The following is a 121,896-nucleotide window of genomic DNA, read 5'->3' on the forward strand; positions in this document are numbered from 1 at the left end:
AAGTTCAGTCATTCATCAACGTTCATTTCATGAACCAGTAAAATAAGCATTTAATTTAGCAAAAACCTGCTGCTTTTATCTTTAAGAGGTTTGTTCCCTTCAAGTCTGTCTTGTGAAATAAGGTTTGTTAGCTTTAGCCCTATATTGATCATTACAATGTTCATCCATCCATCTTCTTCCGCTTATCCGGGGCCGGGTCGCGGGGGCAGCAGTCTAAGCAGGGATGCCCAGACTTCCCTCTCCCTAGACAATTCCTCCATCTCTTCCCGGGGGGACACCGAGGCGTTCCCAGGTCATAGTTCCGTTCCCGTTCCCAGAAATAGTCCCTCCAGCGTGTCCTAGGTCTTCCCTGGGGTCTCCTTCCCGGGAAGGCGTCCAGGAGGCATCTGGAAAAGATGCCCGAGCCACCTCAGCTGGCCCCTCTCGATGTGGAGGAGCAGCAGCTCTACTCTGAGCTCCTCCCGAGTGACCGAGCTTCTCACCCTATCTCTAAGGGATCGCCCAGCCACCCTGCGGAGAAAGCTCATTTCGGCCGCCTGTATCCGGGATCTTGTCCTTTCGGTCATGACCCACAGCTTATGACCATAGATGAGAGTAGGAACGTAGATTGACCGGTAAATCGAGAGCTTCGCCTTGTGGCTCAGCTCCTTCTTCACCACGACAGACCGGTACAGCGACCGCATTACTGCAGAAGCTGCACCGATCCGTCTGTCAATCTCCCATTCCATCCTTCCCTCACTCGTGAACAAGACCCCAAGATACTTGAAATCCTCCACTTGAGGCAGGAACTCTCCACCAACCTGAAGCGGGCAAACCACCCTTTTCCGACTGAGAACCATGGCCTCGGATTTGGAGGTGCTGATTCTCATCCCAGCCGCTTCACACTCGGCTGCAAACCGTCCCAGTGCATGCTGAAGGTCCTGGTCTGATGGGGCCAGCACGACAACATCATCTGAAAAGAGCAGAGATGAAATCGTGTGGTCCCCAAACCTGACCCCCTCCGGCCCCTGGCTACGCCTAGAAATTCTGTCCATAAAAATTATGAACAGAACCGGCGACAAAGGGCAGCCCTGCCGGAGTCCAACATGCACTGGAAACAAGACTTACTGCCGGCAATGCGAACCAAACTCCTGCTCCGGCCGTACAGGGACCGGATAGCCCTTAGCAAAGGGCCCCGAACCCCATACTCCCAGAGCACCCTCCACAAGATGCCGCGAGGGACACAGTCGAATGCCTTCTCCAAATCCACAAAGCACATGTGGATTGGTTGAGCAAACTCCATGAACCCTCCAGCACCCTGTAGAGCACATGTGTCAAACTCCAGTCCTGGAGGGCCACTGTCCTGCAGAGTTTATCTCCAACCAGCTCCAAAAACACCTGCCTGGAAGTTTCTAGTAATCCTGAAGACCTTGATTAGCTGGATCAGGTGTGTTTAATTAGGGTTGAAGCTAAACTCTGCAGGGTTGTGGCCCTCCAGGAACTGAGTTTGACACCCCTGCTGTAGAGGGTATAGAGCTGGTCCAGTGTTCCACGACCGGGACGAAAACCACACTGTTCCTCCTGAATCCGACGTTCTACTATCGGCTGGATTCTCCTCTCCAGTACCCTGGAATAGACTTTCCCAGGGAGGCTGAGAAGTGTGATCCCCCTATAGTTGGAGCACACCCTCCGGTCCCCCTTCGTAAAAAGAGGGACCACCACCCCGGTCTGCTAGTCCACAGGTACTGTCCCCGACCGCCACGCGATGCTGCAGAGGCGTGTCAGCCAAGACAGCCCCACAACATCCAGAGACTTGTGGTACTCAGGGCGGATCTCATCCACCCCCGGTGCCTTGCCACCGAGGAGTTTCTTGACTACCTCGGTGACTTCAGCTTGGGTGATGTACGAGTCCACCTCTGAGCCCTTAGCCTCTGCTTCCTCAATGGAAGACGTGACGGCGGGATTGAGGAGATACTCGAAGTATTCCTTCCACCGTCCGGTGATATCCCCAGTCGAGGTCAACAGCTGCCCACCTCCACTGTAAACAGCGTTGGTAGGGCACTGTTTCCCCCTTCTGAGGCGCAGGAAGGTTTGCCAGAATCTCTTCGAGGCCGACCGATAGTCTTTCTCCATGGCCTCACCGAACTCCTCCCAGCTGCCTCAGGAGTCCCACAAGCCAGCCAGGCCCGATAGGACTCCTTCTTCAGCTTGACAGCATCCCTTACCTCCGGTGTCCACCACCGGGTTCGGGGATTGCCGCCTCGACAGGCATCAGAGATCTTACGGCCACAGCTCCGAGTGGCTGCATTGACAATGGAGGTGGAGAACATGGTCCACTCGGACTCAATATCTCCAGACTCCCTCGGGATCTGGTCGAAGCTCTGTCGGGAGTTGGGAGTTGAAAATCTCTCTGACAGGGCATTCGGCTAAACGTTCTGTAGCGTATGGACAGGACTCATGATTACTTGTCATTATACATTTTAAAGAAGCTTTTAACCCTTAAACTCGTAATTGTAAATTCGAGCATAACGCCATGAGTCTGGACTGAATTGATCTCTTTAAAACACGTTTGTTACCAAATGATGCTTAACAGAGAACATCTCAGAATTTGAGAAGATGGCTTCAAAGAGATCCCTATCTGCTAACATCTCTCTCTCTCTAAACCAGAGACCCAGGTGGCCATAAGATCTCCACACACCCACCCACACACACACACACACACACACACACACACACACACACACACACACACACACCTACACACACACACACACACACACACACACACACACACACACACACACACACACACACAGACACACACACACACACACACACACACACACACACACACACACACCCACACACAAACAAACAAACAAACAAACAAACAAACAAACAAACATCCCTTGGCATTTAATTCCGAATACAAGTGATTCAGAATTTGTAGGTGACATATTAAAGCACGCATGTTGATTAGTTTTGTGTTATTCTATAGTGTGATTCTCTAGTGTGTAGTTTTGAATTCTAAGTGGGTATTTTAAGAATGATACACTATATTTGTCTTGTCCCCTACCTCCCACTAGACCATAAAATTTTATGGTCCTAATGGAATGTCAGCCAGTCAGGAATCTCACGGAGATTCTGGCCGAGGAGCAGAATTAAAGTGTTCATCCTAGATATTTTATATGTATAACCATTGAAGAAGTATGTAAACCTGAATGTAATGTGTTTTTGTATTCTTGTAAACCTTAAAAGAAAAATGTTTCAGAGGTGCACACTGTTGCGAAATCATAAGGTATATCATGTGGATCTTTTTAAAAGTCCAATTTTCATTCCCATTTGTAAATATACATCACCTTTTGGGTTAATCTTATTCCTAGATTGTTAGTTGAACTCTTAATGCTTATTTTACAGAATAAGAAGTCATTTCTATGCCGTAGCTTTTAAACATACCAAATGTGGTCTTGAATTGAACCTCCATATACCAGTAGGAAAGATATGGGTACCAAATTATGATAAAATGCATTTCACTGCAGTTATAATTGTTTAAAATAGAAATGGCATGATCCTAAGACTGTCATAAAACATGCAAATCGAACTCCTAAGTGAGACAAAGAAAATTTCTCCCGCCTGGAATTTCGCGTTCCAATTGGCCCAAGCGCCAGGGAGGAGTGAAATTTCTGTACCCTAGAAAAGCGGTTACACTCCGCGTTCAGTTCAGTTCTGTATTTTCTTTCATCTTGTTTTGTTCCTGCTTTTTCGTTATTTTTCTTTCTCGTATGAGTCTCTTCATTTTATATTACTTAAACTTGGTCTTGTTTTAGTCGTAACTCCGACTTCAGTGAAACGAACTTAAATCAAGTCTTAGCAGCTCACACGTGAACCGTTTTGAAACTCCCGCTCCGACGCGCAGTCAGGAAGAACCAAAGAACGTTTCAAACGGACACGCAAGCATCGGCTACTCGCCGTCCCATCTCAACCACAAGGCTTTCAATGCAAGTATTTTTGATCTCTTACCAAGATTTGAATGCGTATTACATTTACCTGTTTGAGGTGATTTTGACACTTTGATGGTTCTCAAAGACTATACATTGTGATTTGTTTACCACTCTGCAATCTGCTGTTTTTCCTTTCTGTTTATTTTACTTTCATTTTACTGTCACATATATTATTTGTTAGATGTAGTTGTAACGTTACCTTTATAATCGCATTTTATTAAAACTGATTATACTCTTGTCTCTGTTTGCTGCTCACAGAACAAAGCCTCTTAAATGTGTTCGATCTTATAGTTACAAGCTCGATAAATTCGTGAGTGACCTACCAGTTAATAATCTCGTGAACAAGACAATTATTCTCTGTGGCCAAGAGAATATATTTTCTTGAGAATTTATAAGAATATCTCTTATTGAGAGTTGATAATAACATCGCATGATTCGCCTGGCAGACAGACGGATTATCTGATACAATTTGATTTGGTAGGCATTCACAAAATTCAAATTATAGCCCTTCTGTGTGTTCATAATTAATTTCAATTCGTTGGAATTGATTGTCTATATACAGAGATCTAACTATATGGGCTGTGTATTACCTTTTGGGTAAGTTTAAATTGTGTAAGTTATAGCCAGTATGATTAGTTATTGATTTATTAATTTCATAAATGAAAATTAATAAATCAATAACTGTACATTCCTCTCATATTTGAGCTGGTGTTCTTACAGTTCCCAACATACCCTCACAGTACGTTTGGGTCTGCCGAGTCGGTCCGGCTTCCTCCCCCGCCATCGGATCCAACTCACCACCAGGTGGTGATCAGTTGACAGCTCCGCCCCTCTCTTCACCCGAGTGTCCAAGACATACGGCCGGAGGTCAGATGAAACAACCACAAAGTCGATCATCGACCTCCGGCCAAGGGTGTCCTGGTGCCATGTGCACTGATGGACACCCTTATGCTTGAACATGGTGTTTGTTATGGACAAGCTGTAACTAGCACAGAAGTCCAATAACAGAACACCACTCGGGTTCAGATCAGGAGGGCCGTTCCTCCCAATCACGCCCCTCCAGGTGTCACTGTCGCTGCCCACGTGGGCGTTGAAGTCCCCCAGTAGAACGACGGAGTCCCCAGTCGGAGCACTTTCCAGCACCCCTCCCAGAGACTCCAAGAAGGCCTGGTACTCTGCAATGCCGTTTGGCCCGTAGGGGTCATTACAATATTGAATGTACAAATTCACTGTGGGTTTTTTTTTTTTTTTTTTTTCTTTCAGATGAATAGCACATCCAAACTATTTGAATGTTGTTAAACGGTGAGATCACATTAAGGCCTAAAATAGTGGGTGGTCTTTTTCTTTAAATCATTGATGTGAATGAGAAAATTGTCTTTGTGAACTAATTAACTCAAAAAAATATTGCAATTAGCATCCTCTGGTTTTATTTAAGATATGCTTAAATAAAATAATATGCTTCCAAAAGTTAACAAAACTCACTTTTATCAGATTAAAAATTATCTTTCTGTGTACAGTATATCTCTCCCATACTGGCAATTTACAAAAAAAATAAAAGGATGGGCCCTTCGATATACCCCGGTCTTAGTAGTAGAATAGTTAGTAGAATTCAGACCTTGACTTGTTGTTTGTGACTATTTCTGCTTGTGTAAGAGGACAAAAAGATTTATATTTATCAAAAGCAAAATGCATTAAAGCATAGGAAATATTTGCATCATATATTCTACATTTGAGCACTTTGATTAGAATTTAATTGGTACCAAATTTGTAATTGTTTATGGTTTAATTTGGCGAAGCAAAAGACATGAAGCATGATTAAAAAAAAAAAAAAAATGTTAGCAATACATGATTGTTTTCAAGAACTTTCCAGGTTCCTGTCTGTATGAAATTACAGTTCCTCTCTTTCAGGCAAAAGGTATATAATGAGATATATACTTAATATTGTCAAAAGAGATATGTACAATGGGGATAACAAGTATTTGATATGCCGATTTTGCAGGTTTTCCCACTTACAAAGCATGTAGAAGTCTGTAATTTTTATCATAGGTACTCTTCAACTGTGAGTGACGGAATCTAAAACAAAAATCCAGAAAATCACATTGTATGATTTTTAAGTAATTAATTTGTATTTTATTGCATGACATAAGTATTTGATACATCAGAAAAGCAGAACTTAATATTTGGTACAGAAACCTGTTTGCAATTACAGAGATCATACGTTTCCTGTAGTTCTGGACCAGGTTTGCACACACTGCAGCAGGGATTTTGGCCCACTCCTCCATACAGACCTTCTCCAGATCCTTCAGGTTTTGGGGCTGTCGCTGGGCATACGGACTTTCAGCTCCCTCCAAAGCTTTTCTATTGGGTTCAGGTCTGGAGACTGGCTAGGCCACTCCTAGACCTTGAGATGCTTCTTACAGAGCCACTCCTTAGTTGCCCTGGCTGTGTGTTTCGGATCGCTGTCATGCTGGTAGTCCCAGCCACGACCCATCTTCAATGCTCTTACTGAGGGAAGGAGGTTGTTGGCCAAGATCTCGCGATACATGGCCTCATCCATCCTCCCCTCAATACGGTGCAGTCGTCCTATCCCCCTTGCAGAAAAGCATCCCCAAAGAATGATGTTTCCACCTCCATGCCATCCCAGCCTTGTGCAGGTCTACAATTTTATCCCTGATGTCCTAACACAGCTCTCTGGTCTTGGCCATTGTGGAGAGTTTGGAGTCTGTTTGATTGAGTGTGTGGACAGGTGTCTTTTATACAGTTAACAAGTTCAAACAGGTGCAGTTAATACAGGTAATGAGTGGAGAACAGGAGGGCTTCTTAAAGAAAAACTAACAGGTCTGTGAGAGCCGGAATTCTTACTGGTTGGTAGGTGATCAAATACTTATGTCATGCAATAAAATGCTAATTAATTATTTAAAAATCATACAATGTGATTTTCTGGATTTTTGTTTTAGATTCCGTCTCTCACAGTTGAAGTGTACCTATGATACAGACCTCTACATGCTTTGTAAGTAGGAAAACCTGCAAAATTGTATCAAATACTTGTTCTCCCCACTGTATCATGCAGCCCTAACCAATACTACCTAACTATAAATACTATTAAACTCTGATATTTTATAATGATTTAATATTACACTAATTGGTTTAATAGAAACAGATGCTATACTTTAGATAACATTATTAATAGGTATAATGATAATTATTACACTTTTGACATGTCACATCTCAAGCCCATTGTGCTTGAATGTGAAAAGCATTCATTATTTCTGGCACTAGTTTGCCAGTCTGTGGATACTTGCTGATACGTACAGTGAAAAAGTCTTTGCTGTGAGAAATAATGCAATTGCACTCATCATGTCCAAATAAGTGATTATTTTAGCAACAGCATATCCCAGAGTCCACCAGAACAGCGGTTGCTCTGTTGTGCAATGGCGGCGCCCCTGCAATAAACAGTAGGGAGCCAATTAGATAGTGGTAGAGATGCTAGAGATGACAGGATGTGATCTGCCATTTAACAACATGTGTTCTCGCTCAGTCACTGCAGAGATATGAAGGCAAATTATTAGCCTTTCAAGTCTCATGAAGAATAAACTATAGAGCATAGATCACATTGAGCCCGCACTGACTGAGAACACTGGTTTATGTTCCTGCGGACAAATTGCTTGAAGCAAAGAAGCACAAGTTACATATTCAGGGTGCATCTCAAAAAAAAAAAAAAGACTGTGATACAAAGTTCCTTTGATGGAACCACAAAATGATTGCTGGGGGCAGTATCTACTCCAATCTACATATTTTCTCAAATCCCTCATTGAGCTTGAGGGTCAACAGCATTTAATGGTGACAATGCTTGCTTCCACAAAAACTCTCGTCTAAAACAGTCTCTAAATGGGGGTTGATTATTTTGGGGTCTTGTAATGATGTCTATAAATGGGGCCTCCGGCAGTTGAAAACACATTCTGTTGGGGTCAACTCTGACCAGGGCCTGCAGTACAATCAAATCAATAGACACTTTGAAAACACAGATGCGAGTTTTTACAATTGAATGGCAGGGGACTAATACAGACATACACCCATCTAAAAGCCTTGATGAAAAAACAGCCCTGAGGGAAAAAACAAAGGCTCCAGTAGCACTTATCTTTTGCAAAGCCTCAACGGCAAATGAATCCATCTATCCCAAGCTGTTTTGGATTTTGGTTGATTCAAGTCTTCTGCTCCCAGAATACAATTTTCTCAATTCGTTCTGGCTGCATCTGTCTGGTTAAAAGTCAAAACATTCATGGACGACTAATGTATAATGATGAAGATATTTCATCAGTCCAAAATAAATTGAAAATAAATGTATTCAGTGAATTTCTGGTGCCAGAAAAAGCTGACCTAACTGGCCCTTTTGAAGCAATCATTCAGTGCATCCTGCTAGTAAACACAATATTTGACACTACTGCTCTGTTCATAGCATATTAACAATGATTTATGTACTTAGCAGAGTACATATTCATGTTTAATGTTCTAAGCTGCCATCAGTTAATGATTCCATAGAAATGCATGCTTTAGATATGCTGACTTGCATTCTAACTACATTAGACTATGTGAATTCACTCATTTTCAGTTGAATTTGGGAGACCACTTTTTTTTACTTTTGTTGTGTTGAGCTATTTTATTTCATTATATTTTTGTTTCATTTGTTCTTTGCAAACAGCTGAAAGTCTTTAAATTTTGTTAATACACCTGATTTGCAATGGGGGTTGAATAATTTTGATTCCAACTGTATTATATCATGGTTTTGATATTATACATGGTTTTGTAAGCTTACCGTAAATTACACAAATACATAAATATCCAGTGACAGCCAAAATTTTATGCACAAATAAATGCACAGCCCTTCGCATTTGTACTCTGCATCAAAAGTATATATGAACACGCTGTTACATCTTTAATAACTTTTGAGGCTTATTTTGTGGCATATTATAGGTTGGTTTATTGGTTTATAGGGCCATAAAGATGGTAATTCACAGAATGGATTTGTCACAATCCCTGTATCATGGTTCCTTGTTGTGGAGTCTTATTTTAAAATGTATTTTCTGTTCGCCTTAAATCATTACTTCCCCTTTCCCGTTTAGTTCCTGTTTACCTTTGTCTTGTTTATTACCATAGTGATTAATCAGTTTCAGATGTGCCTTGTTAACCTCTTGTTATCCTGTGTACATATTCCCCAGTGTTTCAGTCTTGGTTTGTTGGTTGTTGTCTTTGCATGTTGTGTGAAAGCTGTTGCGTTCCTGCTCTTTTAATTATGTTTCATGTTTCATGTTCCTGGTTTTGACCCTCTATTTGGATTATCTTTGTTTTCGTTTTCAATAAATACTGCTGCAACTGGATTCACACCTCTCTTCGTCCCTGCTTTTACACGTAACAGGATTAAAGTAGACTCAAGTGTCAAAGACTCAAGGTAAAACTAAAACAAAAAATGTTTGATCCAAAAATGCATCTCTCACTTATTGTATGCGATTTCACAGTAAATCTACATGTGGTGTCGTGAATAATTAAGCGAGGTGTCTTATCATAGGATAAGGACATGCAGTCTCATGAATAATCATGAGACAGAGATGAGTTATCGATGTACTAGATGATACAAGAAAACATCACATCCTGTGATGCTGACACGAAGACATTACTATACTAATATGGTCCACTTGAAGGAGTGAATGAAAACGAGTGAGTGAATTTAGACACTGAGTGTGCTGTAAGGGCTGCCACTTTTGCATAGTTTGTGCTTGGCCTTTAAAGGGGGGGTGAAATGCTCATTTTCACTCAATCTCCTGTTAATCTTGAGTACCTATAGAGTAATATTGCTTCCTTCATATCTCCAAAAAGTCTTTTGTTTTATTATATTTTTAATTGAAAGATAGGCTGTACCAAGTCTTTCCGGAAAAAAACGAGCGGCTGGGGGCGGGCCGTGTGGGCGAAGCTTAGCTGTGCTAACGCGCCGAGCTAACAACACACAGAGACATTTGTTCAACAGTTTTACTCACCGTTCCAACGCACGACCGCGAACCTTTATCATTGTGACTGCTCGATCCTTAAGCATTAGACGATCTGCAAATCCGTCGATCTGGGCTTTGTTTATAAAACAATCATCGTCGAAATGCAGGGAACAACAGTCTTACACAACTCCGTTTATGCTCAGGAAAACAAACTCCATTCACGGGTTCCTTAACGCTGGGTTCTTTGGGAATCTGTGCAGGGTTGTCTTGCCCTGGCACCAAAAACACACTTCTTTGGTGACATTGACTTCCCAAAAGCCGGGCAGGGTGCTTTGATGGCGAACTGCTTTCACTCTCTTGCTCTAGTCTACGAGTGTGCGCGCGCGCACGATCTTACCGGAGAAGTGCCCTTAGGATCCATATAAGGAAATTCCGCTCTATCTTACGTAAGACAGAGCCAAACTCGAAAAAAAAAATTCCGAAACTTGTGACAAACCGGAAGGAGTATTTTTGGAACAAAAATACTCCTTCAAACGTACAACTTAGTTTTTGAAACTTTGTCCATGTTTAGCATGGGAATCCAACTCTTTACCAGTGTAAAAAACTCAGTATGCATGAAATAGCATTTCACCCCCCCTTTAATAATCATTTGAATCAACTAGTAAGATGAAAAGATTTATCTTGAACTCTCTCATGGAAACTATGTATAAATCTTAATTAAAGAAGTTAATAACCATTTAAAAAGGAATTTATACCTGAATGATATTACGCAGCATTAAGGGTATTCTGTAGCCATTGAATGTACATCGGTGCACTCGTTATTGCAGTAAATTGTGTGATTAAACGAGTGCACTCGATAATGTCCCCTATGGTCTGGACACCAATACAAATGGCTGTCCCCTCAAATAGTGTCCTATTTAACCAGAGGCTGCAGTTTCAGGACCCTAGTAGTTTCGTGACAGCGCCACCTAGCCAACGCTACTCTAACAGAGGAGACCTGATTCAAACTTTAAACAAACATATACAAAGAAATTATTCTTTTTTTAATTATCTTTCGGGCCCATTTTACACTTGAATGTGCGAGGCTTTCAGTGTTAGCAGTGTCCAGTTATTATTTAGCTGGGCAAAAACAGTTAATATGGATAGTGTAACCTGTTATTTGATTTTTTTTTATTACTATTTTAATTTATTAATGTACTAATAAACACACTAGTAGCACAATTGTTTTACCGTTTTAGTTCAGTGGGACAGACATAATTGTGCTATGGTTAATAAATTAAAGTCTTGCACAGACACAAGTCTCCAAGAATACTGAATTTAAAACTAGAATATAAGGCCTCATATACTGAAACAAATTAGGTAAAATATTTCAAGAGGGTTACCAACGGGTATGTGTAGGGTTATGGGTTGGTTAGGACAAAATATCAATAAAATGCATACAATTAAACAACTAAATCATTCCTGTATTTATAATTATATAAATATAGAATTGAACAGTATGTGCTATATAATAGGCTATAAACTGCTAATACATCAAATAAAATAAAAACCAAGAAATGCGATCCTGAAACTGCTGCATACAGTATTGCAGGAATACCCTACTCAAAAAAGCTTAAAATTAACCAGTTTTCTAAATCTTAATGTTTGTCAACTCGCAATCTTATAAGTATCTTGGATTGTAAATTGGCAGATCTCTTATGTGGGGATATGCATATTGATTGGGTCTGTTAGCGACTTTACCAAAGACTGTATTTTTAACATAGATTGTGGTTTTATGGAGTTGATAAGATTTTTTTTTTCTTTTTTATAAATCTGTATTAGAGAGTGTAATCAGGTATGGGTTGTCAATTTCATTGTTCATTGTTTTCTGGTCTGCGGCAACTCACACATATGATCCGCTCTGTGATATCGTGTCTTTGGACCGGAGTGCGCTGCGGTGGTTCAAGTGACACTAATGTGAAACCAGACTTCATTCGCCCCAATGGAAAGGATATGTACACAGATTACACAGAAAATCTGATGAAAATCTGAAGTGCAGAGTGATGTCATCAAAATCATTGATCCATATTGGCGGAAGTGAGAGACTGTAAGTTTTGAATGCTTGTATCTTCTAATTACGAATTTTGTCATTGTTTTGGAGCACACTAGCTTATAGATAACCTTAAAGTCCCCGTGAACCGGAAGTTGCAAACGACTTTTCTCCAGTGTTATGACGTATTTCCAGGTGAAACGGAATATTGAACAGAAGGCAGGGTTTTACTTAGCGTTCCTCCTCTCCATCTCTCGCTCATAGCAGACTAACGGTTTGAGGGGAGTGGTTAAGCGTTTTCAACCCAAGCCGTCAAACCTACGTCATCAGAAAAAGACGCCATTCCAGACCGGAAGCAACTTTTCAGATTTTGATTAAAGGTTACAATGGTAATTTTTTTTTTTTATATATTTACTTGCACGGATTAATTGTTCACCACAAGACTAGTAATATGCTCTAACAAAGTAAATAGGATCAATTTTGATTTCACGGGGACTTTAAGGCTAACATATTCATACTAAAAGCCAAAAATGATTTCATATCGAATTTAAATGCAATAAGACGAAAAAGGAAAATTTGTTTAATACTTACGGGATAGGCAGTCTGACAGTCAGCTTTCTGTGTGCACCCTTTGGATGTGTGTGCTCAGAAAAACATGGAAGTTTAAACTGATATGGCTTTAAAATGCATGAAAATAAAATAAACTTCCATGATAACGAAGAACTGCAATGTCCCATGAGCGTGGCCGTGATAGAGATGATGATAAAAAAAAAAACAAATAGATTTTTCTTAGTTTTTGAGGCAGGAGCTGTAGGCTCCACCCTCTTCTGGAGAGATGGGGAGCAGCAGCTCATTTGCATTTAAAGATACAGACATGCACGCATTTACAACATGGTGTAATAAATGGAATAAAAGCTGGAACTTCACAGACACAGTCTGGGACACCTGAGACTTTTGACATCTTGTAAAAAAGGGCATAATACGTCCCCTTAAATGTGTAAAACTGTTTAAATTAGCACCAAATTAGGCTACTAAATGCAGATAAAATGGCCAGATTTATAAGAATATAATGTATAATATTTTCTGTTGTCTTTTTAATATGTTGGCATACTAGGGTGGCCATACATCCGGATTTTGGCCGGACAGTCCGGATTTTAAGACCCATGTCCGCCGTACGGCGCAGCCTCAAGCTGGACACTCATTTGTCCTCCTTTTTGGAGTTGTGCTGAATCGGCCTAAAAAAACCCGCTCTAGAATCTTCATTGGGACGCAGCAGCATAGCGTCTAATGCCGTAAGATCTCTGGTCAAACAAATAATTGGCTGAAAGCATTGTTAAATAAATGTCTGATATATCATTGGTTAAAAACGTAAACGAGTCCACGTTAACATGCCGAAACGTCAGACCTCATTTAATCCGGAATGGACAAAAGAGCACGAATTTGGCCATGATGACCCTCTTTAAGAACTGAAATGTGTATTTATTTATTTTTTGCATTTATTATTTGTTTATTTATGTAACCTATTTCTGTTATTTCCAGAAGTCCAGAAATGTTATGTTTTCTGGCACTGTGCACTTTTCTCAGTTGTCATCAGTGGACATCACAATGTCTTGAACAGAGATGTATAGTAACGAAGTAGAACTACTTCACTACTGTACTTAAGTACTAAAAGGCTGTATCTGTACTTTTCTAGAGTATTATTTTTTTCTCCTACTTCCACTTTTACTTCAGTACATATTTTCGGCGAGTGTAATACTTTTACTCCGATACTTTTTTTATGTGCTGCATCGTTACTCGTTACAATTATAAAAATGTTACGAATCATTCCAAACCCACATTATCACTGCCAGAGCGGTAGATGGCTCTGTCACCAGGTTTGATGAAGCTAGCCCAGCGAATCAAACGATCAAGACCGCGCGTGCTCCCGTTCTGCCTTTCGCTCTGCTGCCTGCCTCCACTGAGAACACTTGAGCTTTGTTCATTTGTTTCGAGATGGAAGAACCAGAACTTCGAGTGATCGTGGCGGTGAGGGTGAGGAAGGAGACCACTCCTGGCCCTACTAGTCCATGTTTTCATTTTTCGGAATGAAAGACAATTCATAAAGATTGAAGTGCGTAACTGTTAGCTGTCATGAGGACGCCGATGCACTGAATCGTTCCTTGTTTAAATAGTTTAAAGTTAGGCTACTATTATATGTAATGTTATTACCTTGACAAACTATACATCATTAAAATGATATAAGACTCAAGTTTCAGTATTTGAGCACTATTTTATTCTGAGAAACCTATAGGGACAGTTATGTCTTAATTTATGTCAGTTATATATCAGGAAAAATAGTCGAATCCTTTAATATGAATTATGAGCGTCAGCCGCACCCATTCAGAAAAAAAAAAAAAAAAAAACGTCTCAGGTTACGACTGTAACCCTAGTTCCCTGAGAAGGGAACGAGACGATGCGTCAATGACGCTTTGGGAACGCTCCTGCGTGATTGCGTCTGAAGCACCTATGTCAACTAGTCCAATGGCGAGAGTGGGCGTCACGGGCGGGTGACGTGACGACCAGGAAAGGATAAAGGACATCCGGTTTAGAACCGCGCTAGCTTCGAAAAGGGCCGAAGCAAGTCGATCACAGGGATGTAGTAAGTATGGCAAAGTGACGCATCGTCTCGTTCCCTTCTCAGGGAACTAGGGTTACAGTCGTAACCTGAGACGTTCCCTTTCGAGGGAACTCGCGATGCGTCAATGACGCTTTGGGAACGAGAATGCCCAACACGCCATACGAACCAGAACCTGTCTGTGTGAATACTGCACAACTAAGACAAGAGAACTGGAGAACCTGGGGAAGCACCCAGGTCGAAGTTGCAAAACCTTACGAATGTGAGCGGAGAGGACCAGCCTGCCGCATACCACACCCTACAGGGATATCTACATATATATATAATAAGGCTTCTAAGCCGCCATACTCCTGTCCTGGTCTAAAATCACCACGGAGGAAACAACCAAAGGTCCCCCCCTTTCTCCCCCTCCTCAGGGAAATACCACCAAAAGGGACATGTAGGCACTAAGGCTGCCACGTACACCTTCAGTGTGGAAGGGGATAACCCTGCGGAAAAACAAGCAAGCAGTAACTCCAGCACTGTACCAATCGGGCAGTAACTGGGCCCGAGACCCGCAATATGAAGTGAAAACCCATCACTAAATACATAAAGTTTCCTCGTGGAGAGAGCTCTGGAGTGAAGTATGGTCTCCACAACCTCAGTTGAGAGACCAAGTCAATGAGTTTGGCCCCCTCAGAGGCCAAACCCACAGGTTCCATATATCTGGGCTGGGGTGAAGGGTCACCCCTCCCACTTAAAACCAAAGGTCCCTCCTGACTGGAATCTCCAAGGGAGAGCCATCGAGTAGAGACACCGGGTCTGAGAACCAATCAGACCGGCCAGTACGGTTCTACAAATAGTAGACTTATTCCGTCCCGGCGGACCTTCTCCAGAACTCCTTGGAGCAGAATAATCGGGGAGAGATGTACAGACGTAGCCTCGGCCATGTCCATACCACAACGTCCAGCCCCAAGGGTGCTGGGTGTGTGAGGGAGAACCAAAGTGGACCATGCGTCGTATCCTGAGACGTGAACAGATCCACTTGTGCCTGGCCATAAACCCCCCAAAATGTGCTCCACCACCTCGGTGTGGAGCCTCCATTCCCCGGGCCTCAGCCCCTGCCTCAACAGGATGTCTGCTCCTACATATTTATGTAAGAGACCACTGACGTGTTGTCTGTAAGGACAAGCACATGATGGTCCCTCAGGTCTGGGAGGAATGTCTCAACGCATTGAAGACTGCCATCATCTCCAGGTAATTTATGTGCCAAAAAGATGATGACTCCTCCACAGGCCCTGAGATGAGTGGCCTCCCAATATCGCTCCCCAGCCGGTGAGGGAAGCATCTGTCGAGATAGCAACTCGATGGCAAAGAGCTCCCAACACCGGAACCTGGGAAAGGAACCAGTATTTCCTCCATATAACCAAGGCGCGGAGACACTGCCACGTGATCTTGATCGTACGAAGTGGGTTTCCCCTCGGGGAGAACCCTCTGGTTCTGAGCCACCACTGCGAGAGTCTCATATACAGTAGGCCAAAGGGTAACACATTGGACGCTGCTGCCATGAGGCCCAACAGTTTCTTAAACTGTTTCACAATACGTGACTGCTCACGTGAGACAGGAACCAATAATTCCTCCATATAACCAAGGCGCGGAGAAACCGCCGCGTGATCTTGATCGTACGAAGTGGGTTTGCCCTCGGGGAGAACCCCCTGGTTCTGAGCCACCACTGCGAGAGTCTCATATACAGTAGGCCAAAGGATATCACATTGGACGCTGCTGCTTGAGGCTCAACAGTTTCTCGAACTGTTTCACAATGCGTGACTGCTCATGTGAGATAGGAACCAGTATTCCTCCATATAACCAAGGCGCGGAGACACTGCCGCGTGATCTTGATCATACAAAGTGGGTTTCCCCTCGGGGAGAACCCTCTGGTTCTGAGCCACCACTGCGAGAGTCTCATGTACAGTAGGCCAAAGGGTATCACATTGGACGCTGCTGCCATGAGGCCCAACAGTTTCTCGAACTGTTTCACAGTGCGTGGCTGGCCTAGCTTCAACTCTTTTGTGGTTGCGAGGATAACAGCTACACGAACGGGCAAAGTATGGCTCGCATCGTGACTGAATCCCATACCACACCAAGGAAAGTGGTTCTCTGTAGTGGAGAAAGCACACTCTTCTTGGCATTGAGTCTCACCCCAATTTCTTCATCTGAGCGAGGACGACATCTCGATGCCGAACTGCTAACTGCTCCGATTCCGCCAGAATCAGTCAGTCATCGATGTAGTTCAGAATGCGTAGCCCTGCAGCCTGGCGGGGCCAGAGCTGCATCTACGCACTTCGTGAACGTGCAGGGTGATAGAGTTAGACCGAATGGAAGCACCCGATAATGGTATTCTTTGCCCCCAAAAGAAAACCTCAGGAATTTCCTTTGTTGAGGGAAGATGGAAGTAAGCGCCTTTTAAATCTATTGTGACTATCCAGTCCTCAGATCTGAAAAAAGTCACAATCTGTTTGAGTGTGAGCATAATGAACTTGAGTTTCATGACTGCACGATACAACAGACGAAGATCTAAAAATGGGAACGCAGCACCCCATCCTTTTATGGAACAATAAAGTAGCAGCTGTAAAACCCCGATTCTCTGTCGGGAGAGTACACCTGCTCTATAGCTCCCTTCGCTAATAGAGACTCTACTTCTTGCTCCATTACCAGAGCCTGCTCGGGATGTACTAACGCGAGTAGCAACCCGTTGTAACGAGGTGGAGGAAAACTAAACTGTATTCTGTAACCTCTCTCTATTATCTGCAGGACCCATGGAGATATATTCGGCAGATTCTTCCACTCTGTCAGAAAATCTACTAAGGGTAACAGTCTCTCGAGACTGGCCTCTGGTGTTATTGTAACAGCCACTTCGGTGACCTGAAGCATTCTGGCAGGAAACAACCGAACTGACTCTTTTTGAACCCCCTCAGAGGGTGCGAGTTTGACACAGTGTCGTGGTGACACTGAGCCATGTGCTCGCTGGAAACCGCTGCGCCCCGAAACCAAGGGTGCGGGGTTGGCAGAACGGCCTCCTGAGGGCACCGAGGTGGGGCGGGCACCGTATAATGAGGTGTACACCGCTCCACCCTCAGAGGTCTGACACCAGTGGCATCAGGACCTTGGCTGAAAACCTTTTTCACAGAAAAACAGTCCTCAGATCCATCTTCTGCTTTAAAGGCTTCTGTTGAGAATGCCATTCTGGTCCCCAATCTTTCTGAGGGGGAGCACAGGAAATGACACTCTGTCTGTACAATGAGTTTGTTAATGGCTAGAGCTGCTCCGCCCAGCAGCCCCAATTGCAAAGTTATAAACTCTAAACTCATTGTCCACAGAAGATTGAGATGTAGAATCTTCAATTCCCTTAACTCGATGCTCAGCACATCCATCTCCTCGGAGGTGGACAACTGTAGCACCAAACTATACCATTTAATTCCTCAAAATTGAATATAGAAAAAGATCAACCAGACAAGTTAACACGGTCTGGATGAATTACTGAACATATACATGAATCTAACTAATGAAAGTCAGATAAGCACATTTTAAATGCAGCCCACTTATTTAATTCCTCAGAATTAAACAGCAAAAAAAAAAAAAAATCAACCAGACAATTTAATATAGTCTAGATGAAAGGCTGAATATATATTTATATATAGGCTTATATATATAAAATAGTTTCAACATGCAACAAAAGAATCATAAATCCATAGCTTGCAATACACAATTTTATTTATTTATTTTTTAATAAATGCATTGCATTTGCATAACCACTGGACTCTTATTGCAGTCTTTTTTTAAATAAACAGTAGCATGGGGAAACTCTTGATAGTGAACACACGTCGGAAATGTTCATGAATGAACGTAGCCAGTCCACTATTATTGTTATAGCAGACCCCGTAATCTACGCGCTGCCTCAGCACCCGCGAGATCCGAGCCAAAAAATCTTTATTGACTTTCTTCCCTCGAGAAAAAAGCCATCGGGAGCAGAGCTAAACTCTCGATAGTGCAAAAATTACACGTCGGGAATTTATGAATGAACACTGTCAGCCTCCTTATTTTACTAGAGCTGACCGTGCACGCTCCACTCCCAAACAAACAACACATGAATCGCGTGTGTCCCCACTCGTAATGAAGCGAGGGCGGGGAGGAACACACAATCCAAAGCTGTTTGCTCCCCATACTCCTGTCTAGATATATATATATATATATAATATGCTTGTGGTTGTGGACATGTATCGATGCTCAGCACTCTACCTCCTCAGAGATAGACTGCTGAAACACCGGGCTCTCTGACCAGGACGGAAGAAGCCGCGGCGCGTGCTTCCGATCGCAGAGAGAGAGCGCTGGATCCCCCGGATAAAGCCAGAGAAAAGGCGGAGCCCGTCTCTAACCTCTCCGCGAGATCTATTTGCGAACCCACAATACCAACTTCCGTGCTGCCTCGGCAACACGGTGTCGGCATTGCGAGGAACGCGAGCCTGAACACCCTCCTCAAAGAGTGACAAGCGGGAACGGAGCGAGTACGATAGTAACTCGCAATGCTCGTAGTCAGCACCCTCGAGCGCTGACAGAACATGCTCCGTTTCAAACAAACAACACATACACCGTGTGTATCCCCACCCGTAAAGACAGAGGGCAAGGAGGAACACACGATCTAAGGTTGTTTTGTTCGCCATAATATTTATGCTTGTGACAGACAACAATAAATAAGACAGACAGTATAACACAGAGCGCTTGCTGAGGCACAGAAGCTAGCGCGGTTCTAAACCGGATGTCCTTTATCCTTTCCTGGTCGTCACGTCACCCGCCCGTGACGCCCACTCTCGCCATTGGACTAGTTGACATAGGTGCTTCAGACGCAATCACGCAGGAGCGTTCCCAAAGCGTCATTGACGCATCGCGAGTTCCCTCGAAAGGGAACTCATGTGCGGTCGTCATGAAAGCGCTTGGCCAAACAACGTCCCTCAGGGCTTTTAGCTCAAAAATGTGCAGATTTTGATAGATTGATAGATTTCATAGGTTTACGTTAGATTTCTATAGAGAGGAATAATATTTATTTAAATTATTATAACCAAAATGGGCCGATGTAATCATTATGAGCGCTGGATACTCTGATGTAGCCTACTGTGTTTTCAGTCCATACTGGCAGCCAGAGGGCGCCCTATGCACATTAGATCATATATGGAACACATTCCAGGAACTCCCTGACATAAACAAAGCTTCCAGAGATCGCAGTTACATGCTGATAAATACACAATAAGCTGTAGAGAAAAAAGGCACAAGCAGGGAAGAGAAGAGAGGGATGCTTTAGAGGGGGAAGGGACATATTTGATCTGTTTTTCTCAGTGTGTTAAGGTGTTCTTGAACATTCATGTCTTTGTACTGCTGCTTCAGCCAAATTAATTGTGTGTCCTAAACATTTGAAATAATATAAACAATATGATGTTCAAACTTTTGACTCTTTTCTTTAATAACTTCATAACACAATACTTGTACTTTTACTTTCAGTACTTGAGTAGTAAATTTTTAAATAAACTACTTGCAATACTTAAGTACAAAAAATGTTGAATACTTTAGTACTTCTACTTAAGTATTTTGCTTAAAGAGCACTTCAACTTCTACTCAAGTCACTTTTTTGATAGAGCACTTATACTTTTACTCAAGTCTGGGTCTCTAGTACTTTATACATCTCTGGTCTTGAATAAATACAAACTGTGAACAAACACTTTTTTGTCTCTTCTGTTCCACATAGGTCTACATCGATATATATTGTAGATCAAATTGTCTGGCAATGAATAGACTATTTCAGAATCACTATATCATGATACCATCGATATGATGGACAAAATTGTATTGTAGTTGCAAGTACACCAGAGTCCTATGCAATTATTCTTGCCTCACTAAATGCCGCAAAGTGTCCTCCTTTTTGGTGTTAAGGAAATGGCGACCCTATGGCATACTCTAATGTTCATTCTAAATCTTAATGGTTTGTCACAAGTCACGACTGCCAACACTACATATCAGCGTCTAATTAGTATTCATCAAGTTGCCCCACACACTATAAAGCAATAAAGATAAAGTAAGACTAATGGTATTATTCCTGAATAATCACAAGAGAAAAATAAAATTATTCAAGTAGGTGTCTTTTGGGTAATATGTGTGTATGTGTGTGTGTGTGTGTGTGTGTGTGTGTGTACACAGCTGTGGGACAGTAGTGTCTACATGCATCTCTCTGTCTTTCTGAAAGACAGCATGTTGTAGATTTTAGATTTTTGACAAGATTAAACATAATAATTAAAATGGAAGCTTTAGCTAAGTTCTGCCAGGAAGACTCAATCACTACGTCACTTATTACCTTCATCTCTATCCAATCACGTCTTTATACTTTCTGTATAAAAGATAGGTACTTACACATGTTTGAGTTCGCAGATGCCGACGAGACAACAACCTCCACCCTCCCCACCACCACCAGGATGGTCCTGTCCATACCTTCTAAGGGGGTCGGCTGCGCCCCTGCCTTCGTCTTCAAGCAGGAGATGCAGATCCGCTACCCTCGGATTACGAGCTATGGACGGGGCCTACGCCAAAGAACTTTACAATGCTTGCCGGGCTGTCAATAAATATATGCTTTGTTACATCACTTTATCTCCCGAGTCTTTCTGGTAGAACTTAATAATACATCTATTAGGCCTACACTAAATACTCACAGTATGTGAAGTATGGTGTCACCGCTAGGGCCGAGGACAACCACCACTCCGGAGGAGCAACACCAAGACACACCAAAAGCCAGACAACGACGTGATGTAAAAGCTTGATTCTTTTTATTGAATATAAAAACACTTTAAAGGAATGTCACTGCCACAAAACTCTTCATAGGGGCCACTCATCGGAACGGGCCTTCAGTGGAGGAAGGCTCAGGTCAGCCGCCAGTTGATCACCTCCTTGCACGGATCGGTACAGGGGGGAGGGGAAGGGACAAGGGACGGATTGGTCCAGAGGCCAGGACCTTCAGATGGCAGATAGCAGACCAACGTGAGTAGTGGGCAGGACACAGGAGGCTACAGGTAAGGATCGACAGACTGTGGGTTGTCTCTTCTCACAGGACAGCATCAGATAACTGAGTGTCACCTCTCTTTCACAGGACAACAGGGATTGGACGGAGGACCAGGACCTTTTGGTAGGGAGCAATGAGCAGTATATGGTAGGCAGAAGGCAATGACTGTCAGATGAAATGCAGTAGTCTTCAGTAGGTGGCGGGCAGGGTACAAGGGACTACAGGTGGGTGGCAGCAGACAGTGGGCTTTCTCTTTTCACAGGACAGCATCAGATAACTAGGTGTCACCTTCCTTTCACAGGCCAGCGGCAGTTGGGGTGCAGCGATGGATAATAGGATCCCTCGCAGGGCATAACAGGTCGGATAACAGGTTCTCTATGTTCACAGAACAACAGTGGTGAGTACAGAATCCAGCAGTTAACAACTGAGTCTTCTTACCACAGGACAGCGATGGCAGTATGCAGTGGCGGATAACAGGTTCTCTATGTTCCCAGAACAGCAGTGGTGAGTAAAGAATCCAGCAGTTAACAACTGAGTCTTCTTACCACAGGACAGCGATGGCAGCATGCAGTGGCGGATAACAGGTTCTCTATGTTCCCAGAACAGCAGTGGTGAATACAGAATCCAGCAGTTAACAACTGAGTCTTCTTACCACAGAACAGTGATGGCAGCATGCAGTGACGGATAACAGGTTCTCTATGTTCACAGAACAACAGTGGTGAGTACAGAATCCAGCAGTTAACAACTGAGTCTTCTTTCCACAGAACAGCGATGGCAGCATGCAGTGACGGATAACAGGTTCTCTATGTTCACAGAACCACAGTGGCGAGTACAGAATCCAGCAGTTAACAACTGAGTCTTCTTACCACCGGACAGCGATGGCAGCATGCAGTGACGGATAACAGATTCTCTATGTTCACAGAACAGCAGTGGTGAATACAGAATCCAGCAGTTAACAACTGAGTTTTCTTACCACAGGGCAGCGATGGCAGAATGCGGTGGCGGATATCAGGTCCTCTATGTTCACATTAATTCTTGGTACTCCACCAGACTAGATGGTCTCCGACTAAGCTTTCTGAGTGCTGGTAACATCAAACGTTCAAACACTCGTGCATGTATCAGACCACTTTAAATATTCAACGTGCTCACTTCAATCGTCAGACACTGCAATGACACACCACTTAACAGTGAAAAGTGTACCTTAACTTCAGCTCGTCGGGGCCGGCAGATCCGTTGTGATGATACTTTCAAAAGGGAGACACCAAGTTCGACCAACAATCTGCAATTCAGACCCCACTCGTCTCCCTCGCCACACCAACCGTCTTTACTTCCGCTGCCGTCCTGCCGCCTCTGCCTCTCGTCTTCTCGTACCTCGACTTTGATCGCGACCGCTCTGCTTGCCTGCGCACTCCTCTCTTCAAACTGCCGCTTCTCTCTTTTCAAACTGCCACGCACCCTCACTCGTTCCCAACACACGCTCAAATAGCCACTTGATTATCCACTGCAGCTGTTGCTCATCAATATGGCCGGCCATGACAGGCCGCCGGAACCGGCCTGGTGTTACACCGGAACTGTTTCCCCAAGGGAATTCGTTCCGTTCGTCGTAGTTCCTATTCGTCACCCGGTGACATCCCCCCTCACCATTCCGTTCTAGTCCCTAGAACGAGAGCCAGACACCCATTCTCCATACCTTGTCGGAGGCAATCCATGGGTCTCTAGTTGCGAGCGTCTAGGTGGCGCGGCGGGTTCTAGTTCCCTTGGCTCGACTTCTGGGACCCTGGGTAGCACAGCCCAGCCCACCCAAGGCAATCCTTGGACCATTGGGGCTAATGAAACCTCCCGACCCAGTAGAAATGTCTTCGCAACAAGGACACAGTTCTCTCCTTCCCCTGATGTCCCAATTGGCCATGGTACGCCTGGAGCAAGGGCCGAATCTGGGCTTTCGGTACCACCACCTGACACACGGTCTCTCGAGTCGTTGCCTTTCCTCCACCCCCGGGAGTCTGCCTTGCTCCAAGTAAGTCCGCAGAACCACCAGCCCTTCATCGTCTCCTTGCCGCTCCCTCCACCGGAGGGGATCCCATCCCCAACTGACCGGGACGTCCTCCCGTTGTACTCCAGGTGCCTCAATCACTCCCACCATTAGCCCTTCTTCCAGTTCTGCCACCGACTTCTCCTCCGTTCTCTCCACAGGTAACAGGGACAGGACATTTGCATTAACATGTTCGCGGCCGGGCCGATACTGCAGCTGATAATCGAAGTTGGCAAGTTGGGCCACCCACCTCTGCTCTACCGCTCCCAACTTCGCTGTCTGAAGATGCACCAGCGGGCTGTTGTCAGTGACCACCAGGACTTTGGCTCCCCACAAGTAGTCTTTGAACTTCTCGCACATTGCCCATTTCATGGCCAGCAGCTCAATCTTGAAGGAACTGTAGTTGGCATCATTCCGCTCAGCTGGATGGAGACTCCGACTGGCATATGCAATTACTCTTTCCACTCCTTGCTGCCGCTGGGCCAACACTGCCCCCAGCCCGAGGTTACTGGCATCCGTATACAGGATGAATGGCTGAGCAAAGTCTGCATAGGCCAAGATTTGGGGCCTGCAACAGCTCCTGTTTCAACCTCTGAAAAGCCACTTCACAATCTGGGCTCCAGTCTACTGGAGGGGACCCACGGCCACGAGGACGACTTGATCCCGCCAGCAGTTGATTCAGGGGTTTAGCAATCTTAGAGAAATCATGGATAAAGCGCTGGTAATATCCCACAAATCCCAGAAAGGACCTCACTTGCCTCACCGTCTAAGGGGGATCGCAGCTCTGCACGGTCGAAACTTTATCGGGGTCTACTGCAACTCCTGCAGCCCCTACCCGATGGCCCAAGAACTTTACTTCCTTACGAAAGAGCTGACATTTCCCAGGCTGGAGCTTCAATCCGTACCTCTCCATAGCTCAGAATACTTGTTCGAGATGTAACAAATGGGATGTAACATTTCCCGGTCCCCTTCCTCTACCTGTACTTGCCAATATCCGCTTGCAAGATCAAGTGTAGAATACCAAGCAGCGTGTGTTAAGCTGGTCAATGAATCCTCAATCCTAGGTAAGGGGAATGCATCCTTCTTGGTAACTTGGTTTAGCTTCCGGTAGTCTACACAGAACCTCCAAGCGCCAGTTTTTTTACGTACCAACACAATCGGGGCTGCCCATGGACTGCTACTCTCCCGGATTACCCCTGTTCCAGCATCCCCCTCAACAAGGTATGGATCTCAGAATATAAGGTAGGTGGAACTGGACGGTACCGCTCTCGACTAGGTGCTGCATCCCCGGTGGGTATCACATGCTTCACCGCATCTGTACATCCATAGTCCTCCTCATGCGTTGAAAAGACATGCTGCTATTTGGCCAAGAACTTCTGGAGTTGGTACGTCTGCTCTTTTTCCAACCCTTCCCCTTGCAACGACTCCCCCCGAAGGTGTGCCGGCATTCTGTTTTCGGAGGATTCAGACCATAGCTCACCCGATGTCAGGGCCACTTCAACCACTGTTGCACTCACTTGACAGAAGTGAACCTCTTGCTCCTCCCTCACTTGATGGGGACCCACCGAAGTAATTCGTGCCAACCGTTGATGACGGTACAGATAAACGGGGTACGAACTCACATTCCTCACCCGTACTGAAACTCGGCCCCGACAGGCCATGGCCAATCCTCGTGCCACCTCCACGCTCTGACATTCCCAGTGGGGCTCTACCAAAACCCAATCTTCTGGACCATACGTCCGAGCAGGGAGACGGACCCAGACAATTGCCTCGCTTCGGGCTGGGACAGAGAGGGCGTATCGACAGGCTACCTGGCCGGTATCTTCCCGGTCCCTTTGAGAACTCGCCGCCTGTACTCGCCGGCAATCAGTGACAATGTGCTCCCACTCCCGCTTCTCGGCCAAAGGGTGTTCGTCGTACGGGGTGGCCCCACACGGAACAGTTCTTCCCAACACTCCATGATCACGTTCATCCCCAGCAGGGCTCAATGTGCCCCCAAGCAAGAGTCTCGATCGACTACCATCCCCTTCTGAGGCACCACAGTTCCGTGGATCTCAAAATCAGTCACTCTATATCCGACGTATGGGATATCCAGGCCATTTGCTCCCCGCAAGGTGAGCCAGGGGGCTTCAGCTTCCGGCACACAAGGATCACTGAGCAGTTCTTTGGACAAGCTCTCAGCGAGCAAAGTGACCTGCGATCCAGTATCAACCAGGCACCGAACTTTCACACCATTCACCTTGATCTCCACAAGAGGGCAGTATCCCACCAAACTACCTCTGGGAATTGAATTTAAAGAAGGGTCAATCCAGGGGGTCCCGACCACTTGACCCACAGTGGCCGGTCGTCCTAAAAACCCCCTTGCGAGTTACGGCGAGGGCCGCACTGATGACTATAGTGGCCGGTGGACCGATCTGGCCATTGTCTTAAGTCCCTTTCTCCATCCGAATATGACCGTTCTCGAGGCAAGACCGGATGCTCTGGCCGTCTACGGCGAAATTCCTCCAAAAGGGTTTTAGACAACTCTGCCATCTCTTCACGGAAGTCCTTCGTGAACTCAGCCCGCGAGACTTGTTTCCAGTCTGACAACCCAGGGGGTACAGGGACACTGGCTCCACTCGCGGCCATACTCACAGAGGAATCCACTACCTCAGCGTGGTCCCGCTCCAGAGCCAGGGCCTCTCGGCGGAGATCTTCGAAAGTCAAAGCCAAATCTTGACGAAGCTGTCGTCGCAAGCTCTGCCGGATAGGGCCCTCTCGTAACCCCAACAGGAATTGGTCTCGCAATAGAGTCTCTCCCTCTCCCAGACCATGATCTCTTCGCCCCTTTAACCTGGTGTACTGTTCTCGTAAACACAGGGCAAATGCCCGTAGGGTTTGTCTAGGCCCTTGCTTGCAGTTGAAGAATTGTGCTCTTAGCACCGCCACTGGGGTGGAGTCGCCGTATTGTCCAGTCAAGAATTCAAAGATGGCTTGTGCAGTAGATCGAACTTCCTCAGAGGCAGCTTGAACTTCTCGTTTCGCCTCACCTTCCAGGGAATTCAGAACGAACTGGGCCTTCTGGGTCTCACTCAACCCCTGTAGTCCCACCAGATACTCCACTTGTGTTCCCTATTCAGCAAGATTTAACTCTGATCCGGGCCCGCCATACTTTTGGGCCCATGGGGCACCCATAAACACGGGTGTAATTGGAAGCCGGATGGCCGGCAATTCTTCGTCTGCCATAATGGGTCCTTGGCTGCTCAACTCCGAGTGGTACCCTGCCGACTACGCCAAAAATATGTCACCTCTAGGGCCGAGGACAACCACCACTCTGGAGGAGCTACACCAAGACACACCAAAAGCCAGACAACGACGTGATGTAAAAGCTTGATTCTTTTTATTGAATATAAAAACACTTTAAAGGAATGTCACTGCCAAAGAACTCTTCATAGGGGCCACTCATCAGAACGGGGCTTCAGTGGAGAAAGGCTCTGGTCAGCCGCCAGTTGATCACCTCCTTGCACGGATCGGTACGAGGGGGAGGGGAAGGGACAAGGGACGGATGCCTTCGGTTAAGCAACAGCAGGTGGCTGGGTAGCTCTGCTCACAGGACCACAATAGAAGGGAGGGGGAGAGGGGGAGGGGGAGAGGGAGAGGGGGAGGGGGAGAGGGGGAGGGGGGGAGGGACGAGGGACGGATTGGTCCAGAGGCCAGAACCTTTAGATGGCAGACAGCAGACCAGCGTGAGTAGTGGGCAGGACACAGGAGGCTACAGGTAAGGATCAACAGACGGTGGGTTGTCTCTTCTCACAGGACAGCATCAGATAACTGAGTGTCACCTCTCTTTCACAGGACAACAGGGATTGGATGTAGGACCAGGACCTTTTGGTAGGGAGCAATGAGCAGTATATGGTAGGCAGAAGGCAATGACCGTCAGATGAAATGCAGTAGTCAGCAGTAGGTGGCGGGCAGGGTACAAGGGACTCCAGGTGGGTGGCAGCAGACAGTGGGCTTTCTCTTTTCACAGGACAGCATCAGATAACTAGGTGTCACCTTCCTTTCACAGGCCAGCGGCAGTTGGGGTGCAGCGACGGATAATAGGATCCCTCGCAGGGCAGCGATGGCAGAATGCAGTGGCGGCTAGCAGTTTCTCTATGTTCACAGAACAACAGTGGTGAGTACAGAATCCAGCAGTTAACAACTGAGTCTTCTTACCACAAGACAGCGATGGCAGCATGCAGTGGCGGTTAAGGCCGCGCTCACATATCGCGCATAAAAACGCGTCGAAAACGCTAGGCGCGCCGCGTTCTCCTTTTTCCAAAGCGCTAGGGTGGTTGCGCTCCGGAGGCGTCTGTCGTTGCTAAGCTTGGTTCTTGTCACGTGACCTGCGGTGCGCTTGCGGCATTCTGAAAAGTTGAGATGTTTTTATCTCGATGCGGCGAGGACGCGCTTGGAAAAAACGAGCGCGTCGCACCGCGACCGCGTCGCTTCCATTATGAGCGCGCATACCGCGCGGCTACATTTGAAATAACGAACTTGCGCGCGCAAAAGACGCGATATGTGAGCAGGCCCTAACAGGTTCTCTATGTTCCCAGAACAGCAGTGGTGAATACAGAATCCAGCAGTTAACAACTGAGTCTTCTTCCCACAGAACAGCGATGACAGCATGCAGTGACAGATAACAGATTCTCTTTGTTCACAGAACAACAGTGGTGAATACAGAATCCAGCAGTTAACAACTGAGTCTTCTTTCCACAGAACAGAGATGGCAGCATGCAGTGGCGGATAACAGGTTCTCTATGTTCCCAGAACAACAGTGGTGAATACAGAATCCAGCAGTTAACAACTGAGTCTTCTTACCACAGGACAGCGATGGCAGCATGCAGTGACGGATAACAGATTCTCTATGTTCACAGAACAACAGTGGTAAATACAGAATCCAGCAGTTAACAACTGAGTCTTCTTCCCACAGAACAGCGATGGCAGCATGCAGTGACGGATAACAGGTTCTCTATGTTCACAGAACCACAGTGGCGAGTACAGAATCCAGCAGTTAACAACTGAGTCTTCTTATCACTGGACAGCGATGGCAGCATGCAGTGACGGATAACAGATTCTCTATGTTCACAGAACAGCAGTGGTGAATACAGAATCCAGCTGTTAACAACTGAGTTTTCTTACCACAGGGCAGCGATGGCAGAATGTGGTGGCGGATATCAGGTCCTCTATGTTCACATTAATTCTTGGTACTCCACCAGACTAGACAGTCTCCGACTAAGCTTTCTGAGTGTTGGTAACATCAAACGTTCAAACACTCGTGCATGTATCAAACCACTTTAACCCCCTGAGGCGCGATAGGCTCGTTTTTTTCCGTATGAGTGAAAAAAAAAAAAAAAAATTAATTTTTATCTTATATGCTTGTGTTATACATCAATCGATCCTGTTTAGTGTGTATTTTTTTTGTGTATGCTCATAATAAAAACAAAGTGTTGTGCTTTTCGCCAAATAAAGAAAAATAAACATGATGCGATTTCTGCCTACTCTCCGTCAGTGAAGTCAATTCTGAAACGCGTCCGAAAATGAACCATAACTCAGCGAATACTCAGTCAAACAGGCATACAGTCACACAGGCATGAAGCTTGAATTCTCTTCTTTTCAATGAAGTAATTTTTATAAAAAACATATATTCACAGTTTATGTAATATGTATGCAAAGAGAGAGATGTCAGTCGTTCTCATCTCAGCTAATTAAGTTTTAATGTGCTCCGCCCACGGAGAGCGCGCGCTATTCAAACGCAAATGTGAGGCGATCCAAACAAACCTGTAAAACACCCACATCAGCTGGATAACACCGCGAGTTCACTTTCAGACTTATGTACTTTACGATGCTGTGAGGAATAATACTATCTTGATAATAATCCTGCAAAAATTTACCTCAGAAGTTCTGGAAGTATCATTTCGAGGAGCAAACGGATCCCGAGGAATTAGGTCAGTTCTGTTTGCTTTGTTCTAATCGGAATGAATGAAAGCAAAGATGCGTGCTGTTGTGGAGCTACTACAGCTGGCAAAAATACTGTTTAAATATGAATCGCGTTTCTATGAATGAATGAACGCACAGATGCGTGCTGTTGTGGAGCTACTACAGCTGGCAAAAATACTGTTTTAATATGAATCGCGAATACAAAGAAAGATTACACTGGAAATATTGTTACAATTTTAAATGTTGTTGTAATTGTATAACTGTCACGGGGCGAGTGAGCGAGAGACGAGGATTCAAGTGCAGAGGAGATTTAATTAACAAACACAGACAAAAATATAGAAAACTCAGAACTCAGATAATCAACAGACAGGAACATCAAAGACAGGTAACTCGGACAACGAACCAGCACAAGACTACAAACACAAGGAGGCTAAATAGGGGAACAAACAAAGGAGGGTAACGAGACAGACAGGTGGGACAAATTAACCAATAATCACATAACAAGATGGGAGGGGCTAGACAATAGACAGGAGAGCACATGGCACAAAACAACAAACACCCATGTGCAGCACAAGACTGGACAGACATGTGACATTACCCCCTCCTTAAGAAGCGGCTACCAGACGCTCCACAAGACTCGGACGGGACGGGAGGGACAGACCAGGGAGGGACAGACCAGGGCGGGACAAGGGGAATGGACAGTTCAGAAATCCAGGGCGGGACACAAAGTTCGGGCGGCCAGGGCGGAGACGACCCCTCGGGCGGCCAGGGCGGAGACGACCCCTCGGGCGGCCAGGGCGGAGACGACCCCTCGGGCGGCCAGGGCGGAGACGACCCCTCGGGCGGCCACGGCGGAGACGACCCCTCGGGCGGCCACGGCGGAGACGACCCCTCGGGCGGCCACGGCGGAGACGACCCCTCGGGCGGCCACGGCGGAGACGACCCCTCGGGCCACGGCTCGGGCACTGGAACTGGCACCACCGGCTTGGGCACTGGAACTGGCACCACCGGCTCGGGCACTGGAACTGGCACCACCGGCTCGGGCACTGGAACTGGCACCACCGGCTCGGGCACTGGAACTGGCACCACCGGCTCGGGCACTGGAACTGGCACCACCGGCTCGGGCACTGGAACTGGCACCACCGGCTCGGGCACTGGAACTGGCACCACCGGCTCGGGCACTGGAACTGGCACCACCGGCTCGGGCACTGGAACTGGCACCACAAGCTCCGGTTCAGGAACAGACAAAGACACAGACAAAGACACAGACAAAGACACAGACAAAGACACAGACAAAGACAAAGACACAGGAACAGACACAGGAACAGACACTGGCTCCGGCTCAGGAACAGACACTGGCTCAGGCTCAGGAACAGGAACAGACACCACCGGCTCAGGAACAGGAACAGACACCACCGGCTCAGGAACAGGAACAGACACCACCGGCTCAGGAACAGGAACAGACACCACCGGCTCAGGAACAGGAACAGACACCACCGGCTCAGGAACAGACACCACCGGCTCAGGAACAGGAACAGACACCACCGGCTCAGGCTCAGGAACAGACACCACCGGCTCAGGCTCAGGAACAGACACCACCGGCTCAGGCTCAGGAACAGACACCACCGGCTCAGGCTCAGGAACAGACACCACCGGCTCAGGCTCAGGAACAGACACCACCAGCTCAGGCTCAGGAACAGACACAGGCTCGACGGCGGCCATCTTGTCAGAGGACACAGGCTCGACAGGTGTGACGTGGACACCTTTGGCGGCGGCCATCTTGTCAGGGGACACAGGCTCGGCAGACGTGACGTGAACACTCGCGGCGGCGGCCATCTTGTCCGAAGACACAGGCTCGGCAGGCGTGACGTGAACAGGCTCGGCGGCGGCCATCTTGTCCGAAGACACAGGCTCGGCAGGCGTGACGTGAACAGTCTCTGTAGCGGCCATCTTGTCCGAAGACACAGGCCCGGCAGACGTGACGTGAACAGACTTGGCGGCGGCCATCTTGTCCGAAGACACAGGCTCGGCAGGCACCATCCGGAACTGGGACCACCGGAACAATTATGGAGGGAACCCTTCTCCTCCTCCTGTGTCTTGAGACCACCGGAATTGGGACCACCGGACTCGGGACCACCGGAACTGGGACCACCGGAACTGAGAACACCGGAATAGTCACAGAGGAGGTCTTCCTTCTCCTCCGTCTCCGGACCACCGGACCACCTCCTCCGATCTGATCACCGTCTGACATGGTGCTCTCCTCCTCCAAAGTCCTCTGAACACATCTGAAGAAATATTCAAATAGGGAAATGGAATTTCCCTTCTCCTCCTCTGAAGAAAAAATCTCGCTCCGCTGAATCCACATTTTGGCTGGTTCGTTCTGTCACGGGGCGAGTGAGCGAGAGACGAGGATTCAAGTGCAGAGGAGATTTAATTAACAAACACAGACAAAAATACAGAAAACTCAGAACTCAGATAATCAACAGACAGGAACATCAAAGACAGGTAACTCGGACAACGAACCAGCACAAGACTACAAACACAAGGAGGCTAAATAGGGGAACAAACAAAGGAGGGTAACGAGACAGACAGGTGGGACAAATTAACCAATAATCACATAACAAGATGGGAGGGGCTAGACAATAGACAGGAGAGCACATGGCACAAAACAACAAACACCCATGTGCAGCACAAGACTGGACAGACATGTGACAATAACCTTAAAAAAAAAAAAAAATATATATATATATATATATATATATATATATATATATATATATATATATAAGGATAGATGTAAACAAAATCTTAAAAGGTCATTATAAGCCTTCTCTTTAAATAATTTTATTATGCTTTATTAGTGACACATTTGGGAAGAGAATATATTCCAAATCTGAAAATACAGTATGAGAACAATTAACTGCACAATTACTAGAAATGTTTACCTTGGATATTGTACAATTTGCAAGCAAAATTTGTGGAAAAAAACAACAAACCAGTTATATATTGTCCTTGCATTCTTGTGGCTCAGTCACACACCTGAATGAAAGGCTCATTACGTATGCAGCCTCATTATGCGGGCCCCATTGACTCCACAGGTGTGAATCACGCCCACCCGCATATGGCCTTTCCAAACAAAAAGTGTTTTACAAGATTTAAATCAATGTATTGTGTTATGTGAATGATTAGGCAGGATGATTTTCACATAATTTTGAAGAAAAAATTCTAGGCAACGTCATCCATTAGTCAAAAGTCTTATTTACATATATTTAGAATGTGTTTTATGGCCTTATTTCAGAAACTTTAGTTTTTTGTTTTTGAAAAAAACATGCATAAACATTATTCTATCAAAAATACAAACATGTACATGCAAGTTGTTCACATATTATGGTAGCCCTGTTTGTGCTAAATAGAGTGAATTTACACCTTTGCCATTATAGGCTGCTGTCAGTAGCCTAAAAGAGGCCTAGAAATAGGGTTTCGTTCCACCAAGTGGGGCACTACTTTTTCTTTTGCTCAATATGTTCAACGTTAATAAAAGGTATCCAAGAAAAAAGTTCTCCACGCATTTTCCTGCAGTTAATGAGAAAAGTGTATTTATTGGCGCACTATATTGACTGCGTATTGAGACGTCTAAAACGGTTGAGCTCGATTTTCAACCAATCAGCATCGAAAATGTAAGTAGGTCACAGCCGAAATCAAGCCAATATCACTACGCACATGTAAACAGAGGAGGACGTAAGCAGCGCATCTTCATCTGATAGCGGCGATCAAGCTCGATTAACACCCGTAAAGTGTATTCTTCATGTCGGAAAAGATGGTGGGAAAGGTCCGCAGCCCTTTACTGAAGTCCGATGGGAAAAAAATCAAGCAATGTGCGTAGGAATGGCTCAAAACGTCGGACACTGCGGAGCTAACGTTAGCTATTGCTAATAAACATGTTGCCCTCCTGGACAAACTGGTCTCTGATGTCCCAACAACTACGGGTTTCACCCGGCCTGATATCGGCGTTTTATAGACAAAAAAAAAACGCTTGACTTGTGTGTATGTGCGTGATGGGTAGGTTAAAGGTGGTATCAGCGATTTCAGGCCCAAACATAAATGATCACATTCATCTAATATTTCGCTAGCTGCACGCCCCATAAGCATGCTGTCAAAAAAACGCGTCTCTCTAGGTAGCCTAGGCTCTGAGATCTGCACACAAAAACAGCTGTTTTCAGTCTGTTTGGCCAAATAATCAAAACCCAAACAAATAGTGTTCCAACCAATCACCGACAGGGCAGTCCCTCCAGGATTTCACGATTTTTTTGTGTGATTTTTGCGATCAAAATGACTGATTTTGTGGTGGTAATTTCCAGAAATTTGTGAAAAAATTTGCGATTTTTATATTTTATAATTAGGACATCACATTTACCATAAAAGTATTATGTCAGATGCACAATCGTCATACATGACACAAATCACAAACAAAATGCATAAAGCTTGTTTATTTTGGTCTAATCAAATTCTCATCAAATTAACTTTTAAAACAACCTATGGGCACAACCAAGGAACATCCAAGAAATTATTCAAATAATCAAGTAAACACTCAGTAATGAAATAAGAACAAAGGAACAAATAACAAAAAGAAACAAAACAGGACAAATAAATACAAGGATACAGTTACAAACAGTGGATAATTTACGTTTTTTTTATTATTGTGCTGTAGCTATTGTTGTTGCTTGATTAACATTAACAACACTGACAACAGCAGGTAAATTAGGTTACTGTCACTTTAAGACCTACTACAGTAATGACAAACGTCCCAATCAGTTATTACTGATAGTTTTACGTAAATACTCGCCAAGATGAATATTTTGAAGTAATTGTTGCTATGTGTATTTGTTCAAGCGCTATAAAGAGAATTTACGCTGACAGGCGGTGACACGCAGTCAGTCAGTCAGTCACACGCACACGCACGCGCGCACACACACACACACACACACACACACACACTGCAGTCAGGCAGTCACTCGGTCAACACAAAACAATTTACCCCCACTCTCGTGCATGCTCTCGTGCAATATATCAGGATATTGCGTAGCCCGCTCCTTGGCGCTTATGTGAGAGGGCAGGTGAGACAAATTTTCTTTCGCCATGTTTCTGACAGACCGCTCACAGACATCACGCGTGCGCAACATCTGTATCCACGTAAAATGCATTGAAACTTTAATTAAACTAGAGATATTTCAATTGGGTGATTATAATTTAATGTTTTGTGAGGTATTTTTCATTTTTGTGATTATTTTGCGGTTAAATTAGGAATTATGCAGGATCGCAAAAAAATGCGACAATTTGTTGATTTTGCGTTGTATTCAGCGATCGCGGAATCGCGAAAAACTGGAGGGACTGACAGGGGCGGGTGTTGTGAGGTTTTGCGCTCGTGCACGGCTGCCTATGATGGCTGCACGCGAAAACCTCACAACACCCGCCCCTGTCGGTGATTGGTTGGAACACTATTTGTTTGGGTTTTGATTATTTGGCCAAACAGACTGAAAACAGCTGTTCCCTTACGAGAACGTTCTCTCGTACTGCGTTGCAAACGCTGTGGGAAAACTCCTTTTCTCGAGAATATTGAAGCCTTTATTTTAAAACGCATTGCTGCAGCACATGCGAGAGCTAGAAGCTCGCGTTAGCGTGCTAATTGGCTTGTGCAAAGCAACTGCACGAACCAATGGCGGATCAGCAGAGGAGCGCGGACCAATCAGGGCGCTTGGCACTCTGCCAGAGTCAAGCGCGCGAAACCGCACGTGACAGAAGAGTATAAATATACAGAGAATCCGCCATTTGACAGATTTTATCTCCTTCAGCTTTCGACTCACCTCATCGCTGATTCTCTCCAGAGTGAAGCCCCTCGTCGTCGAACAGCCTTCCAGCGGAACTGCTTCGCATCTCGGCGTCTGCCAGCTGAGCGTTTCCCTGTGGCATCCGACGAGTATCCTTTTTCTAACTCAAAAAGAGCATTCTAAGAGAGCAAATCGCTGTTTTCACAGCGCGCGGCGTTGTTGCAAATGCCGCTCACCGTGTGTGATTCATGCGGGGTCTCCCTGCACGCCTCTGACACACACTCTCGGTGTGTTGCCTGCCTCGGTCCTGAGCACGCCGAGGCAGCGCTCACTAAAGGCGGCTTCACTGCGACGGAATGCCTGTTGCCACGCTCCGTGCCAGATCTTCCGCCGCCTCGCTGAGTGTTCCCGCCCACCTTCCATCTTCGGCGCCCCGTGAGCCCCGTAGGAAGAAGCGGCGCGACCAGAGGCCTCCTGAACGCGCTCATCTTGACGAATGCACGCCGGGTCTCTCCCCGCACGCTTCGCCCGCGCCTTCATCTCCAGTCCTGTTCTCCCAGAGCGACCAACGCCCCTCTTCTGAAGCGGCAGGTCTCATCTCTTTCGGTTTATCAGCAGAAGAACTGGACGACGCTGTTTCTATGGCGGCATCTGAAAGTGAGGAATGGTCGGGCTCCGCGGACCCCGCCCCTCTCTCTCAGCTGGATCCCACTGACACTCGAGCGAGCATTGACGCCGAACTCTTCCGTGTCATGTCTCGCGCTGTCGGAGAACTGGGACTCGACTGGCTTTCCCCAGCTGAGCCTACCAAAAGCCGCCTCGACGAATGGTACCTGCCGGGGCGCCAACAGGCCCCTCGTCAGCGTGCCGCCCCCTTTATGCCCGAGGTCCATGATGAGCTCACTAAGAGCTGGCGCGCGCCCTTTTCAGCGTGAACGCGCTCTTCAGCTTCTTCAACGCTCTCCACTGTCGACGGCGCTGCAGAGAAGGGGTATGTTTCTCTCCCTCCATTAGAGGAAGCGGTCGCTGCACACTTATGCCCCCCCACTGCTGGGAGTTGGAGGGCTAAAACCGTGCACCCCTCTAAGCCGTGCAGGACTACTTCGGCTCTCGCCAGCCGCGCTTATGCTGCCGCCGGTCAAGCCGCCTCTGCACTCCATGCTATGGCGACCCTGCAGGTGTTTCAAGCTAAGCTCCTCCGCACTATGGACGAGTCTGGCCCGGACCCAGACACCTTCAAAGACCTCAGGAGTGCTACAGATTTGGCGCTGAGGGCCACGAAGACCACTGCTCAAGCACTGGGCCGCAACATGTCTAGCCTGGTTGTCTTAGAGCGCCACCTGTGGCTTAACTTAACGGAGATCAGGGACGCTGACAAAACCGCCTTCCTCGACTCCCCAGTCTCTCCATCCGGTCTCTTCGGCCAGAAAGCTTCAAGTGCTATGAGGCACTTCCTGCCCAAGCGCTCTAGCTCGGTCCAACGGCGCCCCAAGAGCACGCCGCGACCGGAAAAGCCCGCGTCTCAGGTTCCCCAGCCCCTCCCAGCGGCTGAAACCACCCGACGCCTGAAGCCTGCAAAACGATTCCCGTTTCACAAGCGCCAGGGCCCTCGACCGAAGCTCACGCTCGACCATGAGCCCAAGAAGCCGTCCTAACCGGCAGGAAAAGGGGTCTATGTCCCGCCGCGGCCGGACCAGCCCCGAAGATCGCTCGAGTGCTACTCACAGCTCCCTCTTCAGTTCAGGCGGCTGGAGCAGTTGTGTATGCAGAAAATGGGCCCGTCACATGTTACGCACCCCTGCACCCAAACGCTGTTTTAACAGCGACCCACACAGAGCACAAAACGAGCAAAATTTCTCCCCTGACCTCATATCAGTTCGAGCCCAGTCTCTGGGCGTTCCAGATATGATGAGGCCTCTGGCTCTTCGGGCTCTAGCCTGGCAGGCTATCCCAGGAGTTTCAGAATGGGTGATAAACATCATAAAGCACGGCTACTCGCTTCAGTTTGCACGCAGACCCCCGCGCTTTCGCGCTGTGGTTCAAACCTCGGTCAGTAGCACACTGTGTCATGTCCTCCGCACCGAAGTGTTAAGTCTGCTAGCAAAAGGGGCTATCGAGAAGGTTCCTCCTTCTCTAAGCGAGTCAGGCTTTTACAGCCGTTACTTTCTCGTTCCGAAGAAAGACGGCGGCCTGAGGCCCATTTTAGATCTCAAACATCTGAACAAGGCTCTCATGTCACGGCCGTTCAGGATGCTCACGACCAGACATATACTGGCGCAAATTCGCCCAGGCGACTGGTTTTTCTCAGTAGATCTGAAAGACGCTTACTTTCACATTCAAGTGAATCCCCACCACAGGCCATTCTTGAGATTCGCCTTCGAGGGGCAGACATACCAGTACACGGTTCTACCGTTTGGACTGGCACTGGCACCTCGTACATTGACGAAGTGCATGGATGCAGCTCTCTCCCCCCTGAGACAGCGGGGAATGCGCATTCTAAACTACCTCGACGACTGGCTCATTCTGACTCAGTCAGAGGCGGAGTCACATACTCACAAAGCCTGGCTCCTCAGCCATCTAGAATGTCTAGGGCTCAAGGTGAATTTTTCGAAGAGTTTTCTGTCACCCAGCCAACGTATCATGTTCCTGGGGACAGTATTCGACTCCGTTCTTATGAGAGCATGGCCCTCCCCGGCCCGTGCTCTATCGATTCAGCGGCTCGCCGCATCGTTCACAGAGGGCTCTCATGCACCCCTCAGATCGTTTCAGAGGATCCATGGCCTTATGGCCTCAGCATCATCAGTACTCCAACTAGGCCTACTGCACATGCGTCCTCTTCAGCTATGGCTAGCACCTCAGGTGCCACCCCACGCCTGGCACTCAGGCCGATTGATTATCAAGGTGGATCAGCGCTGTGTTCAAGCCCTGGCCCCTTGGACGAACGCCAGCTGGTTTCAGCAGGGCGTGAGTATGGGGGTGGTCTCCAAGAGGAGGGTGATTTCAACAGACGCTTCCAACTCAGGTTGGGGAGCCCTGTACGAGGGCAGGCCTGCCTCCGGCCTCTGGTCGAGCTCGGAGAGACGCCTACACATTAACTGCCTCGAAATGAGGGCAGTTTTTCTGGCCCTGAAAACCTTCCTCCCATACCTGGCTGGACACCACGTATTGGTCCGGACGGACAACATGTCAGTGGTATCTTACATAAATCGCCAGGGCGGCCTCAGGTCCCGCATCCTGCTTGCCATAGCCACCCAGCTACTGTTATGGGCTCACACCAATCTGCGCTCGCTCAGGGCAGCTCACGTGCCGGGCACATTGAACAGGGGAGCAGACATGCTCTCTCGGGGCAAGGTTCCCCCAGAGGAATGCTCTCTCCACCCTCAGACGGTTCTCCTACTTTGGGAGGTCTTCGGGAAGGCAGAAGTAGATCTCTTCGCCTCAGAAGACAATTGTCACTGCCCAATCTTCTTTTCAAAGAACAAGGATGCGTTGGCCCACGACTGGCCCAACCTCCCCCTCTATGCTTTTCCTCCGGTCTCGATGCTCCCTCAGGTCATCGAACGGATCAGAGACACGAAATGCGCAGTGCTCCTGATAGCTCCCCTCTGGCGAACCCAATCTTGGTTCCCGGAGCTGATACGGCTGTCTGTGACAGACCCTTGGCCAATCCCAGTGAGGCGCGACCTCCTGGCTCAGGCCAACAGGACCATCTGGCATCCCCGTCCCGATTTGTGGGCCCTACACGCTTGGCCACTCAACGGGTACCCCAGGACCTCCCAGAGGGCGTCCTGAATACGATCAAGGAGGCTAGAGCTCCGTCTACCAGACGCCTCTACCACCATAAATGGTCAGTGTTTTCCAGCTGGTGTTTAGCTCGAAACCTCGACCCACACACTTGTGAAGTACCAAGAGTGTTATCCTTTCTCCAAGAGATGCTGGATGCGGGTCGTTCCCCCTCCACTCTCAAGGTATATGTAGCAGCCATTGCTGCACAGCATGTATTGGAAGCCGGAGCCTCCTTAGGAAAATGCGACCTTATAGTTCGCTTCCTTAAGGGCGCCAGAAGGCTTAACCCGCCTCGGCCGCCATCTGTCCCAGCCTGGGACCTTTCTTTGGTTCTACGGGCTCTTAAGGGACCTCCCTTTGAACCACTTCAGTCAGCCGACCTAAAACCTCTCTCCCTGAAAACCGCCCTGCTTTTGGCACTGGCGTCAGTCAAGAGAGTAAGTGACTTACAGGCGCTCTCTACTAGCGCTTCCTGTCTGGAATTTGGCCCCAATGACTCTAAGGTCATCCTTAGGCCAAGACATGGATATATTCTTAAGGTGCTCTCAACTCCGTTCAGAGCCCAGGTTATTTCTCTGTCAGCTCTTCCCGCTTCAGAAGAGTTCAGTGATGCTCTCACACTCTGCCCTGTCAGAGCTTTGAGAATTTATTTAGAGCGTTCAGCCTCTTTCAGACAGTCTGAACAGCTTTTTGTTTGTTTCGGGGGCCGAACCAAAGGTCTTCCCGTCACGAAGCTCACGCTGTCTAGATGGATAGTGGATGCCATTGCTCTGGCCTACACCTCACTGGGCCTTACATGTCCCATAGGTGTTAGAGCTCACTCCACGAGAGGCGTCGCCTCCTCGTGGGCCTGGTCGAGTGGTGTTCCTATCGAGGACATTTGTGCGGCGGCCGGATGGTCCGTCCCGTCCACATTTGTGAGATTTTACAACCTAGAAGTTCCTGCTCTGCAGGCACGAGTTCTCTCTATCTAAGCTCTGGCTCTGCGGACCCAGGCTAGTTTTGACATTCCTTCTGGCACATTCGTGCGATAACCGGCTAGTCCGTTTCGTCCACATCTGTGAAACATTACAACCCGGAAGTCCCTGCTCCGCAGGTACGAATTCTCTCTATCTAGGCCCTGGCTCTATAGACCCAGACTAGTTACGGAAATACCTATGTAGGATATTTATGCGGCGGCCGGCTGGTCCGTTCCGTCCGCATCTTTAAACCTCTATAACTTATGGTACCTGCCTTGCAGGCATGAGTTGTCTCTATCTAACGCTGGCTCTGTGGACCCAGACTAGTTTTTGACTCAGACACTGGTTGTCATCTTGAGTTGTGGGACTCTTAAGACTGGCCCTTGGCCCAGTTTTTATCTGTTTGGATATCTAAGGGCCCGAAGATTCGGTCTCTTTATCCTAGGCTATGCTGTACTTCCTGGAGCTCTCGGTGAGTCAGATTGGCCAAAGACGACAAGCACGGCGTTTTAAATAGTGTTCCCACAGCGTTTGCAACGCAGTACGAGAGAACGGTCTCGTAAGGGAACGTACTTGGTTACTTACGTAACCTCGGTTCCCTTAGAGATAAGGGAACGAGTACTGCGTTGCCTTGCCGTGCTATTGTCTCTTATGGCAGGTGTCTTTTCGCTTCAGTCGATTTAAACCTGTCAAATGGCGGATTCTCTGTATATTTATACTCTTCTGTCACGTGCGGTTTCGCGCGCTTGACTCTGGCAGAGTGCCAAGCGCCCTGATTGGTCCGCGCTCCTCTGCTGATCCGCCATTGGTTCGTGCAGTTGCTTTGCACAAGCCAATCAGCACGCTCACGCGAGCTTCTAGCTCTCGCATGTGCTGCAGCAATGCGTTTTAAAATAAAGGCTTCAATATTCTCGAGAAAAGGAGTTTTCCCACAGCGTTTGCAACGCAGTACTCGTTCCCTTATCTCTAAGGTAACCGAGGTTACGTAAGTAACCAAGTACGTTTTTGTGTGCAGATCTCAGAGCCTAGGCTACCTAGAGACGCGTTTTTTTGACAGCATGCTTATGGGGCGTGCAGCTAGCGAAATATTAGATGAATGTGATCATTTATGTTTGGGCCTGAAAACGCTGATACCACCTTTAAGGGGTCGGGTTAGTGTGTGTGTGTGAGAGAGAGAGAGAGAGAGAGAGAGAGAGAGAGAGAGAGATGGGTAGGTTTAGGGGTCAGGTTAGTGTGTGAGTGTGTGTGTGTGTGTGTGTGTGTGTGTGTGTGTGTGTGTGTGTGTGTGTGTGTGTGTGTGTGAGATGGGTAGGTTTAGGAGTTGGGTTAGTGTGTGTGTGAGATGGGTAGGTAAATAAATAAATCAAAATTAAATCTTGTTTACAATAATCATTCCTGTGAATATGTACATGTAGTGCAGTTACTGCTCGTGTATGCAAATTAACAATTCACCATTAAATGTGTTATTTTTAAAAGTGTTTTTCTTTGTATACTTTTGAGTTTAACTTGGAGTGAGATTTGGGGGGGGGGGGTATGGGGGGTTTGCAAAAAAAAAAAAACTTGCATCACAATAAGTGTATTGTGATTGTCAAAACATTTTAGTAACTAAACTGAATTTTGACAACATGTTACAATGTTTATATGGTACAATTTCTGGTAAGCTAAGTTTTTTTTTTTTTTTTTTTTTTTACAAATTTCTTAAAGAAATTTCACGATTTCAATTAAATTCTTGTGATTTGATTTAATGTTGACTCATTTGGATAAATATTAGGTACACAAGATAGGCGTTCATTTTTCTCAAGAAAAATAGGCTACACACAGACAGCCCTATCATCTGGTAGTATTATTTAAGGTTAAAAATAACTCAAATTAAATATAATGTGTTTTTTATTATAATAACAACTTTATTTAATGATATAAGTACAAATATAATAAATATGTAATATAGTACACATATTTAGCAAAATACTCTCTATAGCTCTTTTTCTAGCCAACTAACGTGCCTATATTATGGTCAATAAATGGCTTTCCTGAGAATGGATGTGTGGTGTGAGAGCGTGTGAAAAGTGTCAATTGCGTGAGTCTCACGGTGAATGCGTGAGAGTTGGGAGTTCTGTTATTATATTTTGGCTTAATTCTATTTGTTATTCAGATTTTACCTCAAATATTACCTTTGAATTGGAACAACATAATGAGAAGTAATTGGGATGTTAATGCTACAGTAGAAGTTTTCTTGATAATCTTATCATGTTTACTGTCCCTAGATAGCAACTTCAGGTATATCACACATTTCAAACTGTTTTAAAATTTCAAAATTTTATTTTGTACTTCAAGTGGTAATTCGGCATTTTTGGGTTTATATGATAACAGGTTTGAAAGTGCAAAATTCCCTATGTTTTCCCTTTTTTTCAAAATGGGCACCTTTAGCATAATTTTTCTCAAAAACTGCAAGATTGTGTGTGGAGAACTTTTTCCTAAGGAATCTCTATATATTTCTGATATTAAATATGTGGAACGAAACCCTATTTCTAGGCCTCTTTTAGGCTACTGACAGCAGCCTATCTCTCTCTCCTCACACACACACCTGACCCCTAAACCTATCCATCTCTCTCTCTCACACACACACACACACACACACACACACACACACACACACACACACACACACACTAACCCGACCCCTAAACCTACCCATATCTCTCTCTCTCTCTCTCTCTCTCTCTCTCTCTCTCTCTCTCTCTCTCTCTCTCTCTCTCTCTCTCTCTCTCTCTCTCTCTCTCTCTCTCACACACACACACACACACACACACACACACACACACACACACACACACACACACTAACCCAACCCCTTAACCTACCCATCACGCACATACACACAAGTCAAGCGTTTTTTTTTTTTTTGTCTATAAAACGCCGATATCAGGCCGGGTGAAACCCGTAGTTGTTGGGACATCAGAGACCAGTTTGTCCAGGAGGGCAACATGTTTATTAGCAATAGCTAACGTTAGCTCCGTAGTGTCCGACGTTTTGAGCCATTCCTACGCACATTGCTTGATTTTTTCCCATCGGACTTCAGTAAAGGGCTGCGGACCTTTCCCACCATCTTTTCCGACATGAAGAATACACTTTACAGGTGTTAATCGAGCTTGATCGTCGCTATCAGATGAAGATGCGCTGTTTACGTCCTCCTCTGTTTACAAGTGCGTAGTGATATTGGCTTGATTTCGGCTGTGACCTACTTACATTCTCGATGCTGATTGGTTGAAAATCGAGCTCAACCGTTTTAGACGTCTCAATACACAATCAATATAGTGCGCCAATAAATACACACTCATTAACTGCAGGAAAATGCGTGGAGAACTTTTTGCTTGGATATCTTTTATTAACGTTGAACATATTGAGCAAAAGAAAAATTAGTGCCCCACTTTGTGGAACGAAACTGAACGATACAGCTCACGTACAGCGGCCTATTAATATGTTTATAAGCAACTGAAAAAAGCACAAATGTCAGGGCATGTCAGAACATCTCAAGGACCCCAAAAAACCCCCCAGACCCCAGAGGGTTAAATATTCAACGTGCTCACTTCAATCGTCAGACACTGCAATGACACACCGCTTAACAGTGAAAAGTGTACCTTCACTTCAGCTCGTCGGGGCCGGCAGATCCACTGTGGAAATAATCTGTAACCGGGTTATGGGTTCCTACACTCATGACATAGCCTGTGTGTTTTGAAAGTGTTTTGAAAGTAGTTCTGCTTACCGCAGGCTCTACACTCTCTCATCTCTCTCCTGATCCTCCTCACTATCATCATCTGCCGCTATATATTTTGACACAGTTTACAATGTCTGCTTTAAGGGCCTGGTTCTATTTTTTCACGTGATTTCTCTGCACATTCCTTGCGTTTCTTCTCCATCTCGCTGACTATTTTGACAGATACACACTGACACTGCTGCACGCTTGCTCACTTGTTTAAAGTTGTGATTGGGCCAGCCCAGTGTCAATCAAGAAAAGAGCCAATGGGCCGCTGATCTACGTGTTTCATGGGCTGGTCTGTCAGAAAAAAAAAAAACTAACACTGACTTTTTTTGACCAATGCATTACCCCGGCACAAACCCAGCGCCGCCAATTAAGCAAAACAAAACAAAACGAATGGGCCACCGATGTACAAATTTTATGGGCCGTAAAAAAAAAAAAAGTAGGTATGAGTATGAGATGTATCGGCCCAAAAAGCACGTCGGCCCACCGGGAAAATGCCCGGTATGCCCAATGGCCAGTCCAGCCATGCTTTCGTTCATCCTCGAAACATATATGAAGATAATTTGGTAATGCTTTTGATTACAGCCCGCAAAGTACGAATTTGCAGCATAACTTTCGGTGTAGTGTACCTATAAAGTGCGTATGTGTAAATATAAGGGAACAATATGAATACAGGGTTACAGGGGTATTGTTACAGGGTAAGTGGTGCTTGTTAGCTGGAAGGTTCTATGAAGTTACAGGGCAAGTACAAATAAAAACATACACACAATCTGATATCACTGGCTATAAAAACCTTAATTTGAAAAACAAAACGGTTTTGATGAACGTTGGAAAATTAACATTTAAATTCAAAACGGATTTTTCTCTAATGTTCTCTCATTATTTTTGTCCATCCACTGGAAGTCCACACAACCATTATTTTCAAGCTTCAAAATTTTCATAGACATCATAAATGTAATCCATATGAATCGAGTGGTTTAATCAAGTCTATCTGATTTTTTTAAATGATGAAAGAATATTAATAAATCATATATATTAATATATTTTAAATGAATTAAAGAAATATATATATATATATATATATATATATATATATATATATATATATATATATATATATATATATATATATATATATATATTATGGGTTTGAAATGACAACAGGGTGAGTAAACGATGACAGAATTTTCATTTTTAGGTGAACAATCACTTTCACGTCTTAATGAGTCACACCATGTTCACATTTTGTCTAAACCTTGGTCATTCATAGATTATCTTTCTTGATTATCCATAGATTTCACACAGCTGCTGTGTGAAATTAAACATTTAATATCAAAGGCACTGCAGACTTGCAATGAAGACATTACAGTTAATGTCTTCTACCAGAACACAAAGATTAACCACCACACAGCACAAAGATAATTAAAATCTGAGCAATGAACATGAGTTGTTGAGTACGGGTGAAGGAAAGGTCCAAATTTCCATATGCTCCAGTAGTAGGAGAAGCACTGTTGACCATATCAAATAATCTGGTGTAGACAGAGAACAAAGATCTGACTCTGTGGTACAAGATAATATTGCACTCAATCTACTGAATATCTGATATTCAGGTCAGGACTCAAAAGAAGCTTTATCAAATGACCTTTAGTGATCACCATACATAATTAATTCTTACCTTTGTGTGAACCGACTCCATTTGAAGCAAAAGAAAAAGGCTGTTTTAGGAACATTACCATATATTTCTCTTTGCAAGCATTTATATTCTGAATAACTAACATAACATGAAAATGGATGTATTGTGTTAGAGGCACTTATCGTCAGGTAGCATGAATGTAAGTCAATTATAGGTCAAGGATAGATCTCACATGTTAAGAATGCTTAAGCACAGGTACAAGACCATTTCACCATTCAAGACCATTTCAAAAATTCAAATAATGAAATTTAGTGTCAGATACAAAGTTTAGTGTAGATAGAGTCCTTTTGTGGAAGAAGACACTTAGTTAATCAAATATAAATGATCAGGATGGGATTTTTTTTTTCTGTTTAAAGTCGCACTGAAACGAAAATTGCGATAGTCTATATGTCCCTATTGTGACATATGAGTCAAAATATGCGAAGGGGTGATTCAATGTAAAAAATCATGTAAAGATTATCAATTATTTTTGTGTGGAAAATTAAACAACTTTTAAAGGTACACTGTGTAGGAATTTCTCCCATCTAGCGGTGAAATTGTATTTTGCATTCAAACGAATAGTGCTCTCTAGCACCTCGCTTTTTCAAATGCGTGTTGCAACTACGGTAGCCGTTATGTTCCAAAAAGCTATGACAACATGTCTTCCAATAGCACTTCATTGAGTTTTCTTTCGGGTGATGAGGTTCGTTATTTCACTTTTTTGGTGCCGAGGATTCCTTCTCCTGTGGCTCGGCATAAGTATGATCCTGCATTATGAAGTACCGTACATTGCAGCCTTTCAAATTTGCCGGGGCAGTGACAAGCACATCTCACTGATCTCCTTGTCCGTGTCAGCTGGTTTCAGTCACGAAAATGCGTTGTGGAAACGCGTTGAGGTATACTAGTACTTTTTGTCACTCTCTGCTATTATAGTTTTTCAAAATGGCGGAACGACATGAAGCCTCCTTGGAGTTACCCGTCTAATATAAATAAAGATAAGAAATTCTTCGCTTACGAGGATAAGTCAGATCATTGGCAGAGGTAATTTTACACCCACGAGGACATATTTATGAATAAAGACATTGTTTTAGCTAATAAAATACTTAAAAAAAACTACACAGTGTACCTTTAATCATATTGAGAAGATAGTGATCAAAATCACCTTTCAAGTTTATAATATATATTACATCAGCATATGAGAGTCAAATTTGATCTCAAGATCATTAATTTAACAGTTCATCTATTGCCAAACTTATAAAAAAAGATCAGTCAAGAATAGAAAATTATTGAAACTAATCAAATCAGGGATGTCAGAATCAGAATGCGTAGTTTGTGCTTAAAAAATGTCAGTCAAAACCAATACGTTGAATGATGTTCACTAACCTGGCGATGTTTTTCATTTGAATTTACATTTTATTCTCTTAAGCATGCAGTGTGAAGTATTTCACTCAGTTCCCTGATCATTCCGATTTAATTTCAGCGAGTAAAGAAAAAAATGATGCACGTGCGTTATGTATTGTGCACGTTATCGACAAACAGCACGTTAAAGCCATTCATGCCGCCATTTTCATTCTCTTCCCGGAAAGAGATAACGCATTCAAAACATCCAGTAGTATGGGTTTTCCAGGAAATGCGAGCACTCGCTGGACCTCTGCTTCCAGTAAATACTACCGTTAAATACTGCACGTTATTTTTGACAGACATCTGTGTTGTGATATTCAAATGATGTGGATTTGAAAACAGATGGATCGTAAGGTAATAATTACTTATTTCTTAGCAGCCAAATATTCAGTGAAGTAATTGATGCCCATTAGTGTTTATGTCGATGTTTTTGATGGAAGTGATAACGTGCATAAGGGGTGACATATGACATATGTAAGATTTTTGGTTCATTATACTTATTTTACGGAATGAAGTTTATTTCTTGGCTTAAATAAATTACATTATTCTGAGACTGGCATGTTGGCTTGTCAAAAATGTTACACCCAGCCGTTCGAAAATCAAGTAAATTTGTAAATAAAGTTGTTTGAAATGAAAATGCAGAACCTTTTTAAAACTGGTGTTCTATTAATACTTTACATTAATTTAAAAAAATAACTAAAATGATATGCACAGAAAAATCCTTTATAATAAATACTGAAATATTCCATAAAAATCATGGTGACTTTAATCTGTTAAGCAAACACTTAATTGGGTTTCCTCAACAAATACAAGCAATTTGTGTGAATAGAGCTGAGATACTGGATGACATATTGCATTTCAAATCTTTCAAAAATGTAAGCTTAAGAAATATAAAGAACTGCTTTGTTATATACATAGAATACTACAATATTTGTAGTATATCCACATGTAATTGAAATCCAAAGGGATATCTGGTCTTTGAAATGGTGGACATCTTATATTTACACATAAAATTAGGCTGTCCAGTGATCTATTGTGTGTGGTAGCACTTTCAATTGAAAGCAAATCATAGGACGAGTGAATTCATCAAGGACTCAGAGGCTTTTAGCACATAGTGCGCACACATCTTGCTCTGAGAGAAAACAGACAGCATGCTTCATTGATTACCTTATCTGTTGAATGTCAAAGGGGAAGATTAAGGCATTCATTTCCATACCGAGATGAGAAGGTGAGAGGGGTGGGGGTGTGTTGATGACATGTTTTCCTCTCCCTGCAAAGCAGTTATGTAAATTATCCCAATACAGCCGGCGATGCAATGTGAATATTCTTAAATTTGTATTACTTATGAGATAAAAGCCACAAAGAAAATGACCAAACAAGGCTTGTTTCAGAATCCATCTGTACTCTGCAAAAAGGAGAATAAGAGGCCATTTTTGAAGCACAAAATACGGCTCGTTTAAAATCTAGGTCATGCTATTTTCTTTCCATTTTGTGGCACACAATTCTATGTAAAAGAGGCTGAAATCACTTTAATGGCTGCACTCTAGAAATACAATGTTACAGTACAATTCGGTACAACACATGAAGCATTCACACAGCTGCAGCCATTTATCATTCTAGACAAAATAATGTGTGCATACATACCATCAAAAACTGAGAATGAGATCAATGTGAAGACTTCTGAGATTATTGATTGCCCCCGTGCAACTATGATGAAGACAATAAAACGGGCTGTTTCACGCATTGTCGTTAATGAAGAAGAATTTGAGTCATTTGTTGTGCTCATTTAGCTCATTTTTAGACCAAAAAAAAAAATCTAATAAAAATCACTATCAATGTCAGGACAGAAGAAATGAGTGGAATGAAAATACACTGTAAATTAATAGCATATTAGGGGGCAATTATGATGCAAAGGGGATTTAAAAACCCATTCTTTCATTTCACAGCTTTCACATAATGGCTGTGTGTGTGTGTGTGTGTGTGTGTGTGTGTGTGTGTGTGTGTGTGTGTGTGTGTGTGTGTGTGTGTGTGTGTGTGTGTGTGTGTGTGTGTGTGTGTGTGTGTTAGCTCTCTGGGGTGCACTGCATGTGTTGAGATGTGAGATTTGAGAGTCACGACAGAAGGGAAGATAATGAGTAACAACTTTAAATTCAGTCTGTGTTCAGTCACACAAAGCTATATGACTTCAGAATATGTGGAATACTGACGTGCACAAATTGTTTTATGGTACTACTATTACCCTGCTGTAAAAAAAAAACATTAACATTAACCAGCATGAATTCCATTTTGGTCCAGGCTGGTTTATGCTGGTTAGAGCTGGTCAAGCCGGTTGACCGTGCAGCATAGTCATGTTTTTCTCATGCTTTTGTATCTGGTCCACCAGCACTCCTGTTTGCCATGCTGGTGGACCAGCAACCATCATCCCTTGCTGGTCCCAGCATGCAAAACATATCTTAAGCTGATGACCAGCAATGCTTTTTCAGCAGGGTATTGTTATATGGGAAATTATGAGAAAGACCAGTTCATCAAAACATCTGTTCTCGGACAGAAGAAAGAAAATAAAGCATTTGGGGAAGTTGAGTAAATGAAGACACATTTTTCCAGAACAATAGACAATTCACCTACAGACCTGCTGGTTATTCATCTCTTGACTTCCCCATTACACACACACCTCATGGAAATGTCTTTAATCCTCAGTCAGGCTCACACAGGTGATTGCATCTCTGTAGTGCTGCTAGAGGCTTGTGTCTTAAGAGACCTGCCTTTGATTGCATGTAAACAGCTCCTCATCAGACTGCAGTACATGAGCCCTCTTGACTCCTCTGAGCTCATGCTTACCACCGGTGGGCTTTTATTCACATGTTGCTAGGATACACAACTTTCAGATGAATCACAATCATTGTGGTCCATCTGCCATTCTTAAAATTTGCCCTATGAAAACACACACAATGGACAATAAAATATTTAAAGCATTGATGCACTTTTAAAATGCTATCAAAGTTTTGGGAGGTTTAATGTAAATCAATTGCAAAGCTATTTGTTTATTCATTTTGTATACAGTCATTATAACTGGTAAAAAAGTTAAATCACATTAAGCCACCCCTTTAATATCACTAATTTGTCCTCAAGTCCATTTATATAAGCTTTTTTGTGTGTTTTCCTCTTGTCATCTAGGGTCACGTTATATAAAATGGCATATATATAAACTATTACACATAGGCCTATATTTTATCTGAATTTTCAGAATCATTATTCCAGTCTTCAGTGTCATTTTGTTTGCTCAAGAAACATTTCTCATTATTATCAATGTTGAAAACAGTTGTTTACTTAGTAATTGTGTGAAAACAGTAATGCATTCTTTTCAGGATTATTTGACGAATAGAACGTTAAAAAGAAAAGTGTTTATTTGAAATAGAAATCTTTTGAAACATAAATGTCTGACACTATTGATCGATTTAATGTATCCTTGCTGAAGAAAAGTATTCATTTCTTTTTAGAAAAATGGTAGGGTTTATTGGATATGAAAAAAATCCTTTGAAAAAGTACGTCAGACCGATTATCCTTATTGCATGAAATGTAGCCCTCTGGTGTATGAATTATGTAATTAAATCTATCACAAATATATAGTCTACTTTACATCAAAACAAGAACATAATTGTTTCCCCACAATGATGCAAAGATGGGTTTTGAGAGCGGTACACATTGCTCCATCAACAGAGAATAAGCATCACACTATATTCATCAATCATTCAAAGGGAGAAGTCATTTTGTAGTATGAAAAAGAGTCAAAGGTAGTGAGGGTGTGATTTTAAAGATCTATCTACAGTAGTGGGTACCAGCATCAGAAGGTTTAAGTATTTTATGAAACCTAAACACGTTAGAGGGCTGTAAGCTCTGAATGAAATGTGTTGAGATTGTGTTTTAAAATGTGTTTGTTCTGCTGTACTGTTTGATCAAATATTTCTGTGTGCAGTTTCAGATAGCACACTAAAATAATAATATTGCTCACCACAAATCCCAGTGCCAGATACATGCTGTGACTGAACAAAGAGACACTTTGAGAATCATGGGAAGAAAAATAAGAGTTTATGATTGCACTAGATAAATAAAAATAGGCAGGGAACACTATAGAAAGATTGAATTCATAACAGATATTGAAGGCACATATCACAGCCAGAAAACGTATTTTCCTAACAAAAATACATATAGGAAATGCACTTTAAAAGTGTTAGTTTACATTTTTTTCATCTACATGTATTGAGAATCAATGATATCCAAGTACTTTGCTTCAATGATCTTTGGCAACAAGTAGTTCCTGCAAAGAAAACAGCATGTTACCACTTCATAGAATGTTATGGCAAATAGCATTTTTTTGTGTTGAAATACATGCAGCATTTTGCCTCAAAATATGTATTACCACCAAGTGTGCATCATCTGTCTAGGCGTTACACACACAAATACAATAAACATCAGGCATCCTGCTTTTTTATAATGTCAAAAACATTGTACTTATTATAGTGATGATCACTTAAAACTCTGGGTAACACTTTTCAATAACAGTACAGGGATAATCATGAACTAATACCTGAATTAATGGTTACTTCAACATGAACTCATGATTAGTGAAGATATGAACTTGAAGAACCAATTAAGAGTGATCCTCAACTACGACAGGAGTCATAAGAATTCATGAATAATGGCAGCCTTAACTACATGTTAGTACATGTTTGATAGTTAATGCTTTAAAGAATATTTAGGGGTAAACTAAACCAATCAGGCTCCATAAGAATAAATAAGCACTACCCTGAATTTAAATTAAACATGTGATTTAATACTGTCATAATTTAAACTGTAATATCATAATCTGCCATCTGCAGCTTTGTGACAAATAATTGGAATGGCACATGATTATTTATCCATTAATTACACAAATCCGTCTAATCAAACGTGGAAATAGACTAATGAGTACCATTAATACATTTAATTTGATCTCAACCATTTTCAGATTTTATAGTTCATTTCTGTTTAATCATAGCTTTTCTTCCCGAAACTACAGTATGTAGGGTTTGTTTCTGGTGGGACACTCATTAGTGGTGCACTTTAGGTGCTCTTGTTGCGTTAGTTGTGTTTCTACGGCTAGAAATGCTTCTAATGCTAGAATTTTAATCTAATAAATGTTGCCTGCTTTGGTAAACCGAATTAATAATTAGATACATGTTTGCATGTATGTTGTATTGTGATTTTTCAGGAGATTATGTACTGTAAATAACTGTATTTTTTACATTTAAATGTATATGCTTCGATTAGTATTAGCTTATGGACGTTCCCTATTTTACATGTAAACATGGCTTATGTGTGTCTTTACAGGTATGTTTGGGCTTTCTTTTAGGTCCATATATGTTTGAATAAATAAATAAAAATAAAATAACTACAAATAGGTATATATATATATTTGTTCCAGGGGTGTAAAGGAATAAGGACGGCACTCTCAGTGTATATGTTTATTCATATTTTAGTTCATGATTTGTAAGTGCATCATTGTGTCTTTATACTTTACTTGAGGGGGTACATCATAATTAACTCATTATTAAAGGAGAACTCCGGTCAATTTTTTGTAAATGTGGAGTGCTGTCAGTACAGAGAACAACGACAAAAAACGGGTTTTGCCTACACCGTGTTATCCTCTTTTTAAAATTTGCACCCTGTTGACTTCAATGGGGCAAGTTTAAACCTGCTTTTAGCCTCTTAACATCCTTGATGTGTCATTACAAGTGCCCAGCCATTGTGAGTGATTCCTTCAGAGTGAACGCGGTGAATCTGACTGCAGTAGATGTGAAAGATATGAATAAAAGTGATGTTATTTCAGCCAGCGCACAAACCTGTATTTACATCCTGTTTCGGTCGAAGTCCACAGTAATCGATTGTCGAGTTCACGTGCATATGTTTAGTTACCTATGATCACACGCGTGAACTCGACAATCGATTACTGTGGGCAGGTTTAAAACTTGCCCCATTGAAGTCAACAGGGTGCAAATTTTAAAAAGAGGATAACACGGTGTAGGCAACACCGATTTTTGACGTTGTTCTCTGTACTGACAGCACTCCAAATTTACAAAAAAATTAGCTCAATGTTAAAATTGACCGGAGTTCTCCTTTAACTAACCAGACACTAACATCAACTAATGGATTGTTAATGCATTATTTTGTCATGACTTTACTTCAGGGGGCACATCATAATTAATTCACTAATTCAGCTCATGAATTATAATACACTTACTATCAAATACACATGTACTAGTACAACTAGTATTCAGCCCAGTTAAGTGAAGTCGTGGGGCTTTTCAAAAAGTCAGAGAACGGAGGTACAGTATCATCTTCACGGCCTGTGTCTGGATGGAGAGTGAATTGTACTGATCCCAGCAAACGGGATTTTTGCTGACCTTTTTCTTTTTTTTTTTTTTGGTAACCGATCCCTTGGTTAGTCACAGTAAACTGCTGATGTCAATAGTTTAAATGATGACAATAATAATTTGTTTAAATAAACTTCGAAGTCAAAATATTTGTCATTCCTTCTTATGGAGCCTGATTGGTTTAGTTCACCCTTAAATATTATTTAATGCATTAACCATCAAACATCTACTAACATGTAGTTAGCTGCTTTTATTCACACATGAATCCTTATGACTCCTGTCATAGTAAAGAATAGCTCTTTATTGGTTCATTAGTTCATATCTATACTAATCATGAGTTCATAGTAAAGTAACTATTAATTCAGGTATTGGTACATGCTTGTACATTCATGTACTGTTATTGTATAGTGTTTCCAACCTCCTAATATAAAGGCTATGACATACCTTATTGGAATGAGCATGATCATGAGTAAAGGAAAGATCATCTTCATGTAGGGCAGAGGGTACATCCCAAACACACACAGGATGATCAGCTGAACAATCTGCAGGCCTGTGAAATAATGCACCTTCCTCTGCGGCACTCTGCGGATGTAGTGAGTGGGTGGATACGACGTCTTGGGAACAGAGATTGAGATTAGTATCATAATGATAAGTGACAGATTTGTATTATTTCATATTAGTCAACCTAAAATATAATCCTATTTACTTTCTTAAAGGGATTTCACCCCAAAAAGAAAATTTGCTGTTTATTTACTCACCCTCAGGCCATCCAAGATGTAGGTCTTTTTTTCTTAAGCAGAACATAAAGAAATGTTTTAGCTAAAACCGTGGTCCTTGGTGAATCATTTAATGCAAGTCAATGGCTACAACTCATACAGACAAAACAAAATTAATACCCGCGGCCCCTGACGACACATTGAGGTCTTGTGAAGTTCAACGATTGGTCTGTGCAAGAAACTGAACATTATTTACCACATTATTACCTTAATCCTTGGCAAACGGTCCTGAGCGCATTCATGGCAGTCTGTAGCGTGAGCTTGTACGGGGGAGCAAACTCACATGTGAGCTGGCGCTGTGTTTGATTACAACAAAGATGGAAGATGCATGTGTTGTATTATTCATCAAAGTGGTACTTGTGCTTATCCTGGATGCCGCAACCTATATAAAAAAATAAAGATTACGTTCGATTGTGCAATCTCAATCAAAATGATTGACTTTTCACAGATTCCAAACGTTTGAGCTCTCGCATATATGTCATTATGCGACAAGAAGCTCGGGCTCCAGACTGCCTTGAACACGGTCAGGACTGTTTACAGTGGCTGTGGATTACAGGAAATAATGTTGTAAATAATATTCAGTTTCTTGCACAGATCAATCGTTTCGCTTCATAAGACGTCAATGTGTGGTCAGGATTCAGGAGCCAGGGGTATTCATTTTGTTTTGCCTGTAATATGTTTTGTTGACTCTCAAAGTGATGGCAGCCATTGACTTGAATTATAAGAATCACCAAGGACCTCCGTTTCAGCTAAAAATCTTCTTTACTGTTCTACAGAAGAAGAAAAAAAACATCTACATCTTGGATGGCCTGAGGGTGAGTAAATTAACAGCAAATTTTCATTTTTGGGTGAACTATCCTTTTAATACACATTCAATGACCTAACTAGACAGGATTTCCAGCAAAAAAAGCCATTTGTCTTTCCATGCTGAACACAAAACTGCTGCACATCGTGACACAAGATATCTGATGTTACGAGGAGTAGAATTTTAAACCAATGAGATTTCACTGTGGCCAGTGTCTGATGCTTGATGTGTCTTGTTAGGACAAAAACTCAGATTTACCCCATTTCATTCCAAAATACACCCAATTACTTTTAAAATCTGTTGGTAATGGCATTTCATGTTCACTTTAAACCTGTAAATCTTCAACATGGTAGAATGGCCAGCATGGGACTCAAAAACAACCTTCACAGCCACAATTAGTCCCTCACTACACTAGCTATTTACTGATTTTCAAAGTGGTTGTACATTCCAAAGGAAGCACTATTACATTATGCAAAAAATAATGCAAAGTATCATTGATAATACTTAGTGATCTGGAGGAGACTAGGATTGAAACAGATAGTCTTTGTGTTTGATACTCAGAGGAACCTGTATGGTTTTAAATGAACTAAGTTACTAGGGCATGTTGAAACGCTTGTATTACTGTATGTGTATTTCTAAACTTAATTAACTTGACCTGTACTGGATGGTGCTCTTAATATACAGCAACACTCATCCCCCAGCATATTTTTGTACAAAATAATTGTATTTTGTCTTTTTGTAGTTTATGGTCAATTTAAATTGCCATCAATGGAGAAAGATGCATTTTTCCTCCATAATGGTGTAGTTTTGGCTAACAGGTCGGTAATAATCAGCCAAACATTGTTTCAGAGGGGTTGGCCCACAAACTTTTCTATTCATATTTTTATTCTAAAGAAATCTCTTATGCTCATCAAGGCTGCATTAAAAAACTGTTTCTATTTGACAATATATTTTAAAATGTAATTTAATGCTATGATGTCAAAGCTGATTCTCAGCATCATTACTCCGGTCTTCAGTCTCACATGATCCTTCTGAAATAATTCTAATATGATGGTTTGCTGCTCAAGAAACATTTCTTATTATTATCTGAACACAGCTTTGCTGCTTAATATTTTTGGGATTCTTTGATGAACAGATTCAAAAGAACATTTATTTGAACTGCAAATCTTTTGTAACATTATAAATGTCTTAACTGTCACTTTTGCTCACTTTTATGCCTGATCAAAAGTGACAGTAAAGAAAAACATTTTCTGACAGTAAATACTTTTTTTTAAAAGACTCAGAAAAAAATTGTACTGACCCAAAACTTTTGAAAGGTAGTTTTAATCAGAACAAGATACACTAATAAATGACAGATTATTACTGGTTCACTAGTCTCTCACTTGTTCTTTAAGCAGAAGGGCCATTCGGTCACACATCTGGTTTCCATCAATAGACGTAAGAGCGATGTACAGGAAGAGTCCGTAGAGAACAGGTTTCGGTATCCACTGCAGAGGCACTGGCAGCAAAAACACTGACAAACCAATCAGGATGTTGGCAGCCAGCGACGTAAGTCGTGTCTCCTTCACGCTGACTATCCTGCAACAACACATTAGAACATGTTTTACAAGTCTGTTTTTACAAGTTTGTTAATCACACTTGATGTGTTACTTGCTAACGCGCATGCATCATGCATGTTTAAACATCATCTGCGAGTATTGTGTTCTTTGGTGTGTATGTAGGTTGGTGCCATCACGTTTCATAGAGGTGGCCCCCCTCCACTCGCTGTTCCACCCGCGCCAGCTGACGCACATGCAGCGTGGAGTGTGGGAAAGCCGCGTGCATCCATGGTAACCCAAGCACCGACAACACGATGTTGATAAGCCCAGAGAGCATCAGGTCCCAGTGGTATGCCGTTCCCTTTAGCAGTCTGAAACACAAGCACACACACCAAAACAGATCATATGCTGTCTCTCAGTGCCCCACAACTGTCTACTCTACACTGAACTGACACTTTGAATTATGGCTCACTGATCGTGGGAAAAACATAAACCAATGGAATGCTAGCATACTGAGAAGGTATGGCACTGCAGGATGAAAACAAACTTTCAATGTTTAACAAATATGACACTACTGATGGAAATGATTTTTTATTTTCTGGATGGATACCTGTTCTCTGGGGCATTGGTGAGGGACACCACGATATTCTGGTCAATGAAGATGAGCAAGGCAAGGAGAAAGCCAAGACCACATGCGCTTAATATGTTCATCCCAGTCAGCTGATTAAAAGGTGCCACTTTGAATACAGTTCCATTCTGGTAGTTGAAAACTGGAACTGTGGATCAGCATATAGAAAGAATTAAATGGATTGTTCACTAAACAAATAATAATTATGCCATTATTTACTCACTCTTTGCAATAGCTCACAAAACACATTCGAACCTGTCACCTTAAAATGCATTATGAAAGGTATGATGTCAATGGTAACTGATCATGATGTCCTGCTGTGACATGTCTTGAGGTGTCAGGTTTAAATCAAAGACTGTATAATGCCATATATAATAAGACTTGTATAATATATGATGCTAATATAACTTGCATTGCCCTGAATGGGAGAACATCCAATATGTTGGCTCCAGTAATGAAAATCCCACCTTTAAAATAAAAGAGCCAATCGCCAATTGGAAACTTGAGACTGGCACTTACTGTATGACTGCACACACGCATTGGTGTTTGAGATCGTACAAATTCATACGAATTAGCCACCAATTAGCCAAATTCGCAGAACCTGATTTAAGCATGTTCGACATGTTCCTGGATCAACATATTTGTTAATCCTGGAACAACATTCCAATCAACCAATCAGATTTGAGGGACAAGTTTACAGTTTGTGTCAAGTTTAGGCTTACAACCAGGGTTAGGTGCTTCTGTATAATTTACCAATCATTTCCCTCTGATTTTAAGGATAACTTATAGGGTAATGTTTAAGGGTACCCAGAGGAAAGGAAAGTCAAAAATGATGAAAGTTTTACAAAAGACCTCAACAATGTCACACACTGTGCTCAGACTTTTCTCCAAAACTAAAGACTCTGGTGGTCACACATTTGTCTCCTCTAAAGATTCAGAAGAGACCTCAACACATCACAGACTGAACTTATAAAACTAAAATCATCAAGACACAACTGCACCTTAGACAGCATCAGTTCGAGTCCTAGCTAAAGGTACTTTCCTGTTCCCTTCTCGCCTCTCCCATTCTGCCCTACAAAGGCAAAATACCTTAAGTCACTAGAGTGTGGAACTGAGAAAAATGACTTTAAAGATTTTTAGTTGTCCCGCCAAATTAATTATAGGTAGGACACTGGAAATCTGGCAAATAGATGTTTTAGTAATGGAAATTATATACATAAAAAAATCTTGAGCTCAAACTTGACTTTTGACCACTATTTAAAAGTTACTGTACTCTGCCTTTGTATTGTCAGCAAAAAGTGAGAAGTCATGCCAAGGCAAAAGGCAGTAACTTCCACATTATCAATATTTGGTTGCTGATCACCATTAACAAAATCATTATAGTAACACCTGTATAAAATCTAGTGATCATGGCATTTATTTTGTATGATTTACAATTATTTATAGCCATCTACTTATTGCTATCCTGTGCTTTGGTTGCATTCTGATGGCATTATTAAGACATTTGACATGACAAAATACCTCCATAGATATATTAGTCCAGCGTTGACTCGACCGCGTTTAGGGCGGGGCTGAAGGCGAAGTTTTGGCACTCTGCCCGCTAGTTTGCCAAGCTTTAATTCTTGGGTGTATTCATCTGATACGGCAATGTGTAATGTTTTTCTGTCAACTCTGCATAATCCTTCGCGATCGATATCGCTCATTTGTCGATGGAGCGGTTTCAGACCATACTAAATGTTCTGACCGCAATTGTGCAGGACAAAGCTCTGAGGACATCAGAAATTAGAGGGACTGATGGCAGCTGTACAAAGTACACAGGCTAAACCGAAATTTGAATTTTAATGGACATTAAAACAAAGGCAGATAACCGTACAATCTGGTAGGTAGCATTATTTGATAGAACACCGGCACAATAACTTCATATTGACGTGCGGCTAAACAAAGGCAGAGTACCGTAAAGGCCTCATTATACTTCTGCGTCGGACCTACGCCGGAGCCTATACGCCGTAGGCAACGTGTTGGTTTTAATTTATACTTCTGCTTCATTGTCCGCGTTCACGCGCGCAGAGGGAGCATGTGTAACCCCGAGGGAGGCGTTCTGGCAGACCAATCACAGCGCTTGCGTCCGCGTAGAATTGATCCGTTGTTACATTTTTGGAGAGGTGCACGTCAGGGTATGCCGTACGGTACGCGAACTACACACAGCCTACGACGTAGCTACGGTGGCAGTTCGACGCAGAAGTATAAATAGGCCTTAACTTAGTTTGAACGTTCCAAAACAAAGCCAAAGAGCGGTAACTGATGTTACGGTGTTCTGCCTTGGTTTCTCATGGGCTTTTGGAAGTTACTGTTAAGACAAATCATTATTTTCTCGAAAAAACAACGGAATTGATTCAAGATACTTATCCACATGATAAAGAAGGTCTTGAATGTGCCAAAAATATAAATAACTAATTTTCAACCAAAAATGAAGTTACGGTCTTTTGCCTTTGCACGGCAGCATTGTTTCCTGTCTCTCCTCCTTCTGTCCTGTACATTAAAGGTGAAAACCCCCAATGGCATAAAATCATAATAATAATGAAATAAGAGCAACCTCTGCAAGACAATAAAGAGATCTCCCATTTAAATCTCATTTGTGCCTACATTTATTTCTCCTAAGGAATTTAAGAAGATACATCTGATACACTGTTGATACTAAAATGAGATATATTTGAAAATCTCAACTAAGTCCCCTAATCTTAAAAAGAGCAACCTCTGAGCAATAAAATAATCCTACAGAGATTTAGAGATTGAGAAAGACAATAAAGAGTTTCTTCTACCACATTCTCAGTTTTGACTCCTTTTCACTCCAATATTTCTCACGTCTCATTTGTATCTATTTTTATTTCTCCTAAGGAATTTTAGGAGAAACTTCTGTTGTCCATCAATGCTGTTGATACTAAAATGAGAGATATATGAGAATCACAACCAAGTCTCCTGAGCTTAGAAAAAGCAACCACTGAGCAATACATTTTTCCTTTCGGTAAAGATTGGGTAAGGATTACATTTTTGGACAGGAATGTTGTTCTAGGATCAACAAAATATGTACGCATATAACTGCATATAACCTGTTAAAATTAGGACATGCACTCTGAGGCATTACAAATACGGCTGCCAAGTGAACCGACTTTCCTTAAAAGGGACTGTTTGAATGTGCGGAAGTGTGAAAGAGATTTATGGGATGATTATCAATAAATGATTTAACTTTCAAACAATATCTTAAAAGACTTGAAATATAGCACATTGGTCATATGGACTATTTTTTTATGTTTTTCTTTTTTGTCCGTTTTGAAACTTGACGGCCCCAATTTACATTGAATTTCCTGCTAAATATTTCCTTTTGTGAAAATCATCCAGGTTTGGAATAGCATTCTGGCAAATCAATCATGTCAAAATGTCATATTTAGTTGAATACTGAAGTTCTGATGGGTTGCAAAATCATTGCATTCAGTGTTATTACAGGTTGAAATCAGACCTAATGCAAAGTCTATTACTGAAAATGATGATATACGCAATAAGACAACATGATCATTTTAGGTGATTGTTTTGACGTGAGGGCTTACGCTGAATGCCAATGAAGAGGTAGGAGCCCACAAAAGAGAAGATGACCACAGAGATCGGCAATGCACAGTCTGACACCACCTCCCTGACTTTAGCATGCAGGAATGGGCTGGAAAGACACCAGAAATTAGAAAATGCAAAAACACTCACATCAGAATTTCAAGCTTTTGTGGCCATATAAAAAATCTAGTAATAATAACCATAAATCAATTTTTATGTGAATATAAGTCATTTTGTATATATATATATATATATATAAAAAAATGTTTTAGCTTACATCAAGCACCAAGAACAAATGACCAAGCATTAGCAGCTAATGACAATTACAGTTAACCATCCTATAATTACCTTCTCTTGATGAGGAACAGGACATAGCCCAGCCACATTGTTCCCAGCATCAACAATAGGCAGAGAATTGGTCGCTCCCTGGTGCCCAGAACCATTGTTGCAGGCAGTGAGCCTCCGTTCTCTGTTCCGTTCACTGTGTGATGAAGCATTACACCCAGACGATGCAGATCCTCTGTGCCTCCAATGACTAGTATAGGACCATGGTAATACTTATGAAATACTGAGAGAAAAGAGAGATACAGTGGTAAGAAATAGGTTAAATAGAAACGAGTGAGCGAATATATATATACATCTATTCTTATTCAGATGTAAAACATATAATGCACCCAAAAAATGATAAATCTTTTACAATTTATTGACCCTCATGGTGTTCCAATAGCATATGAAGAGATTTTAGGCAGAATGTTCATGCTGCTCTTTTCCATTCAACGAAATTGAATGAGGACTGGGGCTCTCAAGCGCAAAAAAAAAAAAAAAAAAAAAAGTTTATGCCTAAATATACCGGGGTTTGGACAAAGAAACATTGGCCAATATAGTGCTGTAAGATTCATACCTATATGCGCAGCCTGGTGGCCAATCTTCACTGATTGCTCATTTCATCAGGAAGAGCAGAGTGTATTGAACTAGCAGAGCAATAGGACAGCTGTACATAAAATATTACAATTCACACAACATAATGGGAGACATAGCAGACTTCAAATTGTTCGTCCGTGCCTCTCTGGCTCATCTGTGACCAGGACAGCAAGTCTTTGTGGTGTATGGGAAGCTATGGTATCCAGGGTAATGTTGGCATGCCACCATGCAGGACAAACCACATCCAAGAAGAGTAACTGCCGACGCAAGAGGAAGCTGTCTGGAAGGGATATCCAGGTATTAACCTGGATTGTATCCAAAAAACCACAGCTCCCCAAAACACTGCAGAATTAAATGTGCATCTCGACTCTCCTGTTTCCATCAAAACTGTTCATCAGGAGCTCCACAGACTCAATATAGCCAAACTTTGTACACTTGTACCAATGCCAAATATCGATTTCAATGGTGCCAACAGAGGAAATCTTGGGCTGTGGACAATGTGAAACATGTATTGTTCTCTGATGAGTCCACCTTCACTGTCTTTTCCACATCCGTGAGTTACAGTGTGGAGAAGATCCAAAGAGGCTTTACACCAAGACGGCTGCTGCCCAGAGTAAAGCACGAGGTGGATCAGTGATGGTTTGGACTGCAATATCATGACATTCCCTGTGCTTGATTCACTGCCAAGAACTACTGAACCATTGTGGAAGACCATGCACACCCAATGGTTCAAACATTGTACCCTGAAGGGGGTGCCGTGTATCAGCATGATAATGCACCAATACACACTGCAAGACAAGTGACAGCATGGTTTGATGAACATGAAAGTGAAGCTGAACATCTCTCATTTTTGGCATTTAACAGCCTCAGTATCCATTCACTTTCATTGAGTGTAACATAAAATATTTTTTTAGAAATGTGTCAATGTTTTTTTCACCAAAACTGATTAGTTACCAACATTCTTTAAAATCTCTTTTTTTGTGTTCCACAGAATGAAGTATGTTGTACAGGTTTGGAACAACAAGAGGGGAGGAAATGATCTTTTTAGGGTGAACTATCCCATTAAACCATATGACATCCACCTTATTCCTGACGACCTTACTGCTTTTTGAATTATGGGTGGCACTTCCGGTTTGGGGAACTTCCATTCAAAAAGGCTGAACCGAATCATTTCAAATCATAAGGTTGCCCTACAAATAAAGCTGATCCGTCAGTTTGACTGGATGAGCTGTCAATTTTCCTTAATGATTTGTTTTCAGACATCATAAGAATAACGTTATACTTGGTATTGTGGCATGTTATAACAAGAATAGCAGCTCTTTTCAGTCGCTGCTTTCTTTTCCTCATGATTATTTTCTTTTTTCCCTTTGCAATCCGCTGTGAAAGTATGAAAAAGGACCACATATACTGATCATTTGTGGTCTGTTCTCCCGAATTTAATTTACGATATATTCCATTAATAATTCACTGGAATGCACGAAGAATCTCTCGTTATCCTCCTCAAATCCTCACGTCTCTTTCCAGGTTTGTTTTCACAGGTAAATGCAATTTATTATCAGTCAAAATAACGGAAATCACTTTGAAATAGTATCACATAATGCTGAAGTTAATGAACATTTTTGATTAAGGTAACATAACTTACATAATACAGATATATATTACTACAGTGATATTTAACCAAAGACTCGCACTTTTGGGGTTATTTGGTGTGTTGATGCTTTTACACTTTTAAATTTCCTTTTAATGTTCAATGGTTGAAGGGTGAGTAGATTAATGTCATCTCATTGTGACACTTTTTTTTTTAAGTATTGCGCTCATAGAGCGAGTCTTTTCACGGATTCTTTACAGCTTAACAGAAGTTTCACCCATAAACAGCGCAAAGCATCATGGGGCGTAGGAATAAGGTGGATACATATCATCAGTAATGTTCCTAAAATACATCAAATAAATTCCCTGTTAAATCCACATTAATGATTTATTTCTAAGATATTACAAACAGCGACACAGCTCTGGTATGGATATGAGTTCCATTAATGTTTAGAGCTCTGAACTTACTGTTTATGGTGCCTTTCAAGGCGTCACCCACAAAGGCAATGGAGATGAACAAAGCTATCACTTCTTCTGTGGAACTGAGAGGACACATAGGACACAGTGAACAACTGATCTTTCCTTTTATCAAAACAACAGAGCACAAACCAGACATAACAACAAAATCGGGGCACGCCATGAACGGAGATTACCACACACATGACAGGAGAGCACAGATTTATGATGTTTATGCTACAGAGAGAGGCCACAGCAGAAGTGTCTGAGTTATAGCAGAATGTAGCGCCTCCCTGAAGATATTTTATACATCAGTGAAATAAATCTAGATTGGTACATTTTCTCAAGAAAATAAGTGAGATGCTTCTTTGTATAAAATTATCCACTACAATACTAGGTGTTGAGAGTGGTTACCAAGGTTGGTATAGTGTAATGGGTTGTTACTAGCTGGTTGAATACTGCTGGTTGGTACTAGCAAACTTCTCTATGAAATTCTGAATCTGAAATCAAGATATTGCTTGGGACATTCCCCATCCGCCAGGCTAAAAAATCATATTATTTATTAATTTATTATTTTATTAAGAGGTTGGAAAGGCGTAGTGGCAAACATTAGTCCCAAATTGAGGAGTGATATCTTCTTACGGTGCGTTGATCCAAAAGGAAATCAAAAATACGAAAATAGAGATCCATCACATTGGTAGAAGTGCATGTAACAAATTGTTTAATCTTATATGTACGGTTCGTTATGCTACTGCGAAAGGAAGAATATCTTCTACGGATGTATCTACATGCCACGCACTTAAGACAGGGAAAGAAACCAGTGTCCATGTTTATACGTCCATCAGGACAAAATGTTAACACTTCTTTTTTTTGAATAGAGGATTGTTGTGATATGCATATTTAATCATGTAGACTATTGATGTAATTGTTTGTATATGGGATCAAATCAGATTCCGGTGTGTTACATGGATTACAGTAATAAGTGTTTAAATGACCGCAGGTGTTGAGCTTGCAACACATGGCACTTTTTTTTACACTTTTGCACTTTATTTGTGGCCTCTGGACAAATCCTGTGGGCTTTTTCATATATTCATGTGTGGATCTCTTTCTTCTTATTACTGAATAAGAGGTAAAATATTTAGTGTACTTCTCAGGTCGTAAAATGCAGAATTCCGTATAAATGGGGAGGTGTCACATCACTGGTAAATATACACATACTGCACTGACCGTTTAAAGAGCTTCATAAACAGGCTGACATTGAAGATGCCTCCTAGTATGAGGAACAAACTGTTCCAGACGCCAATGCAGGCGTAAAATGCGGGAAAGTCTAGATCATAGTCATCACAGATGCCTCTGATCACTGCAGTGTACAAACAAAAGAGAGAAAACAACTGATTAGGGCTCTGAGAGAGACAGTGCACCTAACCTTCTTTTCTTTATAAGAGACATGCAGTACCACTGATGAAGATGGCTAGAGGTGCTGTGGTGAGAGGGATGACCAGCGGAGACCCAGAACAAAGAGAATAAATCACTCCTCCAATGCTCTGACCAATTATAGTCTTCTGTACATCTGCAGAAAGGCAAATAAACCACCAGGAACACAGGAACACAAAACTGTCAAAATACCCTTCTAATCAAGCTGGATTTGGAACATGGTAGCTGATGTCCAGCTGATCAACCATCTAGACCAGATAGGACCAGCTAATGTCCATAAATGTCATATACTTTTGACTACAGACCTATCTCTCCTCGTGTGCTCTCATCATTCAGAGAGCCAAACGCAATTGCTGGCAGCAGGATAGCAATGTAGAGGAAGATGGCCGTGGTGGTGTACTTCAGCAAAGATCTGTCAGAGCCCAGAATACCTGGAGAGAAACCACACAGCAACAGACACCTCAGCCTGAGCAACAGAGATTTCTGTTATTTTTAGTAAAAGTGAAGTCAAGCAGAGACTTGAGGAAAACTGAGACTCGCCATCTGTGAAGTCGGACAGGTACAGTGGAAGCCTGCGGCACAAGTCCTCATAAATGCCATGACCTGCTCTGAGAAAATCTTTTACCTGGGTACAAAAGGAGATTTTTTTATATTATTTTTTATGCATTATAGCAGAACTCATAGAATCTTAAATGCTTAAAAAACAAAACCATAAAAATAAGTGTAATGTCCTGTAGACTTATGTGAGATTTACAAGAATCTCTACTGAATTTTATGGTGATTGTTATCACAAGATGGAAAGTTGTAAAATCCTTGAATTCAATTGTTATCAAAATGGTAACTGTCTCTTAATACGCAGTAGGAAAATAAATAAAATGGAATATTGTTTATTGAACCTTTAAAATAATTACATTCAAGGGAATGTGTGAATAATCTTAGTCACAGAATGCGAACATTTCAGCATAGTGCACATTCTATAAATATGGTAGGCTGTGAAACGGGAAAATTGAGTCATTTTTCAACCAACCAAGCACCAGGAAGGTTCTTAACATTTAGAAAAATGCTTCAATGCTTCATCAACTTCAGGGGGTTAAGCAAAATATCAGTTACAGAAGTTGTCTGTAATCTAATCTGATTGGCCAAGTGGTGTTTTACATATTTAGTATAACAGCACTAGGATTTCTCACTGTTTATATCAATCCACTTGACTGTGTTTGCAACTTTCCTGACCAGAATTTCTGAGCAGTTCAAGCAAGTGGACTTGTGTGATTATGGAAATGAACTAAAAACGCTGATTTATGATTTTGTTATTTTCCAGCAATAATAAAATAATATACAACACCTTCCAAATGCTTGTGGCTGGTAAGATTTTTCAATGTTTTTGAAAGTCTCTTATGTTCACATAAGCTGCATTTATTTGATAAAAAATACAGTATAAACAGTAATATTGTGAAATAATATTACAATTTAAACCAACTGTTTGAATATATTTTAAAATGTAATTTATTCCTGTGATTTAAAAGCTGAATTTTCAGCAGCATTACTCCAGTCTTCAGTGTCACATGATCCTTAAAAAATCATTATAATATGATGATTTGCTTCTCAAGACATGTTGCTTATGATCATTAATGTTGAAAACAGTTGTGCTGCTTGAAAATTTAGTGGAAACCTTTTTCTGAATTCTTTGATGAATTGAAAGTTTAAATGTCCAGCTTTTATTTGAAATACAAATCTTTTGTAACATTACAAATGTCTGTAGTCTGTATTATTATTTTTGATCGGTTTATTGCATCCTTACTGAATAAAAGTATGAATATCTTTAAAACAATCTTATACTGACCCCAAACGTTGAAACAGTAGTGTATGTTTAAATTATTAACGTGTAAATTAAAAAAGTGGGTTACACTTTATTTTAAGGTGTCATTGTTACAGTGTAATTATATATTTAAGTACTGAGTACATGTACTTACTATATAGGGTAGGATTAGGATTTGGTTGCATGTAATTATGCATAATTTATAGTTATTACTATGGTAAGTACATGGAACATGTAACAAGGACACTAAAATAAAGTGTTACCAAAAAGTGTTATTAATTATGTCAGGTACCCTACATTATAGGGACAAAATATCCCCACAAAGATGGCAATCCTTGTCCTTGTGGGCACATGTTTGGTCCCTATGAGGAAAACAGCTATCATACTAAGTGATGTTTTTTGAAAATGTAAAAATTCAGAAAGTTTTATGTGATGGGTATGTTTAGGGAATAGAATATACAGAATGTACAGTATGGAAATCATTTTGTCTATGGAACCCAACATGTGTCCATAATGTATACCATAAAATTCAAGAAAATTATTTTCTTGATCATATTTTTTCTTAAGATACAGGGTTGAAGATTGAGCTTGATGAATGGGCTAAAATTTGTAATAAAATAAAATAAAACATGTATTTAATATTATTTAATGGAAAATCATATCGTAACTCTTATTAATCCATTACTATAATCAGAACAGAGGTTTGGGTGTTTGGGAAGATCTAAATCTTTACTCAAAAGCTCTTCAAATGAATCTGCAGTACGGCTGTTGGGCGATAGGGTGTTTTGTGGTTAGTGTGGGGGACACATACACCCAGGTTGGGTCAAGGTTTAGCATAATGTGAGGGTGGACTGTACGTGTGAGAAGTGCACTTAATGACCCACAGAGAAAACTGAACATTAAGTTAGCAGGCAGACTGAGCAGATAATTGGTTGGTTAAGCCATTTACATGCCCCTGAGCCTCTCTCAGATTCAGACCTTGAGTGGTTTGTTGCTGTGTGGGTCGGTCTCTTCCTCCACCGAGGGCTTTTGGATGGCAGTGGAGAGCTGCTGCCTTTGAATCACCAACTCCTGCTTGAAGTCCTCCTGGGTCTTAGTTTCCAGGAGTTTCTGTCTAAATGAGACGTCTGAGAACAAGGTGGCAAAAGTACGACCGAGCTCTATGGCAGTCTTTGTACTTTTCTGCAGGGCAAGAAAGAAGAAAAAAATAAAGAATCTTAAATAGTGTAAAAACTTGCACAGTTTGAAACAACTGCAAATTAGGAGACAACAGTTATAATTTAAATTTGTGTTTTTGTCACTTTAGGTTGTGATTGGAAGATGAAAGGAACGACTTACTGTTCGAGGCGGTGCCAGGATGAGGATAACATAGCGGACCTCACAGCAGTTAACACCCCAGTTCTGTGGCCGCTCCAGACGGGTAATGCAAACATATCGATTCTGAAGAGTCTTCATGTTACAGCTGAATATAGAAGGCCACACACTTTTCATCAGCCATATATTTAAAGTACTCCTATTATGCTTTTTCGGATATTATCTTTCATGCAGTTTGTTATATAGCTGTTTGTGAATGTAAAAGGTCTGTAAAGATTAAAATGGCCAATAAATGGAGTCGCCTCCCAAAAGAAAGAACCGATTCTGAACGATTACCTCAAACGATTCGTCAGTAATTCCAGTCTTACTTCCTGCCACTATCCTATTGGCTGCTCGTGAACAGCATCTACTCTGACCCTCAAACACTGTAGCTGTAGCTGAGGCCTGGAAGAGTTTGGTTTGTGTTGTTGACACGCAAGAAGACGCGGTTTTCAATGCGGTGAAAGCAAATCCACTTTGCAGCACTTCGAAATGATGAGGACTCGAGCTGGAACTGATACGGTAAAACCGACGCCATAGTTAAAGTTGTGTATGAAGTGCTGAGGAAGGTCTAGAGCTGAAATTCAGATATGGTAATGGGTGTTTGGTTTCCAACCCACTGTAAACAGTAGACCAATCACTACAGACTGGGCCATCTGACCAATCAGAGCAGAGTAGGTTCACTGTTTCGGACACTGTGAGAAAATAGGTGATGCTGCAATGTGTATTATGAGACACTTTTTGACCTTGGGTGCATGTAAACCTATTGTAGGAGACCAAAAATAGGAACAAATAAGGAATACTGTGCTAAATAAATATTTTGTGTGCATCTCAGTTGCAATTGCCTACCATAAATAGGATACATAAACTTTAGCATATACAAAACAGCATTATATTGGCCACGAGCCAGATCAGGTATCTCAAAAAAAAAGAAAAAAAAAGTGAAAAAGAAAAATGCATAAAATACTAAATTCAAATCAATGCTAAATTTTACATGTTAAGCTAAATGTTTAATTGTACCCAATAATTAATTAATTTAACTGCATTATTTAAAATTATTCAATTATTAATAAATGAATTGGATTATGAAAATTTAAAAGAGCAAAGTACAATGATTTTGTAATTTGAATGGCTTTGCAATATAAGCATCAGAAAGAATCGAGAAAGTATATAAATGTATTAATACTGCAATAAATATTTAAGGCTATAAGCTTAAAAATTAGCGCAGGATTCTTGATCTGAAAAAGGTGTTAGATATTTAAAGTATGCTTTAAAAATTAGCATCAGCCACTGATTACAAATATTTACCGGTGGACCACTAGTTATGGTTATGTTTAAAAAGGTTGAAGAAAAAAAGAAGAAATATATATATTTAAAGTACTTATTAATATTAAAGTGCTACATACAGCACACAGAGCCAGGACTGCTGGTAGTGAACTCCTGTGGCTGTCGCTGTCACACCCTGAATGGTCTCGGTCAAAAGGTGAACTTGAAAAGACACAGAAAGAGAGAGAAACTGTAAAAAAACATTCCCTGTTTTTAAAGACAGTGGGTCTTCCATTAACCATATACTCAGAGGGGCTGCCCTGGATTTCTAGATTGCTAGACTAGACGACCTGTGGCATTTGGGGTGAGCAGCCCGCTGCTCACCATTGACATCCTGTCCTCCAGCATCTGTGAACAGAGCACTCATGACCTCCTCCGCATTGCAGCTGCCCGGCCCGTCCGTGGCCACATGGTCCAGCATTCTGCGCAGTACTTCATCCAGGGAGGCTGCCTTCTCATCCAGTAGGATACTGGCCTGAGCCAAGAACCCATCCAGATCCCGGTGAGCTCTCACCTCCTCCTGGAAATTCATCAGCTTCACATACTGAAACAGGAAAGAGCAATTCATATAGTCATCACAAATCATCCTTTAGATCCGGTTCTTTTTAATCAGTCAGTTAAACCAATCAACAAAGCGTTTGCATTATATTTGCACATTTGACAAAGCTTTTTATTCAAAGCAAACCCATGACATTGAAGAACAGTAGTGCATTTGTATGTTAGTAACTATTAAAACAACTGTTTTATTTGAATATAATTTCAAATGTAAATTATTCCTGTGATCACTCCAGTGTCTTCAGTGTCAAATGATTCTTCAAAAATCATTGTAATATGCTGGTTTGGATCCAAAATATGATCAAGAGACTTTCATAAACATAAAAAAAATCTTAATTATTCTAAAATGTTAAAATTGGTGTACATTTACTGAATTCCACCTCATACCTTCAGATCATAAAAAGGAGAAAAATGAAAATGAAATGAAAAATCAAATTGAACTGTGAGGCTTCCTAGTCATAAACATATCAATTAAACAACAGATTTTAATTATAAAACAGCTTCAGTAAGAATGGCTTACTCTTCTTGCTGTGTGTAGAAGGCCAAATCCTGAAACGTTGGTATCTATTCATAGGTAGAAAGGAGAGGAAGAGAAGAAAAGAAATGATAAATTGTTAAAACCCTTGTGCTGTTACATGGATGTATGAGTATGAAGGACAGACCACTGAGCCAGGCCTCCCAGAAGAAATGTTTTCCTTCATTATCTTGGAGCCCTGAACCCTTTGTATTATGTCTCCCTGGTTATAAATAGTCAAAGAGTCTCCAAGTCTGCAGCACAGACACATCAGAAGTGCATTATGATCCCTGAACCCTGACACCGCAGTCACTTAGGAATAAGACCTGCTTCCCCAATGCCGCAAACACATCAGACAAAATATGAAAACAATACTGATTGTTTTTAAGGCGGAAAGTGAACAGAGATCATTTTTGATAGGTGTTCAAAATGTGTAGGAGGTAGAGCTGCTGCTGACGGTTGATACTACTGGGATCCATCTATACCTCAGGCTACCATCACAAGGATTTTTTGAGATTTTTGAAGTAGTCTCAAAGAGAATCTCATCTAACCCACCCACGTATCATATCTGAACCGCACCACACAGATCTAAACAAACGCTCAGATGCATCACACGCTCTGACCTGAGATGGTCGGCTGAATGGGCGTCTCATAGTGACTGCTGTCTGTTGCGATCACGAGTGTCTCTTGTTTCCTCTGGCTCTCTTCTCCGCGGCATCTCACAGCTCTGAGACATCAACATGTCACAATAGAGCTCCTTAAGTAGGCCTTTCTTAGCTTTAAGATGATTATTATAATCTCATTTTCCTGCCTAACTCAGTCTGACGTGACCTTTTACAGCAGTTGTAGATGAAATATAGCACAGTGCGTTTGTATAGAGGCTGAGAGGTGTTCACTTCCTGTTCAATGAATCATGCTAATTTTCATTTCAAGCATAGAGATATTTTTTTAACTCTATTTATGGTATGTGACTGCAGATCCACCCCCCTCAAAAATATATATATACCATCTGTTAAAGCCACAGAAGGCTCCCATGCCCTAATAAAAACCTGCCCAAAACCAGGCACACGGAGCAATATAACCATAGCCGCCCCAATAAATTCTTTCTTTGCATGGAAGAGTAGAATCATGAGATGAGGTAAACTACATGATATTCTGAGGGATAAAACGAGTTTGTGCTGGCTGCAGCTGTTTGTTTTATAGTTGGGGTGATACGCTGTGAAGTCTGTTTACTCACAGTCTCCGGTTTTGATGGTATTTACTTAATGTGATACAGTGAATTTGAGCCGGTTATTTTTTTTATAACCTTATGCTTGTACGATCAATTCAGTTCAGTATTTAACACATAAGCCCCAATCTCATCTTCAGCCCTCCTCAACCTGTTTTGTTTGTCTTTCATTTAACAGAAAACTTGCTACCTAAACGGGGCACACGTAATTTTATTTGAAAAAAGATGCATAGGAACATAGAAAAAAATTGAATGTTTATTTCTCACCCATCCCTTGGAAGAGGTGGCCATTTTTTGTCTGCCGAGATGGAGTGTCTGTGGAGGAAACAGGTCTCAACTGAGCCTTCATCTTCATACAAATAAGTTTCTTCACATATTTCAAGGTGGTCAGAGGAAGAATTACAACACTTACCAAAAATAGATGGATAGCCAGACGGATATACAGACAGAGAGACAGAAAGATAGACAGATACAGTATATAGATACTTTTTGCATAAACAAAACTAAAGTCAGCATGAAATTGTCTTTCTTCCTTATTGTGATATGCATACCAGTAAAACGGCTTCTCGAACGAAAAAAAAAAAAACATTGGGTGGGACTTGATTCTGTCCATTGGGAAGTGATTGGATCGGTGTCGTTTGCTAATTGCTCATGTGAGTTTGCAGCAATTACCAAATTAAAGATTATTAATTAGTTAATATATATATACTGTATATATAATGACAATCTAATGAGAATCACCATTGAAGAAATTCAATGGGGGAATGGGGGCACAACATTATTGCACTTGGATGCTTTACAGTAATGAAAATGTGAGGGGAAAATTCAATGCAACTGCTTCTACTGTCAGTACACAATCAATGAATGAAAAGTTGTAAATGAGCCTTATTATGGCACTGAAGAGGGGCAATAGAGCGAAGAGCAGTCATGAGTCACTATTATAAATTCAGGATCCTGACTCTTACTCTTACTTTAACCTCAGCTGCACACACTTATTCCAGGCCATCAAAGAGACTGGGATTTAATGGAAATTTCTCATCTTTGAAATGTATCCAATTTACACCAGCCCTGATGGCGTCATGCATGGAAGGCTCAGAGCCGTCACGTATTTTCTTCAGGGTGGATGGGATAAAGAGGTTATTTTCTGCACAAAAATGTTATCACAGGCTGTAGGATATTCTTAGCACATCGTGTTGCTATCTGCAATGACCGCAGCTCCACCATCATCCCGCCATCTTTAATTTAGCAGACAACTTGCTTTGTTACAACACTCCTCACACTAGATGGGCCTCAAAACACTGTAGTGCTTTGAGCCCTAAGGCGGATCGCTGCCCTTTCAACCCTGCTGGCTTGGACAAATTGATTCATTTATATCTTTGTGTCAAAATATCATTTGGTCTTCTATGTATGCTTGCTAAATACTGGTCTACTGCAAAACTAGGTATTTTCTTTTGAGCGAGTGTCTGAGAATGGAAATTCCTCCCTTGTGGATTGGTTTGCTCTACAGTCTGGACATGTGACATCTGGGATTAGACGAAAGATTGTCAATTCTTGTCTCACTTCAGGACCTCATCAGCCCTCAGGCCACACGAGTCCTGTACTGACTGGACATACACACTGTACGTGACAAAACCATTTCTGTGAGTCCTTAATGGATCCCTTAAAGCAATGTTCTGTTTTCAACTCAACTTAAGCTCAGTCCACAGCATCTGCAGCATGCCGTCAAAGAAAATAACGCAGTATCACATGAAAAAGACTTGTGTTGTGACACAATGCCCTGCTAATCACAGTTGATTAATCTTGCAAGTGTGAAATTTGATTTGATAAGCAAATATTTAACAGGCAAACATGTAACTAAGTAAGGAAAAGCTTTTGTTTTCTAAGCTTGCACCACTCCAAAATGTTATTGGTCAGAAGCGAATATTTTGAGACACACAACACAACACACTGTGGTTTCTCTTCATTACCCACAGCTGTACTGGTAAATGCAAGTGCGAGATGTGTCTCGTAATATTTTCTTGTCTTTTCACTGTGTTTACACCGGATTCGACAGTCGCGCCGCAACAGCTTAATTCAGGCTGTTCACACTAGACGCGACAAAGTGAATGCTGAAAATCCATTTGTCCTCTGTGTCAGAAGTTGTGCTAGCGCAAACGAGGCATCAGTTTAGGGGATTTGTTGTGTCGCGCTGCACTCAGTGTAGACAGCAGCACTGATTATAATGGGTTCTATATGCTTGTGTTGCGTCATGTTGCGCCGCTCGCGTTGTGACTTGATGTAGATTCACTGTCTGCTTTATCTTTACTAGGCATTAGCAGTCCTTTCACAAACTTGTCCATGTCCATGCTTAGAGAAGAACCATGCATAATTTATTTATATTTTTACACAGCTTCCTGGCATGCTCAATTTCGATTCTTATATTGTCTATTATTGCACGTCAACAACCGCTACAACTAATAACAGACCGCTCAAGCAGGTACTACGAGTAGGGGTGTGACGGTTAGTATATAACTGTGAGACCGACGGTTATAGTTGAACACCGTCATTACAACTCTATAACCGCCAAAACCGTGTTATTAAAATATTTTTTACAAACATTTTTTATCATAGAGAATGTTTATATACTAATTAAAAACAATTGTTAACAGTGTGTTATTAATGGTCTACGTCGTTTCCAACTGTATTTGATTCTTTGCCAAGTAGCCAACCCTTTGACCGACCGCCAATCATTTGAGATAGAAATAAAAGCTATAGTGATGTGCCATCATTATGAGATTTATTAAACAAATGAAAAACGTTTGCAATAATAAACATTAGCAATGAACATTTGCAATCGGGAGACATGGTTTTTACCACTTAATGAAGTTTTGTTTTGTAAATCGTCAGACATGGTTTTTACCACTTCATTAAGTTTTGCTTTGTAGAAAGCCTTTCTTTAAAGCAATTGCATGTATTTAATAAATAAAAAGCAAATATAGGAGACAATATACTAACCGTGACATGGAGGCGATGTGCCGCATTGACTTGCATTGCATTGTGAAGTTGAACTAGAGCGCATCTCATCGTATGAATGAAACTCAATGTAGGCCTATGCCTCATACATTAGCATTAAATATCTTTGCTGCATCCTTTCTAGAACAGACAAGGGCTTTCTTGCGGCTCGCATCAGCAGAGCATTGCATCGTCCATAGACCGCAAAACAATCAGCGGATGGCGGGCGGGTGCGGCTTTGAAATCTGGTCAAAAAACGTTGGTGCGGATGATGAGTTTTGGGATGCGGTTGCGGATGAACTAATACCCCATCCGCGTATCTCTATCGATAACAACATTGAACACTACACAAATATTAATTTTATTCAAACTAAGTTGTCCTATAACAGACGAACGTCACAATGTTATGTTACGAACAGTCACATTTGACTCACGTCATAACCGTCATCACCAATTCTGAAACCGGCACACCCCTAACTACGAGACAACTTGAGGTAATAAAATGTAACATTTTTATTTTTTGTTCAATTATTTATATGGCAAGTAGCCACATAATAAGCAGGATAATTTCGCAGTGGGGTCTTGTATCAACCTGAAGAGGTTTCTTTTGCATAAAAATCTGTTGAATGTACACTATCCCTTAGCCTTGCCGTGCCCCCCTTTTTATAACTCCGGGCCCCCAGTTTGAAAACCACTGCGCTAGACAGGCGTGTTTGACTGTTGCGCTTGCATGATTCAAATGACTCACTAAAAAGACAGTAACTTGTCACCACCTAGTGGTACATCAATTTTAACCCACAGAAAGCGTCACTGAAAAATCCCGAGCACTAATGGACAGACTGTCTGGAACAAACAAACACAGACAAGTGGAGTGATTAAAACACTGAAAAGTTCCAGTGATGTTAATATCAGCACACTTGGAATGCCGAGCAACTAATCAAAATCTTCGGCAAATGTGATATGTTTTAATTTCCCCTTATGTAAAGCATGTAATCATATTTTGCTTACAATGCTAGACACATTCCCTCTCAATGGACATCTTTTCTCTGCTGCTTGCCTCACTAGACTTCCTGTTAGCAGGCTCGCTGACTTCCTGTTGCTGACTGTGCAGTCCTCTGGTGCTGACAGGAATAATAGTTCCATGAAAAGGTCTGTACATTTAGCAGGAACTACAGTAAATTGGCACTGACCCTAAAATAGTTGTTTTAACTCTCTCTGAGACCTGATGGCAGATTTGAATTCCTCAAAGAGTTAGTTCACCAAAAATTAAAAAATGCATTGCATTCACATGTAAACATTCATCAAAGCACATACAGTATCAGTTACGGTAAACAGAAGCTAAAGCATTTTTGCGTGATGTACGAGAACAAATGAGGTTCATTCGCAGCACGTTTGAGATTAAGCAAGAACCAATGAGGTTTGTTCTTGCGCGTCAAGCAAGTACGGTTGAGTGCTCCGTTTATGTCAGTGTTGTTGACATGACATGGCATTTTCACTGTCACACAAGTTAAAAAGGAATATAATTAGTATTGCCATCTAAAATGCAGTAAATGGTTAAAACAGTAAAATAATTTATCAAGTTAGTGACCCCTTATATTTTCTCAAACATGACTGATCAATGTTTACATGTAAATAAAAGCGCAAATTCATTCTGTTCAGCATATAAAGTGATCATGTCTCTTCAGAAAATGTGGACTAAACTGTACAATTCAAATGGATTAGTTTTACAATCTCGTCAAAGTGTCAGTTGTGTAGCTGTCAATGGAGGGACAGAAATCTCTCAGAATTCATTAAAATATCTTCATTTGCGTTTCGAAATTGAACGAATGTCTTAGGGGTTTGGAACGACATGAGGGTGAGTAAATTATGACAGAATTTTCATTTTTGGGTGAACTTTTTAAGGACAGACCAGATTTGAAAATATTGAATCGTATAAAATAAAAAAAATCTTTTCCCTAGATTTTTTTTTTAAACATTTATACATTTATTCATTATAATCATTTCATTTTAAAAGTATAGACTGTTGCTTCTCTTTAATTACCTCTTTATATATATAGGCATTATATATATATATATATATATATATATATATATATATATATATATATATATATATATATATATATATATATATATATATATACAATATATTATATTGTATCCCTGGCATCTGCCATGTCAAAGAGTCCTCAAACGTGATAAAAAAAAAAAAAAAATAGTATCATAAGGAGACAATGAAGATTGATGTGAGAGGGTTTCTCTTTTTTTGTTGTTGTTTTTTTTCAGTATGTTTTAGAGTGATTCAATTCAATCATGTTTATCTAACACAGACGGATCTTCATATTTGCTTTACATTTGATCTTACATCCTGACTCATTCTTATACCGGTTTTACCTAATATTGCACTGCAATATTGAATATTATAAGTAACATGAGTTTTGACACACACACACACACACACACACACACACACACACACACACACACACACACACACACACACACACAAACTTAGAGAGAGAAAAAAATATAATTTTTCATTTAAATATTACTCAACATTTTTTTCAGTAGTACGTTAGAGTAAAACTGCGGACTTAAAAATGCATGTGTCCTATATGCAGTGTTGATTATCACATTTGAATAGGAAACATTTTTACAGTCCTTCAAAATTGGCAAGATTAAAACAAGAGAAGTATTTGCTTGTAATCTTCCAGTCTAAGCAAATACAACAAGTGATTCTGTAAATTACCCTGATTAGGAGACAAACTAATTCACAAGTGACCAAAACTCCACTCTCTATCCCCACTGATTTAGTTGACTAAACAGAGCTGAACTTACCGTTTGGCACAAAATTCAGCACTTCTTTGCTTTCCATCTTTTTCCTCAGAAGTATAGCCGATCAACCCATCATGGTTTCAAATAAAAAGTCTACTCTCTGCTTCAAAACCATACTTTTACACCTCCACACATCGGCAAGCACATGAAACAGGGAGGGTTTGCTCTTCCTCTGGGTCCCTGTGCCTTTCACAGACACTAGACAAAACTGAAACCCAACTCAACTGACAGCAATATATAATTTATCTTTATATAGAGAGAGAGAGAGAGAGAGAGAGAGAGAGAGAGAGAGAGAGAGAGAGAGAGAGAGAGAGAGAGAGAGAGAGAGAGAGAGAGAGAGAGAGAGACTATAACACATAAACATTTTTTTTTTTATCATATAACAGAAATGTGTTATTTAGGCACATTACATACTTTGCCCATAAGGTTCACACAGATTAAGAAATCTACTACAAATTGAGCCCTGCACTGGTTCTGCCTGGAGAATATTTAAAACGTCTGACTATTAACTAACTTTTATGAATTAAACAATTTTCTCTCCACCTAGTAGACTTACATTTGAGACCTGATATGAATTAAAATTAATGCAGGATAAGTGGTGGCAAAGTGGAAGGATGATTAAAATTTACACCCAAGATCATGCTACCAGTCCACTGAGAAATTAACCCAGCATCACATCAGTAATAATGCTAATATGCTCGATTTAACAAATTTACACAACGCACCTATTGAATAACTGAATATCACTTTAATAATAGAACTGCACACATGGAGTAATAAATACTGCAAAGTTTAAGCATACTAAATATATTACTGCTCATATATTGTATAATTGTTACAGAAAGATATCTAATGGCATTGCCTGGCAAAAACACATGATAAACTAGAAAAGGGAAATTTTGTTTTGACTGACCATCAACAGGAGGAGAAAGTTGACTGAATCCGAGTTTACTGAATTGAGGGCTTTATTTAATAAACTAAAGCCAATGCAGCATTACAACTTTTGTGCCTTTTCTGAACTTAATAAACAAATAACTAAAACCTTGATGTTCACCCCACCCTCATTCGTGTGCTTTTCCATTGAATTCCTTTAGAACAACGTAATCATTCATGGCATTCCTGCTAATTATTTTTGTAGAGGTTAGATGCCTTGTAAACTCATATCAAACAGGTGCTTTCACAAAACACCTCTGGCGCTCTGTTATATGTTTGTGAGTTAAATGTTAGTGACTCCTAAGCAGATTGAATGCCACTAAAATTATGCCAGAAAAACAGGCCTCATGGTAGTAAAAGTTGTTGGTGGGCGTATTAATTATACAGGCCTCAGGTATGAAGCATCACAGTGAGTTATGCCTCTGGCTGCTGCTAGAGGGCAACACACAGCAGAGGCAGGAGAAACTTTGTGGACAATTCCTAAACATGACTCAACCAACAATTCATCACATTATTTCAAGACTTATAGCATATATGACTGAAGTAACATGGTTGCATACATACAAATGTGTAACTTTTCAACTTAAAAGAAAACCTTTGGAATTTCACCATCTCTCAAATTATGCATTGTGTTATATTTGCATTTTTTAATAAAATGGTTGACTTGGATTTCATTGCAAGCAATTTATTTATAATAAGGACACACAATTATAGTTTGATTGGAAATGAAGAACAATAAAAAAAAACCTTGTTGGCAGAAGCTATTTAAACTATGTAAGTCCACCCAGCATTGTCAGCCAGACAAATCAGAAACAACAACAACAAAAACTCTGGTAACAGGTCATTTGCAACCAAACCAAGTTCGAGTCCAGCTTTTTCTGATCACATTATTTGCCCCCTTTCCCATCACAAACAGCAGCATATCTCAGAGGCATTTATTTTAAATAAATGTGACTGGTGTGTAGATGATTCTACCCATTTGGTGTGATGACGGTGAATGTCCCTGTCAACCTCTGTAGTCCCATTTATTCACTTGTTAGCAATGCCTTTTTAAGACAAGTAGAAGACTTTAAAATAGTCACAAGGAGGAATTATTACTGATGCACTTTATGTCATAGAATAAAATGTGAAAATATCACAGACCTCAGGCATTTAACCAAAAAACTCCTAAAAAAAACCCCATTGACTTCAGGACAATAAAACCAGAAGTGATAAATTGCTAACTTGTTTCCCTGCAGCACTCATATGGTTAGGGTTAGGTGTTGGAGTGGACTTTAATCCACTTAAGATTCTGATAAATACACACTGAATTTGTTTGTTTTATTGCATATTGTTTTTTAATGTACTACAATACACTGAGGCTGCATTATTTGCATAATAGTGTAAACATTATTTAGATGCTTTAGTGCAAAGAAAATACTTGTAAATTATGTGTAAATAGTTTAAATAGCATTTAACATGATATTTACTATTCTTCACACATCAGATGTGTCAAACAGTATTTCATTTTCAAGCTGCTTACCATTAAGACTCCTAGGTAAACAAAAACACTAACTTTTGAAACAACTTTATTACATGTGCAATTTATGAACACACACACACACACACACACACACGCACGCACGCACGCACGCACACACACACACACACACACACACACTCATACATACACATTTATATATATATATATATATATATATATATATATATATATATATAATTAATTTGCATGTGAATAAATATTGAAATCATTTAGGATTATTTTATAGTTCTTCAGATCACAGTTTTATACTTTAACATTAATTTGCATTCTTAAAATGGATCAAGATTCTCAAAGTCTGCATCTGTGAAAGGTGGCACACATAAATAGTGAAGGCCCTGTAAAAAGTTTCCATGACAGTCTTTGTGTGACCTTCACCAAAATGAAAATGTTGAAATCTGAGTCTTGATACAACCCCTGGGACATCAACCATAAGTTAAAGAATCACCTATTATAGAGTGTCTGATTGTGAACGAGCGTTTTGATCTGTTTTAGTGAATGTCAACAGTGCCCTCTGCTGTTGTAGAGCCAAAGGACCTGGAAGTGACTTGTTAACCCAGTCTGATTACAATTTACAGCAGTGTTTTTCAGTCCTGGGGATCCACACCACTGCACATTTTCTATATCTTCATAACACACCTGATTCAGATCATCAGCTTATTAGCAGAGAAAAAAGTGTTGTGGAAGTGACTCCAGGAATGAAAATCACTGATTTAGCCATGTCTGCTGAGATGGCGAGAACTGAGGGATTTGAGAAATGTTTTATGAGTGATGTGGAGATTGTGATTTTATTCCTCAACCGGCGAGGAAGCTATGTCATTGTAAAGCATTATCTATTGTGAAGGGTCATTTCATTAGCGTTGTAGTTGCAGCAATGTGCTTGTGTCAATTAGCTAACTAGACAGCTTGAGATCCTTTCCATCGTGTATCTCTTAAGCTATAGTGAATGTTTTAAGAGTATGATAATCTCTCCTTCTCTCTTTAGTTATGAGACAGAACCATATCCGTCCGCACAGTCATACAGAGCCGAAGCACACAATCAAAACATTATCCCTCTGCAAAATGCATATTACATTACATTGTGTACCTTTAAACATTACTAGAAATATCATGTTTTGGAATCTTACTCAAACATCTACATTACTTGAACTTCTTTGGCTTAAAATAAGTTTTTTTATTTATATTTTGACCTGAGACCTAATTTACTTAATTTAACCCTATATTTCAATAAACAAATATAACCTACAGTATTTCAATCACAAATGTTAAGTTTACTTTTACCTAATTAAAAGTTTAACTTATTGTTAGCTTAAATGTTTAAGTTCAATCTTTATGAATAGCTCATTAGGTAATATTTGAGAGCATTAAGTTAAGGCAATGGATTTACTAAAAATAAATGTAACTTATTAGTGTTTACAATGCAGACAGACACTGTAAACTATGATGACTCACTATGTAAAGACAAATGAAAACACAAAGTCCAATTAATGCATGCGTTATTCTCAACAAAGCCAAGATGACAATTAGAATGAATCATTTGTAGGAATAGTTGACTGAGAATAAAAAAGCACAGATAAGGCTCATTTTACTTACACTGCAGTTGTCACAGAGTCAACAACATCGACAGCACCAGACCTCTACACATCACTCCACACCACACCACTCTACACATGTCTTATCATGTATCCACCAGGCCTAAAAAACATGTGCTAAGCAATACCAAGACAACCAGAACAAACCCTCTCAGTCACACTTTATATTAGCTGCCTTTAACTATTATGCACTTATGTTAGTCTACAATGTACTTACTGTGTTCATGTTTGCATTGTAAAACACTTGTGCTGCTATTGAGGTGGGAAATGGGTGAAGTTAGGGACAGGTTTGGTGGTATGCATAGGGAAGGATCAACAGTGTAATTATAGATGTAATTAAAGATGTAATTATATGCAGGCATTTTTAAATAAAATAAAATAAAATAAAAGTACCATGTAAAATCATGTATGTACACATTAAATGCATTGTATCAAATTATTAATTTAAATGTTAGTATAGACTACATTTAGTAGAATAGCCTAGACATTTAGTTACACACATTTCTCCCTTAGTTCCCTGTGTATTTATACTTTCTGTTTTGTTCCGTTCTTTGATATTGTCTTTGATATGCTGTGTGATATATGTATATATTTCTCCTGTGATTATACTGCATTCTTTCTTTGTTTATTAAAGATTATTTATGATATTGCCTTCTTCGTGTGTGTTGCTTTACCACAACAGATGTGACAGTATTATTGTGAAAATGTGCATTCGTTTTTTATTCAACAGTGTTGCTAAATTTTACTGCATATTGCAATAAATAGAACAGGCTGCATTTTATTTATCCACAATGGAGAGGAAATTGAAAAAACAGTAAAGTACATACAGTAAGCAGCTCTTCCACAACCTTTGGAAACCGTTTTGCACAATGACAGCTATCAGAAGTACTTTTTATCACCTTTAAAAAGTTGAAGAGTATGTGTCTCCTACCTGCTGTAAAACTGGTCACTAGGACTTCTGTCATTCCACCTCTAGTGAAGACTGAAGAGGATCCAAATCTGTCATGCAATGACCTACTGGTTAAAAGACAACCTTAAATACTTAGCTACAGCTTCACATTAGTTAAAGTTTTAACAGATGAGATGAGAACAGTCTGGAATAGACAGAAGAAGTGGCAGGTATGGCAGACAAAGGCTTCCTAATCAGTGACTGTGTCAAGTGTAAAGTGTGCTGTCCACCATTCCTGTCCAAGACAAAGCAGGAGCCAGCACATCAGGTCAAAGAAACACAGGCCATAGCACGGCTGCGAGTGCATGTGGAACGTGTCATCAGGAGGATCAGAGCAAATAAACTGTTTGATGGTGTCATCCTGCTTTCCCATACTGTAAACACCAATCAGCTCTTTACAGTTGCATGCCTGTTGTCAAATTATCAAAACAAGGCATTAGTTAAGACATGGTTCAAATCATGTCCTGTCATTTCTTCTCCTTTATCAATAAACCATAGTTGTAAATAATTTACTCTTTATTCTTTTTTCAACATTTATTATACAATTCTCAGTCCGAGACAAGACCTCTGAATACATTTTTGTAAAAAGTAGAAACAATCTTTCATAAATATCACTTTTTGTACAGTACATTTACAATAAACACATTTTTATTTTTAAACAAAATTAATGTTTCATTGACAAGTATGCATGTATGTGTAGAAGTAAAAATAATCAACATTTTCTCTAATAACTTTATGCACGGCTGTGTCACTGTGGATGCGCTGCACACAATAATCTTCCTGAGCCCAAACCACAGTCACACCACTGCATTCCAGAGACCAGTTGTCCCTGCACTTGCCAATAGTATGTATGTTTTTTCATTCAACAAAGTTTTTGACATTAGGGCATTTCATTTCAACAAGCCCAAATTGAGGGTGTTCAGTGGGATCAAACACCACTCCAGGGGGCATCAGGATGAACGATTAAACCACAAGATGAGTAATATTTGTCAACTTGCTGTACTCAACAGTTACCTCTGACTCCATTTCTGCACCTTTTCTCATTTCTGCTGTCTGCCTGCTTCCCCTGATGATGCGTTCAGCGAGGGACTCGGCAGAACTCAGGCTTCTGACATGGCACATCTGCCGAAATCTGGAGGCTGTTACCCTTGGTTTGCGAAGGTCATGCCACTCAGGACAAAGCTTTGGTCATGTGTTGCCTCAATTTTTCTGAGACATATCTAATGTCATGTTTAGACTTTGTAAGTGTAAGGATTCTTCCTCTCAATAAACAAATGTGCACTTAGTTGGAGCAAGATGATATCCTGCTAGAGGCAATGGTGGACTCGGTTGTACATCATGTAGGGTGATGTATTGTGATGTTAACCCAGGCTGTTGGAAAGTCAATGCACTCCCTCCACTATCCTGAGAACATACTGTCTTATAAATCAACTAAAGAGGTTCAATGATTACCATTGTCTGTGGTTTATGCCAGCATTGCTCTGTTTCTGTGCAGCTAAGCACAGGGGGTACAACTGCTATATTAAACTGGGAGTAGTGAGCAGTTTGAAAAGGTAAAGCAACAGTATGGTTGCACAAAGCAGGGCCTGCCACACACGAACACTTGCAGTGCGTTACCACCACAGGCGAAGCATCCCTAACTCCAACCTTTAAAAAAATAAGTACAATAACAAATAAAACTTTCTGACAATAAAATAAAAGTTAGTAGATGTTATGTGTTAATGCTATAGAAAGATAAACAAGAAGGCTTCGCAGGACCAGCTTATACTGTAACTACTTGGATTTATGTGATTATAGAGAAATTACAATACAATTCCAGATTTCAGATTCTTCTGCAAAAACTGCTTGTTATTTTTATTATTTCAAAGAATAGGGAACACATCTGTACACACGAAGAACATCAGAACGGTTAACACTAAGCCTCTAGCATACTATTGGTGGTTCATTCTTCCTCATCGATCTGTAACACCAGGCCCTAATGCTGATTTCCCCTGTCAGCCGGTCTCTATTTGATACTAAATAGCAACACAAGTACATAATGTTAACGTTAGCTGAAGAAGAAAAAAAGAGGGAAAAAAAAGAATCTGTTAAAATAGTGTTGGCTGTTAAACACTAGACGTTGAAACTGTTAAATGTTGAAAACATTAGGGTTTTTTCTTACCTTCGTAACTGTGTATATACGAAGCAGCATACAGTTTAAAACCTTTCTCCAGCTTGCTTGATGGAGCTTTGCTTGTTTTTTTTTTTAAAACGATCATCATTAACACTGATCTTTGGAAGCTCCTGGAGACAGCGAGTGTAGTAAGTAGCCATGGTAGCCATTGCCATATAACCGGAAACTCCCAATATGTACTAAGTAGAACGCAGAAGTAGTTGTGCAAGTAGCGCATGGGAAAAGTTGGTCAAAATGTACACTTTACACACATACTGACCACAAACCTCAAATTTCAGACGCCATCTTGATTTTTTAGCTCAACAGTCAAAGAATGGAACGCACAGGATTGTGGGATATCAATCAATAATTGTAAATGGGCCTTACGATGAATACACTTTATCGCGTCTGTTGATATTGTCTAGCTTTGACAGATTACATATTCATGGTCTGTGGTTTTACTTTGTTGTTGCTGCTGTATTTTACTTCATTGGTAACATTTTCCGATACTGACCAATGTTTATGTGGATTATTATTATTTTTTTTTTTTATTATTATTTTTTTTTTTCATTTAGGCAAAGAACGATTCGGAGAGGAACACATGCAAAACATGCTGCAACAATTTCCACTGCCCAGTTATTTTTTAAACCGAGCAGACGACACAAGTTGAGTGCACACCTTCAAAGTTCACTTCAAAAAGGCAATTGTCCATGGAGGTATGAAGGTTTTGAGTTATTTTTAAGACACAGTGGCAAGAAATAGTATTTAATAGTTGTCTCTTTGGAATTAGTTGATTTCTGTGTGATTTGGTCATAAAATGTCTCATCTTCTTCAAAGTCACAAGTTGTGCTTAAGGCAACAAAATAACAACAATTATATTGTGTTTGAATGCATCCCATTAAACATTCAATCAAACACACACACACCCAAACAGTGATATGTTTGACAAATATAGATAAATTCGCAGTTCAAGGTTTGCTGTTCATTGCTGTTTGTGCTTGGCATGATGTTCTGCATGTTTCTTTTATATTCTGAATGTACATGGCAATTTTTGCTTTAGGACAATTAAACTTGGCTCTCTTATGCAATTTTTATGTTTATACATTTTTTATATATATATTTCTGTTTGATTTTGTTGCAGAATCTCCCAGGAGCTGATCAAAAACAAGGTCAGTTTTATAAGGCTTTCATAAAGACATAAGCTACTACAGATGGTGTGTTGTTATATCTACCACATCTTTTCCAGGAATAACTTAATATTCTATTGTTTTAGCATGTTCCACAAGAGTTAGCCGGTTCTATTTACTGTGGGATCTTCATGTTGATAGCAAGAAAAAGGGGAAGGTAAAACTATTTTTTTAGATATATGAACTTCTCTTTTTATTACAATGAAAAACATGAGTGCTTTTCACACTTGAAATAGTTCACCCTTGGTGATTGTAAGCCCCAGGTAAACGGAAACCTGGGTTATCTTGCTTCACGTTTCACAATGATCATCATTTACCCAAGGTTAACAATTAATCCTGGGTATTCATACGCTGCTGTTTCACACATTTTTCCTTATTTGCATATTTGCTGTGTCAGTGTCACTGATTGAACGAACACAGCACACAATATGTTTACATAAATGCTTAAGCATTGCTTATCCTCATATATAGCCAACTTTTTTTTATAAAGCCAAAGTCCAAGTTTATGGACTTTTCAGACTATAAAATAATTAAACGGTCTCTTCTTCACTGCAATTTTTGCATTTTCTGACAGTATTTGATGAACACTGAATTAACTATTTATATAGAATGCACAGTGTTTCAGTGACTGTCCAAAGCAAGTAAATATACAAACGTGAAATATTACTTTACCCGAGGTTAAAAGCGGTGTTTAGAACCACTGATGTTCCGATACCCTTTTTTCCTTCCCGATACCGATTCCGATACCTGGACTCAGGGTATCGGCCGATACCGAGTACTAATCCGATACCTGGGTGTGTATACAGCTGCAATTCATAGCCCTGTATGAATTGATAGAATTATTTTATAAAAGGTATTTTAGTTTTACAATATAACTGTATAAAAAAGTGCAACAAATAAATCTAGGAATCTAAAAAATTATATATGAATAATAGGGGAGTAACAGTCCACAAAATACACGGTTCGTTTCGATACCATACACTGTCACGGTTCGGTACATTTTCAATATAGCAAAAAGAAAGAAATGCCAGAGAAATTTCCTTGATTTACATTTGTATTTATTTATTTTTTATTAAAACTAACAAGTATGATCATTTTTTACTTTGAGCAATGATGGAGCTATAATTGACATATAAAACAAAAACAGCTCCTTATAAAAAAAATGAAATGTAATATTGTAGTAGTTATAAACAAAGGTTTATTTTATTTCAGATAAACATTTGAGGGCAGCAATTTTATTCATAATGTCAAAATAAAACCAACGTAACGTTGCTTGAAAGCACAATGTTCCTGGTTTCCACGTCAGCGCTGTTTGATCTGTTAATAGCGGAGAAATGTGAATGTTTCTCACTAGATCTCGCAGCAATGTTATTAAGTTACTTCAGTGGCGAATTCAAATGCTTTCTTTACTGGATCTCTTAGCGCTGTGTAGCAAGATCAAGATTGACTTGCACTGCATTGTTCCAAACTGTTTAATGGTCCGTGAAGCACAAAATAACGAGTAGCGCAGTTTTGTTCCGTTTTTATTACGTTTGCCATTTGATGTTGGGCGCCAACGTCTCTTACATTATGCGCTTGCCGCGCGCCTGCATTTGAAAATTAGCGTTTTCATTACTTCTTCGCTGCTCTAAACAGTGGTTGCTTGTGGCAACAGCACAACTTACTGTGTTGCCACAAGCAACCACTGTTCAGAGCAGCGAAGAACAATTGGTCTCCGATTTGCAGCGTAAAGCAAAGCTAGCGTGCATAACTAGGTATTGTTTAATAAAATGGTATCGGATCAGTACATGGGTAGATGTACTCGCCGATAACGATGACAGAATTTTTATTGGTATCGGTGGCATTTCCGATACTAGTATCGGAATCGGAACAACCCTATTTATAACTCGGGGTTGAGCTCAGTGTGAAAAGCCCTATGAAGTGCTTGCCTTTGATTTCTGTATACATTTTGAACTGAATATGACTGATAAGTTTGATTAGTGACATTGTAAGATTTTTGTCTCATTTCATAAGTTCACACTTACATCAATCAAGTAAAAAAGTAAAGATTATGCGTATTTGGCGTGCTGTCCGGGGGGGAGGGCTCGGAGCTCAGAATTTTTGCCCGAACCCAGAGTACTCCCCCATGTTGTAAAAGTATTTAGGGCTAGAAGTGAGGAGATGAGGTGGTGGAGGGATGCTGTTAAACTGTCAACGAATGGAGGCAAGTTTGCTGTATATATACACACCTCTTAACTTGTTGATTGGGTTGATTAACAGACTGTGCTCCACTCGTGTCTAATTAGGTTTGATTATCTGAACGTGCTCCTCCCAAACTTTGTTAATAAAACATAATATAACAAGTTCACACTTACATCAATTAAACAGAGTAAAGATGCGTATTTGGCGTGCTGTCCGACCGATGGGCGGGGAGAAGCGAGATCAAAGATGGCCGGCCGAGAGGGCCCAGGTAGCTTCCGACGGGAGAAGCTCACGCCGTCGGGCTGGTGGGCCCTACCGGCCAGGAGATTTCTTGCTGTGTCCATTGGGAAATCGATGCTTGCTCGATGGGAAAAGAGGAAACATGGATGAATGCTACGTCTGCTGGGAGACCAATGCTCGCTGGACGGAGAAAGAGGAAACATAGATGCATGCAATGTCCGCTGGGAGACCAATGCTCGTTGGACAGAGAAAGAGGAAACATAGATGCATGCAACGTCCGCTGGGAGACCAATACTCGCTGGACAGAGAAAGAGGAAACAGATGCTTGCACCGTCCGCTGGGAGACCACTGCTCACTGGACAGAGAAAGAGGCATCGAGTAGGTTTTAACGGGTGATTTACGGGAATATTAATTCTTCATAGTGAGGTACTGGAGAGAAGACATCACTGCTGCAGCACTGGAGAAAAGAGCCAGAGAAACAGAGCTCCTGCGGGAGCAGAGGAGACATCACTGCTGCTGCGGCAGTGGAGAAAATGGCCAGGAAAACAGAGCTCCTGAAGAAATTGAGCTCCTGTGGGAGCGACACTGCTGCGGCAATGAAGGAAATTTTACTAGAGAACTGAGCTCCTTTTGGAGCAGGGATATGGAGAAGGTTAGCCAGAGACGGAGCCTCAGGTGCTGCTGAAGGAGCTGTAGGCCACTGGTAGGGGAAAAGGTTAGAGGCAGTGGGAGGAAAAGGAAGTGTTATCTGTGTCTGCGTCATTAGCGAAGGCATCCTAACGCTATAGGGTCTGCAGGCCACGGACAATGGGGAGAGTTAGAAATGGCGGGATGAAATGGCTAGCTTGCCCCATTAGCTGAGGCAACCTCACACTAAGGGGAAGGCATTCGTTGAAAGGAGCGGGCATTGTTGTAAGGGATGCGGCGCCTGGAAAAGCCACGGTGTGTGGCTGAGAGAAGGGAGGAGAAGAGTGGGGCCTGGCAGGCCAATGCTCGCCTTCTTGCACGTAAATCAAAGACGCGAAGAAGAATAAGTGAGAGATGAAATCCTTGCAGGATTATGCACATCTGAAGTTTAAGTGGGCGAGTAAAGATAGCAGTTTGCGTTTAGAACAGTTTAGACTGTCTGGGAAGGTGGACGAGATCAGAAATATCCTATCGAATTTCCTTGTGCAGTGAGGCCTGGAAATCAACTGTATCTAAGTTAATGCCCAGAATTCAATGGTGACGAGGCTGAACCCATGGTTTTAATCTGTGCAATTGGAATCCCAGCGCAGCAGAAACTGTGCGGGGCTGAGAGATCGATTATTAAACGTTTGAAAATGTTCTTATTTATTGTTTGTATATTCACCTCTGACACATCAGTTTGATACTGCAATCATTGTTTGATGTTGGATGATCATCAAACAGCAAAGTGCAGTCTGATTTAGGTCCTGTTTGTTCCTTTATCTGTTGCTGGTTTGAGTGGCACATGCCTATTCATTTTAGTGAAGTTCAGAAGAGACCACTTATGGTAAAAGACAAAGTTTTGCTTAAATTTGTGCTCCTTGAATTTATTTTCTGAATCAGGAAAACATCTATGCTATAACTTTAAGTTTCTAAGCGATTTTTGTAGATAAATTGCAGGACAGCGTTAACCATAGGTTCTTAATGATTCTGTGTGCAGTCTGCACGTAATGTGCGACCTATTGTTTACGTGTGAGTTTATGCCACAAGGAAGCATCGCGTTAATGACGTCAAATCATGATTTAAAACGCATATTCCCGGATCAAAATGAGTATCCAGATGGCATGGCTTGTGATTCAACAACTGAAGCGATGCGAAGTTCAACCAGAGACGGAAAATGAGAAGGTTTTGAACTGAGCACTCAGGGAGTTGACTAGGCAGACATTGAGAGTGTGGACTGGCCAGGACTGAATCTGCGGCGCGGCTTACTTAGGGCCTGCTGTGGTGGCCTGACGTGAAGAGGGTGGCATTGCCTTATTGTCCACTTCTCTATGGCAGGAATTATTAAATGGTCCGGTTTAGAGAAATACGCGGAAGGAGATTGCGGTGTTTTGACTGACGCCCGTGAGATAACACCAGAGGATTGCGGCAAAGATTCCTGATTCTGAAGGACAAAAGATTCTTCATCGAACGGGAAGAGCTTAATTCTGACATGTTAGGAAGGTACTGCGGGGCCAAATGCGGTTAAACTGTCAACGAACGGAAGCAAGTTTGCTGTATCTATACACCTCTTAACTTGTTGATTGGGTTGATTAACAGAGTGTGCTCCACTCGTGTCTAATTAGGTTTGATTATCTGAATGTGCTCCACATGTGTTTAATTAGGTTTAATTATCTCAACGTGCTCCTCTCGAACTTTGTTAATAAAACATAATATATAGACAGGAGAAAAACAGAGTTTCAAAACTTTATTATAGGCTACATGCTACATCCTGACTATAACACTAGGCATGTTAAAGATACTTCCAACATTTGAAGAGTTTGGTTCCAAAGCACGATAAAAAAAAAGCTCCCGCAAAAAAATCAGTAGGCTGTTATATGTTGTCGATACTGAAGTAAATTTTTTATTTTACATAAAATGCGATATCCGCCGCGTTATTCTGTCATGTTTTCTCCCTTTCTTTCCAAACTGCAAAAAATGCCAGTCTCCTCTCTCTGCAGAATGCGATACATCCGCTCAACCAATCACAGCGCACCATTCCACGCATTATAAACAGTAACGGTGGCGCTTTGAATACACCCGGCTTCCTAGTTTTCCTTATCTCCTTTGTACTTCGTGATCAATAAACAAACAAAGCAAAAAAAATATTTTGAGGCCACTGACAAACCTGTGGTGTTTTCTGCGGTGGGGAAGAAATGAAAGCCATCAAAGTCGAATCATTTATGTGAGGAGATTAAGAAGATGAGGCACTCGTAACACATTGACCCCAGGGGATCTTTTAAAAAATTTCAATTGTTTTACTCAAAGTCAACGAAAACCGAGCAGGACCAAGCCATTTTACAGCTGATCGCCATCAAAAAAGTTCAGGAGGTATTTCCTAGCGATGGCCGATTGAATGTATTTTTAGTCCAGTGCCTGTATATAAGATTAGTATTGAACAAGAGAGGCTGTCATATGGATTAACTTACTTTGTTGTGTATTTTCAACAGTTTCAATATGAAAAATAACTTAAAATAACTTTTTTTTAAAAAGTGTCATGAATGGGGGACATTATCCGTTTATATAATAAATCTTTGAAAATCAAAATCTGGATTTGAATTTTTTTAGCCTAAAGATGCTATGTGAAAGTTTGAAAATAGTGGTATTCATCTTGCCACTTTCTTGGCAAAGAAAACACATTTTTACTCAAATTAATCAAAATGGATTTTTGGTGTTTTGGAACCTTTCATCCCATTTTAAGGAGCCACAGATAACGGAAGACCTCTGCGCTGCAGTTGGATGGCTGCGGAACTACCAGCATTAACTTTCAAACGCTCCAAATGAAGCAATGTCTATGAAGATAACTTTGCTCCGCCCACTTCCAGCATGAGACTGGTAACGTTGCGCCGTTCATAGATATCATATAAAGGCTAGTGCTGCGTTCCAAACCGCATACTTCCCTACTATTTAGTATGGGAAAAAGAGTAGGCGAGCGAAAAAGTATGTACGAATCCAAAAGAGTAGGCGAGAATTACCTGGGTGACGTACGAATTATCGCGAGATTCGGACTTAAGTGCGTTCCAATATGCCTACTTTCCTACTATATAGTAGGCGAAAACAGTACGTGAAGGAAGCAGTACGTTCGAAACATCAGTATTCATAAAAGAGTAGGCGAGAAGTTCCCGGATGGCTTACTTCTTCCGGCCAGATTTTTGAGTGCTCATCCGATGGATACTCTTCTATCCCAGGAGGCCACGCGAGAGGATACGTCATTATAAAACATCGCAGAGATCAGCGACGCGGGTGCTTTCAAATGTGAGTAAACACGTTCCTTTTGTTAAAATTGCATGTGTTGAACTACTGTAGAGTAAACTGTTGAATTGTTGAAGGTGTAAAGACGTTACACAGTATAGTATAGTTGTGATTTTGCTGTAAAAACACGTTTTATTATGTATAACGTTAGCTAGGGGAGCTCCAGTAAAGACACGTAAGTTACGTCTCTAAAGTGGATTTACATAAACAAACCATACATCAAAGACGCTTATTTTAAATGTCTATTTACATCTGACAGGAAAATCTTGAAATATCACAACATGAAATAGACATCTGAGTGAAATGTGTGCTATTATGTAGAACAAATCTATAAAGTAACTAACGTTAAACAACATTTATCTATTTTATTTGTCCATTACTGTTGATAAATTGAGGAAAATTTATGTTGGATAAAAAGTTAAAACAACCTCAACATGTAAATGTAGTGTTGAGTTCATAAATCACAGAGGTAACGTGGATCTTGTCTGGATGTTACAGGGTCAGATGAACAGATGTGTGTTTATCCAGTGGAGAGTTGCTCATGAAGCTGAATGCTGCCATCAAAGGCTTTGAGTGAGTATACCACAGAAATGAATAACAACAACTATTTCAATATTAAGTTGTAGTTTATTTTAATTATTGTAATTTCAAACAGAGCTATTACATCACCTTTCTGATTCTTGATTTCTGTGCATTTGCTGCAGATCTTTTGTGGTGGAGCAGGACCTGCAAGGGAAGATGATGGCGGCATTTGTGGAAAAAAAGCGTTTTTGTCTTCTAAATAATACTGAAATCAAATGACATTGTGTGGTTAAAATTACTGCTTTTGTGTTATGTTTGTGCATTTTGTAGGATCTGAAATGTCAGCGGGCTGGTGTGAGCACTGAGGATGAAGAGCACAGAGCTGAATCCTAGAGATGGTCCCTCCATCACTCCACTTGCCTCAGATTGTGAAGCACAACACATCACGCAACAACCTCCGGCACAAGGGAACGGCTCACCTCTGGCGGTCAGCTGATTCATCAGAATAAAGCCGCAGAATGGGAACCGCTGTGTTGAGGCGGCAGAAGGATGTGGGGTTCAGTGCCTGTAGTCTACATACATGATTGTAGTTTGAATAAAGCTTTGTTTCATGTGTTGACTTATGCATTTGTTTATTATGTGATGGTGACTTTCATTCATTCTTTTACTAATTTATTAATATTTCTCATTGTTGTCAGTAAATAAAATATAATTATTTAATTGTTTTATTTAATTGTTTGAAAGAAAATGTAGATATGTTCATTATATACACATTTAGAGTGTATTCAATCATGCATAGCTATGTCATATGACATACATTACAATTTGTTTGTTTTATTGAATTATATAATTTTCAGTAAAAAGTCATATAATTAAGTATTGGTCAGCATTTATCGTTGTTGTTATTATTGTATGTTTTGGGGTGGGATAGAAATGCAATTCATTCTGAGCAGGGTTTCCGCGGGGTCTTAAAAAGTCTTAAAAAGTCTAAAAATCTGAACTTTAAATTTAAGGCCTTAAAAAGTCTTAAAAACGGCCAGATTTTCATCCTAGGTCTTAAATTTAATTTAGTCAGGTCTTAAAAAGTGTTTACCCTCGTTCATTTCCAGAAACGCTGGCCGCAGAAAGTTATTACAAAGTAGCAAAAAAGTATGGAGTTGTAGCCTACAAAGCGGAGCTCTAGCAGGGGTCTCCAACACGTCGCTCGCGTGCTAGGCTACCTCGTGGCTTGATATGAGCTAGCTCGCCAGAGGCCGTTCACATATCGCGTCTTTTGCGTGCTAGTTTGTTCGAATGTAGGCGCACGGCAAGCGCGCTCATAATTGAAGCGACGCGCTATTTTTTTTTTTACCAGACGCAACGAGATTAAAAAAATCTAAACTTTTCAGAATAACGCCAACGCACCGCAGGTCATGTGACAGGAACCAACCAATCACCCCTTTCCATAACAACATTAAAAGCTCAGTCAATATGAAGGATGGGGGTGCACCCAAACACAAATATAAGCTAATGCATAAATGTCAGTAATTTATCTTTTTTGACTCATTCTTTTATAAAAAAAATATTTAAAGGCTGAAATATGAGGTTTATCTTTGTAGAAAACCTTTTTTGTCAAAACTTTATTTGAACTTGTACATGTTAGTAGATAACATGTTGCAAGACACTCTTTTAAAATCTGGCCATCACTTTTAATGGTATTTTATTGTTCACATAAACAAAAAGTGCATATTGATGCTAATCAATTTGTTATTTGCTGTTTTTCAACATAAAACTTGTTGAATTAACTTCATTCTGTAGTATTAGTACTTTTTGAACAGGATTCTGTGATAACCGTGATAATTTTGGTCACTTTAAACATCTCATCATTTCCTCTCTAGTTATGATCAACTAAAATCAACAATAATTGTGTTTTTACTGTATAATATGCAAAAGTACAATTTTCTATTAAAAAAATTCTACCTCTCACTCTCTCTCACACACACATCAGATAATCCTAGATAGATAGAAAGATAGATAGATAGAAACTCTAATGATCCCGAGGTAACTATCTATCTAACTTGGATAATGCGTCGTGTAGGTCTTAAATTTCAATCTTTATGGTCTTAAAATGTCTTAAAAAGGTCTTAAATTTGACTTACTGAAACCTGCAGAAACCCTGTCTGAGGTAATATTATTTTTTAATATTAATGATACTTAAATTTTTGAGTATAAAATCAACAGTTTTCCTCCAAAGGCAAATCTTCGCACAGCTGCCCTTTGTGCAGACATTACAAACGCTGAGGAAACCCGTTCTAGGTAGGGCTGTCGAGTTACTGATGTTATGAGATCTGTAAAAAATCTCATTATGTATGCAAACCCATAAAATATATATATATATATATATATATATATATATATATATATATATATATAATGGGTTTGCATACATAATATGAGATTTTTTACACAGGAAAAAAGAACCTACAAGGTTGAATATCTTAATATATATTTTCTTAAATAATTCATTATAATACATTTAAAAAAAACATTTGTTGTTATTTGTTAGATGTCTTAAGGCGGAGTCACTTCCGGCATCACCGGCGGCCATCTTACTACAGGGCTCTGTGAATTAAGGTGAGTGATCAGCATGCACACAAATCCTCTTATCTCGGTGAAATCTTGACGGATTTACAAACGGTTTGGTTTCTTACAAACGTCATTACCGTGGCTATAATTCTTTCATATGGAAGTCCATTTGTATAATTTTTCATATGTATGCAGTTTCATAGCTACATCTCTGACGTTTATAACAAACCAAACCGTTTGAAAATCGGTAGAAAATTGAGCAAGTTATGGTTATTTAAAAGTACATGCACCATGTTACGAGTGAGCGAGCACCCTGTCGTAAGATGGCCACCGTGTGCGGACGTCAACCTCCATTGGCCAGCAGCGCGGACGAGACATCTAGCCTTTATATGATATCTATGGCGCCGTTGTCCTCATACTGTTGTGACGTATGTGTGGTTCTGCAATTAGACCTAGCTACGCTGGTGACCCCTGTTGGTCAGAACAGTGGAAATGCAATAAAAACTCAGGCCAAACATGCATAAAAACACCTTTTACAAACACATCGCAAATTATTTTACTGAAAGTAAAATCTATCAAATGCAATTAACTAATCTTATAATAAGTTTAAATATCTTGTTTGTTCCATGGATTGCTCAGCTAATCAGGCCAATAAGAAACAATTAAGAAATTAAGAAATTAACATTTAAGAAATTATTCCTTTTAATTATACTTATGTCAAATTAAAACGTGTAGAAATTTATAAAACTGGTCAGAGATACGGTCAAACCCATTTGTTCAATGGTTCGCCGCTGGGGTGTGATCTCAGTGAATCCGCATGATTCATGGGTTCACAGAGATCATCGCCCTCCAGTGACAAACCATTGATATTTCTAAATGTTTGGAAACGTGTAAGGACTGATTTTCCTGTTAAAATAAAACTCACCCTGCAATAAAGTCATAAAATGCTCCCTGGACAGCAGATAGCAAAGACAGAGCACAGGACATCGCCTGTTCAAACTTTTCTTCTTCCTTATCTCTGCATCCCCCTCTCTCTCCCCCTCTCTCTCCCATTCTCCCTCCTCAAGTCACTGAAAGTTCATTAAGAATGTCTATATATCACATATGATGTATCTTGTGAATCTATTGTTTTTTTCCTTTTCATGTTTGGTATCATTTTAAGTGTCTCAGTGCGATTGGTAAAATGGTCTTAATTTCATTGCAGTCATCGGTTTAATGAGAAAGATTGAGAACTTAGGAGAATCCTGTTTCTTCTCTCTGGGTGATATCTCTTTAAGATATCTCAAGTAACCAGGTGCTACCCCCTAGGGTAAATGGATTGGCCCAAACAACTCTAAACAATATTTATATAACCCTTTTGTTCTCGTCTGGGTATTTAAGGCTAGTTGTCAGAGCAGTCTTTGGGACCTTTTACCAGGCATCCCCCATACAGTGTTGTTTCAGTGTTTTCCTGTTGGAAAGCCCTGACACACCACTGTGTGTCTCTGTCAGGAAAACATGATTTACTTTTAGAGTCATCTTTGAGTAAATTATGTCATGTATTTTTCTGAATTGGCTTTTAATCATTTACTTCTGTAATTGGCATGATACATTTTTACCTGACAAATAAATGTTACATCTTGATTTATTCTGAAGTTTTCTGAAATCATTATTTTAGTAGACTATGAGGAGGCTGGCGCTACCGCAGCTCTGTGTTCAGGATAGGTCAAACTAAAGGCGCATATGAACGGAGCAGTAGGCACCTTATCTGAAGACCTTTTGATTTCTGTCTATCACTGACTTGGCAAGTTGTACGGAAGTGGCTAAATAAACTACACTTTTTTGTATACGTGAGCAGTTGGCAACCGACTTAAGAGGTATTAGCAAACCCTGCACCCTTTGACCAAGATCAGACTGGTGAGGCTGTGTTCGCACGTAAACCCGGGGCGTGTGACTCTGTCCGGCATCGTGTCCCTTAGTGAATTAATAATTGAAAGTATGGGATACTCAGAATAATCAAAGATCTAAATGAATACATAATCAATATTTATGACTATTTTCTAATCAGAAACACAATCTAAATTTGATTATTATTTGAAATTGGAATCATTAAGCATAGAGCTAAAGTAATATTGAATAAGCTACAGTGAATAGGAAATATGCTTGCTCTAAAAACACTACTTGTTCTAAAGGTTATCTAGTTACAATAAAGCTACAGTGAATAGGAAATATGCTTGCTCTAAAAACACTACTTGTTCTAAAGGTTATCTAGTTGCTATTGAAAACTGCTGGCTCTAAAAGCTGTTTGTTGCTATTGGAAACATGGTTGTTTTAAGGTTATTTAGCCCAGTCGTTATTTGGAACATGGCTGTATTTTAGGCTTGAATCAGGTGTCATTGTCACATGCTGTGCTAAGCTTATCAGGTATCAGCAATATGCTGTCGTTTCAGCAACTTGCTATCAGTAGCCTACTATACTGGTGGTTGCTAGTGCAAAAGTTATTGAATATATGCTTGTTACTTAAACTCAATTTATACTTCTGCGTTGGACCTACGCCGGTGCCTCTACGCTGTAGGCTACGAGTTGGTTTTCATTTATACTTCTGCGTCGTTGTCTGCGTTAACATGCAATTACTCATGGGGTTCTAGCGGACCAATAACAGTGCTTGCGGTTCGCGTAGAACTGACCCGGTGTTACATTTTTGGAGAGGTGCACGTAAGGGTACGCTGAAGGGTACGCGTGATACACACAGCCTACGACGTAGCTACGGCGTGAGTTTGACGCTGAAGTATAAATTGGGCTTTAGGCTTCTTTTAGGCTTATCTGGTTGCATTGGAAAAATGCTCGTTGTTTATTCTATCCGATTATTGCAACATGCTGTGTTAAGTAGCACATGCTTGTGGCTAAAGCTTATCTAGATTATCAGTAACATACTTGTGCTAAATACACAGTAGGTACGTTCACCGCAGAGGTCTGTTATTCAACACTAACCACATTGTAGCATGATGGTCCTGTGAAGGAGTGTGGAATCATGGGAGTTATCATCTTCACCTCCACAACCAATGGAATTCAGTACAACGGGAGCATAAATCTTAATTGCTTAGCTGCGCACTGCATATGACTCAGGGTGCATGCTTCCCCAACCGGACTACACTAGTTTTAATACTAGTCCTATGTAGATTTTGTTGCTGCTAGTCTGAGCTATTGCAGTAGGGTGTATGCTTCCTCTGCCAAACTACACTAGTTTTAGCAATAGTTATTTTATTATACAACATGCTTGTTGTATCAGTTTTGTTGTCGTTAGTCGGAGCTATTGCTGTAGGGTGTATGCTTCCCCTGTCAAACTACACTAGTTTTAGCAATAGTTCTGCGATTATACAACATGCTTGTTTTGTCAGATTTTGCTGCCGCTAGGGGTGTAAGCATCCCCCAATAGATCCCATACACTGTTAAATTGACTACAGTAACACGCTTGTTCTCCAGCTCAGGGTGATGCTTTCCCCATTAGATTGGATCTACAGTGCCACTAACATATGTATAGGCCTATGCCACTAATATCAGGATGTATTAACCATTCTATCAGCATCAGTCGTGTTGGGGTAGTGTGTAAAAGACATCCAGAATTTCGCTGTCAGATTGTGTTGGAGGGATATTGGCATATGGTTCTCTTTTGGGGGGCTATTGCTGCTCTCCCTGCTCTTATCCATGCTAGCCTGTATGGATGTGCAGGGAGTCCTTGCCCAGAACATACCGCCAACCCTAACTGTATGCTAATTGTCAATCGTATTTGAGATATGAAGCTTACAGTATATGCACACTGAAGCTTACAGTGTGAAGCTTACAGCTAGTTATCCGGAAGCTATAAAAGGACACAGGAATATAGCCCCGTCAACTTTCTGTCTTCAGCAAGCGTTCTGTGTGACTGTATTGTCTTATTTGGTGTTGTCTGTCTATCTCAATATATATGGCGAATATACTGGAACGATTCAGGCGGTGTGCGTCCCCTTGCCTACGCTATTTGAGCGAGGATGACACGCACTCGTTCTGTGTTGTTTGTCTGGGAGTGGAGCATGCACGGGCAGTGCTCGAGGGCGCTGTCTGTGCAAACTGTTTTCAGTTACCTATGAAAAAGCTCCGCTCCCGTTTGAGCCTGTTCGATCAATTAGATCAGGCTTGCGTTCCCAGTGCATCAGGTCCCGCGTCTGTCGAGGCAGTGCGCCGCTTGTATGCATGGGATTCGCACATGGGGCTGGCATATAATACTGAGACGGTTGCGACCCTTTCTCAGTGTTTATTAACCAGCTCCACTGGTCTCACGCACGGTTCGGAAGCCCGCGCTGCGGCTTCTTCCAACCGTGTTAAAGAACATGGGTGGTAAGAGTGATTTTGACTTCTGGACTCTAAAGTTGCACCAGTTTTAAATGTGCATGTCTCTCTTACTCTGATGCCTTGAAACAAATAATTACCAGTTTATGTATCCTCAGAAACAGATATTAGATTTTTTGGCTGTAGTAGCTAAAATCAATATCTGTAGCTTTAAATATATAAAAAAAGATATCCTATTCTGAGTGTGAGCTATACAGAGATTTCTTTTGCTAGACCAGTAATGGCCATACCTGTAAGGAGTTCATTTATTATGACCGCTGCTAGCGTAGCTAGCGAAAGCGGTCATATAGGGATTGTCAATGTTTTTTTTTTTTTTTGTCACCTTACTGAATTTTTCGTCAACGATACCAGGGACACCGAAGCACCGGGGAACATGAAATTTGGTGGGCATGTAGCCCCACTAGACTTCTAAGGAAAAATTTCGTTTGGTCCCCGGGGGCCACTCCCCCCCGCGCTGGGCCCCCTAAACCCAAAAAAATGCAGTTTTTCGTAAATAACTACCTGAACCGTGGCACCGAGGATGAAGAAATTTTTATGGTATGTTGGTCTACTAGACTTTTCCGGAAAAATTTTGTTTGGTCCCCGGGGGCCACTTCCCCCCCCCCCCCCCCCCGCGCTGGGGCCCCCGTAAATTTTTCGTCAACGATACCAGGGACACCGAAGCACCGGGGAACATGAAATTTGGTGGGCATGTAGCCCCACTAGACTTCTAAGGAAAAATTTCGTTTGGTCCTCGGGGGCCACTCCCCCCCCGCGCTGGGCCCCCCCAAACCCCAAAAAATGCAGTTTTTCCTAAATAACTACCTGAACCGTGGCACCGAGGATGAAGAAATTTTTATGGTATGTTGGTCTACTAGACTTTTACGGAAAAATTTCGTTTGGTCCCCGGGGGCCACTTCCTCCCCCCGCGCTGGGGCCCCCGTAAATTTTTCGTCAACGATACCAGGGACACCGAAGCACCGGGGAACATGAAATTTGGTGGGCATGTAGCCCCACTAGACTTCTAAGGAAAAATTTTGTTTGGTCCCCGGGGACCACTCCCCCCCCCGCCAGGGCCCCCCCCCAAACCCCAAAAAATGCAGTTTTTCCTAAATACTACCTGAACCGTTGCACCGAGGATGAAGAAATTTGTATGGTATGTTGGTCTACTAGACTTTTACGGAAAAATTTCGTTTGGTCCCCGGGGGCCACTTCCCCCCCCTGCGCTGGGGCCCCCGTAAATTTTTCGTCAACGATACCAGGGACACCGAAACATCGGGGAACATGAAATTTGGTGGGCATGTAGCCCCACTAGACTTCTACGGAAAAATTTCGTTTGGTCCTCGGGGGCCACTCCCCCCCTCCCCGCGCTGGGCCCCCCTAAACCCCAAAAAATGCAGTTTTTCCTAAATAACTACCTGAACCGTGGCACCGAGGATGAAGAAATTTTTATGGTATGTTGCTCTTAAGGGCCCACATCAACCTAGCCCATAATCACTCATTTGTGATTTGCGCCCCTCCCATAAAAAATGAAAATGCAATATTATTCTGCTTTAATCGCCCCTATCTTCAGTGGAGATGTTCAGAACTGCACCATATTTCTTGTGTATGATTAACTTGACATCCTCTGGGGGTATCCTCTGCTAAGTTTTGTAGAATTTCATCCATGGGGGGGTATGAAATAAATTCATTTATGTGCACATTTAGTGACTGTACACTCATCGACCTGTAGATGGTGCTGTTGAGCGAAGGGTTGCTGGTCTAGGATGATACTGTCACACACACACATGCAGGAATACAAACAAACGCAAGCATGCACACACACTGACATCCACACGCACAGACACACACCCATACACACACATACAAATCCACATGCACAGACACACACACACACAAACACACACGCGCACACATGTACGCACACATACATACACGCACAGACACACACACACACAGACACACACATACACAAACACACACACACACACACACACACACACACACACACACACACACACACACACACACACACACACAGACAGACATGCACATACTATTACTTTTTTTAGGTATATACATAAACACGCAATACAGCCAAATTACTCCACGTCATTTATTTTTGTGGAAAGCCAGTGCAGGCCTGAGCGGCGGTCATATTTTGTACCGCGATGCGGTACATCTAGTTCATTATGCAGTGAGTGAGATGGAGTTGTCAAAGTGCCTTCATGAAAAGATGTGATTACCACAGTACTATGAGTAGTGTGTAAGTGGACACATGTCTGAGAGCATCTGTCAGTGTGGTATATATTTAGGGACAAGAACATGGGTTTGTCATAGTAATGCTCTTATGGATTTCTTCAATGTGCCATTCACAAGCTTTTTCTGTAATTACACTTCATTTTTGGCGAACAGGTGAAAATATGAGAGAGCAAGACTGCAGTATGCATTCGAGGGCTATATCCACAACATAATATGCAAACTATTAGAGAATAATTTCATCAAAATTTAAGCTAAAGCCTATAACATTAGGTCCCAGCGCAAGCAGTAGCCGCCTGCTTGTGCTGAAACACAAATTGAGGAACAGCTTTGTGCATGCACAGCAGCGTAAGTGAAATTTGAAAATATTCTAATATTTATAAATCAAACAGCTTATCCATTAGAATTGTGGAATAAACACAAAATATTAGCCTGACCACTTTGCAATGATAACATTCTCCCGCTTATATTTGTAGCGCGCCAGGCTACTGCTCACACGTCGTGAGTCACATAAGTGACTAACTTACTGTTGTGAACTGATTAAGTTTGCATACCAACCTTTTTCTTGGAGATCTCCGGCAAGCCCCCTGATGTTGTCTCCTTTTACTAACTACATTTTACTTTTACTAGACACCGGGAGAGTCGCGATTGGATTGGGGTAACGTTACTAGTTTGGCCGTCGATTAACAAAATGCTGAAATATATTTTTAAGTAACGTTAAATGATGTCTGTGAGCCTCCGTCTTGCCTTTAATCACACTGCTTGATCCACGAGCTGGACAATAACAGACATCTCAAGTCTCCCGGAAGTTCCGGGAGTCTCCCGCATATTGATAGCGGCTCCCTGATGCCCGCAAATCAGGTAAAATCTCCCGGAAGCAAGCACGGCAGAGAGAGGGAGCGAGAGACGTGCTAGTGTGCGTGTGTGCCTCGGGATTTTATCTCTACTCTCGAACCGAATTAATCAGAACACCCCCCCCCCCACCCCGTTGGAGATTTCTCGAACCGAATTGATCAGAAACACCCCAAACAGCCCCCCCTCCCCTTCAAAATTCAAGTTTTTGATGTGGGTGTGTGTAATTTCATTATGTAGAACAAAACATCAAACTATGGTCAAGTTATGTTAACCACAGACCTATTTTACACATAAATAATAATAATAATAAAAAAAAAACACATTATAAAACCACATAGGAGAATCTCAAAGGAACCAGTGGTGAATTAGTCTTCCGGGTTTTGCTGTCATACTGTGCCTGCACCATATAAACATTATTTTATTAGGCACCTTATCATATAGCAAGTTTTCTAAGTTTTATTGCATTGCTATGCAGTTTCTATGGTGTTCATGGGTAGTTGCTAGGTGGTTACTTACTGTCTCAAGTCAAAAGAGCCCTCCATTATATTCTTTAGTTATGGTTCAGTCACTCTTTCAGTGCAAGCTTATTTAATTTATTTTCCCCCTTGTCATCATCCACCGGGTGAAAAAGTATAATTCCTTAGAAAAGTAAAAGCTCACCTCTGTTCAACAAGTCTCACAGTTATCATCATTCATGTCTGGAGCACAAACAGTGAAGGACGGGAAGAGAAGAGGTCACGTGTCTGGTGCTGAAAGGCTTTAATAACCTCTACACCTTCAGTGACCTCCACAACTACAAAATTAACAACAGCAACTCTGAGGCATCTCTGTTTACACTCTGACCTCATGGCGGACCCTGGGATATGAGCAACAAAGCAAACACGATTGCAAGGAAGCTGCAAAGATGACTCAATCCAAACTAGGAACGATTGAAGATATCCCAAAGGAAGACGCTATCAGTGTAGTTCTGCATAAAGAGTGGAAGTTAAAGATTGGTGGGTCATCAATCACTGATGGCAAAACATGTAGAATGACAGCAGGACCTCAATCAGTCAATACAAAAGAGCCAATCAAGAGCTCTGTGTTTGAAAAGTAGGCAATGATAGATAGAGATGAACAGAGGTCACTGGCTAAATGCCAGTAAAAAAAAAAAATTCTATCCTAGATTAATGAAGAACACAATAAAGAAATTGGGAGAGTCAAGGAAGACGTCAACCATTGCCTCAGGAAAACAAACATTAAATGGGCCATGGTCCAGAAGAAAACTTCAAAAGGACCTAATCCCAAGCCCTGAGGTCTGCCACAAGGTTGACACACACGCAATCAAAAATGGAAGAGAGGTGAGAGAGATCAGATGTCTTACTTGTATGTCTGTGATTTTGGATGAGTAAGTAGTTTGATGTGTTTATTTGGATTTGTAATTTGCAGCTCAGAATCAAGCAGATTTTTTCGGTGCAAGCAATCACCCAGACAATCACACAGGGGGCGATTTAGATTTTTGTGAATTAGACAAACTGCGTGCCATCTGGATCTGGCTTTGCCACAACATTGGTCAGTTTCAGTCTTTCTCTCAGACACATACTCAAGGGTATCTTCCATATCCGCTTGATACAGTTTTATTTAACTTTTTACTGATTTGATTATGTCCTTTTCCTCTGTACAATAAAAGCTTGGTATAACTTGAGCTGTGATGCTGCTACACCATAGCAGGATGTAATTCATTATACTGGTTCTGAATTATTGGACCCAATATCAGACAAACCATAGGCCTGTACATGATGTCCTATATATTCTGGAAAGCATTATGGCTTGTCTTAAAATAATCACCTGCCTGATAATAATCATGAATCATTATTGCAATAAAGAAACAGACAGTAAGACATGTGTTGGAACTGGCATTAGCTGATGCATAAAAAAAACTAAATCTGAATGGTTAAAAATTAATGCAAAGTAGGCAAACATCTGCTCAGATGACACTTGTTAACAGATACTGGTTTTGTCTGTTACCTGTTGAGTATGATGTGGAGGGAGATCTGAGAAGGTTTGCTCACCTGAGTTGGTAATTTTAGGGCTTTGGTTACTCCAGCGTCTGTTTACAGATGTGCAGGTAAGCAATTTAGAAGTATATAGATGGGGGCATATAAAGTTTGGACACTCTACACTTAAAGGTGCACTATGTAAGAATTTTGCAGTAAAATACTCCAAAACCACTAGGCCAGTGTTATATAGTTTGTTTAGTTGATTACTTACAATATCCCAAATTTTTCCAACTATTTTAACCAAGGAACCGGGACATGTGAGCAGGTGTGAGGGAGTCGCCAGTCAATGGCGTCATATCCGTGTTACCCTCGGTTTCCGCTCGTACTGCCATAGTAACCATGGCGACAGACGTGGACCATTGGGTTACGCCTAGTGATACGCTCACTTTACTAGACAGGTGAGCAAATGTACAGAAAACTAATCAATGTTATATAGTTCAACATGATGAAATGTCAGAATATGATCTGTATGTTATTCTAATGTTGATCTAGCTTACTACTATTCTCATACAGCCAATAAACCAACACATAGAATAACATTCAACACACTCAAATGCAGTTTAGTATGATAGTGTAACTGTTAGACCAAGTGAAACAGCACTGCGTTACCTCACAAGTTTAATTTGTCTAATAAACTAACCTGTGTGAGTAGTAATTCAGCACTTGCCTATAGTTCGGTGGAATTAATTGTCCTTATTCCTTTATCTTCGCGGGACTCGCGTGTGGCGCTGATATCTGTCTCTCATTAGCAATTGTGCCCTGCTTCATACCACAGTCATGCTAAAAACATCAATGTATTCATCCATAAACATTATTAGATCCATCAGCTTGACGACAAGATCCATAATTCCGCTTAAATGCGGCATCAACCTACGCCTTTGTTATTCTAAGAGGTTAGTGACCCCTAGCGGTGAAAAAAAAAAAGAATCTTTAAAGGGATAGTTCACTTTGAAAATAAATTTTGGTATGTTTTAGCTTACCTCAAGGGCATCCAAGATGTAGGTGTCTTTTTTTCCGCAGTAGTTTCAATTTGGATATTTTTAGGTCAAACCGTTCTTGTCTGTCAGTCATATAATGCAGGTCGATGGTCACTGTATCAAAACACAAGCACAGAGTCCAAATTAAAACAATTCCCCATCGTCCAAATTAAACAATTCCCCATCGTAAGTACACATTGATGGCCTAAGACACGAAACAAGCCATTTGTGTGAGAAAATGAACAGTATTTATATCGTTTTTACCTCTTGTAACACAGCACACGTCCAAATGATCTGACGGCGCGGGCGGGTATAGATATATACATAGATGTCGCCTTGGCTACTGTTTCGTTCCAATGAACTGCAGTAGCAAAGGCGACATCTAGTGTATCTATACCCGCTCGCGGGCGGGTATAGATATATACACTAGATGTCGCTTGGCTACGGTTTCGTTCCAATGAACTGCAGTAGCCAAGGCGACATCTATGTATATATCTATACCCGCCCGCGCCGTCAGATCATTTAGACGTGTGCTGTTTGCAAGAGATAACAACGATATAAATACTGTTCGTTTTCTAACACAAACCACTCGTTTCGTGTCTTAGGCCATCAATGTGTACTTACGATGGGGAATTGTTTAATTTGGACGATGGGGAATTGTTTTAATTTGGACTCTGTGCTTGTGTTTTGATACAGTGACCATCAACCTGCATTATATGACTGACAGACAAGAACGGTTTGACCTAAAAATATCCAAATTGAAACTACTGCGGAAACAAAGACACCTACATCTTGGATGCCCTTGAGGTAAGCTAAAACATATCAAAAATTAATTTCAAAGTGAACTATCCCTTTAAAGCTGTGTAATATTTTAAGATGATTTTTAGCAAAAAACACTTTGTTCTTTAAAAATTATACATTCTCATTAATGTGTAATCACTTCAACCAACTAATTAAGTATTCTCGTAAGTATAATCTGCTATTTAGAATACATACGAGCGAGTCGCTCGTTGCTGCGCATGTTGCGCATCCATATTGAAAATAGCCTACATTAGACAAAGAGGGACCTGGAAATTCAAGCTTCGCCTTTTGCGTTTTTACACTCAGTAGCACCGTGACGAATGCGAGGGGGAGATTACTTGCGACTGCCAGCTGATTTGAAATAATACGACCACCGTAGGAGTTAAAAAGCCCTCGGAATGGGAGGGGCTAGAACAGCATAGCAGTGGCAAGGTACACAAAGCACCTTGGGTTCACCTGTGTCAGAATGAACCCAGAACATCCAAATCTCAAACCTTTTATCCTGTTACAGTTTACAACTCTTAATGTAAATGAAGTTGCTCTTATTGTAACAGCTGTGGTCTGTATGTTATTGAAGTTGAGACACCCCATTGTCTGAGAAGATTCTCTGTGTCCCACCCCCATTCCCATTCTACAATTGATTACCATTTGTTCAGGATGTGATCAACCCAAATGGTCAACTCTTAATGTAAATGAAATCAGAACAGCAAAAGGTTTAGGTGATACAATCTATCTGAAGTTATCACATCTTTGATCTTCTGTTAAAACAAAACGGTCAAATGTTTAAGGTGACAAACTATTTGAAGTCCCTGTAATCCAGATGGTTGTTGGTTGCCCTCTGTGATACTATTTACATATTACTGAGATTGGATGTAATTGTCTCTATATGATAATTAAGCTCTTTTAAGTGAAGGAACATTTTGATATATATATACATATATATACATATATATACATATATATATATATATATATATATATATATATATATATATATATATATATACATATATATACATATATATACATATATATATATATATATATATATATATCATATATATATACATATATATATATATATATATTGGAGTGGAAGTTGTTGAGAACAGACCATAATTTCTTATAGATTTTTTAATTAATCATAACTAACATTTATTTTTCTTGCAGGAACATTCATTTCAAGCTTTTGAATCTTAAATGTTTCCAAACCCTTTGGTTAAAAACTCGTGTTCCCTTACGAGAACGTTCTCTCGTACTGCGTTGAAAACGCTTGTGGGAAAAGTCCTTTTCTCGAGAATATTGAAGCCTTTATTTTAAAACGCATTGCTGCAGCACATGCGAGAGCTAGAAGCTCGCGTGAGCGTGCTGATTGGCTTGTGCAAAGCAACTGCACGAACCAATGGCGGAACAGCAGAGGAGCGCGAGCCAATCGGGGCGCTTGGCACTCTGCCAGAGTCAAGCGCGCGAAACTGCACGTGACAGAAGAGTATAAATACACAGAGAATCCGCCATTTGACAGATTTTTTCTCCTTCAGCTTTCGACTCACCTCGTCGCTGATTCTCTCCAGAGTGAAGCCGCTCGTCGTCGAACAGCCTTCCAGCGGAACTGCTTCGCATCTCGGCGTCTGCCAAGCTGAGCGTTTCCCTGTGGCATCCGACGAGTATCCTTTTTTCTAACTCAAAAGAGCATTCTAAAAGAGCAAATCGCTGTTTTCACAGCGCGCGGCGTTGTTGCAAATGCCGCTCACCGTGTGTGACTCATGCGGGGTCTCCCTGCACGCCTCTGACACACACTCTCTGTGTGTTGCCTGCCTCGGCCCTGAGCACGCCGAGGCAGCGCTCACTAAAGGCGGCTGCCTCCACTGTGACGGAATGCCTGTTTCCACGCTCCGTGCCAGATCTTCCGCCGCCTCGCTGAGTGTTCCCGCCCACCTTCCATCTCCGGCGCCCCGTGAGCCCCGTAGGAAGAAGCGGCGCGACCAGAGGCCTCCTGAACGCGCTCATCTGGACGAATGCACGCCGGGTCTCTCCCCGCACGCTTCGCCCGCGCCTTCATCTCCAGTTCTGTTCTCCCAGAGCGACCAACGCCCCTCTTCTGAAGCGGCAGGTCTCGTCTCTTTCGGTCTGTCAACAGAAGAACTGGACGACGCTGTTTCTATGGCAGCATCTGAAAGTGAGGAATGGTCGGGCTCCGCGGACCCTGCCCCCCTCTCTCAGCTGGATCCCACTGACACTCGAGCGAGCATTGACGCCGAACTCTTCCGTGTCATGTCTCGCGCTGTCGAAGAACTGGGACTCGACTGGCTTTCCCCAGCTGAGCCTACCAAAAGCCGCCTCGACGAATGGTACCTGCCGGGGCGCCAACAGGCCCCTCGTCAACGTGCCGCCCCCTTTATGCCCGAGGTCCATGATGAGCTCACTAAAAGCTGGCGCGCGCCCTTTTCAGCGCGAACGCGCTCTTCAGCTTCTTCAACGCTCTCCTCTGTCGACGGCGCTGAAGAGAAGGGGTATGTTTCTCTCCCTACATTAGAGGAAGCGGTCGCTGCACACTTATGCCCCCCCACTGCTGGGAGTTGGAGGGCTAAAACCGTGCACCCCTCTAAGCCGTGCAGGACCACTTCGGCTCTCGCCAGCCGCGCTTATGCTGCCGCCGGTCAAGCCGCCTCTGCACTCCACGCTATGGCGACCCTGCAGGTGTTTCAAGCTAAGCTCCTCCGCACTATGGACGAGTCTGGCCCGGATCCAGACACCTTCAAAGACCTCAGGAGTGCTACAGATTTGGCGCTGAGGGCCACGAAGACCACCGCGCAAGCACTGGGCCGCAATATGTCTAGCCTGGTTGTCTTAGAGCGCCACCTGTGGCTCACTTTAACGGAGATCAGGGACGCTGACAAAACTGCCTTCCTCGACTCTCCAGTCTCTCCATCCGGTCTCTTCGGCCCTTCTGTAAGTGGCTTCGCTGATCGCTTCACGGAGGCTCAGAAAGCTTCGAGTGCTATGAGGCACTTCCTGCCCAAACGCTCTAGCTCGGTCCAACGGCGCCCCAAGAGCACGCCGCGACCGGAAAAGCCCGCGTCTCAGGTTCTCCAGCCCCGCCCCGCGGCTGACACCACTCGACGCCTGAAGCCTGCAAAACGATTCCCGTTTCCCAGGCGCCAGGGCCCTCGACCGAAGCTGACGCTCGACCATGAGCCCAAGAAGCCGTCCTAACCGGCAGAAAAAGGGGTCTATGTCCCGCCGCGGCCGGACCAGCCCCGAAGATCGCTCGAGTGCTTCTCACAGCCCCCTCTTCAGTTCAGGCGGCTGGAGCAGTTGTGTATGCAGACAATGGGCCCGTCACGTGTTACGCACCCCTGCACCCAAACGCTGTTTTAACGGCGACCCACACAGAGCACAAAACGAGCAAAATTTCTCCCCTGACTTCATATCAGTCCGAGCCCCCGTCTCTGGGCGTTCCAGATATGATGATGCCTTTGGCTCTTCGGGCTCTAGCCTGGCAGGCTATCCCAGGAGTTTCAAAATGGGTGATAAACACCATAAAGCACAGCTACTCGCTTCAGTTTGCACGCAGACCCCCGCGCTTTCGCGCTGTGGTTCAAACCTCGGTCAGCAGCACACTGTGTCATGTCCTCCGCACCGAAGTACTAAGTCTGCTAGCAAAAGGGGCTATCGAGAGGGTTCCTCCTTCTCTAAGCGAGTCAGGCTTTTACAGCCGTTACTTTCTCGTTCCGAAGAAGGACGGCGGCCTGAGGCCCATTTTAGATCTCAGACATCTGAACAAGGCTCTCATGTCACGGCCGTTCAGGATGCTCACGACCAGACATATACTGGCGCAAATTCGCCCAGGCGACTGGTTTTTCTCAGTAGATCTGAAAGACGCTTTCTTTCACATTCAAGTGAATCCCCACCACAGGCCATTCTTGAGATTCGCCTTCGAGGGGCAGACATACCAGTACACGGTTCTACCGTTTGGACTGGCTCTGGCACCTCGTACATTCACGAAGTGCATGGATGCAGCTCTCTCCCCCCTGAGACAGCGGGGAATGCGCATTCTAAACTACCTCGACGACTGGCTCATTCTGACTCAGTCAGAGGCGGAGTCACATACTCACAAAGCCTGGCTCCTCAGCCATCTAGAATGTCTAGGGCTCAGGGTGAACTTTTCAAAGAGTATTCTGTCACCCAGCCAACGTATCATGTTCCTGGGGACAGTATTCGACTCCGTTCTTATGAGAGCATGGCCCTCCCCGGCCCGTGCTCTATCGATTCAGCGGCTCGCCGCATCGTTCACGGAGGGCTCTCATGCACCCCTCAGAACCTTTCAGAGGATCCTTGGCCTTATGGCCTCAGCATCATCAGTACTCCAACTAGGCCTACTGCGCATGCGTCCTCTTCAGCTATGGCTAGCACCTCGGGTGCCACCCCATGCCTGGCACTCAGGCCGATTGATTATCAAGGTGAATCAGCGCTGTGTTCAAGCCCTGGCCCCTTGGACGAACGCCAGCTGGTTTCAGCAGGGCGTGAGTATGGGGGTGGTCTCCAAGAGGAGGGTGATTTCAACAGACGCTTCCAACTTAGGTTGGGGAGCCCTGTACGAGGGCAGGCCTGCCTCCGGCCTCTGGTCGAGCTCGGAGAAACGCCTACACATCAACTGCCTCGAAATGAGGGCAGTTTTTCTGGCCCTGAAAACCTTCCTCCCATACCTGGCTGGACACCACGTATTGGTCCGGACGGACAACATGTCAGTGGTATCTTACATAAATCGCCAGGGCGGCCTCAGGTCCCGCAACCTGCTTGCCATAGCCACACAGCTACTGTTATGGGCTCACACCAATCTGCGCTCGCTCAGGGCAGCTCACGTGCCGGGCACGCTGAACACAGGAGCAGACATGCTCTCTCGGGGCAGGGTTCCCCCAGAGGAATGGTCTCTCCACCCTCAGACGATTCTCCTACTTTGGGAAGTCTTCGGGAAGGCGGAAGTAGATCTCTTCGCCTCAGAAGACAATCGTCACTGCCCAATCTTCTTTTCAAAGAGCAGGGATGCGTTGGCCCACGACTGGCCCAGCCTTCCCCTTTATGCTTTTCCTCCGGTCTCGATGCTCCCTCAGGTCATCGAACGGATCAGAGACACGAAATGCGCAGTGCTCCTGATAGCTCCTCTATGGCGAACCCAGTCTTGGTTCCCGGAGCTGATGCGGCTGTCTGTGACAGACCCTTGGCCAATCCCAGTGAGGCGCGACCTCCTGGCTCAGGCCAGCAGGACTATATGGCATCCCCGTCCCGATTTGTGGGCCCTACACGCTTGGCCACTCAACGGGTACCCCAGGACCTCCCAGAGGGCGTCCTGAACACGATCAGGGAAGCTAGAGCTCTGTCTACCAGACGCCTCTACCACCATAAATGGTCAGTGTTTTCCAGCTGGTGTTTAGCTCGAAACCTCGACCCACACACTTGTGAAATTCCGAGAGTGCTATCCTTTCTCCAAGAGATGCTGGATGCGGGTCGCTCCTCCTCCACTCTCAAGGTATACGTAGCAGCCATTGCTGCACAGCATGTATTGGAGGCCGGAGCCTCCTTAGGAAAATGCGACCTTATAGTTCGCTTCCTTAAGGGCGCCAGAAGGCTTAACCCGCCTCGGCCGCCATCTGTCCCAGCATGGGACCTTTCTTTGGTTCTGCGGGCTCTTAAGGGACCTCCCTTTGAACCACTTCGGTCAGCCGACCTAAAACCTCTCTCCCTGAAAACCGCCCTGCTGTTGGCACTGGCGTCAGTCAAGAGAGTAAGTGACTTACAGGCGCTCTCTACTAGCGCTTCCTGTCTGGAATTCGGCCCCAATGACTCTAAGGTCATCCTTAGGCCAAGACATGGATATATTCTTAAGGTGCTCTCAACTCCGTTCAGAGCCCAGGTTATCTCTCTGTCAGCTCTTCCCATCTCAGAAGAGTTCAGTGATGTTCTCACACTCTGCCCTGTCAGAGCTTTGAGGATTTATTTAGAGCGTTCAGCCTCTTTCAGACAGTCTGAACAGCTTTTTGTTTGCTTCGGGGGCCGAACCAAAGGTCTTCCTGTCACGAAGCTCACGCTGTCCAGGTGGATAGTGGATGCCATTGCTCTGGCCTACACCTCACTGGGCCTTACGTGTCCCATAGGTGTTAGAGCTCACTCCACGAGAGGCGTCGCCTCTTCGTGGGCCTGGTCAAGTGGTGTTTCTATCGAAGACATTTGTGCGGCGGCCGGATGGTCCGTCCCGTCCACATTTGTGAGATTTTACAACCTGGAAGTTCCTGCTCTGCAGGCACGAGTTCTCTCTATCTAAGCTCTGGCTCTGCGGATCCAGGCTAGTTTTGACATTCCGTCTGTCACATTGGGCGATGACCGGCTAGTCTGTTTCGTCCACATTTGTGAAACGTTACAACCCAAAAGTCCCTGCCCCGCAGGTACAAATTCTCTCTAGCTAGGCCCTGGCTCTATGGATCCAGACTAGTTACGAAAATGCCTATGTAGGACCTTATGCGGCGGCCGGCTGGTCCGTTCCGTCCGCATCTTAAACCTCTATGGTACCTGCCTTATAGGCATGAGTAAGTCTCTATCTAATGTATGCGGCGACCGGCTGGTCCGTTCCGTCCACATCTTAAACCTCTATGGTACCTGCCTTATAGGCATGAGTAGTCTCTATCTAACGTATGCGGTGGCCGGCTGGTCCGTTCCGTCCGCATCTTAAAACCTCTGTGGTACCTGCCTTTTAGGCATGAGTAGTCTCTATCTAACGCTGGCTCTGTGGACCCAGACTAGTTTTTGACTCAGACACTGGTTGTCATCTCGAGTTGTGGGATTCTTAAAGACTGGCCCTTGGCCCAGCCTTATCTGTTTGGATATCTAAGGGCCCGAAGATTCGGTCTCTTTATCCTAGGCTATTCTGTACTTCCTGGAGCTCTCGGTGAGTCAGATTGGCCAAAGACGACAAGCACGGCGTTTTAAATAGTGTTCCCACAAGCGTTTTCAACGCAGTACGAGAGAACGTTCTCGTAAGGGAACGTACTTGGTTACTTACGTAACCTCGGTTCCCTTAGAGATAAGGGAACGAGTACTGCGTTGCCTTGCCGTGCTATTGTCTCTTATGGCAGGTGTCTTTTCGCTTCAGTCGATTTAAACCTGTCAAATGGCGGATTCTCTGTGTATTTATACTCTTCTGTCACGTGCAGTTTCGCGCGCTTGACTCTGGCAGAGTGCCAAGCGCCCCGATTGGCTCGCGCTCCTCTGCTGTTCCGCCATTGGTTCGTGCAGTTGCTTTGCACAAGCCAATCAGCACGCTCACGCGAGCTTCTAGCTCTCGCATGTGCTGCAGCAATGCGTTTTAAAATAAAGGCTTCAATATTCTCGAGAAAAGGACTTTTCCCACAAGCGTTTTCAACGCAGTACTCGTTCCCTTATCTCTAAGGGAACCGAGGTTACGTAAGTAACCAAGTACGTTTTTGAGTGTGTGAGTGTAAAAATAACAAATAGGGGAAATTAACTAGACAGATGTTGAAAACTTGAAAATTTGTGATTAATTAACAATGAAGTAATCAAGAAAACAGAGTTTGCTTCTACCTATTAACAGAAGGGTTTGCCAATGAAGAACCAATCAAATTGTAGGGAAATTATGTAATGTATCATGTCCTTTTTGCCATGCTCCTATTCTACTGTTGTATTCCTTTTTCGGGTGGGATTCTGGGAAGCCAGTTGTCGACTGTAGATGCAGAGCTAGAGTATAAATTATTAAGTGTTGACTGTAGACGCTTGGGTGTCGATTGTAGACGCCCCAGATATATTTCTTAAGTGTCAACTGTAGACGCTTGGGTGTCGACTGGAGACACCCCAGGTAAAATTATTTAAGTGTTGACTGTAGACGCTTGGGTGTTGATTGGAGATGCCACAGGTAGAGCGACACGATTCTGGCTAAAATGAGAATCAATTTTTTTTTTGCTTGGAATAAAGATCACGATTCTCTCACGATTCTGAAAAGCTTTATCATTTTAAAGATCTACAAATCCTGAACAAAAGGTTACCAAATAAGATAAGACAAAATAAGACATAATACTCTTGCTTCAGTCAAATTTAAATAAATGCAGTAAACAAAAAGAATGTAATATTTAAATAAATAAAAAATGACAATTAAACATTGACAACATTCAAAGGTATTACCCCAGGCTAGACCTATTAAAGATTCTTAGCAAGAAACACTATCAACATTTTTGGGTATGGTGTTGCGTTGAATAGCGTTGCTATAGACGTTTGTAACGTCTGGCCGCTGGTAGCCTACTTTGTGATTGAGCAGTTTTGTTTGTAACCATCTCATACTGTAGTTTAAGAAAAGTGTTTAATTGAGATAAGTTTATAATAACTTTGCTTTTCATTTATTACTTAAAGCTCAGTTGAAGTTTTTCGATAGCTAGCCTACTACATTAAAAACTATAGCCTAACTGATAAAGTTCACACATTATTTAAAACAAGTGAACAGTCAGAAATAAAATAAGAGCAAATACACAAATTACAAGCAGAGATGAATATTAAATAACAAAGTTATTTGAAAGTCTAACAGTATATTCAGGTACAGAAATGAATAATTAAGCCTAAATGTAAAATAACACTATTTGTCACTGTATAAATTAAATATAGTTTAATCTTTGTTAAAGCTGTATTTTTTTATATTTTATTTATATCAATGACACAGAAAACAGTATATATATATATATATATATATATATATGACCATATTTACTTTGTTTGCCTAAATTGATTGTTTTGTGGTGAACAATTCATCCATGCAAGTCAATCCACACAAAAAAATGTTTTGGCTTCGTAATCTTTAATCAAAATCTGAAAATGCCCCTCCCCTTTGCATTGGAGGACCTTCTCTGATGACGTAGGTTTGAGGAATTGGTTTGGGCAACGCTTAACCACTCCCTACAAACCGTTAGTCTGTTATGAGCAGAGATGGAGAGGAGGAGCGCTAGAGTAAAACCCTGCCCTCTGTTCAATATTCCGTTTCCCTGGGAAATGCGTCACAACACTGGAGGAAAGTCGTTTGCAACTTCCGGTTCACGCGGACTTTAAGTGTATGCTGTTTAAGACCGACTGCACGGGCCGAAAAAAACTGACAAATATCTGTTTCTTTCTCAGCTGTTCACATATGACATAAACGAGAGAATACTTGTCATAGATGGTCATTTAGACTGGTATTTTGACAATTTTGTGTTTATGTGTCCGTTCAAGGGCAAGGAAACGCGAAAGAGGTATCAATTCTGCATTCGAGCGCTGTCTGAAACGCGTCTCTCTCTCGCAGATAACACGCGAGTCCCAGTTTTCGGCTCTTCTTCCGCAATTAAAATAGTTTGAATGTGTAAATTGGCATGTCAATACACGTCCAAATTATGAACTTTCACTCTATGATGGTTAAATTTAGCAGTTAATCCGCGAATCACATGAGTGCCGAACCGAATCTAGTGTGATCCGTTCCACCCCAGCGCGTTATCTCGTTAAATATCTTTAGCAGAATCGTAGAAACGCAGGATTAAGATCACGTGGGGGGTTGAATCGAGATTGCAATCTTTTAGCGATTAATCGTGCAGATCTAGCCACAGGTAATTACGCTGAACAAAATTATAAACACATAATTCCGGGGGGTTCCGAAAACCAGTCAGTATCTGGCCTCACACAGTGAAACACATCTTCTTCGCATAGAGTTGATCAGGTTGTTGATTGTAGCCTGTGGAATGTTGCTGTGCGAAGTTGCTGGATATTGGACCTGGACCTGGACCTGGACCTGGAACACGCTGTCATATAAGACAATCCAGAGCATCCCAAACATGCTCAATGGGTGACATGTCCGGTGAGTATTATAAGAAATTATGGTCTGTTCCCAACAACTTCCACTCCAATATATATATATATTGTTCCTTCAAAATGTTCCTTCACTTAAAAGAGTTTAATTATCATATAGAGACAATTACATTCAATCTCAGTAATATGTAAATAGTATCACAGAGGGCAACCAACAACCATCTTGATTACAGGGACTTCAAATAGCTTGTCACCTTAAACATTTGACCATTTTGTTTTAACAGAAGATCAAAGATGTGATCACTTCAGATAGATTGTATCACCTAAACCTTTTGCTATTCTGATTTCATTTACATTAAGAGTTGACCATTTGGGTTGATCACATCCTGAACAAATGGTAATCAATTGTAGAATGGGAATTGGTGTGGGACACAGAGAATCTTCTCAGACAATGGGGTGTCTCAACTTCATTAACATACAGACCACAGCTGTTACAATAAGAGCAACTTCATTTACATTAAGAGTTGTAAACTGTAACAGGATAAAAGGTTTGAGATTTGGATGTTCTGGGTTCATTCTGACGCCGGTGAACCCAAGGTGCTTTGTGTACCTTGCCACTGCTATGCTGTAATAAACTTCATTTTTGAGATCTTCGACATCCACATCATTTTTTCTTACAGTATGCTGGCCATGGAAGAACTGGGAAGTTTTCAGCTTCCAGGAATTGTGCACAGATCCTTGCAACATGGGGCCGTGCATTATCATGCTGCAACATGAGGTGATGGTCGTGGATGAATGGCACAACAATGGGCCTCAGGATCTCGTCACGGTATCTCTGTGCATTCAAAATGGCATCAATAAAATTCACCTGTGTTCGTTGTCCATAACATACACCTGCCCATACCATAACCCCACCGCCACCATGGGCCACTCGATCCACAACTTTGACATCAGCTAACCACTCACCCACACAACGCCATACATGCTGTCTGCCATCTGCCCTGTACAGTGAAAACCAGGATTCATCCGTGAAGAGAAAACCTCTCCAAAGTGCCAGACGCCATAGAATGTGAGCATTTGCCCACTCAAGTCTGTTACGACGACAAACTGCAGTCAGGTCTTTGGTAATGCAAAACGATTGTTGCAGCAGCTTTCTGGGTGGCTGGTCTCAGACGATCTTGGAGGTGAAGATGCTGGATGTGGAGGTCCTGGGCTGGTGTGATTACATGTGGTCTGCGGTTGTGAGGCCGGTTGGATGGACTGCTAAATTCTCTGAAACATTCAATTCGCGGGAAACAGCTCTTGTGGATGTTCCTGCAGTCAACATGACAATTGCACACACCCTCAAAACTTGCGACATCTGTGGCATTGTGCTATGTGATAAAACTGCACATTTTAGAGTGGCCTTTTATTGTGGCCAGCCTAAGGCACACCTGTGCAATAATCATGCGGTCTAATCAGCATCTTGATATGCCACACCTGTGAGGTGGATGGATTTTCTCTGCAAAGGAGAAGTGCACAGATTTAGACAGATTTGCAAACAATATTTGAGAGAAATAGGCCTTTTGTGTACATAGATCTTTGAGTTCAGCTCATGAAAAATGGGGACAAAAACAAAAGTGTTGCATTTATAATTTTGTTTAGTGTATTTAACTTTATTATGTTATTTAAGTTAGGAATTGCTCAAATAAACACTTCATTTTTTATTTTATTTTCCAAAACAACCCACCAACGACCGCACCACCACTGGTAGTTGGTCCATTACCACCGCGGTGGTAAAAAACTGCCACCGTCACAGCCTAATTTCATTGTAAAATAGATTGTTGTATATTAATGAAGATTTTTGTTTTAATTGTGCTATAAATTATAGTAAAGCGATAACATACAAGAAGCCATGCTGAATATAGTTACAACCAAGGGGTCTCAAGTGTCTTTTGGGATTATTTCATGTGACTTGCAGAACTTTGTCATATCTCTTGTTCTGGCTCCAGCACACTGAAGGACATCAGGATGACCATCTCATTGGAGGTCTCGCTTTGGCTGGCAGCAAGTTCAAGCTGTGATTCCCTGCCTGTAAACACAGTCCCTTCCCAAACCCTGCTCTTACTGTGGAGATCCATTCTCTGATCTCCTTGCATACTCACTAGTCGGGCACTTGGGACACGTAACGTACATGACATTTCACCCAGGACAAGGCCTCTAACAGCCCTGCACAAGGTTCAAACAGCACGTTGCCCCTCTTCCAGGCTTTGTATGTGCATGGGAATGGATTGCTTTTATTCACTGAGGTGTTCTTCAGGATGTATTCACAAAGCAAGGTGAATTCTAGCTTTTTAGCAGTTTAGCTCCAACCCTGATCAAACACACCTGAGCAAGCTAATCAATGTCTTCAGGATCACTAGAAACTCACAGCTAGGTGTGTTTGATCAGGGTTGGAGCTAAATTGTGCAGGACAGTAGTCCTCCAGGACAGAGTTTGAGAAACCCTGGTCTAGATCTTGAGGGCTCTGGAAGATGATGTTGCAGTTTCCTTTTTGTGTTTAAACCAGAGCTTCTGTATGGCTGAACCTGGAGATGCCGGCCTCCAAAGCCCTCATACCAGGACCACAAGAACTGCTGAGACCATACGGAAAAAGCTCATTCAGGTTAATATAAACATCTGAGCAGCAAAGAATGAAGCTGTCTGCTGCATACGCCCAGTCTCTTGCAAACACAGATAAATCACTGGTAACCACGGTAAGGGTAGAGGATGTTACATGAGTTGATCTGGCTCAGTCTGAATGGCCTAGCATTTAGGACTAAAGTCTTATCCAGGTCCTTATGGCTCAGTTCACACATGCAACATCATAAGTGGTCTAGTAGTCTTTAAAACTAATTTAAGGGATCCAGACTCTAGAAAAATTATATATATTTACAAGACTCGAGTCCTAAACTCATAGCGTCTGGTTGCAGGCAACAGGACATGTAGGGATTCTCAAGCAGCTCTTCTGAGGCCTTGGGTGTTGGACGTTCCATCTGGAAGGAACAAATGCAGCTGAATGTTTTGGAAGTGTTTCTAGTTTGAGCAAAACCCTGACCTCATTTGTGCCAGACGTTGGGGGCATGAGGCGGAGCTCCATGCTGTGCTGGGTACTTGTGAGGAAGCCGATGGAATTGCTCAGCTGTTGTAGTTCATTGCCACTAGGCTGGGAAATCTGATGGGTGAAATCGACAAGCTGAGAAAAAGTCATCAATACCATCATCTCTGTGGCATATAAATGGTAAAGGTGTCAATTACTCACAGCAGTACATCAATTGATGGATCAATGACATGACACGCATTCTAGTAGATTCTTTAAGAATTCACAACAGATGCAAATCAAACATACACCTCTTTTATGATGAGCATGTTTTTAGCTTCTGAATTAAAATTGTTTTTTAATTTTCTGATGCATAATGTATAAAATGTAAAGGTCAGCTGCATTTAATATCGCAATAAAGAATAAAGCCTCAATGTTATATTTTTTGTTAAATAGGTTTTTATTTAATTTCTTAAGTTACAAAACTGCCAAAGTCCTGCAGTAACCAACAGGCAAAAAATAAAATATTTTTATGACAAGGAAATGTTACTATTTATCATTTACATTTAATTATTTTTAGTCATTACATTTTAAACATTTCTAGAAAAATGTAAAAATCCAACATAAATGCAAAGAGTTCCGTTCTAAGAGCTTGGCAAGTGAGTTTTAAACACATTTGTTGCTTTGAGTAATACAAAATGTACAAAAAGTGTTACAGTACCTGTAACCAGGACGTGTTTTGAGTGAAGGTGGGTCAAACTCTTCAAGCTCAATAGGGCTCTCCAAGAGCTGCCACTCCTCTTCATCAGGATAGTGAGTTTTGATGAAGTTCTCAGGGTCAGTCATAAAGTAGAACTGTATGGTTCAGTTTAATTGTAAGGAATTTGGGATTTGGTTATACAGTATGTTGACCTTTAAGTGCCCTCTTGTGAGGATTGTGTATGGTTACTTACGTGTGACTTGGTTGGTTATGAGTTCATTGTGAAGTGTCATGGCTGAAGAGTTGCTATTATTTGTCATACAAATATGATGTTTAGTAGGTTTAAGATGTTTACCAGTAAATCCATTAATCTAGAGATGCAAATGTTGCTAAAAACGAAACATAAGGTGACTGTGCAATATGTTAGCGGTCTTTTGTTATGATTATTAGACTAATTTGGATTCTGTGATTACAAGCCGTTACCTAAAACAAGGAATATAATTAACAAATGCACATAACAATGTAAAGTTTAATGCTTAATGTGTTGATTTAATGTTTCATTTGAATGCTTTATTTAGACAATAAATACTGTTCAGTCAACTATGCACTTTGAATATGCACAATTCTAATTGCTGGATTTTCTTATGTCTGTTTGCAGTTTTAAAAAAGTTAAAGTTAAATGAGAAAAGATTCATGAAAGCTAATGTTAAAGCTAACATCTCGCCGGTTCACTGTCTGTCTAGCTGGATATATCATCTGCATGCTCGTCGTCCTCATCGGGGTCTCGACCTGACTGCAGTTTTTTGTCATAACAGACTTGAGTGGGCAAATGCTCACATTCTATGGCGTCTGGCATTTTGGAGAGGTGTTCTCTTCACCGATGAATCCCGGTTTTCACTGTACAGGGCAGATGGCAGACAGCGTGTATGGTGTTGTGTGGGTGAGCGGTTTGCTAATGTCAAGGTTGTGAATCGAGTGGCCCATGGTGGCGGTGGGGTTATGGTATGGGCAGGCGTATGTTATGGACAACGAACACAGGTGCTTTTTATTGATGGCACATAGATACCGTGACGAGTTCCTGAGGCCCATTGTGCCATTCATCCACGACCATCACCTCATGTTGCAGCATGATAATGCACGGCCACATGTTGCAAGGATCTGTACACAATTCCTGGAAGCTGAAAACATCCCAGTTCTTGCATGGCCAGCATACTCACCGGACATGTCACCCATTGAGCATGTTTGGGATGCTCTGGATCGGCTTATACGACAGCGTGTTCCAGGTCCTGCCAATATCCAGCAACTTCGCACAGCCATTGAAGAGGAGTGGACCAACATTCCACAGGCCACAATCAACAACCTGATCAACTCT

At 41.9% G+C, this 121,896-nt stretch overlaps 1 protein-coding gene and 1 pseudogene across 2 annotated transcripts; both read right to left on the reverse strand.

Annotated features, from left to right (window-relative positions):
• Positions 1 to 51,143: 51,143 nt before the first annotated feature.
• On the reverse strand, positions 51,144 to 108,598 carry LOC308700473 (solute carrier family 4 member 11-like; the record flags this gene model as incomplete). Its single annotated transcript, XM_081382107.1, has 18 exons — positions 51,144 to 51,390; positions 53,930 to 54,099; positions 56,449 to 56,644; positions 56,802 to 56,975; positions 57,215 to 57,380; positions 60,835 to 60,941; positions 61,181 to 61,400; positions 63,809 to 63,882; positions 65,024 to 65,156; positions 65,253 to 65,366; positions 65,536 to 65,661; positions 65,771 to 65,855; positions 68,025 to 68,228; positions 68,385 to 68,508; positions 69,806 to 69,887; positions 70,050 to 70,269; positions 71,410 to 71,521; positions 108,492 to 108,598. The coding sequence occupies 18 exons, from the start codon at positions 108,596 to 108,598 to the stop codon at positions 51,324 to 51,326; spliced, it is 2,481 nt and encodes an 826-aa protein (XP_081238233.1). The 3' UTR covers positions 51,144 to 51,323.
• Positions 108,599 to 118,733: 10,135 nt separating this feature from the next.
• Positions 118,734 to 121,635, reverse strand: LOC308700474 (annotated as a pseudogene). Its single transcript has 3 exons — positions 121,591 to 121,635; positions 120,553 to 120,679; positions 118,734 to 120,009 (listed from the first exon to the last, which is right to left on the reverse strand). The product of its transcript is annotated as an uncharacterized misc_RNA (transcript).
• Between the last annotated feature and the right edge of the window lie 261 nt (positions 121,636 to 121,896).

Source organism: Scardinius erythrophthalmus, assembly GCF_964197995.2.
Source record: "Scardinius erythrophthalmus genome assembly, chromosome: 13".
In the NCBI taxonomy this organism is placed as follows: Eukaryota; Metazoa; Chordata; class Actinopteri; order Cypriniformes; family Leuciscidae; genus Scardinius; species Scardinius erythrophthalmus.